The sequence below is a fragment of the Daphnia carinata genome, chromosome 7, assembly GCF_022539665.2.
Source record: "Daphnia carinata strain CSIRO-1 chromosome 7, CSIRO_AGI_Dcar_HiC_V3, whole genome shotgun sequence".
NCBI classification, from domain to species: Eukaryota; Metazoa; Arthropoda; class Branchiopoda; order Diplostraca; family Daphniidae; genus Daphnia; species Daphnia carinata.
The window spans coordinates 2,520,003-2,641,898 of record NC_081337.1 but is presented as its reverse complement, the minus strand read 5'-3'; the positions used below and the strand labels follow the sequence as shown (position 1 = coordinate 2,641,898).

Genomic DNA, 121,896 nt, shown 5'->3' with positions numbered 1-121,896 from the left:
AACGTGTGTCATCGAACTGAAAACTGTTTATTTTTATACCGTCGTCGTGATATTTATTCTTTGTGATTGCCCGCTAGCGCCATTGTGCGGTGATGTGTTGTTGTTTTTTTTCTTTTAGGCAAGAGAACAGGCCTTCCAAGGATGTTCCAGATGGGGCATATAGATTTTTTTTTTTTCTTGAACCTCCACATAGACTTTCTTCTTTTTTTACACATTCTTTGCCAGAAAAGAAGAAGAAGGAAAAAAAAAAAGGTAAGAAAGGACAGAAGAAAGAGAGAAAAAAAACTTTTGCCTTGCGGGTCAGAAAAAGAAAAGAAAAAATATTTTACAATGGCTGCTGTTGCTGGCCATGTCTGTGAATCGCTAGCGGTGGCGCTGTCGTTCATTGCCCTTATGCTCCCCTCCCCTCGAGGCGTGTTTGGAAGCCTCCCTTCTGGCATGTCGAGACTTGGCCACAGCGGCCAAAGACAAGTCAGTCGACGCCGAGTAGTGCTGGTGAAAGCACGCACGTTTTTTTCTTTCCTCCTCGTTTCAACAACAAAACATTTTTTCCCCCCTTTTTTGAAACGTGGTGGCCTCCCCCCCCCCTTTATTAAAAGCTTACGAAAAAATCACGAGACTTGTCGCCCCACTTTGTTTTCGTGTGTTTCAATTCCAGCTTTTTCTTTGGTTGATCAACTCATGGATTCGTTGTGTCGTGATTTGTGTCTCGTGTTTCATTTCGCCCAGTGAAAAAAAAAAAAGAACGAAACTTCCCTTACCTTCGAAAAAAGATCCGTGGATTATTTATATTTTAATATTCGAGAAAAATCCGTTTTTTTTGTGTGTTGGTGGCATTTTTTTTGTGTGTTTCGTGTCTTGGAGACACACACGTTCCAGACAAGAGAACTCTTTTTAAACCCCACCTCCCCTACAATCCAGGTATCGTATTGTTTGGGTTGCAAACACCACATTTTCATTCCACCATCTTTTTTTTTTTTTTTTTTGCTTTCCACCCCCCTCATTTTTTTTTTGAGGGGACTTGAAAATGGCGGCCATTTTTACCCCCCTCATTTCTTTCTTGAGGCTACTGTTTTTTAGTTGGAAAAAATTCCTTTTTTTTCTATAATCGGGACAACGTTTCCTGGGGAAAAGAAATGAAATTGGATATTAAAAATTCAGTGAATCTAAAATTGAGAAATGATTCATTTCGGGAGGTTCCTTTTTGTTACCTGGCAACCACGTCAGACAACTCGTGTCTTTGATGGATTCGTTTCACTAAAAAAAAAAAACTTTTTCTTTTCTCAGAATTTCAAGTTTTATTGTTAAATTGTTTTCTTTTTTTGATTAACGAAAAAATCAATGGTGGCCATCTTTTTTTTTAAGTTTCTCGTTGATTAGGGGGTGCGAAAATGACCCGTGACCATGTGTGTTCTTGCGGTCTTTCACGGTGGCGGCCATTAGCTTGTCATTTTTTTCTTCCACTGGCACACGGTCATTTCTCTTTGAAAAGGAAATAATAAAAAAAAAAGAACGTGTCGAAGTTGAGATTTACAACCGAGCAGCAAATAAAAAAAAAATCGTTGTACAAAAAGCTAATAATAAATTTCTTTTTTTCTTTCTTAGACGGAACACGACGTCTTCGAGTGTGTTTTCAACGACTCGTTCAAGTGAGACCAATGACATTTCAACGGAAATAGCGGGGCCGATCTCCTTTTTTTTTGTGCGTCGTTTTACGGTGTGTCAGTGTGTTTTGTGGTTTCGTGCAAGACAAACAAAAAGAAGCGAAAAAAATGGGAAAAGTGAGGAAGAACTTTTCGATTGGCCAGCATCATCGGTTACGGTTCTTGTGGATAAATCTTATCGCCCTGCTGGCCCACATTGGCCTATCCTCTGCCGATTACGGTAAGTCTTTTTTTTTCCTCGAAATAAAGTAATAAGATCCGGAAGATCCTTCGTATGACCAGAAAACACGCAGGTGGTTGCTCTCACCCGCTTTATTCCGGATGATCCGTTGTTGTTTTTTTCTCTTTTTTTCATTGTCCTCTTGTGAAGACCCTCAAACACTTGTCGATAAAAAAAATTCTGGGGCGGAAGCCACCACACACGAGCGTCGGAATTCAATGCCCCCAGCACTTCCGCCCTAAAACCCCCTCTGAAATAATAATAAAAAAAGGTTCTAACGTAATGAACCTCCTTCTTTCCCTTATCAAACTGATTAGCTCACCTCCAACGAGTAAGTAGTAAGACCCACTAGATGTACACACACCTGAAGGGGGCTCGTGGGCTATTTCCCAATTTTTTTTTTTTTTTTTTAAGTTTCAAAAAAGGCGTAGGTACACAACCAGGTAGAAGATGTTCTTTTTCAAATGCTCGAGGCATTTAGTTGAGGAAAAAAAGGCGCTTTTGTCTCGCTCTCAACGTCCAGGGGGGGGGATCTTTCACGCTGCCGCAGAATTCTTAATACGAAAGAAAAGTTTGAACGTGTCCAGTTTTTGATAGTGTTAACTAAATAAAAGAGTAGTAGGTCAAGTTAGAGTTGGGGGAGTCTTTCCGTCACAGAGAATACGAGAGAGAAAAAAAAAGTTGGTGCGGAATTCCAATGGCTTTTGTGTGCGATAGGAGGAGGAAAATGCCCCCAAGCGAATTTTCTTCTTCTTCGCGGCCGTGATTCTTCACTTTACAATTCCCTTAAAGTTTGTTACTCTGTGCGCGTTCTATTTTCAGTTTTTTTTGGTGCCATTCGGATGTGCGATCTTTCTCGCCTGCTGTTTTTCCCATAGAACAAAACATAATTAATTCGGACATTTTGGAAGCTTTGCTTAAAAAAGAGCGAAATAAGAAAAATTAGACCGCAGATGGTGTCGGGGATTGACCGAAACTAATCAGGAGAGAGAGGGTTCTCTCGCACCACCGACATTGTGCTCGTCCGGCTGGAAAAAAAGGAAACCTTTTCTAAGCAACCGAATCTTGCCCGTTTTTGGGTGAGAGGTTGCCCAGTTCGAAAAAAATAGTAGGTTATAAGAAAAACAAAAGAAATTGTCAGATCATTTAAAATGAGTTGTTTGGGGTGTTGCAAGAAGACCTTTTGTTGTGCCAATGTCGAAACGTCTTTTGTTATGCGCGTGTGATGATTGTCCATCATCCAGTTTCCAACTTCTTTTTCCGAGTCATGGGGGTTGGTTGTGTGTCATTTGAGAATGAAGGACACGACCAAATTGGTGTTTCTTTTCGTGCTTGTCGGGTTGTGTCCCGCTTAGGGTGGTCGCCTTTAAAACTCTAGTCAAAAGAAAAAGTTTGAAACAAAAGAGGAGCGTTTCCAGTGGTGGGTGGAGAGACCACCTGTTATGACGGGAAAATGCAATTCTTTTGTCAAAGGCGACCTGATTCTCTTTTTTTTTGTTTGTTGTTGTGGAACAGATCACCTCGACTGATCAAACTCAATAGTCTCTCCGTCGTCTTTTGTTTTTCTCTCTTCCGTTTTGATGAACTTGGGAAAGTTGGCATTTTTTTCAGGGCCTTTTTTTTTTTAGCAACGGGAGGGCGTTAAGTTGTCCGAGAAGGCCAGGTGGCGCGCGCGTTTCTTCTTCCAACATCCCCGAAAGACAGAAAATGGCAGCAGGTGGCGGCCGCTCCATATATACAAAATTTAAAAAGAAAAAATGGCCCCCCTCAGCGGCTTGTCTCTTCTTTTTTTGGCTGTTGTTGTGGCAAACTTTCTATTGCCGTATTTTCGTGTGTCTAGATTACAAGTGGCGTGGATGGAAAGGTAAAAGTGCGTGTGTGATTGAGAGGGTGGTTGGCTGCTACACGTTGCTGCTTGATTCTTTTTAATTGTGGGGCTGAGGCTTGTTCCATGAGCGCATGTTGGGAGGAGGAGACACACGAGCCATTGGGCATATTATTTTCGATTCGACGAGCCAAAGAAGAAGAAGCTATCCACACATCTCAGGTATCGGACAGAGATGGGCAACTCTTAAAAAGCATTCCATTGTGTGGCACATGTTGAATTCCCACGAGCATCTTATTCACCTTTATTAGCTCAGTTTGATTATTTTTTTTTTTTTTGCAAAACCCTAGTGTCGCTTTGAAGTTTCACAAATGTTGATGGAATAAAAAAAAAAGCTGGGGTTTAATAAAGAGGGCCATTTAAATAAGAAACAACAAAAAAAAGCCTCTGGTGAGGTTCTGTCTGAGACGGAGAATTATGAAAGCTAAGGGACTTGTATATAAGGAGGAACCCCAACAAAATAGTAATAATAATAATGCCACAGGTCTCTTACACACACACACACTGCCAGTCTTTTTTTTTTTTCTTGTCTATAACCCTGAGGCGAATGTGTGGCGGCTACTTGCTTCTTCTTTTTCAATGCAGCATACAGACGACGACTTATCCACCTCTTCTTTTTCCTCTTCTTTCCATTTTTTTTTCCTTCTCTTTCTCACCGCCGTTCTTTTTACACCCCACCGAAAAAAGAAGAAAGGAATGTGCCCAAGCTTCATTTTCTATATATGCGCCAAAGGTGTGTATCTAGCTGGCCAAGCCAAAAAGAAAAAAAAAAGGGAACGACTTCAACTTGTCCTTTTTACTGTCCAAAATGACGTGGAGACTGGGCTCCGACAAACAAATGGTCTAGAAAGTCACGTCAAGTTCATTGTCGTTATCTTTTCTTACCAAACCAACGAGTTGTGTGTCGTGATGATGTGCTTCTTTATTTATTTATTTTTTTTTTTACCTTGACGCCCCCGAGGAAGACATCGAAGAGGTGGGAACCTCGAAACTGGGGGGGAGATCCCTCCCTTTTCAATCGTCGGGAAACAATTAGCCAAACTGCGTACAAAGGGTTGGTTCAAAGCTTGTCTTTTTAGATTTTTTTTTTTTGAAAAGAAATGCAGGAAGGAGGGGGGTTTAACAGATATAAAAGTAAGGGGGGTTGTTTCCATGGCTACCTGTGTGTTAAAGATGCCCCAGCCCCTTCAATTTTCATTTTCTGCCTATTGATTTTTTTCATCTTCTCTTTGCGATTGAAGTTTCTGTACACCTGGAAAGAGAGAGCGAAAAAAAAATGGTGAGCTTAAAAGGAGGGGTGGGCGATTTTCTTTTGTTTGTGTCCAACAGTTGGACAGGTGATGCCCGTTGCTGTTATTGTTGTTGTTTTTTTTTTAAACCCGAGGGGTGGGAGTAAGAAAAAGTGCGTTTCCGTTTTGGCTCTGGCCTAGCTGAATAAGAGAAAGGTAATCAGCCACGGCGTGGATCTTCTTTTGATTGCCCTTCCCCCTCATTTTGTTGATCTTGAAAGGAAAGCAAACAAATACAACGGGCGAATATAGGAGACTCGAATGTTACAAGATTGACGACTGTTTTTGTGTACTGGGTTGAAAAGCTTTTTTTTTTTAAAAAAAAAATAGGAATAATAATGAAATGTTTTTTAAAAAAAGAAAAAAACGTTGTTTTGTAGCCGCTTGGAAAAAGGTTTTTAATAATAATCAAGCCATCGCAGGCCCTTGCTTGCTCTTATTTATGATTGTCTCTTTTCTCTTTTCCATAATGGAGTAGCGGATTAAAGCGTTGCAAGATGAAAAGAATGGGTGAGATGGGGAGAGTCATTTCAAATGTATCAAGAAGAAGAAGAAGTAGCATCTTGTGTAGATAATGTGTTTTTTTTTCTTTTCATATTTTTTGAATAATGGTCCACTGGCGTTTCTCGTTTAAAGAATTAGAAGGAAAAAAAAATAAATGCTCATCATCGTCGTCAATTTTTTTTTTTTTTTTTTTTTTAAAAAAGATTAAATGTAGAAAGAACAAATGGAAGCCGGAAATGTGTGGACCGGCGCACATAACATGTTTCGGAATTGTCGAAATGTGTGACGATTATGGCGACGTTTAGTTTTTTTTTTTTTTTTTATAAGGCCTGCCGGATGCATTCCCGTCGTCGACTCTGAAAGCGAAAAGAAAGGGGGGTAGGAATGTACCTGGGAATGGTGAATTACATTTGATGGTAATGAAACGTTAAAGAGTTGTAATGACGTCGTGCTGGCTTTAAAGGACCTCCCAACTGGAAACGAACGTTGCAGACGTAAATCTTTTTGGGGGCTTTTGATTGTGTGTTACGAGAAAGACCTTGGAACGTGATCGTCTTTTTCATTCCCGCTTTTTATTTTTCGATTTGAAATTTCTGATTTGTTTTTCTCTTTTGGGAGAATTTAGCCTCAAGCAAAGCTCGAGCCCTTTTTCGTTTTTGGATCTCATCCATCCATTATCCGCTACGTTTTCAAACCGGGCACACACAAAAACTCAAAAGTCCAGAGAGTGAAAATGCGCGTGTGTGTGCTTGTGTGTTGTCTTATTATATGCCAACAATGTGAGTCTGCCCCTTGGGCTCTTTTGTCTGTGATCGAGACAAGTAACGAAATACCATTCGAATTTGATCTCTTTTTCTCTTCTCACCTTTAGACAGGAAACTGACATTTTCAGTGTTTTCTCTGCCAACTTGCGCCTTGCATGATCGCACACTAGACATTTTCTATCGACTTAAAAGCTCGCAGACCTTTTGTGTCTCCACCGTTACGCTAGACGAATTTTCAGGGAGCTCTTCGTCGTCGAGTTTCCTGTTTTTTTTTTTTTTTTTTTTTTACTCTGTAATTATTGAAATGAGATGGTATGGAATAGCGGAATGGGGTGTGTGTGTGTGTGTGTAGATTCCACAAGGAAGAAAAAAAAAGTTAATGTTGAAATAATCGCTTGTCTTTGTCGTTTCGACCTGTCGTATTCAATTCTTTCGTGTACCGGAGGCAGCCAAGAAATCAACTTCTTTTGTCCCGAACTTTTTTTTTGACAAGCCACAGGGAAAAGGTGTTCTTGTTACATAATGGGGTTGGTCCTTTTGACGTGAAAGAAGAAATGGGGTCGGTAGCCCCCCCCCTTCTTCTTCTGTGTTCCTTTGTGTCGTTATACACGTCGTGATAAATCGTCGCTTCTGTCTTTTGTTCCTCTCGCGGAAACGATTCAACCGTTTTGGATTGTGTCCCAACTGTCCCCCCCGACCAAAAAAAAAAAAAAAGAAGCGGCATTTGCGCACATTCATTGTCAACGCACAATCTTCTCAGTTTGCACATTGACACGAAATGCTTATTCGACCTCATTGAATTCGTCGTCAACAACATTCCCCTCCCTATGTGTGAGAGAGCAGCTTCCAGGTGTCGATTAGTTTTAAGGAATGTCTGAAATATATAAGAATATCGTTTATCACATATTTTTCCATTTCTTTTGAACAGTGGTGCTGTTGGATACGACCAAAGAGGATTCGTTGGACTGGACTCGCTATCCATTTGGACCTCAATCAGCCACGCCTGGGGTAAGTTACACTTTCAACTACTTTGCACTGGATTATTTTTTCTCAAATTTCGAAATGATAAAGAAAAGAGGAGGGCAAAGTCGGAATGAGTTAGTGCGCCGTGTTTGCTTAGGCGATTGCAGATGATGAGAGAGGCAACTCTGCGTGATGCATTATTCATCTCCCTCGACGCCGTTTTGATTAGAAAGTAAAAGACTTTTCAGCAGCAGCTGATGGCTAAAAAAGCCGAGGGAGACGTCAACTTGCGTCGTCGCAATATTCATCATCCTGTTGTATCCTTGATTGGATTTTTTTCCCCCCTCTCTTCAAACAAGTCAACAACAAACTTTCTTCTGTCAACTTTCGAACTATATATCCCCTCCACCTTTTGTGATTTCACTTCGAGTTTCGCTTTTCAGGTTCTCTAGTTTCCGAAGTGAAGCCTCTTATTTATTTTTTTTTTTTAGGCCCAGTATTTTTTGTGTGTTTGCTCTAAGGCTTCCTTGTTTCCCTCCCATCCGTCGTCTCAATGCAATTTGTCGGTGTTCCATCAAGAAACAAAAGCTCTCGACGTTAAGGAGGGGGGCCAACTAGACGACACCATTTTTTATTTTTTTTGAAAGAAGAGATTCTGTTTTCTAAGTAGACCCTGGGAAGAGAGGGGGGTGTCCACGTTAAGTAGAGCTCACCTGTGAAAATAAAATGATTTGAGGTGTTTCGTCGTTGACCTTTTAAAACGAACCGTTCACATAACTATTTCTAGTAAGGGGAAAAAGAGATTGTGGTACGATTGATGGATTCGTGATTATGGATGATGGTCATCATCATCCGGTTTTTTTCGGATCAAGTTTCTCGCGATATCTTGGACGTCTTTTCATTTTATTTAAATTGAAATTTTTTTTTTTTTACGTTTTCTTTTGACATTTTGGAATGGGAAAGAGAATTGGATGACCAGGTCGACTGCAGTACAACAACAAACTTGTCTTTTCGAATCTTTTAAAGACAAATTTTTTTTCGTCCCTTGTTTGGCTTTGTTGGTTATTTGTGATTGTCATCAATATTTGTGTAGACAAGACACCTATTTTTTTCTTTCTAGTGGTTTGGTCGGGTTTCTGCATTCAATTCGAATGTTGTTTTTTCTCTCTCTGCATCGGCACAAAAGGAGAAATTTCATATTATTGCAGTGACCCGACCAGCACGTTTCAATCATTTTCTTCTTTTTGTTGGCTGGGAAAATGCGTACATCTGACCAAAAGAGGGGCTGGCTCAATGAGGAAGAGAGGGGAACAAGACATTCCATTGCGGCTCAAGTTTTTTTTACGGTTGTGGGAGGGAGAGGGGGGACCATTCCGGACTGCGTAGGTTTTTCGTGGGAAATGAAACGCGGAATGATAAAGAATTTTCTTCTTCTTTCTTCTCCTTTGACCAACTTGTGACGCTCTAGCGCGTTACCTTTTCCCAGTTTCTTTTGTGCATTGCTAAAGGAAAAAGAAGCCAGAACAGTTTTTTTTTTTATGTGTTCGTTTAAATAAATTTAAAAAAAAAGAGAGAGAACGAAAGGTTCCAATTAAATGGTTGACCGCGGGGATATTATCAATGTAATGGAGCAGTGCACCGGTCCAGCACGTTCTCTCCAGGGTTGGGTGTGTTGTAACATGTCGATCGATTCTTTTTTTTTTTTTCTCATCTTTTTTCTTTACCCCTCTAGGAGAAGTAAAAAGTACAAGGCTGGAATAAATAAGATGTGTTATTATCCAACAGAGGGTAGTATGGGGGGGGGGGGAGAGAGATGAAGAAGAAAAGGGTAGGGCATCGTGACTGAAATTGAATGAAGAAGAAAAAAGAACGGCCATTGTAAAATGAAAATAAATGGAAAGTCGGGTGAAATGGAACACCAAAGAGGCGGATTGTTGGTCTTAGCAAAGCCTTAAAAGAAATGGTTGCAAGAGACGAGTGGAACGCATCATTTTCTGCAGTTTGGACGGACACGTTTGCTAGTTTCATACGGCACGCGGCCGTTTGTAATGCGCCTTGTACGTGCACGTAAATAACGAGACAAAGCGAAATGATGACGTATGAATAATAAAAAGGGAAATGGAGGGCACAACAACGTTTCAGATGACCCCCTCAAGTGCAAACGGGGAGGGGCCAACGGAATAAACGGGGAGGGGTTTCAACTTGCTCGATGGTGCCAGAGTGAATGAATGGTAATGTCGCCGCAGGCTCTCTTTTCCCCTCTTCTTCTGAAAGCTACGCCTCGCTGACAGACGCGTAGTTGAAGTCGTGATTGATACGAAGAAACGACGATGACGGGATTGCCCACAGGGGCAATCAAACAACAACAAAAACCCCAGGTAACAACAGCAAAAAAACCATCAGAGCGTCACTTTGTCTCCCCCTTGGTTTTCTCAACCACCTTTTTCACAAAAAAAAAAAAAACGTTTTTTGATTGCGCTATCCCGAAATTGTTTTGGTGTCGTGAACGCCGTTCAATCGGCAAACCAATGAACCGTTATCAGTTGTCACCGTTCACTGGGGAAACAACCAAATTTCGGGATTGTTGTCGAACGGTTGATTCACCAAGTGACCACTTCCGTTTTCTTTTTCAAGCGCAATTAATAGGGGGGCGAGGTGGTGACAGCGCACGATGAAAACCAATTTTCTTCTTGAATCAACAAGAAGAACCCCCTGCTTTGATTTCCTTTACCTTTTGTGTGGCGAGTCTGAAGAAGAATCAGACATTGGCGGCGTCATTGGGTTTGAATTCAGTTCGGTTCCCCCGTTAGACCGAGCAGCAGGAGAGGAACGCTACAAAATAAAAGGCTGGGAAATCTAAAAGCTTAGCATTCTATAAATAAATATTTTTGTTTTTCTTTCCTCTTTTTTAAAAATAAGAAAATCTGTCGACCAAAGCCGAGAAGTAAAAAGAAGTCGAGTCATGTCGGAGGCTCCGTGTACAAACTCCTCCTTCCCAGCGACAGTTGCGATTGTTGTTGTACACATATAATATGAAAAAAAAAGGTTTTTTCAAAGAAGAAGATTTTTCTTTTTATCCCATTCATTTTTGAGGGAGTGAGTTAATTTCCTTGGAGAAATAGAAGAGGCTCCCGCCATCATCATAACCCTCCTTTCTGTTTTGTATGCTCCGTTATTATGATGATGATGATCACCGGGCCTCTCTGATGGGGGATTTGTCTCGGCTGGCCTATTTTTTTTCCCTCAACCGTCGTTGTCTTTTTCTTTAACACGGGAAAGAAAAAAAAAATGGAACAAGAAACAGTTTTTTTTTTTGTCGGAGGGGCACATTTTCCTCCCCCCGTTGGGACAACCATAACTAACTACTACCCCCGAAAAAAAAAAGGGAGCTCACAATTGCACGGTTTTTCGTTAAATGTAATAAGAAAAATGGGTTAGCGGATTAATTATAATTTACTAGACTAGACTGCTGTGTAACTGGTTAGGTTAAGATTGTTTAGATTGGCGCCAGTTTGAAACAACAAGTTTGGTTGTTCTCAAGAATTTTTTTTTGGAAATAGTTAACTGATCACCTTCGCTAGCCAAAGAAAAAGTTAAGGGTTTTGTGTTATTCTTTATTCCCGTCACATGCACACTCATCAATGCACCGACGAGAGAAAAAGAAAAAAAACAAAGCAAGAAGAATACCTTATCAGGTCCGGCTCTGTGTGTGTGTAGCGCGCCCGACGTTCTTGTCCCTTTTCTTTTTAAAAACCCAAACGTCCGGGCAATAATATAAATCGCTTTCTTGGTTCTGCGACAGCACCTGATTTTTATCTTCTTCTACTTCTCTTTCTCTCTCTCTTTCCTTTTTCAGACGTACACACACATAGAAAAGACATTCTTTGCTTTTGGGACTTTTTGGTGGTGACTTTTATTTACGAGTTCGTAATGCCCGTCGGACTCAAATGAGCGAGCCGGACGCACATAGTCGTGCTAGTGTTATTTCCACCTTGTTTTTTTTTATATTCGCGTCTCCGAGGCAAATGAAAATATTTTTCCAATCGACTTTTGACGACGAGTAAAAGACTTTTCACAAGTCTTCATTTTCAATCGAAGAAAATGTTTGGGCTTAATGCGTGGGGTCCTTTGGCAAAAGATTTATTTGTGCTGGACGAGCTTTTGTTTTATTGAAAGGCCAAAGACGAATGTGTCTGAGCAATGACATAGTCTCTGCCCTTTTTCTTTCCCCCCTCTGTGTTGCCTGTGTCTTATCACTTCCATCAGACAACCAACACCCAGCATTTCGATTGGTTCTTTTGTTTCCTTCACTTTTTTTTTTCTTTGGGACGATAAAAATACAAATAAGGCTGGCGTATATGCCTAACCCAGATATTTCTTTTGAATGCCGAAATGAAAGGGAATTTTTTTTTTTCGTTCCTATTTTTAAGAGTTCTGGGGTGGCTTGAATTTCACGATGAATGGAGTTTTTGGCCAAAGAACGAAAGAAGGAAAAAATAGGGTGAATGAATCTAGGCAGTAACTCGAACTGAAAAAAAAAAGCCAAGTCACGAGGAAATTGTCTATGCGTAAAGGCAGCGGCCAAACAAGATGGCGGCGACACGGTCCGTGAGATTTTATTGACCGTTTGCTTGTGTGTGTCTCTTGTCGTGACAATCGAAGGGAATCCGTTAGACCACCTCAACAACCGGGGTCATGTGCGTGTAGTTTTTAACGGGTGTTTAGTTAGTGTCACACACACAGTTCCATTGTTGTGTTTCGCATCTAGCGGCTTCTTGTCCCAAGTTTTTCTTTTTTTTTTTTCATATTGTACCATAGCGTAGATTTTAAAGGAGAAGAAAGAAATGGTGGGAAGGTAAAGAAATATGTGGAAGACGAATGACCACAACCCAATAGGCTATAATGATGGTCTTGGTGTGATAAAGGCTGGAAGAGTCGTCGTCTTACGTTCGTGTGATACATTGATGCTGTCATGCAACGACACCGGCTCGTATTCCATCTTCTTGTTTGTTTCTTCTTCTTCTCTTATGGCGACCACCATTTTCTTTGTTACACACACAGAGAAACACATGGTCATATTTATTATCCTTGTCACCTTGTCGGTCGATGACATGCTGCTCTGAGAGAGATTTTTGAAATAACCCACCCACCCAAAACGAAAATCGTATACAGCCTTTATCTTTTGTCGTGATTTATTGTGAATCATTTCGATCATCAATAGTTCGATAGGGGAGGGTTGCCTTAGCAACGCTACAAGATGTGGCCGTATAATAGTCGATCTATTAAAAAGATGTTCTCGTTAGTGCTGACAATCTAGGGCGATTGTAAAACGGAGGGGAAAAAAAATGGACGACTAACGAGAGTCTTCCGACGAATGAACTAGACCGACATCCCCCCCCATCTATTGGGATGATGGTCGATGATATCTCTTTGGAAAAGGAGCTGTCGTTGTCCTCATTAGTTGGTTCTAACCGCTCGACTGAATTCCTTTCGATTCGTCTGTGCCCATTGCCGTTTTGGCACCCCCCCCCCCCCGATCACGAAATGTTAAAGTAAATTTCTTGTTTATTTTCTGTCTGCAGTGGGTGGAGGAGAGCTTTACGAATTTCGAGAAGGGCATCAACTGGAGGTCGTACGTGGTGTGCGACGTGGCGTACAACAACGTCAACAACTGGCTGTGGACGCCGTTCATCGAGCGGGGCGAAGCCAACCGCATCTACATCGAGATCAAGTTCTCGATGCGCGATTGCTCCTTGTTCCCCGGCACGGCCCTCTCGTGCAAAGAGACGTTCTCGCTCCTCTACTACGAGTTTGACGCGGCCACTCGCGAGCCACCGCCATGGGAGCCGGAGAGCTACAAGCTCATCGACCGCATTGCCGCCGACGAGGGACGATTCACTTCATCCAACGAGGTACGTCCTCTCTTTTTCTTTTTAAATTATCAACTACGACGACTACTTAAGGGGGGAAAAAGGGCAAATTGATTGTAGCGTCCATGTTGCTGCTGCAAATCAATGAGACCACACACACAGAAGGGAAAGAAAAAGTTTCAGTGGAAATTTGAGTGAAATGAATGTGCCATTGTTTCAAAATAGTTTTTTTTTTCCTCTTTGCTCACGACCGAATCAAATTTTCACCAACACGAACTTTTGTACTCGGTTTTCATGTGGTGTGGGAGAGTGTTGGTTCGTGTACGGCATTTTTTCAAGAGAGAGAAATAAAATGGGGTTCAAGTTCAGTTGTTGAAGGGGGGGATCTTTTTTAGCCGTTGCAGCAAAAATGACGACAAGACCAGCTGGAGTTGAGTTCGTTTTGGGGGCGGAAGCTTTTCGGGCTGTCGTGAGTGCGGTTTGTTTTTCTTCTGGTCCAGCTGTTTGGCTGCGGCATCCGCTAATGACTCAAAGGGGGGCCAATCTTTTTTTCTTCGTAGAGTGACTTTGACTTGAAATGTGCCAGCAATAACAACAACTGTGTTTGCGTTTCGGATAGAGTTTTTGAATTCAGACTGATGTAAAGCCAACAGATGGCACTTAATTTTTTTTTTTTTTTTTCTAAGAATGAAATTTAAAATGAAAAATCTGTAACGTCTTTACCTCTATAAATCATTTCAAAACTGAAATGAAATTACATAGGTTATCATCAACACGGAGGTCCGGTCAATTCCGGTGACGAAGAAAGGCGTCTATTTCGCTTTCCGCGACCAAGGCGCCTGCATCTCGCTGCTGGCCATCCGCGTCTACTACATCACCTGTCCGGAGGTGACGGCCTCGTTCGCCCAATTCCCGGCCACGCCTACCGGCCGCGAGCTGACCTCCATCGAACAGTCGAACGGCGTCTGCGTGTCCAACGCCGTCGAGGATGCGCCGCCCAAATACCTGTGCAAAGGCGACGGCAATTGGTACCTGCAGGGCGGCGGTTGTCTCTGCAAGCCGGGATTCGAAGCCAACGCCGACAAGCAAACATGCAACGGTATTATCATCTTTTCTTTTCCATCTTCTTCCTCCCTCCCACTCTTCATCTCATTTCTTATTATTTAGCCACGGTCTGGAATCTCTTTCTATTCGACGTTCTTCTTACTTGATTTTTTTTTTTTTCTTCTTCTTCTTCTTCTTTTGGAGATCAACTTCGATTCCATCATTCCACACCGTTCGTTCCGGCAGATTACGAACAAGAAAAGAAGAAGGGAGAGAAATGTATATAAATCCCCAAAAGCTATCTTGACTATAACTATATATAATGTCCGGGATTTAGCCACGCTAAATCGTCTGACATACTTTTTTTTCCAACACACAGCGTCTCTCTCTCTCTCTCGTTTTTCGAGCTCTATACAAAATTGGTTGGGCTGGGAAAATTGCCGGTTATTGTGTGTGCTTTGGCATTTTTTGCTCGGCTTTTGTGGGTGTGTTTGTAACGACTTTCGACCTTTGCGAGAGAGAGAAAAATGCTCTTGTTACGTCGTCATCTTCTTGCGCTGTCGAGGTCTTCGAGGCCAACGCTCCAACAATCTTCCTTTTTGCTCTTCGTGTGTTGATGCCCGACTCGCTTTGACTTCTTTTGTCAGTTGCGTTCACACGCCTTTCTGCAATCAAGCTTTGGTGGGCTTTTGCGCTACAAGTACTGCCATCTATCAGCCGTCCCTTGCGTCCTAAGAAGAAGAAAAAACAAATTCAATTTATTGTTATCATTATTTGGGAACCGAGAGCGTAGACGAGAGGTAGGAAAGGAAAAAAAAAAAGGAGCCGAATGTGACACGGGAAAGAATAAGACGACGAAAAAAGATAAACATGCCACGTCAACCATCTGTCATTTCGGGGCGCAGTGCCCCGTTCTGAACACACGTACAGTAGAAGAAAGAAAGAAGAGACGAAGAAAAACAACCTCTAGACACTAATAGAATTGAAATGGAACCCCCCCCCCCCCCCAGAAAAAAAAAGGGAAAAGAATTTTTTTTTTTTTTTTCTTATAGATTTGGTCTTTACCTAAGTGACGCAGATAGGAAAGAATAATAGATATATATAAAAGAAATATTTAAATATATTTATAGATATTTTATACATACCCAGAAAGTGTAGAAGGGGGGGGAGATGAAAAGAAGGAAAGGGAAAAAAAAAAACCTACTCTTTTTTTGGGGTTATGGGGGCTTTTTTTTCCCGTTCCCGTCGATGCCGGCCTTTGATAACCCAAAGATATCTCTCCTCTTTCTCTCTCTCTCTCTCTCTGTTTGTTATACTACTCCTTCTCACTCAGGCTTACGTCCCACACACACAAAAAAAAGGGGGGGATTGCTGTAGAATGTTTAATATTTTTCTTTATTTTTTTTTATCTTATTTCCTAGCAAACATTGAAGACCTTTTCCCTCTCCTACTAGAAAAAAAAAATTACCATAGTTGGGTGGCGCAGTAGCTTCTTGTCCTTTCCAACTCAATCCATCAAATATTGAGAAGAAAAAAACATTTGCTGCTGCCACTGCAATTGCTACGCTCAGTCAGTCAAAAGTTTTCATGGGGGGGGGGAGGTGATAGATGCTTGAAAACGGTCGTTGATTGCATTCCCTCCGCTAGACGAAGACATGTTGCATCAAAACTATTTGCAGCCGATCAAATTGTGAGGGAATAAATCACCACGTTGGCCTTAAAAAAAAAAAATGCTGGGCCTTCCTCAGGGCATCCGCTTTCTTTCGTTAAAGACCCAAGAAGTCGAAAGAAAAAAAAAAGAACGTTTTCTTTCTACGCGTGCGCTTGTTTCTTCCAGCTTCCTTTGAGAGAGAAAACGGACCCGCGTGCTCCGTGATGCATGGCGTGACAACTTGACCAATCTCGTCCTTTAGATCACTGTCACATCAGACCCTTTTTTTTTCTCTCGTTTTCATCCTGGGCTCCGTGTTCAACCGTACGGAAGAAGAAAAAAAACATTGAATTTCTTTCTCTCTCTCTCTTTCTAGAAGAAATAAAAAGGTGGCCTTTCTCTCTGCCATTCGACTCGACTCGTAAATCACCCAACAAAGATCAGTTACCCCTCATCAGGCCCGTCTACCGGGCTGTGCTAGCAGAGGGGCCCCATTGAAATGGCGCGGACCTTTTTTTTTCTTTATAGCAATTGTCACTAAGCTTCTTTGACATGGAAAACGGTCGACGCCCTGGTAGTGGGGTCCTCCTAAGCAAAAAGAAGAAGAAGAAGACGGGTTGAATTCTTTTTATGGCGTTGGTGGTTGTGTACTAAAATAATATCAAAAGAATTTTCCATACCTTTTCTTTTCGTTCCAAAAATACCCTTTTTTTTCTATTTTTTATCCTTTTGGTTTTTTTTTTCCTCAACTCTTTCCTGCTTTTGGTCGTCGCCAGATCTTCATCTTTTTTTTTCAAGGCTGTTGAGGCCAACAAGGAAGACGCACATATTTTCTGATGAGCTTTAAATAACCCCACCAGAGAGAAACGAGATTTTGATTGTCTTGTTTCATTTTCTCTTTTTTTTTTTCTTTTGCCCCAGTTTGTCCGCCGGGCAAATACAAGCACCGCAGCGGCGACGACAAGTGCCAAACTTGTCCAGACCACAGCATGGCGCCCTATTCTGGATCCTCGGAATGTCGATGCAATCAGAATTATTACAGGGCTCTCAAGGATCCTAAGTCGATGCCGTGTACCCGTAAGTTCATTCTTCTTCCTTGTTTTTTTTTTTAAATTCAATCAAACTAACGTCTATTCACTTGGAACAGAATCGCCATCCAAGCCGCAGAATTTGACCGTCAACTTTGTTGACCAATCGACAGTCGTCCTGTCGTGGAATCAGCCGCACAACCTGGGCGGTCGCACCGACACGGTCTACCGCGTCGTTTGCGATGCCTGCAATGTTGGCGTCACTTACAATCCGCCCCAGGTAAACGAAAAGAAAAAATACCTTGATAAAAAGAGGAGGTTAAAAATGTCGTATTCAAATAGGGAACGTTCAACGACACCAAAGTCACCATCAGCGGTCTCAATCCCGTGACGACTTACCGGTTCCAGGTGTTTGCCGACAACGGAGTGTCGGATCAGGTCCCGCCCAACGAGCACCAATACATCGACATCGCCGTGACCACTGAAGCCTCTGTCCCGTCGAGCGTCTCGAACGTGCGCGTCATCAACGTCCGACCGACTGAGCTGACACTGAGATGGGACGCACCGGACGATCCGTACTCTGACATTGAAATGTACGAAGTGCGCTACTTCATGAAGGGATTCGAGAACAACGCCAGCAGTATGCTCATCAACCGGCCGGAATCGGCCTTCAGCAGCCTCAGGCAGCAGACTGTCTACGGGTTCCAGGTGCGAGCCAAGACGACCCACGGATGGGGCGAATTCAGCTCGCCAGTCTTCAAGACCACCGGCGCCGTTTTGGCCACTTATGAGCACACGGAGGAGAACCTCCAAGTCAGGATCATTGCCGGCGCTGTTGTCGCCGGTATCATCATTGTCGTCGTCATTATTGTCGTCACCGTCCTCTACCTGCGCAGGTATATCTAAATTCTTCATTCTTAAATTTTCAAAAAATGATTGATTTATTTTCATTTTTTGTAGGAGCAACGACGAGTGCAACAAGAAGCAGCCCAGCGATTGCGATACATTAGAATACCGCAACGGAGAAGGTACGCATCTTTCCATCAGCATTCCACCCATTCCAATTCTAGTAGTTGTAATAGAACGTAGTGCACTAAGAAGAAGGATGGGAGGGGGGGACCTTTCTGCCTCTCGCTATATATATGATAATAAACCTCTCACGCTAGAAGCTTATGGGGGAGCCCTTTTTTTTTTTTTTATTTATTTGCTTGTGTGCAAGTTATGAGGACCATTTATTAACCAATGGTTTTTTTTTTTTCCCCTTTTATGCCATCTTTGGTTTTTCTCTCCCTGCTTGGTTTTTTTTTTTTTTGTTTAACAACTCCTTGCTACCACCAAAACTACCCGACTACTATCACCACCTTATACCTATGTGTATTTGTGCTGGCTGTTGTGTTGGTACCGTTACACAATTCCAGGACTCGTCATCACTTACAGTAAGTTTTTTGTTGTTTTCTTCTGTTTTTTTTTTTTTTGTTTTATGTTTCTGGTGGGGCACTCCTTCTTTTCAGACATTTTTTTCGCTATTTTTTTTTTATGGGGTACTTTGTTTTGTTAACAACTGGCGGGGTGATGAGGGATCGACGAACCTTTTTTTCCTTATTTGCATTCGTTTTCTTTGTTCGTTTGATTATGTCGCGTTGTGTGTTTTACTCTTTGGGACATCGTTACTTATTTTTGCAAATGCTTATTTTTTTTTTTTTGTCTTTTTTTTTTGTTTTTGCCCATTTTTTTTTTAATTATTCCAATAGTGCACAATCACCTGGACAGTCCCCCGATTATACCCACGCACACCAACGGAAGTAAGTAGCGAATTATTATTTTTTTTTATTTATACATTTTTTTCCCCTCCCAGTGTGTTGGTTGCTTTGTTTATTTCTCTATTGCTTTTGCTGGGGGAAAAACCATTTTGGGCTAATTGAGTTTATATTTTATTTAAACATTTTTTGAAGCCAAGAGGCTTTACGTTTTGATTTAACTGCTCGATTTGAAACGGGTTGAAGCGAATCTGGCAATCTCATTTCACGTTGTTTCTTTTCTTTTATGATTTCGTCATTAAAAAATAGTGACGACGCCGCTGTTTACGCAAGCTAATGCGCCGCGTTCCTATGTCGACCCGCACACCTATGAAGATCCTAATCAAGCCGTGAGAGAATTTGCCCGAGAGATTGACGCCGCCTACATCACCATAGAAGCGATAATCGGTATTTTCACATGTCAAAAAACTCGCAAAAGATTTGTAATAATCATAACAATGTTGATGCAGGCGGAGGAGAGTTTGGCGACGTTTGCCGTGGTAATTTGAAACTGCCTCAACGGCCGGAAATGCTTGTGGCGATCAAGACACTGAAACTGGGCAGCTCGGACAAGGCGCGCGTCGATTTCCTGACCGAGGCTTCGATAATGGGCCAATTTGAGCACTCGAACGTCATCTATCTGCAGGGCGTCGTCACCAAATCTAATCCCGTCATGATCATCACCGAATACATGGAGAACGGATCGCTCGACACTTTCCTCAGGGTATTGAATTCATTTAAACTATGCTCTGATGATTTTCAGTTTTTAAAATAACACGTTTCGTCATCATTTAGGCCAATGACGGCAAGTTCCAGGTTCTTCAACTTTTGAGTATGCTGCGCGGCATCGCCAACGGCATGCAATACCTGTCTGAAATCAATTACGTTCACCGAGACTTGGCCGCTCGCAATGTCCTCGTCAACTCGCAACTCGTCTGCAAAATTGCCGACTTTGGATTGAGTCGCGAGATTGAGAGCACTACCGAAGGCGCCTACACCACCAGGGTACGCCCTACATCAAAATATTCTGAATTCTTAGAAATTTATTTATTTTTTTTTTTTTGTCTGTCTGTCTGTCTCTTTTAGGGAGGAAAGATCCCCGTCAGGTGGACGGCACCGGAAGCCATCGCCTTCCGCAAGTTCACATCGGCCAGCGATGTCTGGAGTTTCGGCATCGTTTGCTGGGAGGTCATGTCCTATGGTGAAAGACCGTACTGGAACTGGTCCAATCAGGACGTCATTAAATCCATCGAAAAGGGCTACAGGTAAATGCCTCTTTAGTTTTATTGCTTTTCTTTTTCATACTTGATTGCTCTCTGCTACTTGTGTAAAAAGAAATATATCTTAACATGTTTCCTTGTTGTTTTTTTTTGTTTTTTTTTCAAAATGCTTTTTGCCTTTTTGTAGATTGCCTGCTCCGATGGATTGCCCCGAGGCCATTCATAATCTCATGTTGGATTGCTGGCAAAAGGAGCGAGCACACAGGCCAGCCTTTACGGCCATTGTAGCAACCCTGGACAAATTGATCCGATGCCCTGAGCTACTCCAAAGACTGGCACAGAGCAGGTAACACGCCCAAGTTTCTTTTTATATCTAACAATTGCCAAAAACAAACATTCTAATAACACATAGAATTTAAAACACTGGATTATGGTGGTGGAATTATTTAACAATTAAACTGATTGAAGCTTTTTTCTTATTTTTTTTTCCCCTTTGCCCAAATCCTTTATGTCTCTCTCCTTTTATCTTTTGGTGATTGTGTTTGTCTTGATTGTTTCACCTGGTGACAGTCGGCGACCTCCTCCACTCAATCCCTACTATACCACAATCCCTTCCATGCACACTCTACCTCTAGGTATGCCCAGTCTGCCCAACATATCCAACGTGCATATCCCATCCTATGCCATGCAACAGCCCACCAATAATTGGGGGACTCTGCATTGGGCTTGAAAACAAAAAGAAAAAAGTCTCGACAGCAGCAGCGATAGACGGTTGTTCCAGACGTTTATCGCACTCAACAAGACATCATCATCCTGAATTATTGTCATCGTTATTATCCTATTCTTCCTAATCCTCGTCTTTGATTCCTTACCAAAAAAAAAAAAAAACTACTTCCTCTCCCTTCTTCCACGTGTGTGTTTGTGTGTGCTATTATTTGTGAACGAGAGAAACAACTGACGACGACAGACGCAGACGTGAAACAAAGAAATTTGAATTGGGTGTCTTGGTCGGCCGCTAGATGGTGTTGGTGGCTTTTCAGTAGATTTAAACACACACGTTTTCCCGACACGACAAATGCAAGCAAAAGTCGAGATGAACAAGGTAACCTTAACAATGAAGTACAGACATCCTTGCCCTTTCCCTTTTTTTTTTTTAATTTACTAACACAAACGTAGAATTTATAGTAGCTTGCTTTCATTGTAATGTGTGATTGTGAATCGTTCACCAACTAACCCATTCGTTTTCGTCCAATAATGAACGATAGGCACACGGAGCCGTTGTGTCCAGAAGCGCCAGACATGCTGCAATTCAAGTCGATCGAAGAGTGGCTGGCATCGCTCAAGTTGTCTCGCTATGTCGACAACTTCCAGCAGGCTGGCGTGACGACGCTGGACGCCGTGACGCGGCTCTCTCACGCCGACCTATCGGGACTGGGCATCATCTTGTTGGGCCACCAACGCAAGATCATGAACAGCATCCAAGCGATGAGGGCTCAATTGTCCATCAGCATGTCGGAAGGATTCCTTGTCTGAGTTCCTGTCGGAGCTCCTGCTGATTTTGCATCCGCTATTACTACTGTTACGCCAACCCGTTTCCGAAAAACAAGGGATGGGGAAAAAAGAAAACACGCGCAGAGAAACAAGTGAGACCACCGACGTGGATGCAACAACATTTCGTGATGGTGGAAAGCAGGGGAATGAGAAAAAAAAAAGGAAAAGAAGAAGAAAAAAAAAACATGATAAATCTCGTGCGCCAGCGTCCGACATTGCCTCGTCTACTCTCTTGGTGTGTGCGTGTGTGTCTGTGTATTAGCAAGAAAAAAAGAAGAAGAAATACGTGTTGTTTGGTGAGGTGGGGGAGAGATCAGAAAGACGGTGCAACAACAACCGGAGCTGCTTGGTACTTGTGTGATCGATTACATCAACTGGACCGTGTATGAACCGGCATGCGGTTTCATGTCAGAAAACGGCAGCATATATTATATACATACTATACAGTTTCGTTGTTTGTGTTGTTGTTGTTGTTGTTGTTGTGAAATAGGGGAACCACCGAGAAAGAAACTGAGAGAAATATCATTCCCTTCATCCTCGTTTACCACGTCTCTCCATCCCGCGGGAAGAAAACAATGTACATTAGTGTAAATTATGATATCGAATCATTTTGTAGCTTTATTCTCCTTATTTTCTATTTTTGTTTCCTTTTTCTATAATTGCAATTGTTTGTTTTAAAAATGTGAAAAACAAACGTTTTTGAGTCCATGCCCTTCGCGCGCCCCCTGAAATTCGAATTCTTTTTACGTTACGTTTTTTTTTTATATGCTACGTGTACTCTACTTGTATCATATAACAAGAAATCAAGAGACAAAAACTACAACTTTAAAAAAAAAAATTAACAGCCAATTTCGAAAAGTCCTTGAATTGATTTGCGTGTGTCCACCGCCAATTGAAAGAAAAATCGAGAGGAGGGGAATGATATTTTTTTCTCAAGCAAATTGTTTCACGCCCTTCTTTTTATTGTTATAATTAACTTCATTTTTACAAAACGGTTTGAATGGCCCTCGACAAAAAACGACACGTATAATCCTGAAGGGAACTCTATCCGATCTCATTCTTGTTTTGCTACACACACACACGTTTATTATCATTTTTATTGGGTTTCTCCTTTCGCCGTGTCCTTCTTTCCGATCAAATCCCTCCCTGTCCACTGGTTTTTTAAGTAACACATGAGAAGAAATATTTTCTTTAACAAAAAAAAAAAAAACAAAGACAAAAAAAAAGGAAAACAACCACCTTATCCTTGGATTAAAGTGTCAATTTGTAGAGAAGAGCCTGTTGGCCACACTCTCCCCTGTGCCACTTTGCGTAAACGCCCACTCCACACACAACAAAAAAAAAGAGAGAATCAAAGCCACACGTAACGAGACATACACACACACAAAAAAAAAACGACAGATTACTTTTAATGTTCTTTTTTTTTGTATGTGTGTGTGTGATATGAGATCATCCCGTTTAGAAAGAAGAAATGTAATTAAGGGCTTGTTGGCAACCACATTCTATTCATACACGACTCTCTAATGCTTTCCTTGGGAAGGATTGATGATTCGCTGTATGTTGAATCACTTCATTTTCTTACTTCGTTTGGTTTTTTTCTTTCTATTTTGGTTTGGTCAATGCACGTACTCAAAATTCTCTCGTTAGGTTTGTTCTCTGTCCAAGGTTCCTAAAAAAAAAAAAAATTCGTGCCCAGCTCTTAATTACTTACTGCTCTCTTTATCCTTCTGGAAATTAGGTTTTTGTTTCATTTTTTTTTTTTTTTTGCTGTTATTTTGATTATTCTTTCCCTTTCTTTTTCTCACGCTGAAATGATCAACATGGAGCACAATATTAGCCATACAAACAGATTTTCAAGCCTAACTAAACGGTACTAAACATTTCCATCCCTATTTTAAAATATTTTAGTTCTCGATTCACTTGGCTGTTTTCCCCTCCTCCCCTTTATTTTTCATTCAATCGTTGAGCTGGATATAGATACTATACATAGTGATTCTTTCAAGTGATGCAAGACAAGTAGTTTGGGGGAAAATCATCGTCAAGTCAGCCGTTCTTTATTTTTTTCCAACTTATCATCGCCATTGTTATATGCATTATCCATATCTACACAAATGAAGAAAATGAGAAAAAAAAACATTTAATTTATTTCTTTATTTTGCTACGCCTCTTTTCCGTTTAGTTTTCCCCCCATTTGTTGTTGATTTCAATAAGAGGAGCGAAAGAGAGATTTGGAAAGCCGCAACATCGTAAACTTTAATTATTCAGACAATTTTCTTTCCCCTTGGTGTAAATCTGAACGTGAAGAAACTGGAATTCTTTGTACTGCTGAAGTGTGTCTTTTTTTTTCTCCTACTTTTGTTTGTTTCTGCGCCAATAATTATAAAAGAAAATGGGAATGTTAAAAAAAAAAACACACACATTTTGTACATGATGTTGTATGTATGATGATTGATTATTTCATAATGAGAATATACGAAATCGAATGTAAAACTTGAGGGGAGGGACACGTTTTTTTTAATAGACTCATTTTTTTTCTTTTGAAGCTCCGTTGAGCATTGCGTATTAATCCGTCGCATTATTATCCAACGTCGACCGCACATGGAATTCATTTTCGGACGTGATCATTTTCATTGTTGTGTTCGGCCTTGGTCAATTTGACCGAAACTAGTGGTAGAAACACGCAGACGTATTGCGCCTCGTCTATTTGAGTTTTCCACGCCCGGATTCACGCTGGCGTGAACGCAAAAGCCTTTGGACAGCCATGAACTAGCCAGTACGTGCGACACCTGCACAGGCAGGGGGGTGGGACCACACTCGTCCGCCTATATGTTGTGATTATTTCGTTCAATTCTCTTTGCCGAAAAAGAAAGAACACTTGTAACCTAGATACACACAAAAAAAATACGTTGCGGTTTCGCCGGAACCATATACCATAAATTCAGATAAAAATTCCTATACTGCACCACCGCCCAACCTTTGAAAGCATTTTTTGTTTCTCCCCTCTGTCGATTTTCAATTGTTTCTTTTTCAAAATAAAAAAATGGTGGGGGAAGCGTCATGATTCTTTGTGGCCACGTATAAAATGGCCAGCAAATGGTGATTTTCTACACGCATTACGTACGTGATGTAATGAGTATATCCTGTCCATAAGATGACGTCTACCATCAAGAAAACCGTTTTCGACCCTTGTGGTACCGAAATAGTTGGTAGCTTAGCATAACAATAGGCGACTCCCGTTCAACGTCCATTTCAATTGTCTCTATAGATTTGAAAAGAGAACGTCTTTTACATCATTGCAATACTTTTTTTTTCTTTTGTTTGGCGTGGCCGACGGTCATCACGAAAAAACTAGAAAGAAAAAAAGAAACGGGACAACAAAGACGTTAATAATAATCGACTGATCGATTCATTGCAATGTACGAAATGAGGGGGCTGGAATGTATACCTGTCGGCGACGAACGTAATCTTGGCAATCATTACCACAATATGTAAAATAGCCGACTCGATATGTCGTGACACGTCCACGTCGTGATTTACCGTTTGAGAAAAAAAAAAAGAGGGGAACTTGTTCTGCCTATCCAATCATCTCCCACAGACAGATCTGAGATGCTAATCAACCCCCAACCGAAAGGGGAAAAAAATGGCGTCAGTCGTAAAGGCGAATGTTTAGTGGAAATGCGACAGGTCAAAATGAACTCTGTGGAATGTGTGTCCATCTCAGAAATTCAATGACAAACTGATGGACCACGCGTTTTCAGACACGAACGAGACGGTTGTCCTTTGTTTCGTCTGCTTTTGGTGAAAACTTGCCAAGTCGTCTCATCCGCTTAGTTAATGAAGAAATCAAAGCCACAGATTTCTTTCTTCCGAATTCTAATCTCTTTTAGTTTCTCCTTGATGTCGTGTGCAATGAAGATTGAAGCCTCTTCAAAAGGAGGGCATGTCAATGTTTCCAGTTCAATAGCAGTAGGTGAGCCGCCGTTTTTCACTCTGCACTTCCAGCTCCTGTATTTATTTGCTACTTTTGGAGGGGGGTTTGTTGTTGTTGTAGAGGGCCTGAATGAAGTAGAACGCGGCGAATATAATGAGAGCAAAAGATAACAACAACAAAAGAAGAAGAGAGCAAAAAGAAAACGGATCACAAAAGATTTGCCTTCGTCTCCAAAAACTGGAAAACACAAGAGAATCGAAAAAAAAAAACTTGAAAAGCTTGGCGAACTTGTAGCTGCTTCAACATGGCCGCAAGCAGTCGAAACATTCCTCCACTTGATGTGTGTAAAGAGGATCTACTACAACAGGATTTATATATTCGTGTGTGTGTGTGTGTGTACCGAGAACGAAAAAAAAGTTTCTTCTTCATTTTCATTTTCAAAGCCCTGTGGTGATGGTGGTTGGTTCTTCTTTTGTTTCTCTCGTTTTCCCTCGTGTTCTCTCTGTATAGAATACCTGCACCACCCAGTGCCTCCTCCCCCACCACGTCCGCTCCTCCTGTACAGCGTTGCATTGTGTATGTACGGCCAGACGGTGGCGAACAAGGGCCAGTCTTTGCCTGACGGTTATGGGAGTTGGATGTGTTCAGTTTTCGATCGCCGTGGTACGTGCTCAAACATTCGAAATCGCCACACACACAGAGGACAAGTACCCAATTATGTTTTGGAGTGGATGACATTTGAAAACGACGAGTAAATCTCAAAAAGGAGACCTCCTTTGTCGTTTGCCCCCCAGTGAAAATTTGTTGTTGATCCGCCCCTCTTTCGTTTTTCAATCGATGGTGTGGAATTCTCAGTCGTCTTGAATGTATCCAGACACGGAAAAAGGTAAATGTAACGGCTATAAATCAACGACAACTTACTACCTGAAGTTGTTGCATTTTTCTGCCTTTTCCTTTCTTTTTCGTTTCCCTCCTTTTTCCTTTTCAATCATCTCGGCCATGTTCTTTTCGCATATGCTGTTTAGTACTAAAGACGTGGGTTCGTGTCGACTGCAAAGGTCTCCAGGTGAAGGTCATATCTTCTTCAAAATTTGTTTCGTCAAACTAAACGGCCTTGTCAGCTTACTCACTAGCCTTTTGTGTATTTTATTTTTCCATCACACTTCCCCCTTTTTTTTTTTATTTATTTTCCCTGGAAACAAATTCTATGGTATTTGTTCGCGTTGGGGCCTTTCTCACAGTCGTCGTCGTTTTACGATCGAAAGGAGGGGGATATATTAATTTAAAACTTACCTGTAACTATTGTTGGTTGCTTGTTAATGAGCTCGTTTTTGAATTTGTGACCCAGAGAATGAAACAAACAAAGGATAACCTTTAAGAAATTGTCAACGAAAATTATTCGTTTCTTTTTCTTGTAATTTTAAAAATCTCAATTCAAAAACGTCTCGAGCACGAGCTACTGCCCCTCATTTTTTTTTTTTTTTTGCTTGAATCTCTCTCACGAACAACCAGCAAACGATTGCCACGGCCAAGGGTAGAAAACTAAAACTGTCCTCTTTTAAATCTTTTTCCTTCCCAGAAGAAAACAAACCCCTAACTTGTTGCTCCGGTGGTTGTAAATTTCTGCGATTACATCTTAATATGCGTACACGTAAAGAGCGATAACCGGGTAAAATAAAAACGAACGACCTTGTCTTTTTCGTCTTGGATGCAGTCCAGGCATCATACGAGATGAAAATTCAAAAGACAAGAGAGAGATTGGGTAGGAGAACTTTCTTTTGAATTGAGGAAGCAGCTGGAGTTGAGAGGCTATGCAGAGAGAAAACGGCAAGGTCAAATGCAAATTCTGTCTAGAGAATATCTCATATCACGCACGGCTATACATTCCTGCTTGTGTGTGTGTCGTCTTTATAGTTTCTTCTTTGATATATTCACGTGAATTTTTTTGTCCATCTTGTTTTCTCCCTTAAGATTTTGTTTTTCCAAGTTCTCTGCTTTTGCATTTTGAGACCGGCTCAAATTGCCCGAACAGAGAAGGGCGAACGCCCGTTGCATTTTCTGTTTTCAACCGGTTCTCATTCCCTTCGAAAAATTCACCCGATACGTGCTGACATAAAATATCACCCCACCTCCATAACCATGTTAGAAAAAAGAGAGAAAAAAAAAGTTCTATGAACCTTTGCGACTTGTTTATCCACTAGTTTCTATCTGCCTTTTTTTTTTTCTCTCTTTTGATTTTTCTTTGGACCGGTGCGTTCGTGCGCACCCACACCCAACAGGCGGAGTTCGATTAAGGACACACACACACTATACGTCGAGAATGTGGCGACGTTAATTGTTGTTGAATTTCAATAACTCGACTGTAACAGCTCTGAAGTGGGGGAGGCATTATTGCTGGGCAGATCCAGACTCTGGAACGCTTTGGTTGCGCACGATTCAATTGCGCCGTAGAGATTTTTTTTTTAAAAATCCTAAATCATCATTGAAAAAACAAAATGAATGGTTTTCGTTGGTAGATAATGTGGAGGGGATCTTCCCCCCTTTTCCACTCAGGGAGGGGATTAAAATTTCTACACAATACAACAATAGGAAAGAATACCACCTTTATTTATAGTCTACGAGTCCATGGTACATTGTTGCAACTGTCAATTTTTTTCAACGCATCCGCCCACCCAGCGAACCCCCCCTGTTATTTGGTGAAGCTCCCAATCGAATCGATTTAATGTTATTGTTGTGCGTGTGTGCCCTCTATTTTGACAGCACATTCAAAGTCATTCAAAACTGCCATACTCTGTGTGTGTCATCGTCAAAATAAGTCTTTGCTAGGCCCCCCTTGCAAATCGTATTTCTCTTTTTTTTAAAGCTGTGCTACAACTCCGCCCTTTTGATAACACGCTTCAACTTTATTTTTCCCCGAAAAACTGGTTGATCCAAATAAGGAAGTGAGGGACAGACAGGGGGAGAGAGAGCGAAAAAGGTGTGTTTGTTGGGGGATTTCGGATCAGTTAATATTATATAAGAATTTTATTCGGGCTTCACACTGTATCCAATTATTTCCGCTTCCGATACCAGCAGTTGGCTTCTAGCCGTAAATCCAATTCTCCCCCCCCCCCCTCCTACGTAAACTCAGCGTATCATTACGTGCGATGATAAAAATGCTCATTAATGGTTTATTTTGTTTCAATATAGGGCGATAAAATCCTCATTGGGATTCCATGAGTCACATCGCATCGGAGCTCTGACTTGGAACAAGACACACACACACACAGAAAAAAAAGGTACCAACAAGAATGGACGGATCGACGGCCGTCTGGCTGGGCTTGACGTTGGCCGCCCCGTTGACGTTGGTGCCCGAAATCGCCCTGCTCCGTCTCTTGCATTCGAGGAGGGCCGCCTGGCACCCGCTGGACGTCCTCATCGTCTCCTTGTTGGTCGGCCAGCTGTGTTGCACGTTGGTGACCTTGGGCCTGAGCGCCACCGCCCTGGCTGAAACGGCCGGTCTCCTATCTGGCCGCGGTACGCCCAGACTGGTGGAAGGTGAAAGTACTAGTCCATTTGTAGCTCTGGAACTGCTTCATCACCGGACGCCCCTCTGCGCCGCCCTCATCTCCTTCTGGGCAGCCGCCCACACCCTACACGCCGCCACTTTAACTTCCATGGCCGTCGATCGGGCCATGACCATCCGCTGGCCCTACAAGTACCGAGTCAGCGTCAGGCGCACCCAAATCCGCTACCATGTCGTCGTTTTGGCCGTCGTCAGTTTACTCGTCGGAGTCGCCACTTTGTTCGCTAGTACCAGCGGAATCGGCGCCTCATCCTCCGCATCGTCGTTATCTTTTTTAGCGACTCCACGACCGTTACCAACGACGACCGTAACAGCGACGACATTACCGCCCGCATTCCATAACGACACTATGACCGACTCTGCTGTTATTGCCGAGGCCGCCGTCATGGCCATGGAAGCGAATTATTGCTCATTTTTGCCGTATACCTTCGATTCGCGGTTTGCGCTCTTTTGGCTCTGCTTGCACGGCGTCCTCTTCTTAACGACGCTCACCGCTGGAGCCATCGTCTTCGTTACCAGGATTATGATTCGATGCTCAAATGGATTCTCCGGACGGCTAGGACTGGCCGGCGGTTCGGGTTCGGATATGCGCACGTTGGGCAATGCGTCCGATGGATCGTCTGCTACGCTTCCACTTCCGACGACGACGTCCTCATCGTCGTCTGCTCTGCCGACGCTTCCAGCTCCTCCACCTCCACGGTACACTCCCGGGCCGGTGGCTTGTCTCAGTGGCCAGCAGCACGGGACGGCCAAAGTGTCACCCACTCCGCAACTGACGCGTTCCAGTCATCCGAATTTCATGTTCGGATCGACGGACAAAAACTTTATGAATCTTCTACATCATCACGAGAGCGGGGGAATGTTGGCCGATCATCACAAAACGGGCACGGCCGATTTCTGCGCTGCAACTGTTGGCGGAGGCTGCTGCGGCGGCGGTAGCTGGAACAGACAAAGACACTCTACGGTGGCAGCTGTGCTCATCGTGGCGTACCTAACCCATCATCTCCCATTGCTGGTGAGTTCCCTTTCAATTTTTTTTTCTTCTTTCTATTTATGCATATCCGTCTCATTATAATAAGCCACTGGAAAACCGATTAGCTATTCATTGATATTCATTTTTAGATGTCGAACGAAGAAAAAAAAATTGAATAGCCTATTGATAAAGACCTCATGGCGCGTGTGCTCGGTCGCATTTTGCTATCCCCCCTATATTGCTTCCGCTCTTCACACTCGGATGGATCGACATCCATTCTCATTCTCTAAAACGGTTGAACATTTTTCAAGAGTTTTTTTTGTTTTCAAATTCCATCTGGTCATCGTCTTTATTTTTTTTAACGGCAAAGGGGTTTTTAATACTGGAACTTGTGATCGATTTGACCGCATTTCGCTCTAAAGTAGCCTATCGTGGATGGCAATGTTTTAGTCGTTCGACACTTGCGCAACTAGCGGTACAACAGCTTGTGCGTGTATGGTCTTTGTGCGGTCAAGGTGTGTATGGGGGGTCACGCTTGGCGGCAGATTCGAAATGGCCAGTGGTTGTTGTTTAATCTTGAAAACACCTGCGCGTAGAATTGAGCGAACGTATAGAGACCTCAAACTGTAGCAAACGGAGAATGTGGCAGGTGTTGAAATTGTTGAAGGCGAGACTCTGTGTGCTCATCCAAGCGTCACGCGTTCTAACGCACTGCGACAAATAGCCGTAATGAAATAAGCCAAGGCACTCTAGAGTTGCTTATGCAACGCATTCGTGCGTTTTGCATGTGATGATGAATTCATTTTCATGCATCTTCTCATTTGAATTCCATTCCTTTGTTGTTGAAAAACTCATTTCAAAGATCAAAGAAACATTGCCAAGTGTGGCCCACACACTCTGCGAGAAAGTTTGCGTATTTAAACAACAAAAGAGATGGATTGACTTTTCACTCTTTCATTTGATTTTCCTAAATGGGTTTGGCCCCGGCTTCATCCACCCGTTTTTTATTTTTTACTTCATTTTTTGTTTCGTCGATGATGCAACGAAATGAGCAATGAGTCGTTGATGAATTTGTCCAATGGTGCCAAAAAGAACCGCACGCTCAGCGTGATGCAATGACAACAAGAAAACGAACCATTTCAAAATGAAATTTAAACAAGAGAGAAAAATTGTTGGGAGAACGGCAGTTGTACTTTGGGGCCAACACTTTTTTTTTTTCTTACATTTGAAAATGGACAAATTCATCGTGCGTGACTGGCAGTGAAGGGAAAGAAATAAAAATAGCCCTCCCCCTCTTTTTTTTTTCAGTGTGTTTGCGCGATGACATTCAAGCTCACGGTCATTAAGTCAAACGCCTGGAATTCAAACGGTCGTTTCTCGCTTATAGAGTTCCCTTTTTTTTTTTTGAAAAATTTTATTTGTCGTGAAGTTATTTGGCTGTTTTTATACACTCGCCCTTTTATTGTTTCTATCTCGGCCATATTCCACCATCCGAATCAGATGGACACGATGATCTACTTTTTTTTCAAAATATCAAACAAAGAAGAAATAAAAACGGTATTTTTTTCGAGTAGCATCATTCAGACAGCAAGTAACGCGGAACTGAATAACCTCCCGAAATCCCGTAAGACGATTGACGACTCGGAACCTCCCACTCTCCCTTCAAAATCGACTGGCGTACATCGAAAATAATAACCTACTCGTACCGACTTTGCCCCGTAATAGACGACGTTGGGCCCTTCGCTCGAAGGCCATTTTCCACCCAAAAAAAAAGAAAATGCGGACCGACGGACATGTAGGGTTATTATTAAAGGGACATTTTTTCTTTCTTTCGTGCAATTGTAACAATTGAGTAAAGAAAAATACTCACGCTGAGCCGTGAAGCGTCACATTTCTTTTGGCCATACGAAAAAGAGATTGAGAGCGAGTTGTAGTAATTTATAGTGAAATGAGAGGGTCTAGCAATCAAACCCCCCCTTTTTTTTTCACGCCGTCTAATCATGCCAACAAATACGTAGCGCCATTTTTGAACGGCTCATGTGTGCTGGGCACGTCACAGTGAACGAGTATCTAACGAGGTTCCACGACTGTGCCACCATTTCCCCTCTGCGCCATGTCTCTTTCTCTATACACTAGCGAGGACGTCTTACTCGAGGCGTAGTCCGCCGGGCAAGGGAAAAAAAAAAGGTGACTCTGTAGCCGCATCGGAAAGGAAAAAAAAATTGAAATGACTGGCACATAGCCACAACCTTCCTTGACTGGACAATCAGTTGCTTGTATATAGAAACCAAAGAAACGACAAGAAAAAAAAAACAAAACAAAGGCAACCGCATTGGCTGGTCAGCAAACTCGATCGACGGGTAGACGTCCATGGCCAAAACAAAAAGTCCATCAGAAAAGCAAGAAGCCAACGACAAGAAAAAAAAAAGAAAAAAAAAAAGAAAATGGTTTATTGCTCTTTGTTAGTCCGAGAGCTGCTAAACTAATGATGTGATGGCCAAAAGGGGAGAGAAATGGACGCGTTGGGCCAGTGGCTGAAAAGTCAGCCCTGTGGCGATCAAAACTCTTATTTTAGCTGAAAGCAATTCGACTTTTGCCGCCAGTCAAATGAAACAGGCAACGCACAATTATGCGGCACGACGGCGTCGACACGCACGCAGCGGGCCAACAGTGAAACAAAAGACGCTAGCCCAACATGTTTTTTTTTTTTTCTTTTCTGTTTTGGTCGTTTTTAATTTCCAACAGATTTTTTTCTCTATTCTCTTCGTGGCTTTTGTGTTGTTTTTTGTTTGGGGGGGGAGGGTTTGTTGTTTGAATTTGTGATAAAGCAGCAGACGATCAGGTGTCTTTTTTGGCCTTTCGCATTCATCGGCAAGTCTCACAGTCCATTGTTGGATTATTCATTTCCTTCATTCCGTACATTTCTGGCTTTTGCGGCAGCCGAAGATCAAAAAGCCGGTCTCTCTTATTCGTAGCTCCACCTTCTTTTTTGTTTTGTGTAAACATGAAATCCCATTTTTTTATGATTCATTTGCGTGTCGCCATTCCGACGACGGCCATCTTCCCGGAAAATGAGAACCAAGTCGCTTTGGACTCCTTTTCTCTCTCTTACCGCTACTAGTCTAAATTATTCGCCAGATATATAGCACATCACGGGTCATTCGGCTGACAAATTCCCCGTCCGCTTTTTTCCCGCTTCGTGAACGAGTCAATTCTCACTAGTTCGTCAACTCTCTCCCAATCTAAAAATAAAAAAACACACAGTTCGTTTTGTTTTTGTTTGCGTCCCTCTTGGCCATCCTCTTTTTGCTTGATAAACCACGTACCCGCTTCATAGTCAAGAGCCTCATTGTCAACACCAATCGGATCGTTTCTTCTTCTTTGGATGTTGGACACGTCGGCAAAGGAAGTGCGTCGCACAAAAAAAAAAATCGACCAGCACACGTTTTCTTTTTTCTTCGAACATGATACCCTCTTACATTCGCTTTCTCTAGTTTTTTTTTTGTTTGTTTGGGGGGGTTGTTCGTGCACCGCGACGGAGGGGGAAAAAAATGGATCCTGTAGAAAACGCGGATGTTGTGTACGTTACACATGTTCTCTTTTATATCTGTAATCATCTTTTCCTGGGTTTCATGCGCAAACGGTTGAGGGGAAAGAAGGAAAAAAAAAATTTGAAGTAGAATAAGAAAGCGATGGAAGAAAAAAACGGATTCGAAAGGAAATCGAGAAGAGGGGAGGCAAAAAAAAAAAATATGTCGGGTATTTTTTGTGTGTGTGGCTACGTCAACAAAAAAATCTTTGTATTCAACGAAACCTTACTCTTCATTTTTCACTTCTTTTTCTCGCTTATCTTTGTATTATTTTGCGCGTGTCCAACACTTGAACACGAACAGCAGCTGGAGATGAGTAGAGCGTCCAGGTGATTGCATTTGCGTAGAAAAAGGCGAAGACAAATGTTTGGAGAAAACTTGTATATGCCCATGCCTTGCTCTTATCGCCCCTACCAACGTGTATAGAATGACGTCTCTATATGAAATATTATTGATAATCTGTTTGTGTGTGAGGAGGGGGGAGGGTGTTTTGAACGTTTGTGCACACACATGTACAAACGGTGGGGTCACGCTTTTTACCAGATGGGACTATTAACCCTGCGTAGCTTGCGGAGCAACAGACCCCGGTTAGTTTTTGGGCCCCCACAGGTCAGAGCTCTTTTCTTTTTGTTTTCTCTTATCTCTTTGATATATCTCGACTGGACAACACACCTAAGAACTAGTTTTCTTTCTTTTTCCTTTTTTATTTCTTTTCTCCCCCCTCGACGGGTTTGGATAAGTCTTCTGACTTTTGTTGGGTTTCTTGCCTTTTTATCTCCCCCCTTCTCGTGCGGCCGTGCGCGTTCCATGATCCATCCCATCATCCCAACGGCGTATCCTCACTGGAACACCACCAACGACCTTGGCTCTTCTAATAGGGACGACGTCGCCATAATGGGTGCCCCTTTTCTTCTCCATTTTTTTTTTTTTTTTAGGTCTTTGATGTAGAAATAGGGAACAGCAGGGAAGCGGGACTCGACAAAATATGGGTTCTTAAGTCCCTCTCAAGTCTTATCCAGATTACGCCTTCAATGTCTTCCCTGGCCTTTTTTTTTATTATTAGTTTTTACTGATACCTTTTTTTTTTTGGCTGGCCTTCCCCTCTTGAATTGGTCAATTTCGTTTCGTTGCTGCTTCTGACTCTTGGAGGAAGAGATGATTAGAACCACCGGACCCCATAACTTTAGAAAAATAGAACGTACGAAGCAACAGCTTTTTTTTCCTGCATCGTTTTTCATTCTCATTAAAAAAAAAAAAAGGAAACGGTTACAGAGGAACGTGATCCTCATCAACCAAAAACGGAATAAATTCCTCGTGCGACTTTTAAAGCAAACAAGTTTTAATTTTTCTTGCTGAAAACTTCTTTCTTTTTTTTTTTTTCGAGGGATATGTGCTTATTTGTTATCAGTGCCATCGCTTAGACTGTCCTACCCGTTGCTGCGATCCCAAATTTCTCGTTTATCCAGTCCACTGAGCTACGGGCAGAGGGGGGGAGATTCGGGACGTTGAAATACGGATGAAAAATATCACGGTGATAATCTCTGTATCTAAGCCGAAATAAACCAAGGGAATCCAATGAAAACCAGTTGAAATCGGACCATAGAAAAGAGGTCCCTTTTTCGACTCATTAAACAACTGGCCGTGTTTTTTTAAGGAGAACTCTACGTAGAAAAAAAAAAGTAGAAAGTCGGAAATAAATGCAACGAAAAAAAAAACAGGGAAAACTATGTGCGACAAGTAAGTTCTAAAAAAAAAAAAAAAAAACGAGCAAACAACAAAATAAATGGGCAAAGGGAGAAAATGTTTCTTGCATTTCGGGCGACAGTCAAATCTAATAAGGTAATCGCAGATTTCTTTTTTTTTATCCGGCCCGTCACATTTCAACAGTTTTCATATAGCGGTGGCCATTTAATGTTTTCCAACGTTGTACGTGTGTTTTCAACTGATTTTCTCTTGATAAACATTGACAAGTTTGAAATTGTTTTGCACGCGCATTGCGTTCGAAAAAGGAAAAGTGTTGACAGACAAAAAATGGAAACAAGCATTGCCATAATTAATTCTCGTAAATGGAAACAAGAAGGGAAAGCCAAGCGAAATCAGTTTTCAAATTGTAATAACGAGATGAAGCTGCGTGCGTTAAAAAAAAAAACGAATGGGGTGAAAGTTTTCTTTCTTTTTCGCGCAGCCGAGTGGAATACAACTGGCGACATATATCGCGTTCGCACAGCCCAAGGCACGACGACGCCAATGACGCCAATAATAAAAGTAGAAAGAAGAAACGGAAGTAAGAGCAAGCCCTTGAGGTTCGTTTCTCTACGACATCCGATACTCATTTGCCGTTCTTATTGCCATTACATTTTATATTTCTCACATTCCGGTGGTGCCATCGACCGCATCCCCCTCCTTTTTCTAGTTGACGATTTCGATTGAAAAAATTGGTTTCACAGTATCGCCTCCTTGTCTAAAAACAAAAAAGAGTTTGCATGAGAAACAAAAAGAAGACAGCCTTTCAACCAGTTACCAATCGTCTTCCTCGTCTCGCCGGTTATTATCATTTCACGTTGAGAGTTATTTTAGCTCTATGAAGAATGCCTCCTCCTATCTGTACGTTATCGTGCCTTTCTCATCTTTCAGTTATTCATTTTTTTTTTCGAAAAATCCCGAATGGGGCGTCGTCCTTTTGTGTTGCACACTCATCTTTTTTCTTGGTCGTTTTTTGATGATCACGCAACTGGCATTCGACCATTTTGAATATGTGCATACCTTTCGTCATGATGGCAGCTGTTTTCGCTATGATATAGCTTGCAGTGAAAGTCATCTCTCGCTTCAACCTCCCGAGGTGGTCAAAATAATCCGCCGACGAGTTGTAGGGCACGTCCGACACACGCACACCAAACATATCAAACAAGAAAAAGAAGAAAGCCAACGATTTGCAAACGACAGCAACCAGCAGCAAGGTCTTATCCTATTTAACAACATCGTGAAAAACGATAAACCACAGTTGTCGGTACGTTAGACTATAGAAAGAGAGAGAGAGAGAGAGTACATCGTAAATTTGAGCGGCCATCGTGATCGTAATGGATGGACGCGGGCAAAGGCGCATTGGCCCCAGAGAGGCGACCACTTTCTCTTTTCATTCCACCACCTTCGTCGCCGATGGGCATCTAATAACAGCGGTAGCAACAACACAAACCCATCATCTTTTCATATTTCTATCGGCTCTCTTTTATTTTACAAGCGACATTGGTTATCTTCTCACCAAAGAGAAGCTCTTCGTTCGTTTCGAAATGTCTTCAAAGTCACGTTCGATTGAGACGATCCCACCTTTTCTTCTTTTTCATCGGAGCGTTGACGATTGCGAGCGAATCAAACGAGATCTTGTCGTTAGCAGTTGACCCGCAGCTGACGTGAAAGAGAAGAAAAACGGGTCTGGCCTTTTTTTCTTTTTGGAATGACCCTGCGCGCGTTTCCGCGTTTGAAATCACGTTTATTGGCCAGTCAGCAACACATGCCTTCGTGTCAAAAAATCGGGGACACGAAATTTAAAGTAGAAGAAGAACAGCCAATCCCGATAAGGCATTTTTTCATTTGCCTTTCCACGATGCACTAAAAAAGACGGGAATTTGTTTTTGTTTGTAGCGACTACAAAGAATTCATTTACCTGAATTCTTTTAAAGCCTGAAATGAATTTTTTTAAAAAGAAATGTGCTCATCGTTGCCGTCATATTCAAATCGCCATCAAATAGTCGTCCCCCCCGCCAGTCACGCTTCCATATGCTTCTATCTATAAGGAACCCTTTTTTATTCACGGACTGTTGGCGCCGTGTTCGGCTGATAGCTTGTCACGCTCGATAATTGTTCCGTCGTCAACACCCAACCACATCACGCACGATCGACAGATAGACATAAAAATGAAATTACCGTTTGCCGAAGTGTTTTTTTCCCTTTGAAGGGGATGAAGAAAAGGCCTACAGCAAAACCGAACGTAAAAAATGCAAATAACTCTTCAGATTTTTGGCTCCTATACGGTTTATCATTTTTTTAAAATCGCCTTTTTATTCAATCCATTTTTTTTTCTGTCGTGAAGGCAACATGTTGACTTGATGATCGTTTCCTCTCTTTTTTACCGAAATTCACTGCAGTTGGGGGAAACGCATTAAAAATAATCACGCAATTTCATTTGAATCGTCGACCGCAACGCCTTTTTTTTATTTATAGAAGGTCATCAGCATAGAACGTGAACCTCAGTCAGGGGAATCCCGCCGTGATAGTCGAAATAAATTCAAAAAAAAAAAAATCAAAGCCACAAAAGTTAGGCGATGCTCGTTTTGATACGTCAGCAATGACTTGATATACAAACGTTTATTCTAGGGCAAAGGAAAGAGCTAACATGATTTAATGTGAAAACGAGCCGTACAATTGAGTTCACGAGAATAATTGGTGCGCAATTCCCAGCAGTCGATGAGCTCGTTATTGTAATCAGAAAAACAACAACGGGTTCATCCTCTAATGCCTATAGTTTACATGTAACCGTACAACTCTTTTGTAGACCGAACGGGCTTTCAGAGGATCGTGATTGACGTGGATGTGGGTTACTAGAGATGTAGGACGGGCCCCTCTCTCTACATGTGTACGAACAACATTTGACAGAATCTAAACCAGACGATGGGGGGGAAATGAGAACAAGCAACGCATGAAATGTTGATGGAAACGAGAAATCAAAAAGGAAGAAGCCATTGCCGACTGCTGGCAGCCAATCGAATAGTAACCTCGTCATCACGTAACGGTATAATTCAGCCAGTTGCCGGCAACACCAAACTCCTTGACCCGTTGGCCGTTTATCTTCTGCCCTTCCGCCTTTGCCTGTTCAACAACAAACATTCCAGCCAACTCCTTTTTTTTCTTTTCATTTCGCTGCTTGTCATAAATCGCGTCACTGCAGTTGTGCTAACGGGCCCAACACACCAGGCGGCATACACACTAACTTTGGACCTAAAATGAACGAAAACGTACTACGTGTCTAAAGGCGGAGTAGAGAAGCTGGAGGTGTGCTAGTGTTGGATGTTTGTTTCGTTACAACCTTGTCCAGTAAATACGGAGTTCCTTTTTTTTTTTTTTTTTTCTATTTTAACCTTTTGTTTATGGGGCCCTGCCCCGAAAGTCCGTGTGTTGCGCCGGCAAAACCCTTTGATTTTTTGCGCCTTTGTACCATCAGTGTGGTGGCGTCTTTTCACTATTCCGCTTGTCATCCCAACTTCTTTTTTCCTTAGACCTAAAAAAAAACGGAGTTCAAAGAGAAAAAAAAAAGAAGATGAGATGGAACTTGAAAGAGGAGGAATGATCAAGAATATGAAGTTGTATATTTTAGTGGATAGATAAGGGCATGTTAGAAATGGCCCTTGGGTAAAGAGAGAAAAAGGGAGGCTCGGATAACGGAAGAGTGCGGTAACCCGAGCACACATTTGCATTATTGCGGCTTCTTCTTTTCCTTATAGACGTCAAAGTTTATATTGTTTTTTAAAGAGAAAAAAAAAAACGCGACATTCCTGTCTTCTCTAATTTATTTATTTATTATTCAACCGCACAAACAATTTGATTTACATCTTTTGCTTTCATATTTATGAGCCTGCCATCGATCTGGCTTACAGCGAACCATTCATTTAAAGGATAATGTTGGATGATGGCCTTCACCACGAATTTTGAAAGTGAAAAAACAATTTAAAAAAAAAAAGAAATGCAGCCAATAATCATTCGAATGCCGTTGATAGTCGATGTATATATGGTCTTGGCTGTCACATTAGCTATGATCTTATATGGCTGAAACGTCCCCTCTTTTTTTTTTGCATTTCTCTTTTCGGAAGGGATACCCGGTGCTATCCAGAAAAGTAGAAAATATATCACGAGGCTGGTTGATTGAAACATTTTTCGATTTGTAATGCATAACGTATATAAACGGGCGGTAAGGGAGTAGGGCGAAAGTGTATCTTGAATCCAGCTCTCGTTTTTCTTCCTTTTGGCCGACTGGCATAATGAGGGAGGTGCCTGTATCGCTATCCTCTCTTTTTCTGGTCGTTCACGTTGTTGCCGACAAAGCACCCAGGGAGAAGTTGTCGGGGCGGACATTATGTAGTGCACATTTTCTACTTTCTTGTGATCCGGCCCCTTTTTTTTTATTATTATTCCTTTCTGCCCACGCTCGTACGTGTACACGCGTGAGGCTGAAAGAAAAGCCCATGTGCGCCAAGTCAACATGTTTCCTAATAATACAGCTTTAACAGACGCTTTGAACAGACGTGCACGGCCATGAAACGACCGTGCACACGCAACGCTCCATCGATCGATATTTTTTTTTTTTTTTTTTTAGAGGGGGGTGGAGGTATTTTACGTTTCTCTGCCAACAATTCGTAGAAGGAGAGAGAAAAAATGCGTAACGAAGATCTATACATATTGAATGAGATGGAACGACACAAAAAAGAGAGAGCTATGCTAAAAGACACGATTGAACCATTTTTTTTTTCAAGGATTCAATATCGCCTAATAATGAGACTATTGGAAAAAAAAAAAAAAAAATTTCTGGCACCACTTTCTCTCTTTGTATAGTCATGTACTAGTCATAAGACTTGATGCGAGCGGGCTTAATTACGTCGTGTCAATTGCGCCTAATAGCCGCAACACACAAATTGGAAATCTATACGATCATTAGCGAAAGGAGAAATGAATACAATAACATGTCGTGCTTTGTTTGTTTATTTCGTTTATGAAGGTATTGACGACGTTGGGCACGTTTTTCGTCGACATTCTACCGGCCGGTTGGCCTTTTTCTGCCCTCATCTTGGGCTTGTCCCTCTTCTCCGGACTCTTGTTCATGGCCGTCCTCGTTTTTATCGACCCAGTCCTTTACGCGTGGATGGTCGACTCGCTAAGACCGGCTTCACGACGCATTGGCGGCGACCGACATCGTCATCTCAACCACCAGCGCTCGCCCGTGACGTCCGAGTCGGCTACCTTGGAACAGAATCTCGCTCCCATGAAAATCGGTAAATTAAACGCAGAGAATAGAAACAAAATGTTTATTTTTTTCGTGAATAGGCGTAGCGTGATAACAAGCTATTTCTGATTCGCTTTAATAACATCCAATTTTTTTAAAAAACGAAATTCTAGACGATGACACCCGTTACCGGATGAGCCAGATTTATTCACAGGAACCGACTGAAGCCAAATTCCCTTTAACTAACGGTTCGCTTTTCGTTCACTTGATGAATCCTTCATCGGGCGATGGCAAACGAGGTACGTCATTCGACACTTGAAACAACAATAATCTCATTTTCGCAGCATTCCAGATTTGTGTAGCTTTAACTTACGGCTTTCCCATATTTTCTTTTCCTTACGACCGACGTAAATAACAGCCAATCGTCGTCCGTCGCGAATGGGCGTTTCGGCCTACGACCACCGACCCCAGCTCAGCCACGAGGAGTTAGTGTTGCTTCATCGAACGCTGTAATGGCGGCTCAACAGCCTCACGTTGCCCAAGTCGTTTATCCCGAAGCCATTAAGCCGCCCCTTATGACATTTATGAGCCGCGCTAGGATCCTATCCATGACGTCGACCATCGACTCGTTTAAAAGCCAAAGCAATGCCGATGGCAATAGCTCATCATCGAGGCAACAGCAGCAGATGGAACCGTTCTACAACGACCCATTGTCGATTGGCGCTCCACCTTCCTTCGCCGACGTGCAGGAACAAATTGCCGATGCCCCCGTTCATCACGCACCCATAACCACACTCTCGAAATTCAAAAGTCACGAACCGATTTACGCCTCCTTGTCCGAGACCCTTAGTTCGTGTCACACGCTCGACAGTGTCGAAGGCCCCGCGGCCTTGGACGAGTTGCGCGAAATGCGGGAAATGGATGAGGAAGAGGAAGAAGACGAAGGATCGGCGACAGAAAGCGCCGGTGACGATTTCGAATTTCACAATATAAGGACGTCGCGTCAGACGCTCATTACGCCACAAGTGAACGCCGCCTCACCGGCCCCTGCCGCTCCTGAAGTTGTTTTCGGATTGGAGGATTTGAGACCGCGTTCGAGAGTCGCCCGTTCGGCCACTTATCGCGTCCTCTGCAATGGCCTGGACGTCAAATGCGCCAGTAAACACGACAAAAACGACCCGGTAGAAAATGCCGTGCTGGCGGCCACGAGCGAAAGCCAACACGGCATCGTCACTTGCGTCACCATTCAGGTTAATATCATTTTTGTTTTTCCCTTTTTGTTGGTTCCGTCCTGAAAAAAAGGACAAATAAATAATCTCATTTTCAAATAGATCGGTCAAAAGGAACAGACGGCATTTGGAGGCTCGTCGTCCAGTTTACGACGCTCCAAATTGCTGACCTCTTTGTCGATGAACGACATTGACGTTCTCGGCCAAAGCCAAGAGGACGAACTTGGCGGCAGACTGGATTGCAGTGACGGAATCAGTCAATTTGACGCACCTATGCGCAGTGATTCGCTCTTTTCTCTCTACGTGGACGAGCCATCGTCGCAAGAGTCTTCGTTATCGTCTCCCTTCAAAGAGACGAATCAGTCATTGATGTGCTCGGCTATTGAATTGTCCAATCAACTGGCAAACTACGAAAGCCCAGCGCGGCGATCCCCGCTTCGACAACAACAACAACAACATCCACCGCCAATGGTTAATTTACGTAAAAAGTCGAGTCATCGAAGTCGTGCGGCCGTTCTCAAGCGGTTCCAGCAGAGAGAAATGTCGTGGCCAGGCCAAGTTAACGGTAGCCATCAATCGGGCGCACCTCTCAAAACGGGCAGCGTCGTGTCCATCGCCGCGCTCAAAGCCGCTCTAACCCAGTCGCCCACGTCCCACTACCTGGACAACGGTGATGTCTACTATCCTCAGCGGCAGCAAGTGCACAAGCAGCAGCAGCAACAACAATCCAAAACGGTTTTCGTTAGCGATTACATTTAAACAAGATTGTCGTGACGAAGTGTAGGAGCCAACAACGTGACTAGGTCATCGAGAGGAAACGACGAATTTTTGCGATTCATTTTTTTGTTGTTGTTTACCACACGTCGGCGAAAAGCTTTAACAATCACCACACTCTCTCTCTTCCTATTTCAACTGGAAATGTAAGATTCTAGTTGAAATGGGAACCGATGTATTTAACGACTATATATATATTATATATATTATTTTGTCTCATCATTGTATAGAATAGTGTGCAACTCGAATGGTTGCAATTGTGTGTGTGTGTGTACATTACTTACATCCTATAGTGTTTTGTAGGACGTTGCATATGTTGTTAATCACACATTTCCGAAACTGGTTTTCCCTTTCCAGATTTCACTCTGCCCTTCACTCATCCGAAAATACGCGGATGACTTATTGTATAGAGTTCCATTGCGGCATAGGGGACGCATCATGATGAATCGTGAAGAAGACGAAATTAAATAAGGGAAGATAATCGGGAATTTTAAAACAAAATCATTTACAATGCCCTTTTGGCATCCATCATCAGCTGTCTGGTTCGTCAGTCAGTCATCCCTCCCATTTCATCCGTACTTCTTTGAATAAGGTGGCTGTGTTTGTTTTATTTTTACTTGTGTGTGTTTTTGTTCGACAGTGCTATTATCGTATTCATTTGAAGACCCATGTTTTATGTATCTACGTACAGTATATACCAATGTATATATTTGTATGTTTGTGCGTGTGTGTGTGTGTGTATTCACCAACTATGCGTTACAAACCAGTCACCTTTTTTCATCATCAAGCACTTTCTACACACCTTACATTTATTATTATTTTTTTCGTTCTCTCTTTCCACATTTTATATCAATCCGGGTTTCTTCTTCGTGTGTAAATATTCGAATTTATTATAAAGACAAACAAAGAAAAAATAACTCGAATAGCGTCACGTTCTATTTATCTTTTAAACAAGGCTGTGGTCGTTCATTGCAGATTGCGGAGGACTGAGAGAGAGTGACGAATGAGAATCAAAAGAAAATATTTTTTTTGCACGAAAAAAAAAAGTCGGTCAAGTGGAATTAGTATTGTCTGTCGTTACATTTCAATAGAGTTGAGGTAGCTGTCATCGTTGTTGTCCTCTTGGAATCTCGTCACAGTCGACTGGCTTTCCAGGTTGTGATTTGTCCAGGTTGACTGCAGTTGGGCATCGTGCTCAGATAGACGCTCACCTTTGGTCATGACGTAAAAGAAAAAATGGAATCCATCGCCAAAGGTCTCTGTGCGTATGTTCCATCCGTATTGCTCACGGGCATAAAGACGTTTGCGAAAATGGGGCTGGGCAAATGTGATGGAGATGAAACGGCCGTTGCTGCTCAGTACGTTGCTCACCTGCAATAAACAAGAGATATGATCGTGATCACCAATTCAAAGTACTTGAGACTGCAAATAGTTACCTGAATGAGAATCTCATCCATCAGAATTCGGCTATCCTCCGACAAACGCCATGGATCGCGTTCTGCCACCAACAGAGCGTCGAGTGTGGCCTTTTCTATCACAACGTCAAAGCTGCCGCTTTCGAATTTCAGGTCCTTGATATCCATAACAAGCCACTGCATTGATCGAGCCTCAGCTGATCGATTCTTCATATTCTCGACAACCACACTCGAGTAATCGACATTGGTAATTCTGTGAAATCCGTCTCGATACATGTCCTCGCTCAAACTGCTATTACCGCACCCTAAGATAAAGCCAGTCATGTTGTACATTGTCAACGAATACTATTTGATATACATCATTACCCAGCATCAGAATACGGTCGGTGGGTTGCACATCCTTTCGGATAAGGTCCTTGAAAGCAGCATAGCTTTTACACCATTCGAATGATTCTTCAGTACCGTAACGCTCATTCCAATAGGCCAACGATGCGTAATCGGCATTTTTATCTGGCAAGAAAGACATGACTACGTGAAAACAATTCACGTAGCTGATGAATCTCAGTAGGAGTTTTGGAAATGCACGAGTTGAGAATTTGGTCGCTAGGCGCCGCCACGTCTTTGGCACCAGTAATAGCAGAACACTTTGTCGAACCTACAAACTCCTTGAATTTTGCTCAAGGAATTAACGTTTACTATTTCTTGTGGTGTCTACCGCAAATAATACAAGGTCTTTAGATTAACGTAAGGTGAGCACAGTGTAGAATTCGAACGTCGTACCATACGATTGTTCATACCACTTCGAGTTGATTTTTCGCCTAGTAGGAAACTAAGTGCATGCACAACGTGTGTCGGAGCGTTTTGCTTTTAGCACTAATAGACAGAGACATCTGGGTACGGTATAAATAAACTATTTTACTAATTTTGCTTGTTTTACTACTTTCAGGAAAAATGACGAACAAATTTGTCGCTTTTTTTGCTACGCCTAACGGCCAGACAGCATCAGCTGTGGCAGCTTTGCTAGCCACGTCTTCAGCTTTATTGGCAAAATATTTACCAAATTCTTTACTGGTGGAACAAACACGGGAATTTATGCAACTATTCAAGTTGAACAATTTCCTTCTGTGTTGATCAATCAATTTCACCAGAAACTTCTTTTACCTTTTTTTATTTTTAATCCACTCTAGGGATGGCTTCCCAGTTCCATTGTCTGCTGAAACAATTAAAAAATAAATCAAGTTAAAAGTGACTTGAAGTTGGAAGAAGATGTAGCAAACAGAATACCTACAGAAAAAGCCTTTACTGTTTTTGGTTTTGATGTACTCCATATCGGAACGGCAACTTTTAAGACTGGAGCCCTACTTGGCATACCCATCAATTTTTCCTATAAATCTTCCATCAGTGAGGCTGACAAGAAAAAAATAGTTGTAAGATACCATTTTCATTATTAACCTAATCCCACATTGTTGCTATAACTTGTGCACATCAGTAAACAGTTAATTAATTGGGTTTACTATCTTCCGTGGCAGGTAGGACAACAGACTGTCCACTGGAGTTCACCTGAAGGACTAGCACTGGAATCTTCATTGATTTTGTCAGATTCAGCTCAAAAGTATGCAATAGCCAGAGAAATGGCCAAAGCAAATACCCACCATGTAGCAATCCAAACAGGGCTCAATGGGGCCAGCGTCTTTGCCTACTACTACTTGACTTATACATTCAATAGGAAGGCAAATACGTTTGCACGTCCTTTGAAGCTTCGTGTCGTACTTTACTCGCTATTAGGCTCCATAGCGTTTACTACATGGTTATTCTTGAAAGATTTCACAACATATCATTGGGAAGAGAAAGGGGATGAAAAGGCAGCCAGCATATCAGAAGAATACGCGCAAGGTGCTCTCGAATTCTACAGCAAAATTTTGCAACGGAATTTGGCAATGAGATCGCTTCTTGGCGATGAAGGACCCAAGTTGTATACCAGCTCAGGTAATGATCGTGAGACTTTTCGAACCAAACATGTCCCCTTTGTGGTCCTTCGAGATAGAGCTGCACTTCGTTGTGAATCTTTTAAAAAGTCAAAAGGGCCTGAAGTACAGACATCTTCATAAATGGGCTAAATCACTTTCTATTGTCTAGCTGCCATTAGCTATTTTGTAAAAGTAAAATAAAATTTAAATATCCTGCTGAAGATGCGAAAGAAAAACTTTTTGTTAACATGTGGTTATTCCGACGCCATATTGCAAGTGGTAGAAAAATAGTTTTTATTGTAAAAATAATAATCAATGAATTACCTTTGTACATACGTGATCAATTTGTTATTCTTAGGCGATGGCACTTTCCGTCTGTATTTGGCGCCATAATATTTAGGAAACGCCATCTAGTTTGTTTTACAGCAGACGACGCTCATTCAGTACGCGGTCTTCAAGTCCTCGGTAACTTGCTACGTTCAAAAATCAGTTCACATAAGATATCTTAATCATTCAACACAAAAACAAGGATCCCACCAGGTTAGTTAGATCATTTTTTAATCAAATATGCATTAGTGGTAGAAAATAAGTCGCTGGTCTATTATTCTAACTGTATTTAAGGCTCAAGCTCAAATATGTTAATGTATACATTGAGACGTGTATTGTGTCAACCTGGAATCAAGAAAAGTAACTTTAAATTGATAATGAAGAAAAACCTGGCCAAAGGAAATGAGAATCACGATTCCTACTCTGTTCGAAAGCGATGGTATGGGTTTTGCTTAGCCAAAACAATGACAGTAAAATTTTGCAAAAATATTTAGAAGACCAACTAGTATACTACAGAAATGAAAAGAACAGATAGGAAGAGCAAGATATTCCCAGTTAGTTTGCTGGCATTAGAGAAAAGTCCTTGTTGCCTGGGTGTATCAAGCGAGTTTCCTCTGATGCCAGGATACCAAGGTTTGAAGGTTGTCTGTTGCCAAACAAAGTTGTTGCTTCTTCGTGTAGTGAAATCGTTGAAAGCAGGTCTTGTACTATCTTGTGAAGGAATTGATGTTTCCCAGATTTCTTTAGCAGTCGGTCCTGCAGCTGGACATTGTGCAGAGTTTGGTCTGAAACGGTGATCACAAATTTTTATTCTAACCATTTTAATAGTCAATGGAAAGGGTAATATACTAACACATAGTCCTCGCATTGCTTAAGAAGGAAGGCCAAGGATTTTGAAAACATGTCTTTGGTAAACTGGACTGCTCTACCGTCTAACGATGCTCGACAGTTTCTCTCGGTTGCTGATAGCATGCATTCGCGGAATGCGTGATGGGCACTGTTTGAAATAGACAGCGAGAGATTTAGTTTTCGTAAAGTGCTTGGGATTTTGTCCAAACTTACCAGCAAATTTGAATGTTGGAGATGGAAAGCGCAGAGACTTGATCAATCAGGTAATTAAGCTGCTTCCGGCACTTTCCTTCGTCCGTCGCCATAGTTTTGATGCACGGAGCGTGCTTCAAATAATCTGTTTTAATAGTGGGAACGAGAAAGACAAACTTTTTTTTCTACCTTGGAATAGCCGAATTAAAGAAAACTCACCTGCTTGATAATTGGGATTCGAGCACATCTCGTCATTTTTTACGGCTTCATCTAGGGCGATTTGCAGTTGCTGCTGACGCCGATCGCTCGTCAGACATATCAGTGCGTAGCCTCTAATGCAATCGATAAATTCGTTTCCAATTCTTTCGTTGTAAAAAGCAAAAAACGTAAAAATTTCATTAGATTCGCATTGTTTTTGCACAATAATCGTGGGAGACAATTCGCGCCTTCCAAATGTAACAACCTGCAATGAGTAGACACATCGGATATGGTGGAGGGTACGACGTAGTCTGGATTGCGTAACAAAGGCTCTGCTGTTTTGACACATCTATGCAGTTGGTCTCGCTGGCAGCCGTGACTCACGATGGATTGGAACGCGACAGTCGCCACCGAGCTATGTACTGTCATTAGTATGCGACCGAAAACAACAAAAACAAATCAGAAAAAAGCAATAGATTTGGGGACAGAGAGTAGAACGAGTTATGAGCGTGACAAAGGAGTAATTTGATCGAAACATTGGGAAATACAAGTTGTGCGTGCGTCTGCCCAAGTCCACCGACTTCACGGTAAAAACGCCATTTCGTCTTATTTTTCTCATTTCTTTCTTTAAAGTGTACCGACTTTTTGTCAATCGTAGCACGGGGAGGGGGACGTAACGAGGAGGCGCCGGAAGTTGTCATGAGCTCACGCTATTCTCCCATTCGTTGACTCTCGGGTTGTAAGCATACGTACGTATACCCAGTTATTCTCCAAAACACCAACCAACCGATTCGTGTACCATTGCATCCCGCGTACCGGTCCTACTTCTTTTGATAGTTGGGCTTTTTATTCATTTATTATTATATATTTTTTTTTTGCGTCGAATATTTGATTGAGTTGGCCATGGAAACGGATGCGCCGAATACTTTCACTAGAAATGCTATGATGAAGCAATCCCCTCTTTTGACAAAGCCTAGCCCCACCGTGTGTTCCATTTACAGATCAAATTTGCTCCGTTAGTTGCGAGTTGCTTCGGCAGAATGTTGAAAGGGGAAAGACCAGTTGTCATAAACAGAGGGGTGTAATTACGCACGAATCATAAAAGACGGCGGTTCTTTACTTTTGTAGCAAACGAAAATTACTTGGCAACCAAACGTTTTGATTTAACAGAAACCGCATCGCCTGTAAGACAGTTGATGCGTAGAAACTCTAGCTCTTTCATCGATTTTCGCCGTAGAACCCGTTGCACCGATTTTGCCCTGAAATCAGCCGTCATGGAACATGCACTGATTTCATCAAAAAACAATTTCAGTCCTTGAACGCTATCGTTTCCGCTCAACTCTCTCTGTGCCTCGTTTGAATTGTTTCTCGTCGGCTATTCAGCGGCTCCGCCTTTTCCCGTTAAGTTGGCGAATTTGACCTTGTTATTCCACTTGAACCTCGGTGCGTGCACCTTTTTCTATGTTACCCACTCTTTGTACACGCCACCTACCCCTGCCAACCTGATCCTCCAAATTTACTTCACAATTTTTACGGTCACGCCATGTTGCATTAAATCGATTCGCTTTGCATCTGCCATCGTACTTCATTGCAACATTACAGTTGATTGAAGACCTTTAAATTTTTCTTCAAAACTTATTTTCGTGCAGTTAACTTAGAAACGAAATCCCAAAATTTTGAAATAGTTTGACTTACCCAACACCACCAATAGAAAAGGAATCGCCATTTGAAGTTTGGCCATTTCGGCTCTTAATTTAACGCTTTAGAAGAATTTTTTCCGTCACGTTCAATATGTAAATAATGATTTGAATCGATTCAGGACCATTAGTCAGAGGGATAATCCATTTGGGGTTTATGTTGACAATTGTAATGTTATTTAGTGCGATTGGAAAGATATCGAGCAATAGGCAACTGTTCCAGGGGAATTCCAACACCAGACTGACTGGGCAAACCTGGCTATATGACTCCGTTCCCCTTTTTTCCCACCTTTTGTTAAGCCATTGTTGGATACGTTTCCACCACACAGAATATAGCCAGCTACCAGTACGATCGAGAACGGTAGCGGTCGTTACGTGACCCGCTCTGCAAACATCAGACCGTACCCATGTTTCTCATCAGTTCTGTTTCCTTCTCCTCACGCCATGCGTATGCGCGCAATAAGCTTTCCTGCTGCTTCTGCTGATGGCAAACGTGGTATATAGGACTATCGTGCAACTTGATGTGTTCACGCACTGACTGGTACTCAGTCTTTCCAAACTGCATATGTTGTCCAACTTGGCTGAATACTGAAAGTGAACCAAGACGAAGGCATCATGGGCCCTCGTTGATCCTTCCCTTTCCTTGTGCTATATAATGTATAGTCATGAGTTACTGTCGTAAAAGTCATGTTGATGCCTATTTCCCTTTTCTTATGCGTCCATCATCATCTTTTTCCTTCTATTAGAAAATCACGCAACTTTCCCCATGTTAGAAACGTTCCAATTGAAAACTTTGAAAGCAACAACGTCGTTCCGCTTCTCCGATCAGCCACAAATTTTCATTCGTGTCCCCTCTTTCTCTTGTTTCCCTTTTTATCAGTCTTCCCGCTTTACCTATTTGTTTGCCAACCATAGTGTCTTTTAATCCTTTGCACCCTCCACTATACTTTCTATTACTATCCCCATATTTTATTTAATTATTAATTTTTCTTCCATACCTTCACCACGTTTTCATGAGGTGAAAGTAGTAAAGCTCAGAGTTTAGCTGCGCACAAGTCCATTCGTTTGTTCCCCAATACTTCGTTAAATTATGGCTGTGCGAGGCAACCGTTGAAAACAGCCCTTTTTTTCTAATAAAGAAAATGCCTGCGATGATGGATAAGTTCAGTAACATGGTCAAACCCGACGAAACTGTATTCATTGATGGATAATTTAGATCACCTTTTTTTATCTTCAAATATGAATCTTGCGCATAATTCTTCATAGGGTTTTTTTTTAATTCGCTTCCAAACGTGTCCGGATATCCGGCTCAGCGTACGTTGATTTAATCAATCACAAATGGTTGAAAGGGATTGCTTTTTCATTGTTCTATTATCTAAAATTTGGTTGGAGTTTTTTGTGACAGGATGCTGCTGAGGCGCGTAAAAATTTAATGCTGCTCTAGTAATGTCTAGTTCATTGGTTTCAAATTTTTTAGTTATTTTTTTTTTCATTTTTATTTTGTTGAATAGAAGTTAGAGAGTTAGGTGAAATGATTGTGCATTAAATCTTGAACATATTTATTTTATATTTATTATTTTCTTTTTTTCTTTTTTTCTTAATTTAATTATTATTATCATTGTGATTATATGTTTTAACTTGTTTTAACTTGTAAATAGATACATGGAGCCGAGCCAAACCCGAGATTGCACGGTTTACGTCTCAAATTTCCCATTTTCGCTAACAAACAATGACCTTCATAAGCTTTTTGGACAGTATGGCACCGTGAATAAGTATATTGGAGCATACAGTCCTTATTACTGAACGCCGATGCTTAATCATATTATCTTTAACCGAAAGGGTAACTATTGTCAAAGACCGTCAGACGAGAAAGAGTAAAGGAGTAGCGTTCATCGTTTACAAATCGCAAAAAGAGGCGTCCAATTGCATCCAGCAGACCAACCAGAAAGAGGTATTTAAATTGATTAAATTATTAATATCCGGCTCAGCAATTCTTTAAGGTAAAATAAAAAATTTTATGTAGATGTTGGGTCGTATTTTGAAATCATCTATTGCCAAAGATAACGGCAGGACAGAGGAATTTGCGACTCAAAAAAGAACCTACGAAGACAAATCCCGCTGTTTTGAATGTGGTCAAGAAGGCCACCTGAGTTATAAATGTCCTAGTAACGCACTGGGAAGTCGCGAACCCGCCATGAAAGGAAGGGGGAAATTTCAACATGATGAGGGAGACCAGGACGATTCACTAGGTGCTGCAATTCGTTTTGAACAACAACAGAGAACGACGCAAGAGCAATTAGCTTCAACATCGACAAATATCCGAAGAAAGAAATTTAAACCGAGTTCCTACTTTAGTGATGAAGAAGAGATCAGTGATTGATGCAGTTGTATTTTTTAAATGTTGAAACCCTCTGCGATTCTGCCCGACAGTCTGGTATGGAAATCACTGGACCTGCTTCAAATAGTAGTCAGTGAGACTTCCATGATCCCGTACAGATTTCATTGCTTCTTCGGGTGAAATTAGACCATCGACGCCGAAGAATCCAACAAAACCAGTTCGTTGGCTTTGGTGACATCTTACCAGACTTGTCCAGTAGCGCCCCTACCTATCGGGATCGTAGTAGCATACAAATTCTGGAAAGCCAAGTCAGCCTTTGATCGGTTCCGCATTTGGATCATAGAGAGAAGACAGAAGTCCAGTGTTAAGCTCAACCCTGTCTCCATCGCTAAACCTTGGCGAAAACTCATATTGATGACACCCACGTATGTCGTCAAAGTTTCCTCGAGTTATCATAGCTACTTAAAACAGTGATCTATTTTTCACATTTCAATTTCGAAGAGCAGTTATTTCTATTTACAGGTAATCCAAATAACTCTGGGATCAGAAGAGTGTGCACAATAGCATGGAAAATGTTGTTGGGCATTTATGGCTGAATGTTAGAGCATTGGCTAAGTTTAGTCAAAAGTCTGGGTATTCTTATGTTGAAAATGACCTTAAAAGTGGGCCAACATAGAGATACTTGATGGTACATTCAATATTCCTGAAACTATAGAGAAAAGAAGAGCTTCAAGAACTTTGTTGCAGAAAGTTGTTTATGTTTCAGTAAACACATTGCCTCCCAGATAGATGGAAAAATAGGGAGTATTACTAAAACAACCTATTCTTCGCAAAGTGTTATCCGAGAACTAATAAATAAACAAATTGCAACGTCGAAATTGATTCACGTTAAGTTATAACGTACCACCGTCAACTACTCATCAGCTGGATTTGCAAAAGGTAAATTGAATTTAAATTCCACATTATTATTACATTGAATTCCACTAATTTAAGGACCTTGTACTAAAGAGACTGCGTGTCAGACGAATGCTTCAAATAGATAACTTCAAACGAATAGAAGAATTCCGATCAGGTTGACCAAATCCAGAGAAAAAAGCTGTTAAGATGTGAAACATTTGCAACAGAACATCCACTTATGGCAATCCGTTTTACCCCAAAAAAAAAAAAAAAATCTCGGCTTTTTTTTTTACTTTTTACCGCTACTGCCATCTAGCGGTCAAATTCGAATTAAGTCTCAACACAACTTTACATATTCTAGCCCTGTAAATATATAATTTTTTAATTAATAACTTTATTTGATTAACGTATAACTATACAATAATTATTTTGTTATATTCTACTTAATTAACTTAATTATTATTACTTTTAACTATTAACTTTCCATTTTGTACTGCAGCAAATATAATAAATGTAATTCTAATAACATTAGAATGATTGCTTGTTTTAGGTAGAAATAATATGTTTGAGTAATATAAAGTCGTTATTGTGTATTATTTTCACACCGGAACAAACAATAACGACTTTATATTACTCAAACATATTATATATACCTAAAACAAGCAATTATTGCTATTATTATCATTGCTGCAAAATGCAGTACAAAAAAGAAAGTTAATAGTTAATAGTAATAATAATTAAGTTAAGCAAGTAGAATATAACAAAATAATTACTGTACAGTTATATGTTAATCAGATAAAGTTATTATTTTAAAAATTCTGTATTTACATGGCTAGAATATGTAAAGTTGTATTTAGAGACTTAATTAGAATCTGACTGATAGATGGCGATAGTTGTAAAAAAGAAAAAAAAGGCCGAAATTTTTTTATTTTTTTGGGGGGTAAAACGGATTGTCATATCCACTAGTTTCTATACTAGTATATAGTTTCTATACGGCAAAGTATTCCACTTTTTGAGAGAAATACCAGTAAGTGGGGAGGCTCCACTTCAGCTTTGGCTAAATTTTTAATTTGGTTTCAAATATGGCAGAATAAGTAAGAAGGCTATAGCCTTCTCACTTTTTCAATTTTCTTCAAACCCTAGATTTCATTAAAAATACATTATTCCGACTCGAAATTGATCGGTGATCACGAAAATGGGGTATATTTTTATATCAGGCTTCTAGTTTTTGAATTAACCGTAAAAACAGAAAGTCGGGCTTATTTAGTCGGGCTTAAAAAATTTTTCGGTCAGTGTATGTAGAGAATTAACTAGAAACGTAACCGTTAGATGGCGATAGCAGTTTTTACGTTTATTTAAAAAAATATAAGTCTGTTGGAAAAATAAACTTAATTTTTATGCTTTTCATTCAATTCCCGATCGAAATGCTGTACTTTAAGCTAACTTTTAAATTTAGCCATAACCGAAAATAAGGCCGAAAAAATAAGCCCGACTTTTATGGCAATCCGTGTCACACACACACAAAAAAAAATTCGCCAAAAAAAAAAAATCTATGGCAATCCGTTTTACATAAAAAAAAAAAAATCACACTTTTTTCTCTTTTTTCTACCCGTAGCCATCTACCAGTCGGTTTCGTTATTACAGGCATGTAAGCAATTTGAGTTAATTGTATCCCATTAGCAGTTAATTGAGTAGCGTGGCTGGAGAAAAACGCGTGGCTGGAGAAAAACTCGTGGCTGGAGGAACAATTGAAAAATGGATAAGATAATACAACAAAAGGATGGTAAGTATAAAGATTATTATATTGGTTTTCAATTATTAATTATTGTTTATTAGATCAAATTATGAAGCTGCAGGCCCAATTATTGGAACAACACAAAATATTAGATAACAGCAATGCTAAGGATGGTAAGGCCTAATACGTAATGATTCTATTTATTTGCTTTTATTCATTTACGTTTTGTAGCTCAAATTTTGAGTCTACAAGCTCAGCTAGGGGAAAAGAACAAATTGGAACGGAACAGTTTCCAAACAGTGAAGGAGGTTTTTCCAAACTCATCCCTAACTGAACATGAGGATGAATTGGCATTAGGTGAACACAGTCAGGTACCTAAACTTTTCAAATAAGAATTCAAAGTAAGTATAGAATTTTAACAAACAATTATTTATTGTTTAGTTATTGAGTCTACCACCTGACAGTGTGTTAAAGTTAAATTCTGTTAGTGCTGCACTAAAAGAATTGTTAGTAATAAGTCCATGCAGCGAAGGAAGTGAACAATTGTGGGACCGTATATGGGCTGAAAATGAGTGTGGTACGGAAACCCAGAAATAGCATGAGTTCAACATACAACATGAATTAGGTACTTTCCGGTTTTTTGCCTATCGAAAAAGTATTTTTAATGCTATTATTTTGCATTCACAGAATTTTAGTGGGGGATCAAGTCAAGTCTCGAAGTGTTACAGGATGGAAGAGTGAGCCTACAGTTGAAAAACACTGAAAGTGCATTACCATTAAGGTATGAGGTAAAGTAATAGAGTATGCAAATTGTCTAATGAGAAGTACCATCTTGTGTGAATGAATCCTGTGTAACAACAATCCTTTATAGTTCTGTCATAGCTAGAAGCCTCAAATAATTCTGCTTCTCTTGCTAAAGAACAACTTGTCCTTTACGTTCAGAGTGTTGGTGAAGCTGGATACTTAAATGGCCCTAAAGATGTTTCGTTTCGTTGGCGTTGCAGCGATGAACATCATACATGGACTTTTTAGGTATGAAAGGAATTTTCTTGAAAATTTTTTGAATTTATGACAAAGCATTTCTTCTGCTTTTTGCCAACCATGTCTAATCTAAAAAAAAAATTTATCCAATAGGAAAGGATTTTCAGCATACTGGGAACACAACTATCAACAATGCAACATTCTAGGGGTGCTATTTTATCATTCAAGAGCCTTATACAATGATTTTCATCTGCAATTTGTATGGCCTTTCCCAAGCTTCTGCCAGAAGTTGAATCTATAAGTCATGTAAGTCACATGAGCAACAATTGAGATGCTTAATGGTGTTGTTTTTCTTTTCTCAGCATAGGTTAATAGTAACATTGGATCTGAAAAGATTCTTGGTTGGGGCAAGACACTGAATAAATTGTATTGATTCGATGGATGACATGACATTTCTATACTTAATTCGGATTCCCCAGACGGTATTTGATATTTAAAAAATTGAAGTGCATATCTGGGCTCCCTTCCTTTCCGTAGCCCCGTTTCCCCTTGACTCGTAATAAGCCCGTAGGGGGTCATGCCCCTACTGTACGGTATATATAAAAACAACATATACCGAGGTTTGGAGGGCTCTGGCCGGAAAGGGGACGTGGATGTCCGCTTAGTCCGATGATGTGTTCACGGAGGGCTCTGTGGCTACCCACAAATCCGAACTAAAGGTTAATCGCTCCTGTAAAAATGTTCCAAATCTTCAGCTCTTCTTCCGGCTTCTCTTAGCCAATCACCGGGTAATCTCCCCGGTGGGTCAACAAGGCAGTGTCTCCCCCTGCCTGGGTTGACGGCAACTTTTGAAAGGGTTATTGTGCCCTTTTAAAGTTGCAAAAATAATTGTATGTGCAGAGAATTGTCAATAAAATTTTTTTTATAAAATATTTTTTGCAAAATTTGTTTCTTTCATTGTCTGTGTTAGCTGTGTTCACACATTACATTTATCAAGTTTTTTTTTGCTTTGCTTTAATTGTTTTTGTCACCTTTGACGGTAAGCATTGTTTCCATTGGTTTATCGTTTATCTGTTAGTATTCATTATTATTTATTACAATTATTCTTCAACTTAGATTCGAACAACCTGTAATATCTGGATATTTTTTTAAGTAGTTTTGTATTTTTTTTTACTCGTATGGGAACATATCGCGCCGATGCTCTACCAATGAGCCATGAGTATATAATATCATTTTATTTTTATCATATGTCACTCTGGATGGACTTGCATTCACTTAGAATAAAACTGAAATGCAATTCTAATATACTTTCTATTACATTTATTCTACTTCATTTTTACACATCTACTGAGGTTTGAACCCAGGGTATCAGTTATCGCAGTTAAAAGTCCTACCACAGAGCTATGAACCTTATGGAAGCAATAGAAAGATAAACATATACTTGTGAAAGACTGCATAAACATCCTAGACGGTAACATATGATATGCGATAATAAAATATTTAGATATATCTCGTGGCTCAATGTTAGAGCATCGGCGTTGCACGCTGAATGTATGGGGATCGGTTCCCATACGAGTAAAAAAAAATACAAAACTACTTCAAAAAATATCCAGATATTACAGGTTGTTCCTTGAATCTAAGTTGAAGAATTCAAGAGTGTAATAAATAATAATTGAATACTTACAGAATAAACGATAAACCAATGGAAACAATGCTTACCGTCAAAGGTGACAAAAACAATTAAAGCAAAGCAAAAAAAAACTTGATAAATGTAATGTGTGAACACAGCTAACACAGACAATGAAAGAAACAAATTTTGCAAAAAATATTTTATAAAAAAAATTTTATTGACAATTCTCTGCACATACAATTATTTTTGCAACTTTAAAAGGGCACAATAACCCTTTCAAAAGTTGCCGTCAACCCAGGCAGGGGGAGACACTGCCTTGTTGACCCACCGGGGAGATTACCCGGTGATTGGCTAAGAGAAGCCGGAAGAAGAGCTGAAGATTTGGAACATTTTTACAGGAGCGATTAACCTTTAGTTCGGATTTGTGGGTAGCCACAGAGCCCTCCGTGAACACATCATCGGACTAAGCGGACATCCACGTCCCCTTTCCGGCCAGAGCCCTCCAAACCTCGGTATATGTTGTTTTTATATATACCGTACAGTAGGGGCATGACCCCCTACGGGCTTATTACGAGTCAAGGGGAAACGGGGCTACGGAAAGGAAGGGAGCCCAGATATGCACTTCAATTTTTTAAATATCAAATACCGTCTGGGGAATCCGAATTAAGTATAGAAATGTCATGTCATCCATCGAATCAATACAATTTATTCAGTGTCTTGCCCCAACCAAGAATCTTTTCAGATCCAATGTTACTATTAACCTATGCTGAGAAAAGAAAAACAACACCATTAAGCATCTCAATTGTTGCTCATGTGACTTACATGACTTATAGATTCAACTTCTGGCAGAAGCTTGGGAAAGGCCATACAAATTGCAGATGAAAATCATTGTATAAGGCTCTTGAATGATAAAATAGCACCCCTAGAATGTTGCATTGTTGATAGTTGTGTTCCCAGTATGCTGAAAATCCTTTCCTATTGGATAAATTTTTTTTTTAGATTAGACATGGTTGGCAAAAAGCAGAAGAAATGCTTTGTCATAAATTCAAAAAATTTTCAAGAAAATTCCTTTCATACCTAAAAAGTCCATGTATGATGTTCATCGCTGCAACGCCAACGAAACGAAACATCTTTAGGGCCATTTAAGTATCCAGCTTCACCAACACTCTGAACGTAAAGGACAAGTTGTTCTTTAGCAAGAGAAGCAGAATTATTTGAGGCTTCTAGCTATGACAGAACTATAAAGGATTGTTGTTACACAGGATTCATTCACACAAGATGGTACTTCTCATTAGACAATTTGCATACTCTATTACTTTACCTCATACCTTAATGGTAATGCACTTTCAGTGTTTTTCAACTGTAGGCTCACTCTTCCATCCTGTAACACTTCGAGACTTGACTTGATCCCCCACTAAAATTCTGTGAATGCAAAATAATAGCATTAAAAATACTTTTTCGATAGGCAAAAAACCGGAAAGTACCTAATTCATGTTGTATGTTGAACTCATGCTATTTCTGGGTTTCCGTACCACACTCATTTTCAGCCCATATACGGTCCCACAATTGTTCACTTCCTTCGCTGCATGGACTTATTACTAACAATTCTTTTAGTGCAGCACTAACAGAATTTAACTTTAACACACTGTCAGGTGGTAGACTGAATAACTAAACAATAAATAATTGTTTGTTAAAATTCTATACTTACTTTGAATTCTTATTTGAAAAGTTTAGGTACCTGACTGTGTTCACCTAATGCCAATTCATCCTCATGTTCAGTTAGGGATGAGTTTGGAAAAACCTCCTTCACTGTTTGGAAACTGTTCCGTTCCAATTTGTTCTTTTCCCCTAGCTGAGCTTGTAGACTCAAAATTTGAGCTACAAAATGTAAATGAATAAAAGCAAATAAATAGAATCATTACGTATTAGGCCTTACCATCCTTAGCATTGCTGTTATCTAATATTTTGTGTTGTTCCAATAATTGGGCCTGCAGCTTCATAATTTGATCTAATAAACAATAATTAATAATTGAAAACCAATATAATAATCTTTATACTTACCATCCTTTTGTTGTATTATCTTATCCATTTTTCAATTGTTCCTCCAGCCACGAGTTTTTCTCCAGCCACGCGTTTTTCTCCAGCCACGCTACTCAATTAACTGCTAATGGGATACAATTAACTCAAATTGCTTACATGCCTGTAATAACGAAACCGACTGGTAGATGGCTACGGGTAGAAAAAATAGAAAAAAGTGTGATTTTTTTTTTTTTTTTTTTTGGTTTTTTTTTTTTTTTATGTAAAACGGATTGCCATACGGATTGCCATAGTGATATGGCAATCCGTTTTACATAAAAAAAAAAAATGGCGGAAAAAAAAAAAATCGCACTTTTTTCTCTTTTTTCTACCCGTAGCCATCTATCAGTCGGTTTCGTTATTACAGGCATGTAAGCAATTTGAGTTAATTGTATCCCATTAGCAGTTAATTGAGTAGCGTGGCTGGAGAACAACGCGTGGCTGGAGGAGCAATTGAAAAATGGATAAGATAATTAAACAAAAAAAATGGTAAGTATAAACATTATTATTTTGGTTTTCAATTATTAATTATTGTTTATTAGATCAAATTATGAAGCTGCAGGCCCAATTATTGGAACAACACAAAATATTAGATAACAGCAATGCTAAGGATGGTAAGGCCTAATACGTAATGATTCTATCTATTTGCTTTTATTCATTTACGTTTTGTAGCTCAAATTTTGAGTCTACAAGCTCAGCTAGGGGAAAAGAACAAATTGGAACGGAACAGTTTCCAAACAGTGAAGGAGGTTTTTCCAAACTCATCCCTAACTGAACATGAGGATGAATTGGCATTAGGTGAACACAGTCAGGTACCTAAACTTTTCAAATAAGAATTCAAAGTAAGTATAGAATTTTAACAAACAATTATTTATTGTTTAGTTATTCAGTCTACCACCTGACAGTGTGTTAAAGTTAAATTCTGTTAGTGCTGCACTAAAAGAATTGTTAGTGGTAAGTCCATGCAGCAAAGGAAGTGAACAATTGTGGGACCGTATATGGGCTGAAAATGAGTGTGGTATGGAAACCCAGAAATAGCATGAGTTCAACATACAACATGAATTAGGTACTTTCCGGTTTTTTGCCTATCGAAAAAGTATTTTTAATGCTATTATTTTGCATTCACAGAATTTTAGTGGGGGATCAAGTCAAGTCTCGAAGTGTTACAGGATGGAAGAGTGAGCCTACAGTTGAAAAACACTGAAAGTGCATTACCATTAAGGTATGAGGTAAAGTAATAGAGTATGCAAATTGTCTAATGAGAAGTACCATCTTGTGTGAATGAATCCTGTATAACAGCAATCCTTTATAGTTCTGTCACACCTAGAAGCCTCAAATAATTCTGCTTCTCTTGCTAAAGAACAACTTGTCCTTTACGTTCAGAGTGTTGGTGAAGCTGGGTACTTGAATGGCCCTAAAGATATTTTACTTTGCTGCCATTTCTGAGATGAACATCATACATGGACTCTTTAGGTATGAAAGGAATGTTTGTCTATTAGCCGACAGAGAACTGAGAGAAAAAAAATCTTGTTAATCTACAAACAACAGCAGAAAAAACAGAAGTGGATGAAACATTCAATGAGCTATCTTCCAATTATCGGTGAACAACTGATGCAAACAAAGCAGATCATTAAATCAAATTGATATTTTTATTTACAAAACAGCAACTCTGTCGCTGTCTGCGTAATTGGCTGGTAGTACTAATCTACGAATGACAGGTCATGATCACTTAAATTTACCTTTTTTTTATACTGTTCAGGGATCTTATTGAGCTCTGTTAGTTCAATTTGACGAAAAAGTATGTTGTGTAGGATACATGGGATCCTGATGTTGCAGCTTCACGGAAGATGGAAAGCCTCATGATCAATACAGACTGGAAGCTGTGATATGCTATGAAAAGGAACTGTTTAAGGGCATCGTCTTTGGGTACGCTTTAACAATTTTGATAAAGTCGTCCTCCAGGTAAGCCATTTCTCGAAACTGTATTTAATGATTTAAAAATATCTATTGGGTTTGCTTCAGGTTACAGGAAAAGATGTACCTCAATACATAACATTATTCGAAGAAGCCGGCCTGCGCCAACTACTACGTCAAAACATTAAGAATTCTGGCTACATAAAACCAACACCTGTTAAGAAAGCTTCAGTTGCAGTTATTCTTGCCAAAAGAGATTTAATTGCTTGTGCTGTCACGGGCTCCGGCAAAACGGTAATCCAATTCATTAACGCTGTGTAATTCTGAAACCTTGATGCCCTCGTACTGACTTTATTCGAATGGGTCGGTATGAACTGGGTAAGTTGAAGTAAAAGTAATTTTGAGTGGGCACGCCTGTGATTGCGACTACTAAAAGGTCCAATTGCATCTAAGATACTCAATAAACCCTTCGTGATATTCGTTGATTAAGTCATCTAAAATTTTACGTTTTTTTATGCAGGCGGCTTACTTGGTACCGGTTATGAACATATTGTTAGAACAAGGTGTTGCTGGTGCGCCTCATGCCATGGGGCAAAAGCCAGAAGTTGTAATTGTCGCACCCACTCGTGAATTGGGCATTCAAATTGACCGCGAGGCGTGTAAATTCTCCTACAGTTCGGTTTTAAAGTCTGTGATTATATATGGAGGAACTCTCACGAGCCATCAGCGGTCAAATCTTCAAGCTGGGTGCAATATGTTTGTCGCGACCGCGGGGCGATTCAAGGAGTTTTCGACCATGAAGTATTTGACTTCTCGGGAGTCAGGTTTTAAGTTTTGGTTGAAGCTGATCGAATGCTTGATATGGGTTTCGGTCCCAATGTTGAAAAGATTGTCAATCATCCAACGATGCATCCGAAAGTATGTCCTCGATGGCTTTTGAGTATGAGATTATACTGATGTAATACTATTTGTTTCTCTGTAGGGAATCCGTCGTGTTTGTATGTTTTCGGCTACATTCCTAGATGAAGTACAAGCGCTGGCTGCGACGTACATGGAAGACTACCTATTCTTCGCAACAGGCATTGTCGGTAGCACCAATTCGGATGTTGAACAGGTGTTTTTTTCAGTGCTCGAAAAGAGATAAGAGAGCTAAGCTGATCGAAGTTTTACAAGATCTCGGTGATGCCAAGACTATCGTTTTTGGCGACAGCAAAAAGACGGCGGGCTTCGTCGCTGCATTCCCGTGCAATAACAACTTACAAGTAAGAATCAAAACTGTTGGAATTGGGCAAAGTGTCTTAACTTTAAATGTCTAGTCTACCAGCATCCATGGTGAGCGTAAACGAAAATCGTAAATGTCTCTTCCGAAGCTTCTGCCAGAAGAATATGCTAGCAATCAACTCACGAATCATGTAAGGTATGAAATATATATATATGAATTAAGAGTTTTTATGCCTAATGGTGTTTTACTGTCTTATTATAGATGAACAATAAAAGCCGATGTCGTGGTGACGAAGAAAACAACACGTCGAGGTGCTGTCAAACGTGTCTCCGTTCCGGAGAAGGAAGCGCCGGAAGGCAAAAGGCGTCGTGGTGAAACGAAAGCCAATAAACACGTTGCTGGATTGGATGATGTAGAAATGTTACACGAAGGCAACGGACACGCTGTCGACATCCATGCCAATCACGTGCCAGATGAGCCGGAGGCGAACGATGGATCGCGAGTCACATTCGTCAAAAATGGACGATCTACTCGCGCAAAGGGCGCACTCAAAGTTCATTTTGACGTGGCCGAAACGGCGCATTCGCCAGTCAGATCCACCCGTTCGACGCGGAAGACGGCTTCACCGGCCGAGAAGAAAGTCTCTGTTCAGCTGGAACGCGACCCCGACATTGAGACTGTGGCCGCTACTGCAAAAGAAGAGGAAGAGAAAGCACCGGCCGCCAAACGTTCACGACAAAAGAAGGGCCCGGCAGTATCTGCCGCAACAATGGCGGATGAACCTCCGGCCGTGCCGGCCACGAAACGGACACGTGGTGGCAAGAAAACAACTAGCGAACCTGAGCTTGTTAAGGAGGATACCTCATCGCCACCACCTCGACGTACTAGAAACATCTAACAGCAAGACCCATCAATGAATTACCTATTTTATTTTTCTTTTGTTTCACGGTAACTCGTGTCCTTAAAAGTCAGCACGACAGGCACATTGAGATAATGGTTATTGCTACCTTCTTGCTTTTTAAAAAAGGCATCAAGCCAAACTGCTCAACCATGCAGTTAGGCTTTTTCCTTTTTTTTAAATTAGAATTAATGAAATAAAGCAAAGCTTGCCATTTCAACCATTTCAGGATTGTGGAGACAAACATTGTGGTTCCAGCGGTTTCCTTAGTTAGGCAAGTCGTTTAATAATGCTTGGTGTTACAACTATTTTTTAAATTATTTTTAACTAAAATTTTTTCATTCACGACATTTGCAGGTTCTGAGCAGTGAGAAACGATTGTTGCTGATGTAGAGTTTTGTAACGGTGGACCCCACAGTCTATGACAGAAACAAGTAGGACAGAAAATTCCATCTTCATCACTAACAAAAGAAAAAGGAGGTTTGCATTATAAGGTTAGGTTACAAATAAAACAACAATAAAACCATTTGCTGATACTACCTTTCATACATTGTTATCACAAATAGGAGCAGTATATATTGGCAGCCATGTAGCTTTGTAGTTGCTTCGAAGAATTTTTTTCCTTGCCTGGTGATTGGTTAATTGAAATAGGCACGATAACACACAATCGATGCCCTTGTCTCAGTGGAGAATTTTTTCCGTGAAACATGGCGAAATAGCGTGCAGCTGTTCAAGAAAGAAAATTGTATTGTCAGACAGACTTAATGTTTACTAGCTTGAAATCCAGACATGTGTGAAGTTGCAAAATTTCTACATGTGAAGAGAAACCAAGCTTCTTTTTGAATTCTGAACCCAAATTATGTATTTTCCTAGAAATATCTAGGTTTTTGGATAAATAAATAAAAAACAGTGACTAATCCGGGCTCAAAAACATGTTAAATCGCTATACTTTAAAAATGCTGTTCATGGTTTTGGTCGCTACATTTGTTTAAATAAAATTGAAATGGTACAAATATGGGGGGGGGGCTATATTTGCCAATCACGCTCGATTCACGCTCAAGAAGTTTGTTAAAAGAGTTCACATCAGTGCAGTTCCCGTCTCGAAAAAACAAGATTTTCAATTTTTATGAATATTTCGGTTCTTAATTGGAAAACAAGATGACGCTGCTGTGCTACTGCTTAGTTGGTGACTGTGGGGGGTAGTGAAACCTGTGTTCGAAAGTTTTTGTGAAGTATGTCACATTCCAAGGGAAAATTCAAGCAAATCTAATGGTGGTTCTGTGTGTTTTCGTTCTAGAGTGTGTTTTGCAAGTGAAGCCCACAAAATGCTTGGATTTTATGTTACATGTCTTGTAATCACCTATGTCAGCTGTCAAAACAAAAAACTATTCGCAACCCATTATGTTGCATTCATCAAACTATTCTGGTGCTCATTGAGAGGTATAAGACTAATGTTTTGTTATCAGAATCTCACTAGCGGATTTTTCTTTTAAGGTTAAGCTCATGAAACTTCATTTGTAAAGGATACTTCCCGTTGAGGAATGTCACCAAAGATGCGAATCCTATGGGTATGAATACCATAATATTATTCTTCTAACCTTTACCCGCTCATGGTTGCCTGTCAATTGTAATCTAACTGGTGCACCAAATTCGTCTTATACTGCAGCGCCAACTGTAACCACAGCCATTTCAACAATTGTAATCTCTACTTAGCCTACCAACAGACATAGACATGTACCTCAATACAATTTCTATTGGTATTCATAAATTTTTCTCATACCTAGTATAGTTTGTTTGTTTTATAAATTGAATATTCAACCATAGGACTGCCATCTCTTTGCTGTCTGCTGCCTATCTGCTGGCCCTACAGTATTTCTAGCCATTGGACAACAGAAGTAAGTCAAATTGCTTTCATACATTTGGCTACATCAGCAATCTTATATTTCCAACTAAGTAATTCTTTTTCTTTACGTTTACGTTACAGAACAAAGCCTTTTTCCTCTTCTCCGCGCCCGTCTTCACCTCGCCTGTCAACCCGTCTTCGCCTCGCCCGTCGTCCCGTCTTCGCCTCGCCCGTCGTCCCGTCTTCGCCTCGCCCGTCGTCCCGTCTTCGCCTCGCCCGTCGTCCCGTCTTCGCCTCGCCCGTCGTCCCGTCTTCGCCTCGCCCGTCGTCCCGTCTTCGCCTCGCCGGTCATCCCTTCTTCGCCTCGTGGTCACCCCGCCTTCGCCTCGCCCGCCATCCCGTCTTTGCTTCGTGGTAGCCGCGTCTTCGCCTCGTCGTTTTGGTATTGTGTGTGTTTTGCAATGTTTATTCTTAACTAACCCGTTGGCTGCCACCCACCTTTTATCCCCTTTTTTTTGTAGCTTGACAGGGACGGGCCGCGCTGTTCTGCTCCATGGCTATCTGCCATGGAGTGGAGCAGCGCCACTGCTCAAGATTGGCCGAATGGCCCCAAAGGCAATGCACCATAGGGACTTTCCCTTCATCGATGCGATAGATGAGACCTGGGGTGTGCATTCCCGTAAAGGTCTCATCATCGTATCAGCCCGGCCTACCCGGCCCCCTTGGTCGCTATCCCTATGATAGCGACGTAGCGACCGTAGTTAAGATGGCGTGGCAGCCAACGGGTTAGTTTTAAGTGTATATATGTATGTATTGTATGTTGTATTATGTGGAATATGTATAGTGGTGGATTAGTGGGTGGAAGGAGGGAAAATAAAATACTTTGTAAAATTATTTATTTTTTCCATTTATTTATTTAGTTTTTCAATTGACTGATATGGGGATCGAACCTAAGTAATCTTGCATGCAATTCAGTAGCTTTGCTATTATGCCATCTATAATTTGTTATTATCATGATAGGCATTCCATAATACCCTAATGACGAACTTATTTTAACATAGGCATCAAGATCATAACTTATATTTACAAGAACAGTCATGGCGCAACGGTAGCGCGCTATACTGGAATGCTATAGGTTAGTGGTTCAAATCCCAGATTAATGATAAACCAATGGAAAGAATGCTTATCATAAAGGGTGGTATAAAAACTAAAGGTGAATTGAGCAAGGGAAATAAAGTTAATGTTTATAACTGTAACGTGTGAACACGAACACAGACAAAAAAGAAAAAAATTTTGCAAAAAATATTTCATAAAAAAAAATTGTATTTACAATTCTCTGCACATTACAATTATTTTTGCAACTTTAAAAAGGCACAATAGCCCTTTCAAAAGTTGCCGTCAACCCAGGCAGGGGGAGACACTGCCTTGTTGACCCACCGGGGAGATTACCCGGTGATTGGCTAAGAGAAGCCGGAAGAAGAGCTGAAGATTTGGAACATTTTTACAGGAGCGATTAACCTTTAGTTCGGATTTGTGGGTAGCCACATCGCCCTCCGTGAACACATCATCGGACTAAGCGGCACCCCACGTCCCCTTTCCGGCCAGAGCCCTCCAAACCTCGGTATATGTTGTTTTTATATATACCGTACAGTAGGGGCATGACCCCCTACGGGCTTATTACGAGTCAAGGGGAAACGGGGCTTCAGAAAAGAAGGGAGCCCAGATATGCACTTCAATTTTTTAAATATCAAATACCGTCTGGGGAATCCGAATTAAGTACAGAAATGTCATGTCATCCATCCAATCAATACAATTTATTCAGTGTCTTGCCCCAACCAAGAATTTTTTCAGATCCAATGTTACTATTAACCTATATTGAGAAAAGAAAAACAACACCGTTAAACATATCAACTGTTGATCATGTAACTTACATGACTCATAGATTCAACTTCTGGTGGAAGCTTGGGGAAGGACATACAAATTGCAGATTAACATCATTGTATAAGGCTCTTGAATGATAAACTAGCACCTGTACAATGTTGCATTGTTGATAGTTGTGTTCCCAGTACATGAAAATCCTTTCCTATTGGATAAATTTTTTTTTGGTAGATTAGACCTTGTTGGCAAAAAGGAGGAGAAATTCTTCATCATAAATTCAAAATTATTTGAAGAAAAATCCTTTCTTACCTAAAGAGTCCATGTATGATGTTCATCTCTGCAATGGCAGCAAAATTAAAACATCTTTAGGGCCATTTAAGTACCCAGTTTCCCCAACACTCTGAACGTAAAGGACAAGTTGTTCTTTAGACAGAGAAGCAGAATTATTTGAGGTTTCTAGCTGTGACAGAACTATAAAGGTTTGCTGTTGTACTGGATTTATTAACACAAGATAGTACTTCTCATTAGACAATGTGCATACTCTATTACTTTACCTCATACCTTAATGGTAATGCACTCTCAGTGTTTTTTCATCTGTAGGCTGACTCTTCCATCCTGTAACACTTCCAGACTTGATTTGATCCCCCATTAAATTCTGTGAATGCAAAATAATAGCATTAAAAATACTTTTTCAATAGACATAAAACCAAAAAGTACCTAATCCATGTTTCATGTTGAACTTGTGCCATATCTTGGTTTCTGTACCACACCCATTTGCGGCCCAAATACGGTCCCACAATTGTTCACTTCCTTCACTGCATGGGCTTATTACTAACGATTCTTTTTGTGCAGCACTAACAGAATTTAAATTTAACACACTGTCAGGTGGTAGACTGAATAACTAAACAATAAATAATTGTTTGTTAAAATTCTATACTTATTTTGAATTCTTATTTGAAAAATTTGGTACCTGACTGTGTTCGCCTAATGCCAATTCATCCTCATGTTCAGTTAGGGATGAGTTTGGAAAAACCTCCTTCACTGTTTGGAAACTGTTCCGTTCCAATTGGTTCTTTTCCCCTAGCTGAGCTTGTAGACTCAAACTTTGAGCTACAAAACACAAATGAATAAAAGCAAATAAATAGAATCATTACGTGTTAGGCCTACGATCCTTAGCTTTGTTATCTAATATTTTGTGTTGTTCCAATAACTGGGCCTGCAGCTTCATAATTTTATCTAATAAACAATAATTAATAATTGAAAACCAATATAATAATGTTTATACTTAACATTTTTTTGTTTTATTATCTTATCCATTTTTCAATTGTTCCTCCAGCCGCGCGTTCTTCTCCAGCCACGCTTCTCAATTAACTGCGAATGGCATCCAATGGACTGAAATTGCCTACGCCAGTAATAATGAGTCTGAGCGGTAGATGGCTACGTGTCGGAAAAAAAGAAAAAAGTGCGATTTTTTAATTTTTTTCCGCCATTTTTTTTTTTTTTTTTATGTAAAACGGATTGCCATAAAAGTCGGGCTTATTTTTTCGGCCTTATTTTCGGTTATGGCTAAATGTAAGAGTTAGCTTAAAGTACTGCATTTCGATCAGGAATTGAATGAAAAGCATGAAAATTAAGTTTATTTTTCCAACAGACTTATATTTTTTTAAATAAAGGTAAAAAACCATAACATAGCCTAAAGTTGATGCGCCTACTGCACATTATTTCCGTGTATTTCGAAAACGGTTCGTTAAACGGGGAAATAAATCACTTTGTCAGAATCAGCGTTCAATTCTGATTATACAGTATGATTTTTGATTAATTTCAAGAGATTTCGTTTTTGGCCGATTTTGACAAAAGTGAGAAGGCTATAGCCTTCCCACTTTTTCATTTTTGGCCAAATTTCAAATATGGCTTGAAATACATGATTTCGATGCTAAATGAAATGCTGATCACAAAAATCAGATATATTTTCCAATGGCACTTATAGTTTTTTAAGAAAACATCAAAAACACAAGGCCGGGTTTATGCTGTCGGGCTTATTTTTTAGGGCTTATTTTGTCGAACTTATTTTCGGTTATAGCTAAATTTAAAAATAAGCTAAAAATAAACTACAGCACAAAACGCCACCGTCATTGGTTGTTAACAGGCGCAAATACAACCATAAAACGCCCCTGCGCATAGTTACAAAACATTAGTAGTATTCGCTAAAGATCGGTGCTAAATTTGACACAGTGGAATGAATTTAACACCGTGCCGTAACTAGCATCATGCATATGTTATTGCCCTACTTTGTCTAATGCCGCTAGGAAGTGGGTATCTCAGTAAAGAGCTTTAAGCTTCCGATCGATGTATGTCTTTGACCTATAAACGCTCCTCTGTTGCCACAGATAACACAAAGGCGACGAATGTCATCAAGGGTTTCTTCGGGTGCATTTCGCTAGCCGTAACTGGTTATTAAGAGAGATAGATAGTTAAATCACGCTACAACAGATAACAAGTAAATCATCTTACCTGAAAATGTCCAATAAATACCGGCTAACTAGCTCGAATGTAGGTAGCGTCGTATTCGTTTTTGCCAAGTACACCTGACAATTCCATTCTTAGGCAGAGAAAGAAGAAAAACGTCAGTGCCAAAGAAACCGAGTGAGGGTCCACTCCGCTGAATTTCAACGCCTAGTATTACACCAGGAACTGGCATAGACAACGACGAGTTGGACACCGTAAGAACCAAAAATGCTTGATAACAACAGAATAGTTAAAACAGCGCTTTTGTTCATTTTTGCATTACATGTCTGTATGGGTTTCAGCAGCCAACTAGGAACGGTGGGAACGTCCCATCTAAACAGGAAGCAGTCAGAGCAGGTGCAACTTCAGCTCTCCCAAGGCCTTTTGATCGAAAAACAAGTCATGATGCAACACCTCATATTGACAATTATCGAACGGGTTACAAAACACACCAGTCAGTGACCCGACCAACGTTACCGGAACTGTTGAATCCCAATGTAATGGCCACGGTATTACTATCCCAAGCTGCATATTCTCTGTCTTGTCCTTGCTGGGTGAAGTAATTATTTTCTTGGCGAACAGCAACCGACAGTACAGGATGGAGTTACAACACTTCACGATAATTCCATGCATAACAAATTTGGCTGGGTCGAAGGAGTCCTTATTCGAAACATGATGAGCATTTGGAGTGTTATGCTTTTCCTGAGACTGACACGGGTGGTTGGACAAGCAGGAATAGGTTACTGAATCATTAGTTTGGGAAAAAAAATTATAATTAAGACTATTGAGATCGAGCTTTTTCGTGTGCCATAGGTGAAACCTTAATTTTCATCGCAATTTCAACATTCATCACTTTGGTGACAGCTTTGTCCATGTCGGCTATCTCTACCAACGGAGAAATCGGCGGCGGTATGACCTAAATAGTACAAGAATCTTTCAAATATTCCTAGGTAATACTTTGTAACTTGAATATTTAGGTGGAACTTACTTTGTTATGTAAGTTACAAGAAATGAGACTTCTCCTATTCAGCTGCACGTGGAAATAAACGTTAAACTATTAAATCCACGCCACACTACAGGTCGAGAATATTGGGTCCAGAGTTTGGTGGTTCAATCGGAATCATCTTCGCCATCGCCAATACGATGGATTGCGGTCTTAATACAGTTGGATTTTCGCAATCATTGCGAGACATGATAAAAGAATACGGTGGGATAACTGTCATCCACGGAGGAACGAATGACGTTCGACTCATAGGCACCATCACTTTAATAGTCGTTTCTGCCGTCTGCGGTCTAGGAACTAAATATGAAACCAAGGTTAAACACCACAAAAAAAAAAACTTGATCTAACAATTCCAATATTACCTTAACAGATGAAGGACGTCATATTTGTCATTATGTTGGCGGCATTTACCAATTTTATTACTGGAAGCATCATGGGGCCATCTTCTGAGACCGAAGAAGCAAGGGGGTTTGTTGCATACAGCAGTAATGTTCCCGGAATAACGTATTAATTCTAATACAATTACAAAATATAAATGAATTTCTACAAACTTCTATTTACAGGCGATTTGCTTAGCGAAAACTGGGCACCTGGATATACCATTACTTCTGGTCAAATGCAAAATTTCATATCAGTATTTGCGGTTTACTTCCCATCCACCATTGGTATCCTAGCCGGAGCCAATGTTTCTGGAGAATTAAAAGTAAATGTCTTTGCATAATGTAAATGAGTTTCATAAAAAGACTTACTTTTGATTTCAAATAGAATCCCAATAAGGCTATTCCGAAAGGAACGATTTTATCTATCATTATTTGCAGCATCTCGTACGCCATAGTCGCAATCATTTGTGCTGCTACAGTTGCCCGTAGAGGTATGCCCGTCCTAATTTGATCTACAAAAGAAACAATGTCATTAAAAAATGCTTCCTTTTTTTATAGCAACTGGAATTGTTGAAGACCTGCACAATGGAACTAATCTGAACTGCACAATTAATGAATGTAATTACGGACTTTACCACGACTATCAGGTAAAACACGCAAGAAATAAAAGTGCCACCTTTTTCAATACCAAACTTGTAAATTTATCAAACACATAATTAGGCGATGGCTTTAGTTTCTGCCTTTGGTCCGCTCAATTACGTAGGATGTTTTGCCGCGACTTTAAGTTCTGCTCTATCGGATTTCGTTTCTTGCCCAGCTCTGCTCGAAGTCATCGTACACGATAACATTTACCCTTACTGGATGGTTGGTTTTCTTGGAAAGGCCTACGGGGCATCAAAAAAGCCATACCGTGCTTACGCCTTCACTTTTATCTTAGCTATGGCTTTCGTGCTTATCGGTAGATAGAAAATCAATTTGATGTTTTTGAATAAATTAATATTGATATTTTTCAGCTGAACTGAATGTGATTGCACTCATCAATTCCAATTTCTTCCTTGCTACGTTCGCAATGATGAATTTCTCGACGTTCCATGTCAGCTTAATTAAACCGATCGGATGGCGCCCGAATTTTAAGGTAATGAACTTCAATACAAAAAGAATTGGTGCTAAATTTAAATCTCCACATTTTCAGTATTACAATACTTGGCTGAGTCTGTTGACAGGACTTATGTCGATCGCTTGCATGATGCTTGTCAGTCTTCCCATAGGAATGATAACAATTGCCATCGTTCTATTTTTCTACTTAGTGGTTCTCTATCGAAGCCCAGGTAAAATTCAAATTTTTACTCATAAACTTCAATGCAATACTGAATTTTATCTCATTTGCAAGAATAATTCGCTCATGATCTGCGGTAACGTAGTCAAGGTAATTCCCCTTTTCTTTACTGATTTTACGCCACAACAAATTCTTATCTTTTTAAATAGGAAAAGCTAACATTTGAGGCGCGGTTAAAACTGCAACAGAAAGCTTATAGATACCTGCGGTTCACAAACATGAAGGGATTTTGTACTGTTGCAGATAACTCCGGTCTCCAAACAGGGACAGCTGCAATGCTTGGCCTTGCGGGCGTAGGCAAAGTCAAACCCAACATCCTGCTGATGGGGTATAAAAATAACTGGTCAACCTGCGACAGAAATTCATTGGATCAATATTTGCTGACAATACAGTAAGTTATTACGGAATTGATCGAGATGGAATGTATAGGTGATACGCTTACGCTGAGCGTCTTTTGCAGTACGGGATTCGAAATGCATGTGGCAGTGGCTATCCTTCGTCTTAAAGAGGGATTAGACTGCTCAGGAATCGTGGCTGATATCGACGAACTCATTTCGCAAACTCCTAGTAAAAAAGTTATAGACAAAAAAGAAAAGACAACAGAAACCTCTGTGGTAACAGGTGAATAATTAAATGACTTAAATTATCCTAGAGGAAAGGAATTGTAACTTCTTTGCCCATCCTTAACACTTAGCAAACCTACCTAAAATTATTGAGACTTCAACTGAATCTATCGCGGTTCAAATAGAAATCTCTCCAGTGAAAGAACCAAAGAAAGAAAAAAAAGCTAAGGACAAAAAAACTAAAGACAAAAAGGCTAAGAATAAAAAGGCAGAAGAAAATATCGCTCTAAGGTGCGTAACTTTTCACATTATTTTCGCAACCTTTCATGGTTTCAATTTTACAGGGATATTGTCGGAAATCCACTTCCTAAGAGCGTATTAAACAGTATCACCTTTTTCCAGAGAAAGCAGAAAAAAGATACCATTGATGTTTGGTGGCTAAGCGATGATGGAGGTCATCAAAACACTGAAAATAACTGATAGTATTTTCAATTCAATTTCCTTCGTCACATCATTTAACTAGGATTGACACTTCTGCTACCAGTCATCATAAACAGCCGATCAAATTGGTCTGAAACAAAACTGCGCATTTTCTGTACGGCGTCTGGTGTTCACGAACTAGAAAAAGAACAGATCGGGTTGGATTTTTTTTTCAAATTAATAAATTAAGCTTGCGATTACACTTTACCAGTTTTTTTCCGAATTATCTAGGATGACAATGTTGCTGTCGAAATTCCGGATTGATTACTCTGATCTTGTGATTATTACTGACGTGGATGAACCTCCCAAAAGCAAAACAAAAAAGTGGTTCGATGGCTTAATTCGACCATTTTTACAATCAGGAACTAACGGTACGCTCTTTATTAAATAATTCTTAGTGGTTGTTTTACGTCTTTAAAATATTGAAGAGCCTCACGTAACGGACAGCGAACTCGAGACTTTCCAATATAAAACGGATCGTTACCTGAGATTACGGGAATTACTTTTAGACCATTCATCCGATTCCAATTTGGTTTTCATGTAAGGAATTTGACTTCATTCATCTAACAGAATAAAAATTTTTAATTATACTTTATCTTAAAAATTAAATAAGGACCTTACCCGTAACACGAAAAGAAGCTCCAGTGCCCCATTGTACATGGCTTGGTTGGAGGCACTTACAGCAAATATGCCACCATTCGTGCTCGTTCGCGGGAATCAAACTTCAGTTTTAACATTTTACTCTTGAAATATCCTTGTCAAAAAGTCCTGCGCTAATACTACTGACGTTCGTTTACATAGCAAACTTTCGAGTTCTTTCTCCAAATGGAGAAAGAGTTCTATGCTTTATATAAGTACAAAACACATTAGCTTGAATAAAATCAACTAACTTTTACTTGAATCGTTGTTCGTTTACCTTCGGGCACTTGATGCGATATCCGCCTTACGAAGAGGCTCCTGTCAACACAGAAGTAATATTGAGTTTTAAAAAACAAACAGAATAAATATACGGTCAATGTACGTTTAAATTATTAATCTGTACCTTGATGTCGTCGATGAGAGTTCTTTCTTCAGTAGCGATAATATAAAAGAGTTTGCCACTATTGTGCTTCGTCGGTTCATCGTTTACTTGGCATTTCACACAAGCCATGGAGAACACAGCTACTTGTCCAGAATTAGTTATTACGGATTGCCACGCCGTATTGCAGTACAATAAGTACAGCTAACACGTTGTATTGTCCATTAACGATTTTTCTCTCAGAACGCGTTTTACTACTTCCGATTCCGAGCACAAAAGCACCTACTGGACATCACTGCAAACGGGAAGAGAATTTCCGTTAAATCACTAGGCACTTACATCCCTTTCTAAAATATCACATTCGACTGACGTAGAAACGTCGTAGCCAAAGGGCCACCCGTACAAATGACGTGCAACGTTAGATCAGTTTCGTGACACAACAGTTCAATCAAACCCCATTTTAATGATTAACAATTTTGGATTCCATGTTCGATTTCGCATTTTTTGTTAAATAGGACGTCATCGCTCTTTGACGTTAACCACTTCAGCTCTTTCGATCAAACAAACATTTATTCTAGATTCTCTTCGTGCGTTGTTTGCCAAGGAGATGTCGATCCTTCATTAAGTTTGTTTACTGCTGACAGTGCGTCAAAAAGATTAGTTTTAAAATTCTAAGCACGGCGAAACGGAATACGTTTCCGTGATTTGCGTCAGTGCTGAAGTCATATAAACCCTCATGTTTTAAGGAATGGATCACATTAGGAACGATCACTTGTCCGACGGATGACAAAAATGCAGACGAAATTCGGCAGCGTGTGAAAATACCCACAAACAAAACGAAATTTTGGAGCAATTTCGCTAGCTACTACAATCCATTTGTTTTTCTTTTAATCTACTGGCATTTGATTTTGTTCAACCATTGTAGCAGACCAAAGGAACACAATGGATAATCCAGCATTCGAAAACGTGAGTGATAATAGAGTGAAAACAAAAACTTACCTCAATGTAAAGTATATTGCAATCGAAAGTCAACAGAGAGTGACGGATCGACTAAGGCAAATGCGAACACAACGCTTGATGTGCCTAGCACACCAACTAATGCTGCTCGGGTTCGGAAGTTAACTCCTAAAATTAATGTGATACATTATCAAAAGAGCCAAACAGATCTTTTACCAACATTACATGAAATACCAACCGCAACCGAAAACGAACAGGTAAACGTTTCGATCCAAATATCAACAATCCGCGCCAAGCCTTTAACAATAGAAATTCAGTTATTTTCTTATTAAACCTAAAAACCTACATTATTTAATACCTTTACTTACTATAGGAACAAAGGCCATTGGGGCACAACAACGGAATCAACCCCGAACATGCTGGAACATCTGCTTTCATTCAAAAAGGAATAGCTTCGGCTGCTTCGTTTCGCAAATTGGTGCGAAATATGAGTCGCGATGTCATGCCCAGTATTGACAACTATCGTTTGTCGTATCAAAGACAAACATCAGCCCGACCGAGCTTACACGAGCTATGTAATCCTGAAGCTGCAGTTGTCAACGAAGAAGTGCTACTGGATGATTTGAACGATGTAATTAATAATTACGCATTAATTAAATTATTTTCTATTGAACTGATGTAAACAATATTCTCAATACTTTGTCAGACACCAACGGTAGAGGGTCCAAAAAAAATTGAAGCTGTAGAAGAAGCCGTGGTAGAGAAGGTCAAATTCGGTTGGATAGAAGGCGTTTTGATCCGCAATATGATGAGTATCTGGGGGGTGATGCTTTTTCTGAGACTGTCATGGGTGGTAGCCCAAGCAGGAATAGGTAATTAACTTTCCTCATTTGCTGAAAAGTAACCCACTTTGCATACCTAACTATTGTTTCTCAAAAAGCTGAAACCTTGGTGATTATCGCTATTTCTACTTTTATTACCTTGGTAACTGCCTTATCCATGTCTGCCATCTCAACCAACGGAGAAATCGGTGGAGGTAAAACAACGTTAATTTGTTCTGCCAATTAACTTCTCAGATTCTCATCGTAGCAATGTATACGTTTTCACTTTATATTCAGGTGGTACCTACTTCGTGATGTAAGTTACTTAACCCATCTAGGGTTTTAGCTATTAAAAGAAAAGTTGAAAATAGGACATACTTTGAGTAATTTAGGTCGAGAGTGTTGGGTCCGGAATTAGGCGGTTCAATCGGCATCATCTTTACCATCGCCAACGCAATGGACTGCGCCCTCAATATAGTTGGTTTTGCTCAGACCGTTCTGGACATGATGAAAGAATACGGTGGGTACATCATCTTCGATGGAGCCCTCAACGACATCCGCGTCGTCGGCACCCTGACAACAATATTTACATGTGCAGTTTGCGGCCTTGGACCCTACTATGAAACAAAAGTATTACGTTACATGTTACTGTAATTCTAAACTAATCAGCCCACAAACCTGTCTCTTTCACAACTTCGGGCATGCTAGATGAAGAACATTATGATCGTTATCATGATGGTTTCCTTAACAAACTTTGTTGTCGGCAGCATCAGAGGTCCCGAGAACGAACTAGAAGAAGCAAAAGGATTCATTGGTTACAGTGGTACTGTGTGAACATTAGAAAATTAATGCTAATAATAATAGTACAAATTCGACCATATTTTTCCTACAGTCGATACACTTAACGAAAATTGGAAATCTGCCTACTTCGTCACAGACGGTCAGATGCAGAATTTTATTTCCGTCTTTTCGGTTTACTTCCCAGCAAGTATCGGCATTCTTGCTGGAGCAAACGTGTCCGGTGACTTAAAGGTTCGCAAATTCTTTTGAATCAAAAGCGCAATACTTAAAAACTTCATCTACAACTTAGAACCCGAATTCAGCTATTCCTAAAGGAACGATTTTAGCCATCATACTTTGCAGTGTTGTGTACGCTGGAGTAGCCATAATTTGCGGTGCAACAATGGTGCGACAAGGTGACACATTCTTTGGAATATTCTTAAGAAAATGTCAGTGTAATTAAATTAAAAATTTTTTAGCTACTGGGAGTGTCATTGATTTGGCCAATGGAACAAGTTTACATTGTTCTACTTTGTTGAATGGCACAAACTGCACAAGTGGACTTAATTATGATTATCAGGTAAATGACGTCATTAGATCGCGCGATTCAAACGTATCTAAGTACCCTCCCTTACTAAACAAAACAGGCGATGTCTTTGGTCTCTGCGTTTGCTCCACTTAACTATTTGGGATGCATCTCCGCTACAATGAGTACGGCTCTGTCAGACTTCGTTTCCTGCCCGGCTCTGCTCGAAGCCATCGCAGCTGACAATATCTATCCTTACTGGATGATTGGTTTCTTTGGAAAAACATGCGGGAAATCAAAGCAGCCACTGCGCGCAATCACCTTCACTTTCCTTTTGACTTTGGCTTTCGTACTTATAGGTAAACATCAATTAATAGCAAAAAGAGTTCTATTCACCTACGTTATGCCTTGACGCCCGTTTTTAGCCAAATTAGATACGATAGCATTGTTGATCTCGGATTTCTTCCTCGCCACATTTGCCCTCATGAATTTTTCAACTTTTCACATCAGCTTGGTCAAACCAATCGGATGGCGTCCAACTTTTAAGGTAAACAAACATCTAACTTTACTTCAACACAAGACCACGCACGCTAAAGGGGATTTCGAATTTAGTACTACAACACCTGGCTGAGTCTTTTGACGGGCCTTCTGTCTATCGCTTCCATAATCCTCATGAGTCTCCCCATTGCAGTGATCACAATCGCTATCGTCCTATTTTTCTATCTGTTGGTACTTTACCGCAAACCAGGTAAATCACTCACAAAACAATGGGGATACAAAAATTAACACATTACGCTTTCTTTACTAGAGGTTAATTGGGGATCATCTACTCAAGCGCAGACATATAGGGCCGCGCTGTCAAGCATTCAACAACTTGTTCATATTGAAGAACATGTCAAGAACTACCGGCCACAAATCTTAGTCCTAACAGGACTTCCCAATACCCGCCCTGCTTTAGTCGATTTCGCCTACCTAATTTGTAAGAATAATTCGCTGATGATCTGCGGGAACATCGTCCAAGTAACCGACATTTCCCTTTACTTTTTTTTAAGATAAGGAGTAAAAATCTTTTCGCATTTGCAACAGGAAAAGCTAACGTACAATATGCGTTCAAAGCTGCAACAAAAGGCTTATAGGTACCTGCGGTTCACGAACATCAAAGGATTTTGTGTCGTCGCGGATAATTCGAATCTACATTCGGGTGTGACTGCAATGCTCGGCCTCTCAGGAGTAGGCAAAGTCCATCCCAACATCCTCATGATGGGATACAAAAATGATTGGGCAACCTGTGAAGGAAATTCATTAGATCAATACGTATTGGCTATCACGTAAGCTTATAATGCAATATGATATGAAAACTTCACTAAACTAAATTATTTTACGCATTTCAGGGCTGGTTTTGAAATGAACGTGGCAGTCACTATTCTTCGCAATAAAGAAGGACTAGATTGTACAGAAATATTGGCCGATATCGACGACTTTATCCTGAATAAAAATGCTCCTGGAAAAACGTCATCGTTCGACAGCACAGCCGACCAATGCAATAACTCAATATCTACTTCAAGTTCCAACTTATCAGCTTTCCCAATTTCGAATCCAACAGGATGTAAAAGACAACTAATTTGTGATTTATACTCGCAGAAAGATATCGTTATTCTCCTTTTTTTAATTCGCCAGTTAGCCCCATGAGCAGCGTGGATTCTGTAGACGAATCCCAGTCAACAGCCGACACCGAAGGAAGGCGTGCTGTGGTGCTCGGTGTCACGAAAAACAAGCAAAGCAAGAAAAAGAAGAAGCAGGCTATCACATTCAGGTATTCTTAATGCCCTATTTTTTGTTTCCATAACAGGATTTCAAAATATACTTTATTATGATAGGGACCCCGAAGGAAATGAGCTGCCAAAAAGCGTAATGAACAAGATAATCCTATTCCAGAAAAAACAGAACAAAGACACTATTGATGTTTGGTGGCTAAGCGATGATGGAGGTTTGGTTTCAGTCAATTGTTTTAAAAAGTGTTTTCTAATTCATTCTATACCATTATACTGATTTGATAAGGTTTGACATTGTTATTGCCAGTCCTTATCAACAGTAGATCAAATTGGTCAGAAACTAAACTGCGCATTTTCTGCACGGCTTCTGGTGTCGAAGAACTTGAAAAAGAACACAAGGGGTTGGTCTTACTATCACATCTTACATAATTTTTTAATTATCTCTCAATTTCAAAAATTTAGGATGGCAGTTTTACTTTCAAAATTCCGAATAGATTACTCTGATCTTGTGATCATTAGTTATACGAATACTGCCCCCAAAAGCAAAACCAAGACGTGGTTTGATGGAATAATTCGACCTTTTTTACAACCACGGACTAACGGTTTGATCTTTACTTAATCCACCCTCCCCACAACTGATTAATAGCTCTAATACTATTAGGACCTCACATAAAGCAGGCGGAATTCGAAGCTTACCAATATAAAACCGATCGTTACCTGAGATTACGAGAGTTACTCCTGGATCACTCTTCGGATTCCAACTTGGTTGTTATGTAATGATGCGTTTTAAAATTTTACTTCCGACTGTCGTTAACAAACAATGAGTTTCGTATTTTAACTGTTCAAAAACTAGGACCTTACCCATTCCTCGAAAAGGAGCTTGCAGCGCACCATTGTACATGGCTTGGTTGGAAGCACTGACAGCAAATATGCCACCTTTCCTGCTAGTACGAGGAAATCAAACGTCCGTTTTGACATTTTACTCCTAAACGGGTTAACTGAATAGTCAATAAGGTTCTTAATCTCGTTTCAAATAAAATCCTACTTCGAACGACTTATGTCGACCAAGTATATAATTTTGTTTACCTCATGAAAAATTTTTGTAACACCATCACGACGAGAAAGCGGCTATATATTCAAACATCTAAACGTGATCCTGTTATGACGTACACCAACCCTAAAATAGTTTAAGGGGCATCAATTTAAAATATAAAAAAATTATTACTTCAATGGTTTTTTTCTGTACACTTTGGCATTGATAGCACTTGATCCCTTTCCTCTCTAGCAGCTCTATGGGATGAAATGAAGTTCCATTTGGTTATGCACATCAACTGCAATTCAGCTTTGAATCCCTTGTTTTGCCACTATTGGTAAAAAAAAAAACTAGATGAGGAGACTTGCAACCAAGACAATATTTGTTCTTTATACTAGGAATTTATCTCTTCAGCAAATGCCACAGGCTTCAGCCTTTACAAATTGAGTATCAAGGTTCGTGTGTAGAACATGATGGCTTCTTAATTGGTGTAGACTTGGATAAGAACAATCAAAAACTTTAAACGAAGTTCCTTGAATTTAATGACAGTCTATTATATACCTTTGATTTGGTAACCAAGAGTTTTGATTTTAATTTAAGATCATATTTGGAATGCAGTCTTCATCTTTGCAATCCTGTAAGTTGGTCGTTTGTTCAAAATTTGCACACCTTGACTGTAAAAATAAGCATGGGAATACAGTAAAACGTAAATGAAGTCAAGTGCTTTCAAATATCTTACGCGTATGCACTGCTTAAAACAAAAATGTTTCGATTTCTCAAATTGCATTGGTTCCACAGATTTAGGCAGATTAATTGTTGGACTAACCTGATATCTCCAACACACAGAATAACATCCAGACCTTAATACGATTAGCCTTTCACCCCAGCCGTGATGGCGGCCGACAGTCGAAATCCCTCACTATCAATCGATTAATCTGGACAGATAGGACTAAAATCGATAGTTGAAACAGAGCCATCTAGCGGAGTTTGGTTTTTTTAAAAAGGTTATTTTTAATGCAAGGTCCATGATAATGGTTCGATTTCAATCCATGTCATTAAGAGAAAGAACATGCTTTTCTCACCCTCGCTTTTAAATTCCTAGATGATTCGTTTCTTTTCGGCAATTATATAGCGTAGCTATTAAGCTGGTATATTTTCGTTGCTGGGGAAAACCGGCTTGGTAACTAACGAGCAAAATGAAAAGATTAGAAAAGTCAAGCGAACATCCAATACCTTACGTTACTGCTATCAGAATACACTGCATGTGTTCTCGTAAACTGTGTTATGAGCTACCAGGAAATCATTTTCAGTTTACAAAATTACAAATGAATTTAGTATAAATTTTAAGTTACCTTTCTCAGCAACACATTATTATAAATTTCCCGCAGATTTTTCTTTAGTAGCACTAAGTAAACAAAATATGATTTCAAAGGTACGATCACAAAGGTAATAGGACAAGGAATATGTATAGATTTAGATAAAGATCTCTTCATCTTACGTCACTTTTGGCCTATTTAATGAACTTTGATAGGAGTTTCTATCTATTACTTTGACTTTGTAAAGTACTATTCCCCATACATACATCCATACATTGGAAAACAAGACACTCTTAAGGAAAATTTGAAGAGGACTAAAGCTCTCATCCACACTTAAAGGCAACACTAATTATCGAGATATGCAGTGTCTCTAGATTTTTCTCTTGGTTCGGAAACGTTGTGGCTATTTTTTAACATTAAATTTCATTCAAATCAGGCCTACTACAACATGGATGAGGAGTTGAAAGACACTATGCGGAAATTATCTACCGAGGTAATTTGGCACATTTGTAACAAACAATTTAATTATCTAGATTTATACAGCATGTATACCTGATCCTTTTGCTGATCAATAGCTTTTTAGAATAACTTCGTCATGTTAAAATGTGATGGTACTCGTACGTTACATAACAATGACGCGAATTATTGAATTCCGTCATCACCTCTGAAAGCAATAAAAGCCTGCAAAGAACAAACAATTAAAAGCTATATCACGATTTAGGTCAATGTGCGAATAAACCGGATTTTTTTGTGAGATAGAAAGTTAAATAAAACTTTAACAGATAACCTTTTAAATACCTTATCTGTAAATAGTTAATCCATACCCCAAAGCCTTGATTTGATGAGAGTAATGACAAGAGTAATGACATCAGTCAGTACATATAATAATCGCGTTCTTACGCCAGGAAAGAAGAAACAAGCCAGTGCGAAAACCAGTAGGCGAGGGCCCACACCGTCGGATCACACTGTCTACAATTACATCTGGTGTAATCATGGATACGAGCGATTTGATCTCTGTAAGAACTAGAAATTTTCGATTAAAACAAATTAGTCGAAATCTGTGCTTAATATTTATTATTTTACCGTAACGATTGTAGGAGCCGAAGAGAAGTGGCGAAAACGTCCCGTCAGATTACGGAGAAGTCGGAGCAAGTTCAACCTTGAGTTTTCCCAAAATCACGGATCGCAAGATAAGTCATGATGCCACCCCTCACATTGACAACTACAGAGCAGGATACAAGAGTCAATACTCGCTGACTCGACCAACACTGACCGATCAATTTAATCAAAACGGGAATGTCGCGGTATTATTTTGAAATGCAATGCATTCTCATGTTTAGTTCTTACATGGCGAATTCAATAACTTTTGTCACGATCAGCAATTGGTAGACGAGGATGGAGCTACAGCATACCATGATAATTCCACGCGTGACAAATTTGGCTGGATTGAAGGTGTACTAATTCGCAATATGATGAGCATTTGGGGTGTCATGCTCTTCCTGAGATTGACATGGGTGGTTGGGGAAGCAGGAATAGGTAATTAACTTTCATTATTTGGTAACAATAATGATTAAGCCTATTGAAATCGCGCTCATTAGGTGAAACTCTAATTATCATCGCAATTTCAACATTCATCACCTTGGTGACGGCTTTGTCCATGTCCGCCATCTCAACCAACGGAGAAATCGGCGGGGGTATAACCTAAATATTTCAAAGGTCTTTCAGCTATTCTCAAGTAACACTTTATAATACGATTTTTAGGTGGAACTTACTTTGTCATGTAAGTTATACCAAATTAAACGTCATTTTTCAAACTACCTTTGGAAAACAATAGCTTAGATGTTGCCTTCCTGCAACACCGCAGGTCTAGAGTACTTGGTCCCGAGTTTGGCGGTTCAATTGGTATCATCTTCGCCATCGCCAATGCTATGGATTGCTCCCTCAATGTAGTTGGTTTCGCGCACTCCGTGCAGGACATGATGAAAGAGTACGGTGGGGTAATTATCGTTGATGGAGGAATCAACGATATTCGAATTATCGGCACCATCACTCTGCTATTCATCTCAGCCATCTGCGGTCTTGGAGCTAAATATGAAACCAAAGTAAAATAATTATTTAAATAATAAATTTTAAAAACCATAAAAATGTAAATTACATAAACAGATGAAGGATGTTATGTTCGTCATTATGTTGGCGGCATTTACCAATTTTATAACTGGAAGCATCATGGGGCCAACTTCCGAGACCGAAGAAGCAAGGGGATTCATTGGATACAGCAGTAACGTCCACACAATTATCCTATTTTTCCAACAACAAAAAAGACATTTAAATATAAAAAAATATTTCACAAATTTCTAATTGCAGTCGATTTGCTGAACGAAAATTGGAAACCGGGATATGCCATCACCAGCGGTCAAGTTCAAAATTTCATTACAGTTTTTTCAGTTTATTTTCCAGCCAGTATTGGTATTCTTGCTGGAGCCAACGTTTCCGGGGATTTAAAGGTAAACGCATTCGTTTTAAAAGTTCAAATCTTCAAGTAGATATGCAAAACTAAACGAATTATTTTGAATTTCGCACAGGATCCCAATAAGGCTATTCCTAAAGGAACAATTCTGGCTATCATTATTTGCAGCATCTCGTACGCTGGAGTTGCAATCATCTGTGCGGCCACGGTTGTTCGTGCAGGTATAAACCGCCGTTATTTTATACCGTGACGTATAAATAACATCTTTTCGTTTCGAAATTGAATTAGCCATAAATAATAATTGAATCTCAATACAAATCGATAATTTTCAGCAACTGGTAACGTTGAGGATCTGCATAATGGAACTAATCTGAACTGCACAATTAACGAATGTAATTACGGACTTTATTACGACTATCAGGTAAAAACATGTGGGAAAGAAAAGTGTTGCCTTTTTCTACGTTCAAAACTACTAACTTGTTACAATTCATCAAATTAGGCAATGACTTTGGTTTCTGCTTTCGCTCCGCTCAATTATGTGGGGTGTTTTGCGGCGACTTTAAGTTCTGCTCTGTCGGAGTTTGTCTCCTGTCCAGCACTACTCGAAGTAATCGCGGCTGATAAGCTTTACCCTTACTGGATGGTTGGGGTTTTAGGAAAAGGCTACGGCCCATCAAAAACGCCATATCGAGCTTATGTTTTTACTTTTCTCTTGTCTATGGCTTTCGTGCTAATAGGTAGGCAGGAATTTTTAAAATATTAATCAATTGACTAATAATATTATGCTTCAGCTGAACTGGACATGATTGCGCTGCTCATCTCCAATTTCTTCCTCGCTACGTTTGCCCTCATCAATTTTTCTACTTTTCACATCAGTTTGGTGAAGCCAATTGGATGGCGACCAACCTTTAAGGTAATTTGGCTGGAAAACTGTAAAGAGTGCTACATTAAATTTTCAAATCAACAGTATTACAATACGTGGTTGAGTCTGTTAACGGGAGTTATGTCGATTGGTTGCATGATGCTTATAAGTCTTCCTACAGCAATGATAACAATAGCCATCGTCCTATTTTTCTACTTGGTGGTTCTTTATCGAAGCCCAGGTAAAACCCACAGCTTCATTTTTTAAATTTCATACAATGCTAACCAATTATAAAATTTAATGCCATCTATCGAAGAGGTAAACTGGGGATCGTCTACCCAAGCGCAGACCTACCGGGCAGCGTTAACCAGCATTCAACAACTTGTGCACATAGAGGAACACGTTAAAAATTACAGGCCACAAATTTTAGTTCTAACTGGACTTCCCAATACTCGCCCTGCGTTGGTTGATTTCGCTTATCTCATTTGCAAGAATAATTCGCTCATGATCTGCGGCAATGTTGTCGAGGTAATTTCCCTATTCTTTACTGATTTTGCGCCACAACAAATTCTTATCTTTTAAAATAGGAAAAGCTAACGTACGAAGCGCGTTTAAAACTGCAACAGAAAGCTTATAGATACCTGCGGTTCACAAACATCAAAGGATTTTGTACCGTTGCAGATAACTCCGATCTCCAAACAGGGACGCCTGCGATGCTTGGCCTCGCAGGAATAGGCAAAGTCAAACCCAACATTCTAATGATGGGTTACAAAAACGATTGGACAACATGTGATCGGAATTCCTTGGATCAATACGTGATGACTATACAGTAAGTTATTGATGGCTCAAACGAGATAGAAATGTATAACGTTTAGGTTTTACACTTACGTTGAACGTTTACTTCAGTACGGGATTCGAGATGCAAGTGGCCGTGGCTATCCTTCGTCTCAAAGAGGGATTGGACTGTACGGATATTGTGGCTGATTTTGACGATCTCATTCCGCAACCGCCTATTAAAAAGGTTAAAAACAAGAAAAATAAATCAAAAGATACTTCCATTGTAGCTGGTAAGTTATTGAATAACCGAGACCATCATACGATTAATATATTCGCTCATTCCTTTACCTTCAAAGAGACATCAACTATACCTACAATTGAGCCTTCGACAGAGTGTACCGCAGTCCATATCGAAATCCGACCTGTAAACATTACCAAGAAAGACAAAAAGACAAAAAATAAAAAGCCAGAAGAGAAAATCACCCTACGGTATGGAACCTTTCATATCATAATGACGATCTTTCAGCATTTCATTCTACAGGGATGTTGCTGGGAATCCACTGCCAAAGAGCGTGCTGAACAGTATCGTCTTGTTCCAGAGAAAGCAGAAAAAAGACACCATCGACGTTTGGTGGCTAAGCGATGATGGAGGTAGTCAAAGCACTGAAATTAACTGCTAGTATTTTCAATTCACTTTCCTTCGCTACATCCATTCACTAGGATTGACACTTCTGCTGCCCGTTATCATAAACAGCCGATCCAATTGGTCTGAAACTAAATTGCGCATCTTCTGTACGGCATCCGGGGTCCACGAACTAGAAAGGGAACAGATCGGGTTAGTTTGACTGTTAAAACAATTACGAATACTAATTTAACTTGGCCGTTTTCATTCAAATTATCAAGGATGGCAATGTTGCTATCGAAATTCCGGATTGATTATTCTGATCTCGTGATTATTACGGACGTGGATGAACCTCCTAAAAGCAAAACAAAGAAGTGGTTCGATGGCTTAATCCGGCCACTTTTACAAACGGGAATTAACGGTATGTTCTTCACTGAATAAGATTTAGTGATTGTTTCACGTTTTTGAACTTAAGAGGGACTTCAATTAACGGACGGAGAGCTTGAAGCTTTCCAATATAAAACGGATCGTTACCTGCGATTACGGGAATTACTTTTAGACCATTCATCAGACTCGAATTTGGTTTTCATGTAAGAAATTTTGATTTCACTGGCCTAAAAGAATAACAATTGCTAATCACATTTGATTTTTAAAATTAAATAAGGACCTTACCCGTAACTCGAAAAGGAGCCTTCAGTGCCCCACTGTACATGGCTTGGTTGGAGGCACTTACAGCAAATATGCCACCATTCGTGCTCATTCGCGGGAATCAAACATCCGTTTTGACATTTTATTCTTAAAAATGTTCATGTGAAAAAAGCTCTGCGCTTATAATATTCACTGTCGTTACACGGCAGATTCGCGTATTCTTCTTCATAACTGGGAAAGACGTTCTACATCTATGATTAATAAAAGTACGAAGTACATTAGTTTGAATAAAACGTGATAAACAAATGAAATTTACTAAAATCGTTCCTCATTTGAGAGGTACTACGTGCAAATTGAAGCCAGGATGCAAGATGAAACATGCTGACATTTAGAAAGTTGATTCAGTTAAAAATTACAGTTGAAGCATGGGAGAATATTTCGTTCCGAAAACATGTAAATTACTTTCTTAGACATGAAATTCATTGGGCGTATTTTCAACGTAAAGCTTTGAATTGACTTCACGGATATGTCAAGTGGATAATCAGGTAGACGGATGCAATAGTTTCCCAGGGAGTTCAACTTATGATATGCTCAACAAATAAGCGAACTGATAACCTCACAGCGATTTCAGTTTTGATTATCTAATATCAAATTCTAACCTAGCAACTTGCACACGTCCCTGTTTCGCTAGTCTTCAAGTGCAACTCAATGAGTGAATTGAAACGTTTTCGCATCAAATACTGCCGCAAATAAAAACGTCACTAAAATGCAGTACGATTCGACGAATATTTTAGGAAGTGGTAGATACGGTTTCGTGTTTCTTGGTACATTCAAAGGCCAAAAAGTTGCAATCAAACGGATTCAGCTGATTGGTGAACAAGTCAGCCCAGACAACGAGCTTAAAGCCCTTCAACAATTAGACCATCCAAATGTTCTCAAACTCCTTCATTTCGAAAGAGATGAACATTTTAAGTAAGATTTTTTTAACGTCATTTTGAATGAGAAACAGAACCTGTACATTTATTGGCCTTTTAGATATTTAGTTTTGGAATTTTGCGACGCATCATTGGACAAGCTGTTCTTAAAATCGGACGATCATAGGAAATATAAAGGACCTATACCACTCCCTATCAAAATGTTCCTACATTTAGCGACAGGCCTTGCCTATACACATTTGCGGAATTTAATTCACCGAGATATTAAACCGGCAAACATTTTGATTTCCGTGAAAACGACTGACCAAGGCGAACAAGCCACGTTGAAGTGGGGTGGTTTTGGATTGTGCCGACCCGTGAATGAACGAAGAAGATTCACAATGAGTGGAATCAAGGGAACTCGATTTTGGTTAGCTCCTGAGTTGTACGAAATTCTGGATAACCACGTCTTGGACGGACAACTGGGCACAGTCAAAAGCGATGTTTTCGCAGAAGGCCTCGTCTTCGGTTACATTCTCTTGAATGGAAACCACGTCTATGGTCCAGACGATGAAATTGTGACAAACATCAAACAGAATATACCGATTAATATGGAGAGTAAGTTTCTAATTACGTACGGCCAATTTCGCAAACACACACTCACTAATGTTAAGCCATTTAATATGTTTCATTTTAGAAATTCATAGTTTGCATTGGGCACGCAGTTTGTTAACAAAAATGTTGACCACCACCCCTGCTGAGAGAATCGCATCAGGAGATGTCGTTACTGAACTTAAATCCATTCAAACGAAAGTAAAAATCTTGTGCAAATTAAAAAGCTATCAACGCGAATTAGTCGTAAAAATGATTTAACGCGATTTAACTCTAATTTTCGCTTTACTTAGCTTGCCGATGCAGAAAACAAATTGCTTCAGCTATTGGCCGACACCAGTGAAAAATCAAACTTTTGGGAAACGATCAATTCTTTAGGTCAGCGCGGTATCGATGTGACATCAAAAGACAAAAAAGGATGGAACGCTCTACATTGGATCTGTGCCAAAAGCTCAGGTCGAAACTTGATGGAAGTAATCGAGTTGTTGATACAACACGGAATCGACACAAACGCAAAGAGCAACGAAGGACAGAGCGCATTACACGTTTTGTGCGCAAACAATTCAAGCCCCCATTTAACTAATGCAATAGAATTCCTAATCCAAATCGGAATGGACGGGAATGCAGAAGATGATAACGGCTTGAACGTACTCCACACTTTATGTGCATACAATTCGAGCTCAACGGTAATAGACGCAATCGACAAGTTGATCGAACACGGAATCGACGTGAACGTAAGGGATGACGACGGATTAAACGCACTCCATGCTCTCTGCAGAAACAATTCATCCTCAAACTTAATTGGCGCAATGGAAAAGTTAACCCAACTCGGAATCGACGTGAACGCAAACGATGACAACGGAATTACCGCACTGCATTCCCTGTGCAAATTTAATTCATCCTCAAATTTGATTGGCGCTATCGAAAAGTTAATCCAACTCGGAATCGACGTGAACGCAAAGGATGACCGCGGAGTAAACGCACTCCATTTCCTGTGCACATACAATCCATCTTCAAATATAATAGACGCAATCGAAAAGTTAATCAAATTCGGAATCGACGTGAACGCAAAAGATGACGACGGATTTAACGCACTTCATTTCCTTTGCACAAATGATTCATCCTCATATTTCAATGGCGCAATGGGAAAGTTAATCGAACTCGGAATCGACGTGAACGCAAAATGCAGCGGCGGATTAAACGCACTCCAGTTCCAATGCACGTACAACTCATCCTCAAATTTAATTAGTGCAATCAAAAAGTTAAGCCAACATGGAATCGACGTGAACGCAAAGAATGACGATGGAGAAAACGCACTACATGCTCTCTGCAGAAACAATTCAGGCCCAAATTTAATTAAAGCCATCAAACTATTGATCCACCTTGGAATTGATAGACAAGCAAAGAACAAAAACGGATGCAATGCGCTCCATTTTCTGTGCAGATTTAATCCCAGTGAAAACCTATTCGATGCGGTCAAACTTTTAATTCAACTAGGAATTGAGATTAAATCCAACGGTTATGACGCGCAGATTCTTTTACGCAATAATTACAAAAAAGACAACTTGGACGAAATCATAAGATTATTTGACAAGACAGACTCTGCCGGTAGTTAATAAACAAAAACGATGTTGAAATCCATAGCTTTGAACCTAAGGCCAGGGAAACGTAAAAACATCCAATGAAAGGCTGTAGTCACAATTATTTGCTATGGACATTATTATATAACCTGATTAACAACTTAGTCCAATACACTATAGACTGGAAATTGAATTTCAAATAGAATTTCTGACTTGTTTTGAATAAAGTTGGCTTCAATTACACTTGTGCGTATGCGAAAAGCCGTTATGTTAGCAAACTCACAGGTAACACATTTTCTTTTCCAATTCATTTTTCTAACTCATTGCTTGTGGCAAAAATAAACGGCCTAACACAATTTGGCCTCGCAAAAAAAGCGATTATTTCGTGTGAAAAGCTGCGGCTGCATCAAATGGACAGATTTACTTGAGTACATGTACTCGTTTAATAGGTGCTCGATAACATTCTCTAACCTCAACGTAACTTCGAACGCGGTTTCATTATTTACGACTAATAAACATCCGAACATGCCACAAAATTTAACGTTTTCTCGAGCACGACGGAAAACAAGGGTTTTAGGATGAGAAAGCAACCTTTAAAAATTTACTTTCAAATAGTTCCCTAATCAGTACTATCAAATGAAACCGCGTAACAATATGACTTAGCACAATATGGTTACTAACCTTATCATTTCGATCCAATCGCGGCGATGCGTACCGCTGGTTTATATCACAAGTCCTGCAGCAAAAAACAGGGATTCGCTTCGTATAGAAATTTAATATTTCCACCTGCTTCTGCAGAAAATGATACGTCACCCTTTAAGGGACGATAACTATTTAAAATTTATGTAAATACCTGACATATCGCCATGTTAATCGAAACTGGAAATACTGATGTCACATCCAGATTCCGAATCCAGCGCCGTTACGTCATCGTCCGTACTACAAGTTATTTCATTAGACATGTTGGATAAGCGGCTCTTATGGTAATTTGTCGTATCTTTTATCCTTACCATCGACTGGTTTGGTAGCATCTCGCAGCTGCGGCCGGAAATTGGCAAATATTCTAGCATCTAAATGTGGGTTGTAATGATGAGGACAACAAGATGCCGAATGACACGAAAGAAAAAAAAAAAATTAAATGTGGTGACAGCTTTGTCTGAATTAACACTTAGTAACATAAATTTTAGGTGGAACTTACTTTATGTAAGTCAAATGGTCCTGAGTTTGGCGGTTCAATTGGTATCATCTACGCCATTGCCAATGATATGGATTGTTCCCTCAATGAAGTTGGTTTTGCGCACGCCGTGCAGGACATGGTAAAAGAGTACGGTGGGGTAATGGTGTTCTCTGCTAACGTACTGCATAACAAGAAATTCATCAGACAACTTATCGGGAACAATCAAATTCTATGAAAAAGAAAATATCAGAATTTCTCGACCTGTGTCTTAACGCCGTCACATTTCCTTGTTGTGCAGTTGTGGCGATTTGAAAATGTTGCACGTGACGTTCGTCCATTCGTCGGAAACCGATCATTCCGGTTAAATCAGAGAAAAGCACATTCCCTAGAATTGAATAGTTTAATTAGTTTGCCGTGGCGTTATTTGCGTTGAATAAATACTTGTTTATATTCGTGGTCCATTTTTCTTTAACACTGTCTTAAATACGCCTCATTCCACGCAGAAAGGCATCAATTTGGGTGTTACTGAAGACAAATTGAATTTCCGTTGGGTTATTAAACAGCTGGTGTCCTTACAAAACATTTCATTTGATTGGCGTAGAAATGTCGGAACTAGAAATCCACCTGTATAAATAATTTGAAAAGCTCGTTTCAGTTACGTGATGGTAACAACAGTTCGAACCAACTCCATTTCAATCGTTAACAATTCAGTATTCCAAATCCAAAGCATGCAATAATATGAATATGCCGCCATTGCTCTTTAGGCAGCGGGAAAGCATACGGCGTGACCAACATAAACGAAATCACGTACAAAGGGAAAGCGCAAAACACGGCATTTGACGATAACAAATGTTTGCTATGTAGAAACTCGTATCAATGCAAAATAACAGTTGAAGCGACGGACTTAATTCCGTTCTGAAAACGTATAACTTGCTTTCTATGGCATGAAAATTATCGGGCGAAACTTTAACGATAAGCATTCCAACGGACTTGATAAATATGTCAGGCGGATTGCAGTAGTTTCCCAAGACTTCAACTTAAGATATGTTCAACCAACAACCTAACTGATAACCTTAAAGCGATTTCAGTCTATATGTCTAGTATCAAACTCTCCCCTAGCAACTAGCACACGTCCCTGTTTCGCTAGCATTCAAGTGCAATCAAAGAAGTGAGTTGAAATGTTGCCTTCGTCTTCAGATACTGCCGCAATTGAAAACGCCACAAAAATGCAGTACGATAAAAAGGATCTTTTAGGAAAAGGTGAATACGGTTCAGTGTTTTTTGGTACATTTAACGATCAAATGGTAGCAATCAAACGGATTAAGCTGGCTGGTCAAACAGTGCACCCAGCTGACAACGAGCTTAAAGCTCTTCAACAATTAGACCATTCGAATGTTGTCAAACTCCTTCATTTCGAAAGCGATAAACATTTCAAGTAAGATTTGTTTTTAAACGCCATTTTGAATCAAAAACAGAACCTGTACAGTTATTGACCTTTCAGATACTTTGTTTTGGAATTTTGCGACGCATCACTGGATAAACTGTTCTTAAAATCGGATGATCGTAGAAAATATAAAGGACCTATACCACTCCCTATCAAAATGTTACTCCATTTAGCTTCGGGTCTTGCCTATATCCATTCCAGGGATTTAATTCACCGAGATATTAAACCGGAAAATATTCTGATTTCTGTCAAAAGGACTGACCAAGGCGAACAAGCCACGTTTAAGTGGGGTGGTTTTGGATTGTGCCAACCAGTGGATGAACGAGGAACATTTACAATAAATGAAATTATAGGAACTCGATTTTGGTTAGCTCCCGAGTTGCACGAAATTATGATTAGCAATGACCTGGACGGAAAACCGGGTATACTCAAAAGCGATGTCTACGCAGAGGGCCTGGTCTTCGGTTGCATTCTCTTGAATGGAATACATCTCTACGGTTCAGATGATGAAATTATAACAAATATCAAACAGAATAAGCCGATTAACATGAAGGGTAAGTTTCTATTTAAGAATGGCCATTTTCCAAAAAATGCATAGCCACTAACGTTAAACCCTTTAATGTGCTTCATTACAGCGATTCATAATTTGCATTGGGCACGTAGTTTGTTAATACAAATGTTGACCACTAAACCTACTGAGAGAATTGCATCACGATATGTCGTTACTGAACTTCAATCCATTGAAACGCAAGTAAGAATCTTGTGCAAAATAAAAAAGCTATTAACGTGAATTCATCGTTAAAATCATTTAATGCGCATTAACGTTAATTTTCTGTTTGTTTAGCTCGGATGGAATGCTCTACATTGGGTGTGTTCGAACAACTCAAACTCAAACTTAACGAAAGAAATTGAGTTATTGATAAGACGCGGAATCGACACAAACGCAAAGAGCAACAAAGGAATGAGCGCATTACACGTTTTATGCGAATACAATTTCAGCCCTTATTTAACTGATGCAATTGAATTCTTAAGCCAATCCGGAATAGATGGAAACGAGAAAGACCAAAAAGGCTTTAATGTACTCCAAACTTTGTGTGCATTTAATACAAGCCCAAATTTGATAGGCGCAATCGAAAAATTAATCCAACTCAGAATCAATGTGAACGCAGTGACCGAAAGAGGCGGATATAACGCACTACATTTACTCTGCAAAGAAAATACATCCTTAAATTCAATTAGTGCAATCGAAAAGTTAATCCAAGTCGGAATTGACGTGAACGAAAAATGTGACGACGGATTAAACGCACTCCATCTTCTCTGCACAAGCGAGAAATCCTCAAATTTAACTGGCGCAATCGAAAAGTTAATCGAACTCGGAATCGATGTGAACGCGAAAGATAACGACGGAGTAAGCGCACTCCATTTCCTGTGCGTAGCCAATTCGTCCACAAATTTAATTGGCGCAATCGAAAAGCTAATCGAACTCGGAATCAACGTGAACGCAAAGGATATACACGGAGAAAACGCACTCCTTGTCCTGTGTAGGTTAAATTCATCCACAAATTTAACTGAAGGAATCGAAAAGTTAATCGAACTCGGAATCGATGTGAACGCAAAGAATAACGACGGAGTAAACGCACTCCATTTCCTGTGCGTAGCCAATTCGTCCACAAATTTAATTGGCGCTATCGAAAAGCTAATCGTACTCGGAATCGACGTGAACGCAAACATCGGCCCCGGATTCACCGCACTCCATTTGCTATGCAGAAAAGAAAAATCCTCAAATGTAATTGGCGCCATCGAACGTTTACTCCAAGGAGGAATCGATGTGAACGCAAAGGATAACAACGGAGAAAACGCACTCCATTTCCTGTGCACATACAATTCATCATCAAATTTAATTAGCGCAATCGACCGTTTACTTCAAGGAGGAATCGATGTTAAAACAACAAACAACGTCGGACAAAATGCACTACACAATTTATGTGCGAAAAATTCAAGCCCTTATATAACTGATGCAATCGCTTTCTTAATCCAAATCGGATTGGATGGGAACGCAAAAGATAAAAACGGCTTGAACGTACTCCACATTTTATGTGCACACAATTCAACCGCAAAGTTAATTGATGCAATCGAAAAGTTAATTCTACTCGGAGTCGACGTGAACGGAAAGAGCGACAGAGGCGGACATAACGCACTCCATATTCTCTGCACATACGGAAAAACCTCAAATTTAATTGGGGCAATCGAAAAGTTAATCCAACTCAGAATCGACGTGAACGCAAGGTGCGACAACGGTGCAAACGCACTCCATTTCCTCTCTATGTTAAATTCATCCTCAAATTTAATTGAGGCAATCGAAAAGTTAATCCAACTCGGAATCGACGTGAATGCAAAGGATAACGACGGAGAAAACGCACTCCATTTCCTGTGCAGATACAATTCATCATCAAATTTAATTAGCGCAATCCACCATTTACTCCAACTTGGAATCGATGTGAATACAACAAACAACGTCGGACGAAATGCACTACACAATTTATGTGCGAAAAATTCAAGCCCTTATTTAACTGATGCAATTGCTATCTTAATCCAACTCGGTATTGACGTGAATGCAAAGAGTGGAAACGGGGTAAACGCACTTCATTTTCTCTGTACAAACGAAAAATCTTCAAATTTAATCGGGGCAATCGAAAAGGTAATCGAACTCGGAATCGACGTGAACGCAAAGGATGACCACGGAGCAAACGCACTACTTGTCCTGTGCAGGTCAAATTCATCCACAAAATTAACTAGCGTAATCGAAAAGTTAATCCAACTCGGAATCGATGTGAACGCAAAGGATAACGACGGAGTAAACACACTCCATATCCTGTGCATAGCCAATTCGTCCACAAATTTAATTGACGCAATCGAAAAGTTAGTTCAACTCGGAGTCGACGTGAACGCAAAGAGCGACAGAGGCGGGCATAACGCACTCCATTTTCTCTGCGCAAACGAAAAATCCTCAAATTTAATTTATGGAATCGAAAAGTTAATCCAACTCGGAATCGACGTGAACGCAAAGGATAACGGCGGAGAAAACGCATTATATTTCCTATGTGCTAACAAATCATCATCAAATTTAATTAGCGCAATCGACCGTTTACTCCAAGGAGGAATCGATGTGTATGCAACAAACAACGTCGGACGAAATGCACTACACAATTTATGTGCGAAAAATTCAAGCCCTTATTTAACTGATGCAATCGAAAAGTTAATCCAACTCGGTATTGACGTGAAAGCAAAAAGTAACGGCGGATTAAACGCACTCCATATACTGTGCGCAAAAAATTCATCCTCAAATTTAATTAGTGCAATCGAAAAGTTAATCCAACTCGGAATCGACGTGAACGCAACGGATAACCATGGATTAAACGCACTCTATTTCCTGTGTGCAAACAAATCATCCACAAATATAATTGGCGCCATCGAAAAGTTAATCCAACTCGGAATCGACGTGAAGGCAAAGAGCGACTGCGGAAGCAACGCGCTCCATTTCCTGTGTGTTAACAATTCATGCTCAAATTTAATTGATGGAATTGAAAAACTAATCCAACTTGGAATCGACGTGAACGTAAAGGATAACAGCGGATTGAACGCACTCCATATTCTCTGCAAGGAAAATTCATGCCTAAACTTAAATGAAGCCATGAAACTGTTGATCCACCTTGGAATTGATGGTCATGCAAAGGACAAAAACGGATGGAACGCACTCCATTTTCTGTGCAGATTTAATTCCAGCGAAAATCTATCCGACGCGGTTAAAGTTTTAATTCAACTAGGAATTGAGATTAAATCAAACCGACTTGACGCACAAATCCTCTTACGCGACAATTACAAAAACAACAATTTGGAGGAAATCCTAAAACTATTTGACAAGACAGACTCTGCCAGTAGTTAATAAACAAAACCGATGTTGAAATCTATAGCTGTGAACCTAACTCCAGCGAAATGTGACAACATCCAATGAAAGATAGTAGTCATACTTGTTTGCTATCGACCTTATTATATTACCTGATAAACAAGTTAGTTCAATACACCATATACTGGAAATAGAATTTCAAATGACGCATTCCCCACGGCTAACTTATGTGGTCCATCAGATAATGCTAATCTATAGGTGCATGATAGTATTCTCCGGCCTCAATTGTAACTTCGAACGCGGCTTGATTATTTACAATACATAAAGAATCCTTACACGCAATACAATTTTATGTTTGCCGGTACACAACGACGTAAAACACACGGAATTTAGGATAAAAAAAGCAACCATTAAAAAAATGACTGTCAAACAGTCCCCTATCAGCTCTACTATCAAATGCAACCGCGTAATAATGTGAAATAAACAGAATATGGTAACTAACCTTTTCATGTCGACCAAATCACGACCAAGTGTACCGCTGGTTTATATCACAAGCCCTGACGCAAACAGGGATCTGCTTCGTATAGAAATGAACGTTTCCACCTGCTTCTGTAAAAATTGATGCGTCAGCCTTTTTAGAATCGATGCCTGTTGCCAATTTATGTAAATACCTAACATAACGCCATGTTAATCCAGTCCTGGAAATACTGCTGTCATATCCGGATTTCTAATCCAGCGCGGGTACGTCATCGTTCGTACTGCAGCTAAATTCATTGAAAATGAAACAAATTTCGGAAAAAACTGCTTTTCAGCTCTAAATGCTACTTTCTTTTATCTTTTATCCTTACCATCGACTGGTTTGAAGAATTTCACAGCTGTGTGCGGAATGTGACAAGTATCTAAATGTGGGTTTAACGATAGAAAATATTAGGATTAAAATATACCGAATGATGTGAAAGAAAAAGTACTTGGATGTGGTCATTTCTCTGTAAGTCCGGTAATTTTCTCCGAAAAAGCAACCTACCAATTTCTAGAAACCTGCAAACGGTCACCGGAACTATATTATATAATTTTTACAGGTTATTAATATTTTTGTTATTTAAGTAATATTACCTTACTTTTCCCGTACGTTTAAAGTGATGTCAACGGATGCGCGAACGACTGCATTTCTACCTACAGCAACAGTATCTTGATAGACGCAGTAAACTTGAATGGGTCGTAATATCAGATTGGATTGCCTACAGAAAAGAGAGAAGCCAAACGTAATTGGCAGTTAAAGCAATTACTGGATAGCCACGATAATAATAGAAATGTTCGAAAACCATTGGAGATGTGACCTGTGGACCAGAGTCCAACAGAATCTTTAAATATATAGTAAGTATCCAACATTTTTACGTTCAACATAGTCATTTTCAGTCAACAGTACGCAAGATTATAAATAAACAGAGATAATTATGCACATTAACGTTCTTCCAAGTACACACCCTTGTCTCACAATGTGGGGAGTTGAAACAATTATCTTTAAGAAATGATTCTATATCCATGGCCTGCTATCTTTAGATTTGTTTGGAATTTAATCAATATGTGTTTCATATAACTCACTTGTCTCATTTTCGACCTGATAGGCGTTCTGGATATAAAAATCGGCGCAGTTGTGAAAACGAAGCTTTCCGCCATGCATCTGCCTACATATAAGAGCTCCTCACCCATTTCTAGTTTTACTGGACAATTTGCCTAGGTAAGAGGAGGAAATTATTACTCGCGTTAAGTATAAAATCTCGTTATCAAAGTAAGAAATAAGACATGGTTAACCACTAAAACTTTTTTTGGAAGAAAATAGACAATTGAAAATTGGGCTTAATATAAAAATTATAAATGAAATAGATAAAACTCTTGTAGTACACGAATATAGATTGGCATTCTCAAAAAAAGCAAATGAATGTCTTACTTTAAACCCTGATGGATTACATCACTTCTGCACATTCCCTGTGTTGTGCAGTAATCAGCTGTATGGCAGTGCTGCGAAACAAGGCAATATAAAACAGCCATCAAATAGTTATCACTCTCCTTGTTTCTCTGTAAAAACAAATAAACATTTGCTTGGATTACATATTCTACTTTAATTTAACATGCACTGCTTGGAAGAGGAACATAACAAAGGTTTGAAACATGAAAGTGTTGGACTACTCTTCGGTGAAATGATCATCCTCGGAAAGAAAATTTCCCTCTAGACAGCTGGATTCAAATCCAAAACGACATAAACTACTTCAGGATATTTAAAACGCATTACAAAAGAGAGAAAAAAGGTTAGAGTAAAAATGGTTCAAGCATGAAAAATTCCAAGAGTTAGATCAAAAGCTTAAGCCTCATTCGTCTTTAACTTATTATTCTTACCTAGACATGTCCCTAAAGCTAATACTTCAGCTAACGTTTGCCTTAAGCGGGCAGATATCTTGTAAAGCCCTTCAAACTAAATGATGCTTTGTAGCAGTTCAAGTTCACCAATGAGTTACTAGAGGCACATCACTTTTGGATACCAATCCATTTCTTGTTAAACATTTCTAGGAAAAGAATTTCTGGAATTTTGATTTGCAAATTTTGTTATTTCCGTGTTACCTCTTGTTCTCATCATTGAAGTGGTAGATTATGTTTAATGAGGTTTCTTACTTGTCCAACCAAACGATTTACGGGTTTCGGCAATGTACTACTATGCTCTTCTTGCTTAATCCACTACACATTTCAGCAATTAGATTTAGGGTTCCCCGCACGTGTGCTAATCAAAACCTTTACCCTTCCAATAGAATTGTCTTTAATTTTGAAATGTTTGTAATCCTCTTATTTTTGGCTACTTATAAACTACAATGGCACAACTAGAAAACGACTATGAAAATAAAAATTCTCATGTCGAAAATTTATAAGCAGTACACGCGCCTCAATGTACAGAATTTCAGATTTAAGAAAACTGTAACAAGTCGCCATTTCTACACATTTCTAAATGACTCGTTCCACTTGGCAAAGACGGAAGTCGCTGGGACATTGCCAGATGATCTTATTTCGAACAACATTTTTGAAAATCTAGATATGGCATCGCTGTGCGAAAATAGTTGAATAAAAAGACGCCAGAGGGCTAGGCTCTTCTAAGCGCGCGAAGTATGAATCACATACAGAAAATCCTAACCGATCAACAAAATTTACTAAGAATCTGATTCAAATATTAATTTTTAAATTCATCTCAAATACTTTCCTTTTCAGTAGTCTTCAGTTGCATTAATCTGCACCAGACTTAAAAGAATAATTTAAAATCTAAGTTGCTTCTACGGCATTTATTCGTGTTTTTTTTATGAATCAACTTTACATAAAGAAAAACTGTACATCAACATAAAAAAAAGACGCAATAAACAAAAGGGAAAAAACTAGGGTCAAAACAGATGGACATGTTGTAAAAACAATATGGTGGAAAGAAAACAGCAGCACGAGGGTTCACGTTTGGAAGGAAGCAATTTGAGCATTCGTCCGTTGATAATTGTTCATTTTTGTGTCCATTTATGTCTCCGGGAAAAAAAAGACAAGATAAGAGACAAAACATAAAAAAAAACATTAAGGAATGGAGAGAAAAAATTGGCATGCATCGAGAAGTACAGAGTTGCGATGGATTTCATTGAAAGAAATCCTCTGTTTGAATTGCAATATTTCTTCTCACGTCCTATATACAAACACGAGTTTTTTTTTAGAGACATTCGGGAAGGATGAGGGGGTAACGTCAGGAGGGTGGACAATGTTGTTTCTTATGTACACGACGCTTGAACGGAAATGGTCACAAAACAGTTAGAAAACAAACACAAAAAATATTGTATAACTAGTCGATGATGGCGACATTCGAATAAAACATCGCACAATTTTTTTTTTAATTTTAATTTTTTTTCGAAAATGAATTTGTTGTCGGTTATGCCATCGCTTTTTTGAAAATCAAATAGAACTTCATTATTAATTAACTATTTATAACACGACCTCTAACTGATCAGTATTCCCTTCTTTCCGTTTTTGTTTTTCCCTTCATTTCAGCGAGATCAAAATGGCGACAAAACAAATAACAGGCAGGCAATTCCCACATTCCCCATTAGAGGGCAGCACATGAATATCCTTCTTTGAGCCTTCCTATCACAATCCAAACTCAATTCTTATAAAAACCAAATTGGGAAAATTTCTTTTTTGTTTCAGCCAATCAACCAAAAAAAGATGGCGGCCATCAGAGGTGATGAAAATGGTGATGATTGTCGTCGCTCCGTTAAATGGTAAAACCTCGAAAGGTGTTTTGGCACACACGGCGAAAACGTAGTCAGGTCATTCACTTCCGATTTTAAATTAGATCGATGCGAGAGAGGGAGACGAAGGGAGTGTGCTGTTGTACAACATCTAATAATCGTAAATCTTTAAAGAAATAATAATATTAGCATCTCTTCTAGACGATGATCTCGCGGATGACTCTGCGATTCCGCGAATTGGGCGTCGAGTAGCCACTCTCGAGCGATTCGTCGAACGAGAGGGAAATGTGCTGCGGTGGCGCCATTTGTTGTTGTTGTTGCTGTTGTTGTTGTTGCTGGTGGTGTTGCTGCTGTTTCACCTCCTCCGGCTCGGCCTCCATGTAAGGATCTGACAAGCCACTCACGTTGTGATATGTTGATTCTAAGAACGAATTTTAAAGAAAAATCAGCGTCATCATTCACGTGAAATAAATAAGAAAAGAATATACCGAGATGGTCCATGCGTTTGCCGTTCTTGTGGACGGCGGCGTAAGGATCGCCATTGGCCGTCACGACGCCGTAATTATTGCGCTGCATGTAATCATCGCCGGTGCTGGGCGGGTAGTGACTGTAATCTTCAAATCCACCGTATCCGCCGTGAGTCATTGGGTCATAGTGGTACGATCTGTCCGGCAGCGTTCCATTGCCCAGTTGATGATCGCCTCCGTTCACTCCGCCAACGCCGCCATTTTGGCTGGCCAATTTCAATTGCCACAAAGAGTCTTGAGAATTGACAGAGCCGCCATTGTTCGAATTGGAATAACTGTGTTCCGTGTACGCCATATTGACCCCTAAATTTAAAGTTAATCCATTATTTCAAATAAATCAAAATGAATCAAATTTAAATGGGACTTACAATCGCCGTTGGCATGTCCGTTATTCTGAGCGCTGGCCACAGCGTAGCCATAGCCATTTTGGGTGGCGTAGAGGGCGTTCTTGCTGGCCGCGTCGTCCAGCATACTGCCGTGGCTCGTGTCCATCAAACTAGCGTCGCGTCCCTTATTCTCCAGTCCGGCGTAGTAAGGCGGAGGCGGCTGCTGCTGCTGTTGCTGCTGCTGGGTGGTGATGGTCGGACGGGCCGAATGGGCCTTCTCCATTTCCAGCAGCTTCTTTAATTTTTGCGCCCGTCTGCGACGATAGCAATAAAAGATGGCGAACAAGACAAAGACGAGAGACCCAACAACGCAAGCCACGATGATGGCCACCATGTACTTGGCCGGCAATTCAGTCAGGGCTTTAGTCGGCTCTTGAATGAGGTCGCCCGTCACGGCCACCACGGCCTCGCTGCACAGCGTCGTGTTCATCTCGAGACACAATTTAATGCGCACGTCATCGACGTCGTCCTTCACCAAGTCCAGCACTTCGCGGCTGACGGGCGATCGGACGGAAATCTTTTGCGAAAGGGCCCAATCGCCTTCGATGCGGCTCTCCACCATGGCCATCAAGGGCAATTGCGAGTCGACGTTGAACGAAACCGTCTTCGTTTTGGGCTCGAACGTCACTTGTTTCGGCTCGGGAATGCGGGACAGATCGACGACGGTAGACGCCGTCAACGCATTACTCACTGCGCTCTTGCCTTTTGTATTCTCTGCCCGGACCTGGAACGTGTACGATTGCAACTGTTCCAGGCCTCGAATAACACAAGGATTTGCATACTGACAATCGTCTTCTTGTTGCTGGCCAGCATCGCTGCTCGATGAAACGGCCCGATAGAGGACAGTGTAAATGGTATTTTCAAATCCGCCATTAAATCCTTCGTCCCATTCGAGCGTCAGCGAATCATAACCCGACTGGACAACCCTCAAATTGGTCGGTTTCTCCGGTGCGCTGGTCGCTTGCAGACGGACAGCGTCCGCATTTTCGCCTTCAGCGTTCCACATTTTGCAAGTGTAATCGCCGTAGTCGGACTCTTTGACGTCGTTGATTCGCAAAATGCCCTGGTAGATGTCGTGACCGTTGTCCGTCATCGACATCACGTTCATTTCGTATTTGCTGTCGCCGCCGATGATGGGCACGTCGCGCAGGGACCACTCGAAATTGGGTCGCGGATAAGCCTGGACTTGGCACAGCAACTGGACGCTGGACGATCCGACATTAGAGGCTACTTTGGGCCTGTGATCCAGCAAAATGGGTGCGTGTTCGATCTTCAACGTCAAGGTGGACTCGATGCGTCGGATTTGATTTTCAAAAGCGCATGTATAAACACCTCGATCATCGGCCGTTAATTGAGACAAAGCCGGGCGTTCGGATCCGTGAAAACCAAGTGTCGAACGAACGGTAAGGATGGCGTTTCGACCTTCAGACTCGTCCGTCACTAATTCGTAGTCGTCTGAACTGCTGCCGAGCAACATCTCGACTCCGTCCTTGAGCCACGTGATGGATGGCTTCGGTTTGCCCTGGGCAGAGCACGTCATATTAAAATCAGCGTCTTGCGCTTTTTTCTGCAAGACGGGCGGCAACTGGCCGATGAAGCGGGGCGGTTGCACAAAATTTGAAACACTTCCAAATGAACGTAACTGGAAACGCTAGTGCCCAGGTCGCTGTTCGGCTGGCAATAATAAGTGCCTTCGCTGTTTTGACGGGCCAAAAGTACATTAGTTTGAATAAAACGTAATAAACAAATGAAATTTACTAAAATCGTTCCTCACTTGAGTGGTACTACGTGCAAATTGAAGCCAGGGAGCACGATGAAACATGTTGACATTTAGAAACTTGATTCAAAAAAAATTACACTTGAATCAAGGGAGAATATTTCGTTCCGAAAACATGTAAATAGCTTTCTTAGACATAAAATCATTGCGCGAAACTTCAAGGTAAAGCTTTGAATTGATTTCACTGGTATGTTAAGCAGATAATCAGGTAGACGGATGCGGTAGTTTCCCAGGGCTTTCAACTTAAGATATGCTCAACAAACAACCTGACTGATAATCTCAAAGCAAGTTCAGTTTTGATTATCTAGTCAAATTCGCCCCTAGCAACTTGCAAACATCGCTGTTTTGCCAGTCTTCAAGTGCAACCCAACGAGTGAGTTGAAAAATTGCCGCATAAAATACCGCCACAAATGAATTGTCTGAAAAATGCAGTACGACAAGAAGAAGGATTTTATAGGAAAAGGTGCATCCGGTTCAGTGTTTTGTGGTACATTTAACGATCAAAAGGTAGCCATCAAACGGATTGAGCTGGTTGGTGAACCAGACAACTTTGTTGACAACGAGCTTCAAGCTCTCCAGCAGTTAGACCACGCAAATGTTGTCAAACTATTTCATTTCGAAACCGATGATACCTTCAAGTAAGATTACTTCTAAATGTCATTATGAATGAGAAACAGAACCTGCACAGTTATTGATATTTCAGATATTTTGCTTTGGAATTTTGCGACGCATCACTTGATCAGCTTTTCTTAAAATCGGACAATCCTAGGAAATACAAAGGACCTATACCACTCCCTATCGAAATGTTGCTTCATTTAGCTTCAGGCCTTGAATATATCCATTTGCGGGGTTTAACTCACCGAGATATAAAACCAGCAAACATTCTAATTTCTGTGAAAATGGCTGACCAAGGCGAACAGGCAACGATGAAGTGGGGTGATTTTGGATTGTGCCGACCCGTGAATGAACGAGGAACATTCACGATGAGTGGAATCAAGGGAACTCTATCTTGGTTAGCTCCTGAATTGTACGAATTAATGGAAAGTAACGGCGACGGACAGCGGGGTACAGTTAATAGCGATGTCTTCGCAGAAGGCCTCGTCTTTGGTTACATTCTCTTGAATGGAATACATCTCTACGGTTCAGACGAAGAAGTTATGACAAACATCAAACAGAATAAACCGATTAATATGGAGAGTAAGTTTCTAATTACGGACGGCCAATTTCACACACACATACTCACTAACGTTAAACCCTTTAATGTGTTTCATTATAGAGATTCATAATTTGCATTGGGCACGTAGTTTGTTAACAAAAATGTTGATTACTAAACCTACTGAGAGGATCGCATCAGGAGATGTCGTTACTGAACTTCAATGCATTGAAACGAAAGTAAAAATCATGTGCAAATTAAAAAAGCTATCAACGTTCATTAATCGTAAAAATTACTAAATGCGCTTTAACACACTAATTTTCTTTTTATTTAGCTTGCCGCCGACGAAAAAAAATTGATTCAGGTATGTGCGGAGAAGAAGCCAAAGTTAAACTTTCGGGAAACGATCAATTCTTTTGTTCAGCGCGGTATCAATGTAACATCAACGGACGAAAAAGGGTGGAATGCTCTACATTGGGTCTGTGCAAACAATTCAAACTCAAACTTAATGGAAGAAATCGAGTTGTTAATTCAAACAGGAATCGACGTGAACGCACCGAGCAAGAACAAATGGAACGCACTCCACGTTTTGTGTGCACACAATTCAAGCCCGCATTTAATTGATACAATCAGATTGTTAATCAAACTCGGCATCGACGCGAATGCAAAGGAAAAGGACGGATGGAACGCGATCCATTTACTCTGCCGATTTAATTCCAACGAAAATTTATTCGACGTGATTAGATTTTTAATTGAAGTCGGAGTCGACAAAAATGCAAAGACCGATGACGGATTAAGCATGTTTCACACCTTGTGTGCAACACAATCAAGTTCAAACCCAACTGACGCAATCGAACTTTTGATCCAAGATGGAATCAGTATTAATGTAAGGAGCAAAGACGGATGGAACGTACTACATACTTTGTGTGCAAACAATTCAAGCTCAATATTAATAGACGCAATCAAAAAATTAATCCAACTCGGAATCAACGTCAACGCAAAGAGCAACAGCGGATTAAACGCTCTCCACGCCTTGTGTGCAAAAAATTCAAGCTCAAATTTAGTTGCCGCAATCCAGGTTTTAATCGAACTCGGAATCGACGTGAACGCCAAGGACAAGGATGGATTTAACGTGCTCCATTTTCTGTGTGCAAACAATTCAAATCAGAACTTGATTGATGCGATTACCTTTTTCATTGAACAAGAAATCGATATCAATTCAAAGAGAAGGAACGGATGGAACGCACTCCACACTCTGTGTGCAAACAATTACAGTCCATACTTGGTTGAAACCATCAAATTGTTGATCAAACTCGGAATCGACACAAAGGCAAAGAGCAACAAAGGACTGAGCGCATTACACGTTTTGTGCGCGCACAATTCTAGCCCATATTTAACTAATGCAATCATATTCTTAATCCAAATCGGAATGGATGGCAACACAATAGACAAAGACGGCTTTAACGCACTCCATACTTTATGCGCATACAATTTAAGCCCAAAGTTTACTGACGCTATCCTATGCTTAATGCAACACAATATTGCCAAGGATGCAAAGATCAATAACGGATGGAACATTCTACATGTTACGTGCGCAAATAACCCAAACCCAAATTTAGCTACAGTAATTCGCAACTTAAAGAACCACGTCGCGGATGTTAAGGGCGAAGAGGGGCACAACATCCTTCATGCATTGTGCATTAATAATGTAAATCCAAACTTGATTGCTCTAATCGATTACATAATAAGTTTGGGAATCCATGTCAACGCAAAAGACGGTGAGGGGCATAACGTGCTCCATACACTATGTGCAAACAATTCATCTTCAAATTTAGTCGGCGCAATCGAGCGTTTAGTTCAAAAAGGAATAGATGTGAATGCAACAAACGAAGACGGGCAAAACGCTCTCCATTACTTGTGTGCGAAAAATTCAAGCACACATTTAATTGAAGCCATCAAACTGTTGATCGAACTTGGAATTGATATCCATGCAACGGACAAAAACGGATGGAATGCGCTCCATTTTCTGTGCGAATACAATTCCAATGAAAACCTATTCGACGCGGTCAAAATTTTAATTGAACTAGGAATTGAGATTAATTCCAACGGTTATGACGCGCAGGTTCTCTTACGCAACAATTACAAAAGAGGAAACTTGGAGGAAATTCTAACACTATTTGAAAAGACATACCCTGGAAATGGTTAATCAACAAAAACTATTTTGACTGACGGAGCTGTGAACCTAAAGCCAGAGAAACGTAACAACATCCAATGAAAGGGTATCGTCACAATTGTTTGCTATGGACATTATTATCTGAACTTCATAAAAAAGGTAATCGAATACACTCTAGTCTGGAAATTGGATTTCAAAATGAGCATTTCTGACTTGTTTTGAATAAAGTTCACTACAGTTACACCTGCCTGTGTGTGTGATAAAACTGCAATGGTAGCAAATTCGCAGGCAACGTATTAAATTTTCGAATTCATTTTTGTAACTCATTGATGTGGCAAAAATAAAAGGCCAAAGATAATTTGGCCTCGCAAAGCAACGCTTGCTTCGTGTGCAAAGCTCCGGCTGCATCCAAGGGACACGATAGGTCCCATTAATCATTTACGTGGGGCATCAGGTGATGCTGATCTAGACTTGCCTGATAGCATTCTCTAGCCTTAAAATTAACTTCGAACGCGGTTTGGTTATTGACAAAATAGATAAGGAAACTCAACGCGCCACAAAATTTTACGTTTTCAGGCGCACAACGACGTAAAACACAGGGGTTTTAGGATAAAGAAAGCAACCTTTAAAAAAAATGACTGTCAAACAGTCCCCTAAACAGCTCTACTATCAGATACAACTGAATAATAATATGACTAAGCAGAATATGGTTACTAACCTTTTCATTTCGACCAAACCGCGTCGAAGTGTACCGCTGATTTACATCACAAGTCCTGCAGCGAAAAACAGGGATCGGCTTCGTATAGAAATTAAACGCTTCCACCTGCTTCTGCAAGAAATAATACGTCAGCTTTAAAAATCACTGACTATTGAAGATGTATGTAAATACCTATTATAGCGCCATGTTAATCCCAACTGGAAATACTGGTGGCACATCCGGATTCCTAATCCAGAGTCGTTACGTCATCGTCCTAACTACAAATAAAATCATTACAAATTTTGGATCAAACAGCTCTAATGCTACTTCGTCGTATCTTTTACCCTTACCATCTACTGGTTTGGTAGAATCTCACAGTTGCCGGCGGAATTTGAAAAATATTCCGACCTCTAAATGTATGTTGTAATGATTAAGACTACGATAGGGCGAATGACGGGAAAGAAAAGGACGAATACTTAAGGCGGTGACGGCCATGCCCATGCCCATCACCTCAACCAACGGCGAAATTGGCGGCGGTATGTCCTAGATATTACAAAGATCTTTCAAGTATTCTTAAGTGACACTTTATTATTAAATACTCGAGTTATTAACATAATTTTTAGTTGGAACTAACTTAATGTAAGTTTTACCAGATTAGACGTCATTTTTCAAACTGCCTTTGGAAATCAACAGCTTAGACGTTGCCTTCCTGCAACACAAGTCTATAGTACTCGGTCCTGAGATTGGCGGTTCAATCGGTATCATCTTTGCCATCGCCAATGCTATGGAATGTTCCCTCAATGTAGTTGGTTTCGCGCGCGCTGTGAAGGACATGAGAAAAGAGTATGGTGGAGTAATGGTGGTCTCTGCTAACGTACAGCGTACCATGAAACTCATCTGACAACTAATCGGGAACAACAAAAGTTTATGAAGAAGAAAATGTCATAATTTGTCGACCTGTATCTTGACGACATCAGATTTCATCGTTGTACAGTTATGGATATCTTCAAATGTTTCCCATCAAGTGCGTCCGTCAGCCGAAAGTTGATTATTCCGGTTAAATCCGAGAGAATCACATTCCCTAGAATGCAATAGGTTATTCAGTAGCCGTGACGTAATTTGCATTAAGTAAATACTGTAGATATGTAGATACTTGTTTACATCCGTTATCCATTTTTCTTGAATTCTGTTTTCAATATACCACATTCCAAGTGCAAAGCCAGCAATTTGGGTGTTACTGAAGACAAAAGGAATTTCCGTTAGGCTGTTATACGTCTGGTCTTTTTCCAAAATATTTCATTCGATTGGCATAAAAATGTGGGAACTAGAAATCCACCTGTATAAATGATTTGAAAATTCTATTTCTGTTGTTAACAATTCAGTATCAACGTCCCACAACGTACACATTGCATATCAATAGGCCGACATTGCTCTTTAGATAAAGGGATACCATAGGATGAGCCGTTAAAAGCCGAAAACGTGTTACTTGCTTTCTTTGGCACGCAAATTAACGGGCAAAATTTTAACGTAAGGCATTAAAGTAACTTCATGGATATGTCAAGAAGATAATCAGATAGACGGTAGTTTCCAAGGGCTTTCAACTTATGCTATGCTCAACAAATAATCTTACCGATAACCAGCGATTTCAATTTTGATTATCTAGTATCAAATTCTCCCCTAGCTACTTGCTTACATCGCTCTTTTGCTAGTTTTCAAGTGCAACGAAATCAGTGAGTTGAAACGTTGTCGCATTAAAATGACAACGCCAAATGACAACGTCAGAAAAATGCAGTATGACAAGACGGATTTTATAGGAAAAGGTGCATACGGTTCAGTGTTTGGTGGTACATTTGACGGCCAAAAAGTAGCAGTAAAACGGGTTGAGCTGACTGGTGAAACAGTTCATCCAGTTGACAACGAGCTGAAAATTCTTCAACAATTGGCCCACCCGAATGTTATCAAATTCCTTCATTTCGAAAGTGATGAAAATTTCAAGTAAGATTTTTTAAAACGTCATTTTGAAAGAGAAACAGAATCTGTACATTTATTGACCTTTCAGATACTATGTTTTGGAATTTTGCGACACATCATTGGATAAGCTGTTCTTAAAACCGGACGATCCTAGGAAATACAAAGGACCTATACCACTCCCTATCGAAATGTTCCTCCATTTAGCTTCAGGACTTGCTTATATCCATTCGAGGGATTTGATTCACCGAGATATTAAACCGGACAACATTCTGATTTCTGTGAAAATGACTGACCAAGGCGAACAGGCAACGATGAAGTGGGGTGATTTTGGATTGTGCCGACCCGTGAATGAACGAGGAACATACACAATGAGTGAAATCAGAGGAACTTATGATTGGTTTGCTCCCGAGTTGTACGAAATTCTAGCTAACAAGTTTTTGGACGGAAAACGTGGGACAGTCAATAGCGATGTCTTCGCAGAAGGGCTCGTCTTCGGTTACATTCTCTTGAACGGAATACATCTCTACGGTTCGGAGGATGAAATTATGACAAACATCAAACAGAATATACCGATTAATATGGACAGTAAGTTTCTATTTACGGACGGTCACTTTCGCAAACATATACTCACTAATGTTAAATCCTTTGATATGTTTTCATTGTAGAGATTCATAATTTACATTGGGCACGCAGTTTGTTAACAAAAATGTTGATCACTAAACCTACTGCGAGAATCGCATCACGAGATGTCGTTACTGAACTTCAATTCATTCAAACGAAAGTAAAAATCGTGTGCACATTGAAAAAGCTATCAACGTGGATTAATCGTCAAAATGATTTAACGGGATTTAACGCTAATTATTTTCTTTATTTAGCTTGGATGGAATGCTCTACATTGGGTGTGTGCAAACGACTCAAACTCAAACATAATTGAAGAAATTGAGTTGTTGATAAAACGCGGAATCGACACAAACGCAAAGAGCAACGAAGGACTGACCGCATTGCACGTTTTGTGCACATACAATTCCAGTCCTGATTTAACTGATGCAATCGAATTCTTAATCAAAAGAGGTATGGATGGAAACGCAAAAGACAACAACGGCATGAACGTACTCCACACTTTGTGTGCATTCAATTCAAGTTCAAATTTAATAGACCCATTCGAAAAGTTAATCCAACTCGGAATTGATGTGAAAGCAAAGGATGACAAGGGAGCAAACGCACTCCATTGCCTGTGTGGTAACAAGTCATCCTCAAATTTAATTGATGGAATCGAAAAGTTAATCCAACTCGGAATCGACGTAAACGCAAAGGATGACAACGGAATAAACGCACTCCATTTCCTGTGTAGAAACAATTCATCCTCAAATTTAATGGATGGAATCGAAAAGTTAATCCAACTCGGAATCGACGTGAACGCAAAGAATGACAAGGGAGCAAACGCACTCCATTGCCTGTGTGGTAACAAGTCATCCTCAAATTTAATTGATGGAATCGAAAAGTTAATCCAACTCGGAATCCACGTAAACGCAAAGAATGACAAGGGAACAAACGCACTCCATTTCCTGTGTAGAAACAATTCATCCTCAAATTTAATTGATGGAATCGAAAAGTTAATCCAACTCGGAATCGACGTAAACGCAAAGAATGACAACGGAACAAACGCACTCCATGCCCTGTGTAGAAACAATTCATCCTCAAATTTAATTGATGGAATCGAAAAGTTAATCCAACTCGGAATCGACGTGAACGCAAAGAATGACAAGGGAAAAAACGCACTCCATTTTCTGTGTAGTAACAATTCATCCACAAATTTAATGGATGGAATCGAAAAGTTAATCCAACTCGGAATCGACGTGAACGCAAAGAATGACAAGGGAAAAAACGCACTCCATTTCCTGTGTCGTAACAAGTCATCCTCAAATTTAATTGATGGAATCGTAAAGTTAATCCAACTCGGAATCCACGTAAACGCAAAGAATGACAACGGAACAAACGCACTCCATTACCTGTGCGTAATAAATTCATCCTCAAATTTAATTGATGGAATCGAAAAGTTGATCCAACTCGGAATCGACGTGAACGAAAAGGATGACGAGGGAGCAAACGCACTCCATTTCCTGTGTAGTAACAAGTCATCCTCAAATTTAATTGATGGAATCGAAAAGTTAATCCAACTCGGAATCGACGTGAACGCAAAGAATGACAAGGGAACAAACGCACTCCATTTCCTGTGTAGTAACAATTCATCCACAAATTTAATGGATGGAATCGAAAAGTTAATCCAACTCGGAATCGACGTGAACGAAAAGGATGACGAGGGAGCAAACGCACTCCATTTCCTGTGTAGTAACAAGTCATCCTCAAATTTGATTGATGGAATCGAAAAGTTAATCCAACTCGGAATCGACGTGAACGAAAAGGATGACGAGGGAGCAAACGCACTCCATTTCCTGTGTAGTAACAAGTCATCCTCAAATTTAATTGATGGAATCGAAAAGTTAATCCAACTCGGAATCGACGTGAACGCAAAGAATGACAAGGGAACAAACGCACTCCATTTCCTGTGTAGTAACAATTCATCCACAAATTTAATGGATGGAATCGAAAAGTTAATCCAACTCGGAATCGACGTGAACGCAAAGAATGACAAGGGAACAAACGCACTCCATTTCCTGTGTAGTAACAATTCATCCACAAATTTAATGGATGGAATCGAAAAGTTAATCCAACTCGGAATCGACGTAAACGCAAAGGATGACAAGGGAGCAAACGCACTCCATTACCTGTGCGTAATAAATTCATCCACAAGTTTAATTGAAGGAATCGAAAAGTTGATCCAACTCGGAATCGACGTAAACGCAAGGCGCGGCGATGGACTAAACGCACTCCATGTTCTTTGCAAGGAAAATGCAAGCACAAATTTAATTGAAGCCATCAAACTGTTGATCCACATTGGAATTGATAGCCATGCAAAGGACAAAAACGGATGGAATGCACTCCATTTCCTGTGCAGTTTTAATCCCAGTGAAAACCTATTCGACGCGATCAAAGTTTTAATTGAACAGGGAACTGAGATTAAATCGAACGGTTTTGACGCGCAGGTTCTCTTACGCAAAAACTACAAGAAAGATAACTTGGAGGAAGTTTTGAAACTATTCGACATGCTAGACCCTGTAGTCACAATCACTTCCTACAGAAATTATTATAGAAGCATGATTGACAATTTTTTCCAATACGTTCAAGACTGGATATTGAATTTCTAATAGAATTTCTGACTTGGTTTGAAGAAAATTAACTTCAATTACACTTGGGCGTATGTTAAAACCGTTATGGTAGTAAACTCGCAGGTAACGCATTTTCTTTTCTGATTCATTTTCCTAATCCATTGATGTGGCAAAAATAAACGCTCATACATAATTTATCCTTGCAAAGAAACATTTACTTCGTGTGTAAAGCTGCGGCTGCATCAAATGGACACATTTACTTAGGCCATCAGATAATGCTGACCTACAGATGCTCGATAACATTCTGTAACCTCAACGTAACTTCGGACGCGGTTTCATTACTTACAATAGATAAAGATCCCAACACGCCACAACATTAACCGTTTTCAGGCGCACAACGACGAAAAACACAGGGATTTTAGGATAAGAACGCAACCTTTGAAAACTGGCATTCAAACAGTGCCCTTATCAGGTCTACTATCAAATGCAACCGCGTAATAAGGAGACTGATCAGAATAGGGTTACTAACCTTATCATTTCGATCCAATCGCGACGAAGTTTACAGCTGATTTACATCACAAGTCCAGCAGAAAAAAACAGGGATCCGCTTCGTATAGAAATTTAACATTTCCACCTGCTTCTGCAGAAAATGATACGTCACCCTTTAAAAGAGGCCATAACTATTTAAAATTTATGTAAATACCTGACATATCGCCATGTTAATCCAAGCTGGCAATATTGATGTCACATACGGATTCCGAATACAGCGCCGGTACGTCATCGTCCGTACTACAGGTGAATTCAACACACATGAAACAAATTTTGGACCAGACTGCTCTTAAACTACTTTTTCTCATCTTTTATTCTTACCATCGACTGGTTTGGTAGAATTTCACAGCTGTGTGCGGAATTTGACAGATATCTAAATGTGGGTTGTAAAGATAGAAAACATTTAGACTAAAATACAAAGAATGACGTGAAAGAAAAAGAAAGAGTACTTCGTTTGGTCATGTAACATTTCTGTGTCCGAGAATTCTCTTCGAAAAGGTAAACATAGCACTCTGAAAACCTGCAAAAAAATGCAATGAAATTATACTTAGAAAGTTTTACTGGTGATTGTTATCTTTATTATTTAAGTAATTATTGCCTTACTTTTGCTGTAGGTTTAAAGTGAGGTCAACGGATGCGCGAACGTCTACATTTCTACCTGAAGCGACGGTATCTTGATGGACGCTGTAAACTTGAATGGGTCGTAATATCAGTTTAGATGGCCTAAAGAAAAAACAGAAGCCAAACGTAATTGGCAGTTAACAAAGCAATTACTGGATACCCACGATAATAATGGGAAATGTTCGAAAAAATTTTAGAAGTGACCTGTGGACCAGAGTCCAACAGAATCTTAAATATAGTTAGTAGCCAATATTTTTACGTTCAACAAGTCATTGTCAGTTAACAGTACGCAAGATTATAAATCAACAGAGATAATTATGCACATAAACGTTCTTCCAAGTACACACCCTTGTCTCACAATGTGGGGAGTTTAAACAATTATCTTTAACAAACAATTCAATATCCAAGGTATGCTTTCTCTAGATTTGTTTGGAATTTAATCAATATGTGTTTCATATAACTCACTTGTCTCATTTTCGACCTGATAGGCGTTCTGGATATAAAAATCGGCGCACTTGTGAAAACGAAGCTTTCCGCCATGCATCTGCCTACATATAAGAGCTCCTCAGCCATTTCTAGTTTTACCGAGCGCTTTCCCTAGGTAGAAGGAGGAAGTTGTTACTCGCGTTTAGGATAAAAATCGTTATCGAAGAAGTAGGAAATGAGACATGGTTAACTACTAATAAACTTTTTGGAAAAAATAGAGAATTGAAAATTGGGCTTAATGAAATAGATATAACTATTGAAGTGTTACACAAATATAGATTGGCATTCTCAAAAAAGGCAAATGAATATCTTACTTTAAACCCTGATGGATTACAACACTTCTGCACATTCCCTGTGTTCTGCAGCATCCAGCTGTATGAAAGTGCTGCGAAATCAGTCAATAGAAATCAGCCATTAAAGAGTTACCACTCTCCTCGGTTCTCTGTAAAACAAAGAGACATTGCTTAGATTACACACTCTACTTTAAGGCAACATGCACTGCTTGGGAGAGGCACATGACAAAGTTTTTGAAACATGAGTGCTGGACTACTCTAGGGTGAAATGATCATACTTGAAAAGAAAATTTCCCTCTAGACAGTTGGACTCAAATCCAAAACGACATAAACTACTTCAAGATTTTAAACTGAATTACAACAGGGAGAAAAAAAGGTTAGAGTAAACGAAGGTGAAGCATGAAAAATTCCAGGAGTTAGATTAAAATTTTAAGCCTCATTTGTCTTTAACTTACTATTCTTACCTTAACGTGTCCCTAAAGCTAATACTTCAGCTAACGTTTGCCTTAAGCGAGCAGATATCTTGTAAATCCCTTCGAACTAGATGCTGCTTTGTTGCAGTTCAAATTCACGAATCAGTTACTACAGGGCACATCACATCACTTTTGGATATCAATCCATTTCTTGTTAAACATTTCTATGAAAAGAATTTCTGGAATTTTGATTAGCAAATTTAGTTATTTCCATATTACCTCTTTCACTCATCATTGAATTTGTAGATTATGTTTAACCAAACGATTTACGGGTTTTGGCAATGTACTGCTATCCTCTTCTTTACTTAATGCACTACACATTTCAGCAATTAGGGTTATGGTTCCCCGCACACGTGTGCTAATCAAAACCTTCGACCTTCTAATGGAATTGTATTTAATTTTGAAATGTTCATAGTTCTCTAATTTTAGGCTGATTATATGCTACAATAGCACAACTTGCATAAAAATTATGAAGATTAAAATCCTCATGTCGAAAATTAATAACCAGTAAACGCGCCTCAATGTAAAGAATTTCAGATTTAAGAAAGCTAGAACAAGACGCCATTTCTAAACATTTCCAAATGACTCATTCCACTTGACAAGGACGGAAATCGCTGGGGCATTGCCAGATCTTCTTATTTCGAACAACATTTTTGAGAATCTAGATGTGGCATCGTTGTGCAAAAAAAGTTGACCAAAAAGACGCCAGGGGGCTAGGCTCTTCTAAGCGCGCGAAGTATGAATCACATACAGCAAATCCTAACCAATCAACAAATTTACTAAGAATCTGATTCAAATACTAATTTTAAAATTCATCTCAAACGCTTTCCTTTTCAGTGGTCCTCAGTTGCATTAATCTGCACCAGACTTAAAAGAATAATTTAAAATCTAGGTTGCTTCTACGGCATTTATTCGTGTTTTTTTTATGAATCAACTTTACATATAGAAAAACTGTACATCAACGTAAAAAAAAAGACGCAATAAACAAAAGGGAAAAAACTAGGGTCAAAACAGATGGACAGGTTGTAAAAAAAATATGGTGGAAAGAAAACAGCAGCACGAGGGTTCACGTTTGGAAGGAAGCAATTTGAGCATTCGTCCGTTGATAATTGTTCATTTTTGTGTCCATTTATGTCTCCGGGAAAAAACAAGAAAGGAGACAAAACATTAAAAGAAAAACATTAAAGAATGGAGAGGAAAAATTGGCATGCATCGAGAAGTACAGAGTTGCGATGGATTTCATTGAAAGAAATCCTCTGTTTGAATTGCAATATTTCTTCTCACGTCCTATATACAAAAACGAATTTTTTTTTTTAGAGACATTCGGGAAGGATGAGGGGGTAACTTCAGGGGGGTGGACAATGTTGCTTCTTATGTACACGACGCTTGAACGGAAATGGTCCTAAAACAATTAGAAAACAAACACAAAAAATATTGTATAACTAGTCGATGATGGCGACATTCGAATAAAGCATCGCACTTTTTTTTAAATTTTTTTTCGAAAATGAATTTGTTGTCGGTTATGCCATCGCTTTTTTTGAAAATCAAATAGAACTTCATTATTTATTAACTATTTATAAGCAAGACCTCTAACTGATGAGGACCAGGTCCAGTATTCCCTTCTTTCCGTTTTTTGTTTTTCCCTTCATTTCAGCGAGATCAAAATGGCGACAAAACAAATAACAGGCAAGCAATTCCCCCATTTTCCCACTAGAGGGCAGCACATGAATATCCTTCTTTGAGCCTTCCTATCACAATCCAAACTCAATTCTTATTTGTTATTTCAAGAAACATAAAAACCAAATAGGGAAAATTTGTTTTTTGTTTTAGCCAATCAACCAAAAAAAAGATTGTGGCCATTAAATAGGCCAGGTGATGAAAATGGTGATGATTGTCGTCGCTCCGTTAAAGGGTAAAACCTCGAACGGTGTTTTGGCACACACGGCGAAAACATTGTCAGGTCATTCACTTCTGATTTTAAATTAGATCGATGCGAGAGAGGGAGACGAAGTGAGTTGTACAACATCTAATAATCGTAAATCTTTAAAGAAATAATAATATTAGCATCTGTTTCCTCTAGACGATGATCTCGCGGATGACTCTGCGATTCCGCGAATTGGGCGTCGAGTAGCCACTCTCGAGCGATTCGTCGAACGAGAGGGAAATGTGCTGCGGTGGCGCCATTTGTTGTTGCCCCTGTTGTTGTTGCTGTTGGTGTTGTTGGTGCTGTTTCACCTCCTCCGGCTCGGCCTCCATGTAAGGATCGGGTAAGCCGCTCACGTTGTGATAGGTCGATTCTACAGAACGAATTAAAGAAAAATCAGCGTCATCATTCACGTGAATGAAATAAGAAAAGATTATACCGAGATGTTCCACGCGTTTACCATTATTATGGACAGCGGCGTAAGGATCTCCGTTGGCCGTCACGACGCCGTAATTATTGCGCTGCATGTAATCATCGCCTGTGCTGGGCGGGTAGTGACTGTAATCTTCGAATCCGCCGTACCCGCCGTGAGTCATTGGGTCATAGTGGTACGACCTGCCCGGCAGCGTTCCATTGCCCAATTGATGATCGCCTCCATTCACTCCGCCAACGCCGCCATTTTGGCTAGCCAATTTCAACTGCCACAAAGAGTCTTGAGAATTGACAGAGCCGCCATTGTTCGAATTGGAATAACTGTGTTCCGTGTACGCCATATTGACCCCTAATTTAAAGTTTATCCATCATTTCCAATAAATCAAAATAAATCAAATGAAAATGAACTTACAATCGCCGTTGGCATGTCCGTTATTCTGAGCGCTGGCCACGGCGTAGCCATAACCATTTTGGGTAGCGTACAGGGCGTTCTTGCTGGCCGCATCGTCCAGCATACTGCCGTGACTCGTATTCATCAAACTTTGATCGCGTCCTTTATTCTCCAGGCCACCGTAATAAGGCGGATGTTGTTGCTGCTGTTGTTGTTGCTGTTGGCCGATGGTCGGACGGGCCGAATGGGCCTTCTCCATTTCCAAGAGTTTCTTGAGCTTCTGAGCGCGACGGCGACGGTAGCAGTAAAAGATGGCGAAAAGGACAAAGACCAGAGAGCCGACGACGCAGGCGACGATGATGGCCACCATGTACTTGGCGGGCAAGTCCGTCAGGGCTTTGGTCGGTTCCTGGATGAGATCGCCAGTGACGGCGACGACCGGCTCGCTACACAGGGTCGTGTTCATCTCCAGGCAGAGCTTGATGCGGACGTCGTCCACCTCGTTCCTGACCATGTCGAGCACTTCGCGACTAACGGGCGAGCGGACCGAGATCCTTTGCGACAGAGACCAGTCGCCGTCAATGCGGCTCTCGACCATGGCCATGAGGGGAAGCTGAGAGTCGACGTTGAACGAGATCGTCTTGGTTTTGGGCTCGAACGTCACCTGTTTGGGCTCTGGAATTCGGGACAGATCGACGACGGTAGACGCCGTTAAGGCGTTGCTCACCGCGCTCTTGCCTTTCGTGTTCTCTGCCCGCACTTGGAACGTGTACGATTGCAGCTGTTCCAGACCTCGAATAACACACGGATTTGCATACTGACAATCGTCTTCTTGTTGCTGGCCAGCATCGCTGCTTGAAGAAACGGCCCGATAGAGGACAGTGTAAATAGTATTTTCAAATCCGCCATTGAATCCTTCGTCCCATTCGAGCGTCAGCGAATCGTAACCCGACTGGACAATTCTCAAATTGGTCGCTTTCTCCGGTGCGCTGGTCGCTTGCAGACGGACAGCGGCCGCATTTTCGCCTTCAGCGTTCCACATTTTGCAAGTGTAATCGCCGTTGTCGGACTCTTTGACGTCGTTAATTCTCAAAATGCCCTGGTAGATGTCGTTGCCGTTGGTCGTGATCGACGTCACGTTCATTTCGTATTTGCTGTCGCCGCCGATGATGGGCACGTCGCGCAGGGACCACTCGAAATTGGGTCGCGGATAAGCCTGGACTTGGCACAGCAACAAGACGCTCGACGAGCCGACGTTGGAAGCCACTTTGGGTCGGTGATCCAGCAAGATGGGCGCATGTTCGATCTTCAACGTCAAGGTGGATTCGATGCGACGGATTTGATTTTCAAAAGCGCAAGTATAAACACCTCGATCATCGGCCGTTAATTGAGACAAAGCCGGACGTTCAGAGCCGTGAAAACGTCGTGTCGAACGGACGGTAAAGATGGCGTTTCGACCTTTAGACTTGTCCGTCATTCATTCGTATGCGTCCGAACTGCTGCCGGGCAACATCTCGACTCCGTCCTTGAGCAACGTGATGGATGGCTTCGGTTTGCCCTGGGCAGAGCACGTCACATTAAAATCAGCGTCTTGCGCTTTTTTCTGCAAGACGGGCGGCAACTGGCCAATGAAGCGGGGCGGTTGATAGACCCGCAAATGAACGTAGCTGGAACTGCCAGTGCCCAGGTCGTTGTTGGGCTGGCAGAAGTAGGTGCCTTCGCTGTTCTGGCGGGCCGAAAGTACATCAGTTTGAATAAAACGTAATAAACAAATGAAATTTACTAAAATCGTTCCTCACTTGAGTGGTACTACGTGCAAATTGAAGCCAGGACGCACGACGATACAAGTTGTCATGTAGAAACTTGAATCAGTTGAAGATTACAGTTGAAGCAAGGGAGAATATTTCGTTCCGAAAACATGTAAATAGCTTTCTTAGACGTGAAAATCATTGCGCGAAACTTCAAGGTAAAGCTTTGAATTGGCTTCACTGGTATGTTAAGCAGATAATCAGGTAGGCGGATGCAGTAGTTTCCCAGGGCTTTCAACTTATGATATGCTTAACAAACAACCTAACTGATAACCTTAAAGCAAGTTCAGTTTTGATTATCTAGTATCAAATTCGCCCCTAGCAACTTGCAAACATCGCTGTATTGCCAGTTTTCAAGTGCAACCCAATGAGTGAGTTGAAAAGTTGTCGCATTAAATACCGCCGCAAATGAAACGTCTGAAAAATGCAGTACGACAAGAAGGATTTTATAGGAAAAGGTGCATCCGGTTCAGTGTTTTGTGGTACATTTAACGATCAAAAGGTAGCCATCAAACGGATTGAGCTAGTTGGTGAACCAGACCACTTTCTTGACAACGAGCTTAAAGCTCTCCAGCAGTTAGACCACGCGAATGTTGTCAAACTATTTCATTTCAAAAGCGATGATAACTTCAAGTAAGATTACTTCAAAATGTCATTGCGAATGAGCAACAGAACCTGCCCAGTTATTTATCTTTTAGATATTTTGCTTTGGAATTTTGCGACGCATCACTGGATCAGCTTTTCGTAAAATCGGACGATCAAAAGAAATACAAAGGACCTATACCACTCCCTATCGAAATGTTCCTTCATTTAGCTTCAGGCCTTGAATATATCCATTCGCGGAACTTAATTCACCGAGATATTAAACCAGGAAACATTCTGATTTCTGTGAAAATGACTGACCAAGGCGAACAGGCAACGATGAAGTGGAGTGATTTTGGGCTGTGCCGACCCGTGAATGAACGAGGAACATTCACAATGAGTGGAATCAAGGGAACTCTTTCTTGGTTAGCTCCTGAATTGTACGAATTATTGGAAAGCAAGAGTGACGGCCAACGAGGTACAGTTAATAGCGATGTCTTCGCAGAAGGCCTCGTCTTCGGTTATATTCTCTTGAATGGGATACATCTCTACGGTTCAGATGATGAAGTTATGACGAACATCAAACAAAATAAACCGATTAATATGGAGAGTAAGTTTCTTATTACGGACGGCCAATTTCGCACACACATACTCACTAACGTTAAACCCTTTAATGTGTTTCATTATAGAGATTCATAATTTGCATTGGGCACGTAGTTTGTTAACAAAAATGTTGACCACTAAGCCTACTGAGAGGATCGCATCAGGAGATGTCGTTACTGAACTTCAATCCATTGAAACGAATGTAAAAATCATGTGCAAATTAAAAAAGCTATCAACGTGCATTAATCGTAAATATTACTAAGCGCGCTTTAACACACTAATTTTCTCTTTATTTAGCTAGCCGACGAAGAAAAAAAATTGATTCAGGTATGTGCGGAGAAGAATCCAAAATTAAACTTTCGGGAAACGACCAGTTCTTTTGTTCAGCGCGGTATCAATGTAACATCAACGGACGAAAACGGATGGAATGCTCTACATTTAGTGTGTGCAAACAACTCAAACTCAAACTTAATGGAAGAAATCGAGTTGTTAATTCAAACAGGAATCGACGTGAACGCAGCGAGCAACAACAAATGGAACGCACTCCACGTTTTGTGTGCAAACAATTCAAGCCCGCATTTAATTGATGCAATCAAATTGTTAATTAAACTCGGCATCGACGCGAATGCAAAGGAAAAGGACGGATGGAATGCGATCCATTTACTATGTCGATTTAATTCCAACGAAAATTTATTCGACGTGATTAGATTTTTAATTGAAATCGGAGTCGACAAAAATGCAACGACAGATGACGGATTAAGCATGTTTCACACCTTGTGTGCAACACAATCAAGTTCAAACCCAACTGACGCAATCGAACTTTTGATCCAAGATGGAATCGACGTTAATGCAAGGAGCAAAGACGGATGGAACGTACTACATACTTTGTGTGCAAACAATTCGAGCTCAATGTTAATAGACGCAATCAAAAAATTAATCCAACTCGGAATCAACGTCAACGAAAAGAGCAACAGCGGATTAAACGCTCTCCACGCCTTGTGTGCAAAAAATTCAAGCTCAAATTTAGTTGCCGCAATCCAGGTTTTAATCGAACTTGGAATCGACGTGAACGCAAAGGACAAGGATGGATTTAACGTCCTCCATTTTCTGTGTGCAAACAATTCAAATCAGAACTTAATTGATGCGATTACCTTTTTCATTGAACAAGAAATCGATATCAATTCAAAGAGAAGGAACGGATGGAACGCACTCCACACCCTGTGTGCAAACAATTACAGTCCATACTTGGTTGAAGCCATCAAGTTGTTGATAAAACTCGGAATCGACACAAATGCAAAGAGCAACAAAGGACAGAGCGCATTACACGTTTTGTGCGCGCACAATTCTAGCCCATATTTAACTGATGCAATCACATTCTTAATCCAAATCGGAATGGATGGCAACGCAATAGACAAAGACGGCTTTAACGCACTCCATACTTTATGCGCATACAATTTAAGCCCAAATTTACCTGACGCTATCCTATGTTTAATCGAACACAATATTGA

The 121,896-nt window shown here is 40.3% G+C and overlaps 13 protein-coding genes and 8 long non-coding RNA genes across 28 annotated transcripts; 11 read left to right on the top strand and 10 right to left on the bottom strand.

Moving 5' to 3' along the window:
* The first annotated feature begins 530 nt into the window (after positions 1–530).
* On the top strand, positions 531–22,200 carry LOC130694621 (ephrin type-B receptor 1-B-like). 4 transcript variants are annotated; one of them, XR_009421458.1, is made up of 18 exons: positions 531–921; positions 1,606–1,884; positions 7,255–7,334; positions 12,872–13,201; positions 13,922–14,258; positions 16,776–16,931; positions 17,002–17,162; positions 17,225–17,778; positions 17,843–17,910; positions 18,301–18,318; positions 18,634–18,684; positions 18,949–19,086; positions 19,149–19,402; positions 19,474–19,683; positions 19,765–19,943; positions 20,086–20,244; positions 20,469–21,000; positions 21,164–21,299. XR_009421458.1 is itself a non-coding variant. In XM_057517689.2 (17 exons), the coding sequence occupies exons 2-17, from the start codon at positions 1,773–1,775 to the stop codon at positions 21,429–21,431; spliced, it is 3,075 nt and encodes a 1,024-aa protein (XP_057373672.1). In that variant the 5' UTR covers positions 533–921; positions 1,606–1,772; the 3' UTR covers positions 21,432–22,200. The 4 variants fall into 4 exon arrangements, 3 of the variants coding, with proteins under 3 accessions (XP_057373672.1, XP_059352274.1, XP_059352275.1); XM_057517689.2 differs by lacking the exon at positions 20,469–21,000 and having other exon boundaries at positions 533–921; positions 21,164–22,200; XM_059496291.1 differs by lacking the exons at positions 18,301–18,318; positions 20,469–21,000 and having other exon boundaries at positions 533–921; positions 21,164–22,200.
* Positions 22,201–25,818: 3,618 nt separating this feature from the next.
* LOC130694609 (uncharacterized) lies at positions 25,819–43,310 on the top strand. Its single transcript, XM_057517671.2, is given in 7 exon segments — positions 25,819–26,266; positions 28,570–29,960; positions 40,272–40,545; positions 40,670–40,795; positions 40,915–40,985; positions 40,988–41,746; positions 41,828–43,310. Coding segments are annotated over 6 exon segments (3,177 nt in total). The 5' UTR covers positions 25,819–26,266; positions 28,570–28,670; the 3' UTR covers positions 42,485–43,310.
* A 103-nt stretch (positions 43,311–43,413) lies between these two features.
* LOC130694619 (EEF1A lysine methyltransferase 4-like) lies at positions 43,414–44,771 on the bottom strand. The gene is made up of 3 exons (XM_057517687.2): positions 44,281–44,771; positions 43,936–44,219; positions 43,414–43,870 (listed from the first exon to the last, which is right to left on the bottom strand). The coding sequence occupies exons 1-3, from the start codon at positions 44,438–44,440 to the stop codon at positions 43,577–43,579; spliced, it is 738 nt and encodes a 245-aa protein (XP_057373670.1). The 5' UTR covers positions 44,441–44,771; the 3' UTR covers positions 43,414–43,576.
* On the top strand, positions 44,533–46,071 carry LOC130694616 (transmembrane protein 177-like). Its single transcript, XM_057517683.2, is given in 5 exon segments — positions 44,533–44,674; positions 44,861–45,020; positions 45,102–45,136; positions 45,139–45,341; positions 45,444–46,071. Coding segments are annotated over 4 exon segments (972 nt in total). The 5' UTR covers positions 44,533–44,674; positions 44,861–44,865; the 3' UTR covers positions 46,023–46,071.
* Positions 46,072–46,311: 240 nt separating this feature from the next.
* Positions 46,312–52,283, top strand: LOC130694620 (zinc finger CCHC-type and RNA-binding motif-containing protein 1-like). 2 transcript variants are annotated; one of them, XM_057517688.2, is made up of 4 exons: positions 46,312–46,421; positions 50,803–50,916; positions 50,984–51,095; positions 51,168–52,280. In XM_057517688.2, exons 2-4 carry the CDS (start codon positions 50,807–50,809, stop codon positions 51,522–51,524), a joined length of 579 nt encoding a protein of 192 aa, XP_057373671.1. In that variant the 5' UTR covers positions 46,312–46,421; positions 50,803–50,806; the 3' UTR covers positions 51,525–52,280. The 2 variants fall into 2 exon arrangements, with proteins under 2 accessions (XP_057373671.1, XP_059352055.1); XM_059496072.1 differs by having other exon boundaries at positions 46,381–46,425; positions 51,168–52,283.
* On the bottom strand, positions 46,520–49,400 carry LOC130694617 (uncharacterized). Its single transcript, XM_057517684.2, has 6 exons — positions 49,143–49,400; positions 47,713–47,869; positions 47,469–47,611; positions 47,271–47,394; positions 47,062–47,205; positions 46,520–46,993 (listed from the first exon to the last, which is right to left on the bottom strand). The coding sequence occupies exons 1-6, from the start codon at positions 49,186–49,188 to the stop codon at positions 46,711–46,713; spliced, it is 897 nt and encodes a 298-aa protein (XP_057373667.1). The 5' UTR covers positions 49,189–49,400; the 3' UTR covers positions 46,520–46,710.
* A 2,285-nt stretch (positions 52,284–54,568) lies between the features above and the next one.
* On the top strand, positions 54,569–55,612 carry LOC130695231 (uncharacterized). Its single transcript, XR_009421459.1, has 3 exons — positions 54,569–54,739; positions 54,802–55,146; positions 55,249–55,612. It is a non-coding gene; the product is annotated as an uncharacterized LOC130695231 (long non-coding RNA).
* A 1,724-nt stretch (positions 55,613–57,336) lies between these two features.
* Positions 57,337–58,893, bottom strand: LOC130695230 (uncharacterized). 2 transcript variants are annotated; one of them, XR_009002313.1, is made up of 7 exons: positions 58,787–58,893; positions 58,662–58,733; positions 58,464–58,603; positions 58,210–58,393; positions 58,054–58,147; positions 57,803–57,892; positions 57,337–57,700 (listed from the first exon to the last, which is right to left on the bottom strand). XR_009002313.1 is itself a non-coding variant. In XM_057518347.1 (6 exons), the coding sequence occupies exons 1-4, from the start codon at positions 58,812–58,814 to the stop codon at positions 58,238–58,240; spliced, it is 396 nt and encodes a 131-aa protein (XP_057374330.1). In that variant the 5' UTR covers positions 58,815–58,893; the 3' UTR covers positions 57,337–57,700; positions 57,803–58,147; positions 58,210–58,237. The 2 variants fall into 2 exon arrangements, 1 of the variants encoding a protein (XP_057374330.1); XM_057518347.1 differs by having other exon boundaries at positions 57,803–58,147.
* A 5,273-nt stretch (positions 58,894–64,166) lies between these two features.
* On the top strand, positions 64,167–65,511 carry LOC130695664 (uncharacterized). Its single transcript, XM_059496254.1, has 5 exons — positions 64,167–64,275; positions 64,330–64,403; positions 64,502–64,592; positions 64,660–64,730; positions 64,820–65,511. Exons 3-5 carry the CDS (start codon positions 64,568–64,570, stop codon positions 65,417–65,419), a joined length of 696 nt encoding a protein of 231 aa, XP_059352237.1. The 5' UTR covers positions 64,167–64,275; positions 64,330–64,403; positions 64,502–64,567; the 3' UTR covers positions 65,420–65,511.
* Positions 65,512–68,499: 2,988 nt separating this feature from the next.
* Positions 68,500–69,336, bottom strand: LOC130694595 (uncharacterized). The gene is made up of 2 exons (XR_009002086.1): positions 69,068–69,336; positions 68,500–69,003 (listed from the first exon to the last, which is right to left on the bottom strand). It is a non-coding gene; the product is annotated as an uncharacterized LOC130694595 (long non-coding RNA).
* A 225-nt stretch (positions 69,337–69,561) lies between these two features.
* On the top strand, positions 69,562–73,571 carry LOC130695453 (bumetanide-sensitive sodium-(potassium)-chloride cotransporter-like). The gene is given in 21 exon segments (XM_057518589.1): positions 69,562–69,570; positions 69,644–69,800; positions 69,875–69,970; positions 70,039–70,057; positions 70,141–70,378; positions 70,435–70,549; positions 70,628–70,767; positions 70,830–70,935; positions 71,003–71,091; positions 71,165–71,402; positions 71,458–71,579; positions 71,637–71,870; positions 71,930–72,171; positions 72,241–72,401; positions 72,475–72,634; positions 72,688–72,797; positions 72,867–72,981; positions 73,055–73,194; positions 73,252–73,363; positions 73,437–73,458; positions 73,461–73,571. Coding segments are annotated over 21 exon segments (2,736 nt in total).
* Positions 73,572–74,599: 1,028 nt separating this feature from the next.
* On the top strand, positions 74,600–86,641 carry LOC130694559 (bumetanide-sensitive sodium-(potassium)-chloride cotransporter-like). Of its 2 annotated transcripts, none has more exons than XM_059496290.1 (23): positions 74,600–74,807; positions 74,870–75,055; positions 75,172–75,429; positions 75,505–75,670; positions 75,739–75,834; positions 75,917–75,935; positions 76,012–76,249; positions 76,328–76,442; positions 76,512–76,651; positions 83,629–83,734; positions 83,846–83,934; positions 84,013–84,250; positions 84,305–84,426; positions 84,481–84,616; positions 84,692–84,903; positions 84,963–85,204; positions 85,282–85,442; positions 85,509–85,641; positions 85,694–85,803; positions 85,873–85,987; positions 86,056–86,195; positions 86,250–86,364; positions 86,439–86,641. In XM_059496290.1, exons 1-23 carry the CDS (start codon positions 74,784–74,786, stop codon positions 86,572–86,574), a joined length of 3,297 nt encoding a protein of 1,098 aa, XP_059352273.1. In that variant the 5' UTR covers positions 74,600–74,783; the 3' UTR covers positions 86,575–86,641. The 2 variants fall into 2 exon arrangements, with proteins under 2 accessions (XP_059352273.1, XP_057373614.1); XM_057517631.2 differs by lacking the exons at positions 83,629–83,734; positions 83,846–83,934; positions 84,013–84,250; ... (9 more) ...; positions 86,250–86,364; positions 86,439–86,641 and adding exons at positions 76,710–76,815; positions 76,879–76,979; positions 77,047–77,284; ... (9 more) ...; positions 79,359–79,470; positions 79,551–79,715.
* On the bottom strand, positions 75,898–79,499 carry LOC130694590 (uncharacterized). 2 transcript variants are annotated; one of them, XR_009421453.1, is made up of 4 exons: positions 79,415–79,499; positions 78,066–78,211; positions 76,298–76,408; positions 75,898–76,236 (listed from the first exon to the last, which is right to left on the bottom strand). It is a non-coding gene; the product is annotated as an uncharacterized LOC130694590 (long non-coding RNA). The 2 variants fall into 2 exon arrangements; XR_009421452.1 differs by lacking the exon at positions 78,066–78,211.
* LOC130694598 (uncharacterized) lies at positions 80,006–80,234 on the bottom strand. Its single transcript, XR_009002089.2, has 2 exons — positions 80,126–80,234; positions 80,006–80,061 (listed from the first exon to the last, which is right to left on the bottom strand). It is a non-coding gene; the product is annotated as an uncharacterized LOC130694598 (long non-coding RNA).
* On the bottom strand, positions 85,795–86,389 carry LOC130694605 (uncharacterized). Its single transcript, XR_009002095.2, has 3 exons — positions 86,309–86,389; positions 86,029–86,129; positions 85,795–85,967 (listed from the first exon to the last, which is right to left on the bottom strand). It is a non-coding gene; the product is annotated as an uncharacterized LOC130694605 (long non-coding RNA).
* A 535-nt stretch (positions 86,642–87,176) lies between the features above and the next one.
* On the top strand, positions 87,177–89,605 carry LOC130694564 (putative ankyrin repeat protein RF_0381). Its single transcript, XM_057517637.1, has 4 exons — positions 87,177–87,394; positions 87,458–87,954; positions 88,034–88,149; positions 88,242–89,605. The coding sequence occupies exons 1-4, from the start codon at positions 87,189–87,191 to the stop codon at positions 89,562–89,564; spliced, it is 2,142 nt and encodes a 713-aa protein (XP_057373620.1). The 5' UTR covers positions 87,177–87,188; the 3' UTR covers positions 89,565–89,605.
* Positions 89,606–90,732: 1,127 nt separating this feature from the next.
* Positions 90,733–91,245, bottom strand: LOC130694604 (uncharacterized). The gene is made up of 3 exons (XR_009002094.2): positions 91,147–91,245; positions 90,967–91,090; positions 90,733–90,886 (listed from the first exon to the last, which is right to left on the bottom strand). It is a non-coding gene; the product is annotated as an uncharacterized LOC130694604 (long non-coding RNA).
* Positions 91,246–91,883: 638 nt separating this feature from the next.
* On the top strand, positions 91,884–93,048 carry LOC130695451 (serine/threonine-protein kinase/endoribonuclease IRE1-like). Its single transcript, XM_059496181.1, has 4 exons — positions 91,884–92,140; positions 92,207–92,703; positions 92,785–92,935; positions 92,994–93,048. The coding sequence occupies exons 1-4, from the start codon at positions 91,884–91,886 to the stop codon at positions 93,046–93,048; spliced, it is 960 nt and encodes a 319-aa protein (XP_059352164.1).
* A 1,146-nt stretch (positions 93,049–94,194) lies between these two features.
* On the top strand, positions 94,195–96,092 carry LOC132088144 (putative ankyrin repeat protein RF_0381). The gene is made up of 2 exons (XM_059496179.1): positions 94,195–95,502; positions 95,974–96,092. Exons 1-2 carry the CDS (start codon positions 94,473–94,475, stop codon positions 96,090–96,092), a joined length of 1,149 nt encoding a protein of 382 aa, XP_059352162.1. The 5' UTR covers positions 94,195–94,472.
* Positions 96,093–107,668: 11,576 nt separating this feature from the next.
* On the bottom strand, positions 107,669–112,852 carry LOC132088168 (uncharacterized). The gene is made up of 3 exons (XR_009421456.1): positions 112,756–112,852; positions 108,182–108,364; positions 107,669–108,109 (listed from the first exon to the last, which is right to left on the bottom strand). It is a non-coding gene; the product is annotated as an uncharacterized LOC132088168 (long non-coding RNA).
* A 383-nt stretch (positions 112,853–113,235) lies between these two features.
* Positions 113,236–113,959, bottom strand: LOC130694600 (uncharacterized). The gene is made up of 3 exons (XR_009002091.2): positions 113,862–113,959; positions 113,379–113,498; positions 113,236–113,295 (listed from the first exon to the last, which is right to left on the bottom strand). It is a non-coding gene; the product is annotated as an uncharacterized LOC130694600 (long non-coding RNA).
* Positions 113,960–121,896: the final 7,937 nt, after the last annotated feature.

Excerpts from the sequence above, each read along its gene's own strand:
- LOC130694621 (XM_057517689.2), top strand. The coding sequence starts at position 1,773 with ATGGGAAAAGTGAGGAAGAACTTTTCGATTGGCCAGCATCATCGGTTA. Across the intron at positions 19,403-19,473 it reads CGCTCGACACTTTCCTCAGG|GCCAATGACGGCAAGTTCCA; the intron begins GTATTGAATTCA and ends GTCATCATTTAG. Across the intron at positions 19,944-20,085 it reads TCCATCGAAAAGGGCTACAG|ATTGCCTGCTCCGATGGATT; the intron begins GTAAATGCCTCT and ends GCCTTTTTGTAG.
- LOC130694619 (XM_057517687.2), bottom strand. The coding sequence starts at position 44,440 with ATGTCTTTCTTGCCAGATAAAAATGCCGATTACGCATCGTTGGCCTAT. Across the intron at positions 44,220-44,280 it reads CGACCGTATTCTGATGCTGG|GGTGCGGTAATAGCAGTTTG; the intron begins GTAATGATGTAT and ends GCTTTATCTTAG. Across the intron at positions 43,871-43,935 it reads TGGATGAGATTCTCATTCAG|GTGAGCAACGTACTGAGCAG; the intron begins GTAACTATTTGC and ends TGTTTATTGCAG.
- LOC130694617 (XM_057517684.2), bottom strand. The coding sequence starts at position 49,188 with ATGGCCAAACTTCAAATGGCGATTCCTTTTCTATTGGTGGTGTTGG. Across the intron at positions 47,870-49,142 it reads TTTTCTATTGGTGGTGTTGG|TACATAGCTCGGTGGCGACT; the intron begins GTAAGTCAAACT and ends TACTAATGACAG. Across the intron at positions 46,994-47,061 it reads AAGCAATGCGAGGACTATGT|ACCAAACTCTGCACAATGTC; the intron begins GTTAGTATATTA and ends TCACCGTTTCAG.
- LOC130694620 (XM_059496072.1), top strand. The coding sequence starts at position 50,807 with ATGGAGCCGAGCCAAACCCGAGATTGCACGGTTTACGTCTCAAATTTC. Across the intron at positions 50,917-50,983 it reads CAGTATGGCACCGTGAATAA|GGTAACTATTGTCAAAGACC; the intron begins GTATATTGGAGC and ends TTTAACCGAAAG. Across the intron at positions 51,096-51,167 it reads AGCAGACCAACCAGAAAGAG|ATGTTGGGTCGTATTTTGAA; the intron begins GTATTTAAATTG and ends AATTTTATGTAG.
- LOC130695230 (XM_057518347.1), bottom strand. The coding sequence starts at position 58,814 with ATGGATAAGATAATACAACAAAAGGATG. Across the intron at positions 58,734-58,786 it reads GATAATACAACAAAAGGATG|ATCAAATTATGAAGCTGCAG; the intron begins GTAAGTATAAAG and ends ATTGTTTATTAG. Across the intron at positions 58,394-58,463 it reads CATTAGGTGAACACAGTCAG|TTATTCAGTCTACCACCTGA; the intron begins GTACCTAAACTT and ends TTTATTGTTTAG.
- LOC130695664 (XM_059496254.1), top strand. The coding sequence starts at position 64,568 with ATGTACCTCAATACAATTTCTATTG. Across the intron at positions 64,593-64,659 it reads CCTCAATACAATTTCTATTG|GACTGCCATCTCTTTGCTGT; the intron begins GTATTCATAAAT and ends ATTCAACCATAG. Across the intron at positions 64,731-64,819 it reads CTAGCCATTGGACAACAGAA|AACAAAGCCTTTTTCCTCTT; the intron begins GTAAGTCAAATT and ends TTTACGTTACAG.
- LOC130694559 (XM_057517631.2), top strand. The coding sequence starts at position 74,784 with ATGGATAATCCAGCATTCGAAAAC. Across the intron at positions 78,739-78,802 it reads AAGCAGGCTATCACATTCAG|GGACCCCGAAGGAAATGAGC; the intron begins GTATTCTTAATG and ends TTATTATGATAG. Across the intron at positions 78,913-78,983 it reads GTGGCTAAGCGATGATGGAG|GTTTGACATTGTTATTGCCA; the intron begins GTTTGGTTTCAG and ends TGATTTGATAAG.
- LOC130694564 (XM_057517637.1), top strand. The coding sequence starts at position 87,189 with ATGCAGTACGATTCGACGAATATTTTAGGAAGTGGTAGATACGGTTTC. Across the intron at positions 87,955-88,033 it reads TATACCGATTAATATGGAGA|AAATTCATAGTTTGCATTGG; the intron begins GTAAGTTTCTAA and ends GTTTCATTTTAG. Across the intron at positions 88,150-88,241 it reads TTAAATCCATTCAAACGAAA|CTTGCCGATGCAGAAAACAA; the intron begins GTAAAAATCTTG and ends CGCTTTACTTAG.
- LOC130695451 (XM_059496181.1), top strand. The coding sequence starts at position 91,884 with ATGTTGCCTTCGTCTTCAGATACTGCCGCAATTGAAAACGCCACAAAA. Across the intron at positions 92,141-92,206 it reads GAAAGCGATAAACATTTCAA|ATACTTTGTTTTGGAATTTT; the intron begins GTAAGATTTGTT and ends TTGACCTTTCAG. Across the intron at positions 92,936-92,993 it reads AAAATAAAAAAGCTATTAAC|CTCGGATGGAATGCTCTACA; the intron begins GTGAATTCATCG and ends CTGTTTGTTTAG.
- LOC132088144 (XM_059496179.1), top strand. The coding sequence starts at position 94,473 with ATGTTAAATTCATCCTCAAATTTAATTGAGGCAATCGAAAAGTTAATC. Across the intron at positions 95,503-95,973 it reads TTCATCCTCAAATTTAATTA|GAATTGAGATTAAATCAAAC; the intron begins GTGCAATCGAAA and ends TAATTCAACTAG.